This window comes from Prorops nasuta, unplaced genomic scaffold (assembly GCF_024137725.1).
Source record: "Prorops nasuta isolate Cenicafe-Biocafe unplaced genomic scaffold, Cenicafe_Pnas_1.2 PNAS00035, whole genome shotgun sequence".
Classification (NCBI taxonomy): domain Eukaryota; kingdom Metazoa; phylum Arthropoda; class Insecta; order Hymenoptera; family Bethylidae; genus Prorops; species Prorops nasuta.
The window spans coordinates 938,763-1,082,941 of record NW_027116832.1 but is presented as its reverse complement, the minus strand read 5'-3'; the positions used below and the strand labels follow the sequence as shown (position 1 = coordinate 1,082,941).

Here is a 144,179-nt window from a genome sequence, read left to right as displayed (position 1 = left end):
ACTAAGTCAACCGTGCGTCAATAAGACGATTGTTCTAATAGCTGACTAAGATTTTTAGCCACGCGCGCTCTGAGGCCCTGGCAACAGAGAAGTACTGTTGCCTAAGAAAGAGGTTCAGGTTGCATACGAATGACGCCACACGGCTCTTGGTTAGAATGCAACCGGAGCCTTTTTGAATTAAACTAACTTTTATTAATTAAATGTTTTAATTCTAGTTATTGGCTAGTTAATAGAGAAAAGTAGTATAAGTAGTTATATGTATATAACAATATATATCAAACAAATCATCTGGAAGTCATATATTTAAATTTAAGAAGGATATTGTAATAATAATGTAGGGTATATGTATAATACTTTTATTAATTTCGTTTGTTAACAAATTAATGCTATTTTCGTGTATCTTTCTACGCTAAAATAAAAATATTTTCTTAAATTATAAAATTATCTAATGTAGACCTGTTTTACCCTATTCGAAGCTCTGCCGTGTTGTTTCGCATCAGTTTCGATAGATGGCGCGAGGGCATAATCATCTGGAAGCTGCAGGAAGCTAAACGATGGGATCGAAGCGCCGCCTAGTGCCTACCGGGGTACATACTAGATTGTCCGAAAACTTTTGTAGAAGTGAGTCGACTACCTATATGACTAGTGAATATGGCCGAAATCTAGTAATATATTGCTATAATGTCGTAAGGCATTTATTGTAGTATTCATTTAGATATCAAGATGAGAAAAAGATAATTGAATAATCTTCAAGATAACGTCAATTTAAAGAAGCAGAAGAAAAAACTGCAAAATAAATGTAATTAAGAAAAACTATGGATCTTAGATAAGTAAAAACGTTTGAATAATTTAAAGTATTTATATATTGAATTTACTAGTGTTACTTTGTGGAAATATATTTTGTACAAATATGATTTAGGTGTTTGTGGCTTTCGCAAAGGATTAAAGAAATGCAGCATAAATGTTTATCAGAATAATAATGAGAGACGAGACAAAAATGACTGATAAGTGTAATTAAAATATTCATGCGTACTTTATTGACATATATGTCATCTGGTATAACTTTTACTGCTACGATGTTCATATTAATTATGATTTTATGATGAGAAACGCATGGGTCAAAGAAGGCAATACTTCTTACAAGGTAAATGTAAACAATTTGCAAATGTATTATACTTTCAATTTCAAATATAAAACTGTGTCTTAACTGTTTAGTTGATTAATTATTTAGATATTACTTTTATCGCTGGAATGATATCTTGCTCATATCTACGATGAGCAGAAATAAGAAGATATGAAGGACTTTCGACTAATCCCATCCATGTAAATTGCTTCCTTTGGCACAGAGTTTATGGTTAGTAATCGCAAGGTATATGTAATTTTTATTACAGTGTTTATTAATTCAAAGTTACTTTTAATTTGCTTAGCTTAATGAGTTTATATATTAAATATGGTCTGCTTTGGTTTTTCAGATATTACTGAGCGACTGAAGTGGAACTTTTATCAAATAACCTATTCAAGGATTATAATAAATATATAGAGTATGGATATATATATAATTATTAATAATCATACGCTGCAAGATTTGTACAGATGACAAGTGTCTTTATAACAGTGATTTTGCAATACTTAATTATAACAAGTTCAAGCAAAGTTAAATTATACAAGTTAATATTGAAATTTTATCATTTTCACTATTATTAAATATATTTAATAGATATACAATATGCAGGGCGTACCACTTAAAATGCTCCAGAACATAGATACAAAAAGACGCGTACCTCTTCAACTATAAGAGATATTCAATGTTTGCACAGGACTTTTTCGAAACCTTTTGTTATTTGCTTCCAAAAGGGTCATATGAAAAAATTGAATATCTCTTATAATTAACGCAATACACGCTTTTTGTATCTATGCTCTGGGGCATTTAAGTGGTACGCCCTGCATATTGTATATCTATTAAATATATTTAATAATAGTGAAAATGATAAAATTTCAATATTAACTTGTATAATTTAACTTTGCTTGAACTTCTTCTAATTAAGTATTGCAAAATCACTGTTATAAAGACACTTGTCATCTGTACAAATCTTGCAGCGTATGATTATTAATAATTATATATATATCCATACTCTATATATTTATTATAATCCTTGAATAGGTTATTTGATAAAAGTTCCACTTCAGTCGCTCAGTAATATCTGAAAAACCAAAGCAGACCATATTTAATATATAAACTCATTAAGCTAAGCAAATTAAAAGTAACTTTGAATTAATAAACACTGTAATAAAAATTACATATACCTTGCGATTACTAACCATAAACTCTGTGCCAAAGGAAGCAATTTACATGGATGGGATTAGTCGAAAGTCCTTCATATCTTCTTATTTCTGCTCATCGTAGATATGAGCAAGATATCATTCCAGCGATAAAAGTAATATCTAAATAATTAATCAACTAAACAGTTAAGACACAGTTTTATATTTGAAATTGAAAGTATAATACATTTGCAAATTGTTTACATTTACCTTGTAAGAAGTATTGCCTTCTTTGACCCATGCGTTTCTCATCATAAAATCATAATTAATATGAACATCGTAGCAGTAAAAGTTATACCAGATGACATATATGTCAATAAAGTACGCATGAATATTTTAATTACACTTATCAGTCATTTTTGTCTCGTCTCTCATTATTATTCTGATAAACATTTATGCTGCATTTCTTTAATCCTTTGCGAAAGCCACAAACACCTAAATCATATTTGTACAAAATATATTTCCACAAAGTAACACTAGTAAATTCAATATATAAATACTTTAAATTATTCAAACGTTTTTACTTATCTAAGATCCATAGTTTTTCTTAGGGCCATTCCACGTCAAAACAGACAGATTTCGGAGTACAACACCGATTTTTTTTAAAAAAATATGTGTTAATATATAAGAAAATACAAGTCTTTTGGCGCTAGTTTGAGTCAAAAATCTTTTTTCGTTTCGGAGATACGAGCTGTCAAAGTTTGCAGTTTTACTGTTTTTGGTAAAAACACGTAATCTTTGAAAATTTATATCTCCTAAACGAATAAAGATAGAAGACTCTGGCTGGAACGAGTGTACTCAGAAAGAATCATACTTTATTAGAAAAATATAAAAAAAGACAGTTTATTTTAATTGGTTAAAACTATTAACAATTAAAATAAACATTTGAATTAACAAATGTGTTGTCATGCTCTGACAATTATAAAAAAATATCAGGAATGTTCCTTGGAATGTCCTCTACAAAGAAAAAAATTAAAACGCGTATACTCTCTTGGTGTTCATAGTGATAAAAAATATTTTATCACGACGCGCTCGGCCAGAAGCGTCGTTCGAGCGGCGTAAACCGGTGAAGCGCATGCGTAACTGAGCGCGACTAGTCTCTACATGTCGGAATCCATCAATCTATGAATAATGCGAGCTAATAACATGTTTTAATTGTTTGTTTATGTTTTTATAAATATTATAAATTAACAATATATTTATTATTATTCTGCTTTATAAGCAGTCGTTATTTATTTACAAAATAATTAGCAATAAGACATTTGAACATGGCATTGAATATACAAATTATATACTAATTTATATTTACATATTTTATTAAATTATGGCAGAAGAAAATATTAGGAATATGAAATTTCTGTACTGAAAATATTTAACAAACTTTAACATTTGTATAATTATCTGATTGAGGAAAAGCTTTAGTTTGTAATTGTGTCTTTGAATCTATCGTTAAAAATGCACGATAATTTCAAGTTCCTTTAACTATTTTCACTTTTCAAAAAATCTCGTACGAAGTGTTTTAATAAGCATTAAAATAATTTAAACGAGATTTTTTTGAAAAGTAAAAATAGTTAAAGGAACTAGAAATTATCGTGCATTTTTAACGATAGATTCAAAGACACAATTACAAACTAAAGCTTTTCCTCAATCAGATAATTATACAATTGTTAAAGTTTGTTAAATATTTTCAGTACAGAAATTTCATATTCATAATATTTTCTTCTGCCATAATTTAATAAAATATGTAAATATAAATTAGTATATAATTTGTATATTCAATGCCATGTTCAAATGTCTTATTGCTAATTATTTTGTAAATAAATAACGACTGCTTATAAAGCAGAATAATAATAAATATATTGTTAATTTATAATATTTATAAAAACATAAACAAACAATTAAAACATGTTATTAGCTCGCATTATTCATAGATTGATGGATTCCGACATGTAGAGACTAGTCGCTCTCAGTTACGCATGCGCTTCACCGGTTTACGCTGCTCGAACGACGCTTCTGGCCGAGCGCGTCGTGATAAAATATTTTTTTTCACTATGAACACCAAGAGAGTATACGCGTTTTAATTTTTTTCTTTGTAGAGGACATTCCAAGGAACATTCCTGATATTTTTTTATAATTGTCAGAGCATGACAACACATTTGTTAATTCAAATGTTTATTTTAATTGTTAATAGTTTTAACCAATTAAAACAAACTGTCTTTTTTTATATTTTTCTAATAAAGTATGATTCTTTCTGAGTACACTCGTTCCAGCCAGAGTCTTCTATCTTTATTCGTTTAGGAGATATAAATTTTCAAAGATTACGTGTTTTTACCAAAAACAGTAAAACTGCAAACTTTGACAGCTCGTATCTCCGAAACGAAAAAAGATTTTTGACTCAAACTAGCGCCAAAAGTCTTGTATTTTCTTATATATTAACACATATTTTTAAAAAAAAAATCGGTGTTGTACTCCGAAATCTGTCTGTTTTGACGTGGAATGGCCCCTTAATTACATTTATTTTGCAGTTTTTTCTTCTGCTTCTTTAAATTGACGTTATCTTGAAGATTATTCAATTATCTTTTTCTCATCTTGATATCTAAATGAATACTACAATAAATGCCTTACGACATTATAGCAATATATTACTAGATTTCGGCCATATTCACTAGTCATATAGGTAGTCGACTCACTTCTACAAAAGTTTTCGGACAATCTAGTATGTACCCCTACCGGCAAGGATTGCTTCGGGACACGGCATGAGCAATCTCCCGTTTCATCTCTGGTTATACATTCTCACTTTATTTTATTAGTATTAAACGCACGGAGCCAATAGCTACAGATAGGGGAATAGCGTAAATATGAGGAAAGCTTCGCAGTAAGGATGCTGGAGTGGGGGAACACCTTAGCGTGAGCCACGAGAGGGGTGGAAGCCTAGCTTTCCTCCTAAAAATTTTTGGTTTTCGTCCACCTCAAAAACGCGGGACAATGGTACGGCTCTATTTCTCAACCGATTTCAATGTTTTTGGGCTTTTTGGAATCGTTAGGTCTGGCACCTCGTCATAAAGAAGCCCGATTTTTCGATTTGTTTTGCGTTTAAATATTATTAATGCGAATTTTTAAACAATTTTACTTTTTTTACGTTTTTTTGGAAAATACGGCTTTACTTATGACAAAGTGCGAGCCCTAACGATTCCAACAAGCCCAAAAACATTGAAATCGGTTGAAAAATAGCGCTGGACAATTCTCCCTCGTTTTTCGTTCCGTATTGTTGGCTACAGAAGTTGAGTTCGGAATTAAACTCTTTTCACTCCGACGGAGCTTTCCCTAGAATTCCCTATTCACTCCGTCTAGTAATTCTGTGTCCGGGAGCAAGTTAGAGAGTGAATAGGGAATATGGAAGAGCTGTGATAGCTAATTGCTATTCTATCCCCACTTCTAAAAGGAAAATAGGGGTAAGGATAAATAAGAAATATTGGCACTAATTGGGAGCTCCGTCTGACTAGTTTAAGCGGGAAAGAAGCAAAATTGACAAATGTTGGTTTCATTATTTTGGAATTAAATTTTAAACGTTTGTTTATATAAATCTAAGGGCCTGATAAAGTAAGTGAAATAAAATTTAAAATAATACAATATCGTGTATAGTTAAAAAATTAATCTATTATTTCTTTTTAACAGTTGTTATGAATAATGAATATAGTTCGTGTAGACTCTACCAATTTTAATTTAATTTATTTTGATAACTGTCTTCTTTCAATTAATCGCAATAATTTAGTAGTACAGCAAAAATGAAAAATTCCAGTAGCAACTTTATCCCTCCATATATTTTTAAATTAATTTTATAAACTACTCACTACTTTTTTCTTGCAGTAGGACATCCATTTTTATTTTATCAAAATAAATTAAATTAAAATTGGTAGAGTCTACACGAACTAAATTCATTATTCATAACAACTGTTAAAAAGAAATAAAAGATTAATTTTTTAACTATACACGATATTGTATTATTTTAAATTTTATTTCAATTACTTTATCAGGCCCTTAGATTTATATAAACAAACGTTTGAAATTTAATTCCAAAATAATGAAACCAACATTTGTCAATTTTGCTTCTTTCCCGCTTAAACTAGTCAGACGGAGCTCCCAATTAGTGCCAATATTTCTTATTTATCCTTACCCCTATTTTCCTTTTAGAAGTGGGGATAGAATAGCAATTAGCTATCACAGCTCTTCCATATTCCCTATTCACTCTCTAACTTGCTCCCGGACACAGAATTACTAGACGGAGTGAATAGGGAATTCTAGGGAAAGCTCCGTCGGAGTGAAAAGAGTTTAATTCCGAACTCAACTAGAGGGATTGAGGGATCCCGTTAAGCTCAAGTTCAAGCTTAAGACGGGTAAAATATATAGGCCCGTATGCACAGCGGTATGGTAGGGGCCCATTTGTTCCAAAATTTTAGTACAATGCGTGTGTCTCTCTACATAACTTTGTGAATATGGCGACCTGTCAAAACACTGGTACACTCCGGGAAATATATTCTGTCCAACTTATAACCAAATGTTTTAAAAGGTCGTACTTCAATAGCGGTCAACACTTTTCTACATCACGCTGGTTACCTGGTCTAGTGCCGAGTCCCGAGCAATAAACCGAGAACAATCGAAGAACCCTATAATATACCTGATACTCTAATCACTAATCTAAAATTACTATTTTTGTATTTTTAATCAAACATATTTGAAATTATTACGAATACATTGCTTGTCTTTTTAACATGAAAATGAGTCCAAATACGACATTAATCGAACAATTATTTCTTTTAGTTATACCTTGAAGCTGCTACTTTATTATCTATAAATTCTAATAAAAATTCAATATTACTATATATCTTCGATATGCGTTAAGTTAAAATAAATCTCCAAAATATTGGAAAGGACATAAACATATTATTAAAAAATTAACAAATATAAATTTTAGTTTAAGATATAATTGACAAATAAATGTAAATATTTTAAAATACTATCTTTAAAAAGAAAAAGGTTAATCATCTCATAAAATTAAAAATTTCAATTTTTTTAGTATGATTCTGCTACGGGTTAATTGATGCTTATTTGGATTATTTATAGACATATTGGAATAAAATAAATTTGATTTTTAACAGGTTTTAATAAAATGGGAGATGTAAGATATAACTAATATAGAAATAATAGTCCGAATAACGTCATTTTTGGATTCATTTTCATGTTAAAAATACAAGCAATGTATTCATAATAATTTCAAACCTGTTTGATTAAAAATATAAAAATTGTAATTTTGGATTAGTGATTAGAGTATCAGGTATATTATAGGGTTCTTCGATTGTTCTCGGTTTATTGCTCGGGACTCGGCACTAGACCAGGTAACCAGCGTGATGTAGAAAAGTGTTGACCGCTATTGAAGTACGGCCTTTTAAAACATTTGGTTATAAGTTGGACAGAATATATTTCCCGGAGTGTACCAGTGTTTTGACAGGTCGCCATATTCACAAAGTTATGTAGAGAGACACACGCATTGTACTAAAATTTTGGAACAAATGGGCCCCTACCAGCGGTATATGTACAATGACCGGCAGAAATGGCGTCCCTTGATGCGTTTAGGAACCGCATTTTAGGATCCTTCACTGTATACTCTATTCTGCTAGGCGGAGATAGGGGAATGGAACGCGATAACTATAGTAGTTAGTTTATCTCGCTCTAAATGCGTGAGTGCGAGAGAGAGAGCTTTATACGGCATAACAGGGCAAGCCAGGCGTCCCGAGTCCCGAGGCTTATTTCTATCTGTGCCATTGCCTATGGCTATCTCTCTCGCTCGGTAAGAATCATTCGTCCGCCCTTGTTTAGGTCAGTTCTACGCCAATGGATACTCTCTAAAGAAGATTTTCTCAGGCGACACCATTGAAGACTGCGATTACAGCAGGGATTTTAAAATACTGTGCACCTGTCACTGTCAAACGTCAGTATGAAAGATTATTGTCGCTTACAGCGTTTGGTGCAATTAACGGGATCCCTTACGCCTTCTTTATCGACAGTTCAAGTCAATAAACAATTCGTTTAATAAAAGTAAAATGCGAAGCAAATTGCAAAAACGGACTTCTTTATGACAAGGTGCCAATTCTAACGAGTCAATCGAGCTTAAAAAAACTCAAATCGGATAAAGAATAACGCTGTACCACTGTCCCGCGTTCTTGAAGTGGAAATAACCAAAAGTAACCTCTCTTCAAAAACACGGCACAATGGTACAGCGTTATTTTTCAACTAATTTGAGTGTTTTTAAGTTCGTTTAACTCGTTAAGACTGGCACATTGTCCAACAAATGCCCGATTGTTCAATTAGCTTCGCATTTGACTTTTATTAAACGAATTGTTTATTGACTTGAACTGTCGATAAAGTAGGCGTGAGGGATCCCGTTAACATTATAAGTCTGGATTATTATGTGATATTCTGTAATGCACATATATATATACATATGTTAATTTACTTTTAATTTTTTAAACCAATAAGTTATTGGCATTATAGAAGAAACTCATTTAAATATAAGAATATACTGGTTTCCACTTATGTAACTTTTCTTGTAAATATAACATAATTTTAATTAATAAAATTCACTCGTTTATTAATCAGATTAAGAAGAGTTATTTCTTTTAAATTTTAACATGTATAGAATAATATCCTAAACGCGCACACTTAACTAATTATTATTAGAGAAATATTTTTATAATTGTTACACATTGATAATAATATATCTCAATATCCTTCAGTTTAAAATATCATTTACATTGAAGAAATCTTGATCAATGGTCATGAAGAGTTCGTGGCTCAATGGCTAGGTCGCTTGCCTCGAAGATTAGTTAAAGCGCTTTTGTCGGTGGTTCGAGTCCCGCGGGAGATATTTTTTTTTTTCGTTTTAAAAGCATTATTATCTTTTCTTTTTGTTAATTATTTGGAAGCATTGCTACTGCTTCCAAACATATTTTTGCAAACCTTAAAATATACAATGTTATATTTATGCTTTTTTTGTAATCTAATCCATATGAGCAGGAGCTCGCTTCTTCGGCATTTGTTTTGATCGGAAGTGCATGTAAACAAACGACTGAATAGCTTGTTTCTTTTTGATAAACTGTTTCATTGCAGTCTAGGTAGTTAGAGCTCGCGCATCGCTATTAGTTTTCGCGTATAATGGCACCGAATATCGAAGTTTGGTTGAGGGGGCGAATTGTAGGCCTTTGGGAGGCTGGAAAATCTAATTTAGAAATTGCAGCGCTTACAGGTGTTTCGGTGAAAACCGTTCGCCGGTGGATTACCGCTTTTCAGCGCGGCGGTGGTAACGCATTGCGTGATCACCGTGCAAATAATCATAGACCTGCTGGTTCACAACCGGTAGAGGACCAACTCCTAGTAGACTACATTTCGCGAGACCCCTTCGGGAACGTAGTTGACGGAATTGTTGAGACGGGATTTCCTTTATCCGAACGATCGGGTAGGCGGCGACTTAACGCGGCCGGCATTAATTGCTATCGTCCAGCCCGCAAGATTACTCTTAATCCTCAGCACCGAGAACAAAGAGTCGCGTTTGCATTAGAAAATTTAGCGACCAGTCGTGAAACGTGGGAAACGGTGATCTGGACCGATGAAAAGGTTTTTGTATCATCCGTTGACCGACGTTTTCTTCACGTCTGGAGGCCCAGCGATTCTCGGATGAACCCCGAATACGTCGTTCAGAGTGATCGCTCTGGACGAATCACGTGTGGCGTTTGGGGGTGGGTGTCAGGAGGCACGATAGGTGAATTGGTTGAGGTTCCTCCTAAGATGTCTTCTGCAGACTACATTACGATCCTTGAAGAGGTGCTTCTTCCAAGTGTTCGTGCTGTGTATTCTGCCGAAGATATGCCAATAATCCGTGTAGTGCAGGATAATTCTGCAGTTCACACTTCACACGCCACTCGTGATTGGTTAGGGGATCATCCGGAAATCCAACTGGTCCAGTGGCCGGCCAAGAGTCCGGATTTAAATATTATAGAAAACGTTTGGGCGAGAATGACCAAAAAATGGGTCGCGCCAAGGGAGAGGACGAAAGCAGCAGTGCTTGAGAATGCAAGAGCTGTGTGGGAAGGCCTACGGCATGAACCACAGTTTCTTGAAAACTTAATTGAATCGATTCCAAATCGACTCAATCAAGTTATTGACCGGCGCGGATATTGGACTGACTACTAGACGAACTGACGTTTCGTAGGACATACAATTTTGACAAAAATTAGGAAGCTCTAGCCGTGTCTGACTAACTGCCCTTTTCAGGGCAAAATAAACTTTTCAAAATATGTTTGGAAGCAGTAGCAAAGCTTCCAAATAATTAACAAAAAAAAAGATAGTAATGCTTTTCAAACGAAAAAAAAAATATCTCCCGCGGGATTCGAACCACCGACAAAAGCGCTCTAACTAATCTTCGAGGCAAGCGACCTAGCCACTGAGCCACGAACTCTTCATGACCATTGATCAAGATTTCTTCAATGTAAATGATATTTTAAACTGAAGGATATTGAGATATATTATTATCAATGTGTAACGATTATAAAAATATTTCTCTAATAATAATTAGTTAAGTGTGCGCGTTTAGGATATTATTCTATACATGTTAAAATTTAAAAGAAATAACTCTTCTTAGTCTGATTAATAAACGAGTGAATTTTATTAATTAAAATTATGTTATATTTACAAGAAAAGTTACATAAGTGGAAACCAGTATATTCTTATATTTAAATGAGTTTCTTCTATAATGCCAATAACTTATTGGTTTAAAAAATTAAAAGTAAATTAACATATGTATATATATATGTGCATTACAGAATATCACATAATAATCCAGACTTATAATGTTAATTGCACCAAACGCTGTAAGCGACAATAATCTTTCATACTGACGTTTGACAGTGACAGGTGCACAGTATTTTAAAATCCCCGCGGTAATCGCAGTCTTCAATGGTGTCGCCTGAGAAAATCTTCTTTAGAGAGTATCCATTGGCGTAGAACTGACCTAAACAAGGATGGACGAATGATTCTTACCGAGCGAGAGAGATAGCCATAGGCAATGGCACAGATAGAAATAAGCCTCGGGACGCCTGGCTTGCCCTACTATGCCGTATAAAGCTCTCTCTCTCGCACTCACGCATTTAGAGCGAGATAAACTAACTACTATAGTTATCGTGTTCCATTCCCCTATCTCCGCCTAGCAGAATAGAGTATACAGTGAAGGATCCTAAAATGCGGTTCCTAAACGCATCAAGGGACGCCATTTCTGCCGGTCATTGTAGTATCCCAAGGCTACACATCTTATAGCGTAGTGTCCGAAAGGACACTACGCTATAGGATATGGACACAACAGAGTGTAGTACAAAATTTTTAGGAAAACTGTCACCGACCCCACTACGTAGTGTAATTACACTACACTTGGCAACGCTGGATAAACTGCATATTCTGTCGCTAGTGTCCATCTTGGATTGCATATACTATATCATCTTATATTTATCGCTAGCGACGAGCGACAAGTGAAATCGTACCTTTAGAGAAAAACCCTTAAAACGGTGAAACTACTTAGAACTGACTACAACTGACCACAACTAGCCACTAGGAGAGCAACGACCGATTTCAAGTGACACAAAATTCTGGATGAATCTTGTGAAAATTAGAAGAAAGGAGAAAGTAATTATTACTTATTATAGAAATAAAACTGTGGCAACTTATGGACTGCTTTATGACCACTGTCAAATATTTTTCCATGTAACACATTGAGTCTCGTAGATAATTAAGTGAGAACGAGTGACGAAGAAATAGTTTTAGGTTTTAATACAAGTATAATTGTGATTGTGAAACTACTACTTAACTACTTCAAAGTTCAGAGTGCAATGAACGTTCTCATGTGACATCTAGAATCGTTATTATTTCTAGATTTATCAATAAATCAAATGGATACGAAAAAGCTGGTTTGAGCGCCAGGGAGAAAATAAACTCACTTTGATTTATCAATAGTGTTCTTGTACAGCTTCAATAATGAGAATGATAGAGTGGACGTGTGAAAAGTGGGAAAAACGAACAGAAAGTGTGAATTGCGATCGTGGGTAGCACCCGGCGAAGAAATGGAACAAATGGCGATATCTGGATGGATGATTTGGGGTAGAAGCCGTCGTATTCACAGATCCCATCGTAGTATGCCGATTTTCATAAGATTTTTATCTTTACCCTATCCCTAACTTTTCTATTTACCTCTTTTCATTTGTAGGCCGACAAAACAGCGAGGACAATTGCATACAATTGGATCTGTCAAGAGGTTCGTAATCTAACCTTAAATTTTCATTATTTGATTTTCTTACTGTTTACAGTAATTTGATAGCTTTTATTATTTTGTTTATCAATTATAATTATTATGTTTTTCTTTATTTATACCTGCCATTGTTTTGAATCTTGTATATAAGTTTTTTATTTTTAAAATATTTAAATGGTAAACAGTGTCAAATCGAGTGGCACTTTAAGCTTATGTAAAGCTTCTTAGAATGCTTCATTTAATTAAAATATTGCTACTCTTCTAATGTATCGAATTTATTATTCTTTTGTAACATTTTTAGCATATATATAATGTATTGATTTACAATAACATCAATAATTTGGTAATTTTAAAATGATTCTTGTCTATGAAAATATTACCTACTTGAAAAACAATTAACATTTAAATAATTTAATTAATATTTTTGCAGATTTGAAAGAAAATATCAAAGAAGTGTTAACAAATCTCTGTCAGCTATACGGTGTACCAAATGTAAAAAAATTAGCATATCTCAATGCCATTGTAAAACTGATCAGTGAGAAAGATGAGAGTGAATATGGATATTCTATGGAAGACTTGTTCTGCTGGTAAAATTGTTTTTGGATTATTTACAAAGTATCTTAAGTGTTATAATAAAACAATAAAACATTTGTCTATTCTTTTCTTAAAGTTTACGAGTGGGTCTTGCTCATGAAGCTACCCAAGTACGTGCTGCAGCCCTTAGAGCAGTGCGTTACATGCTTAAAAAGGAACAGGATGTTATTGCAATTAATAAACTGCAATATCCGTACTTTATGGCAAGGAGTATGGATGTCAATTTACGAAATGATCTGGAAAGAATTCAAGCTCTTAGACTCCTCAGACGAATTTTGGTTTTATCACCAAAGCATTTTAGTCCTATCTTAGCTAGATCTCTGGTTAGTCTAACAAATGGAGGTATAGAGGAGAGGGATCGTGCATTCAGAGTTTTTTTGGCTACTCTTTGTGAATTAGGAGTATTGAACTCACATTTGTTCTTAAGTTGTGGAGGAGCTGGAGCTCTTGCAAGAGCTGCTATGACTGGTCAAAGTCCAGTAATTACTGAGGCTGTAGTGGGTGTGTTGTTAAGGCTACTTAGCAATCCAGACACAAGAAACAGTGTGTCCCTTATATGTTTTGCTGCTCCTTATTGTGAACTACATACCTCTAGCTTAGAAAGAACGAAAGAGGAACGTGAACAAAGGTTTTTAGCAAGCAAACTAGCATTATTAAGTATATTAAGGTCTTATTCTGGAGTCATACACTTTTGTAGGCCGGATGATAATTCAGGCTTAAAGGCTATAGCAGATATTCTGTATATTGAACAATTAGAAGTACGTGGTGCAGTTTTAGAATTATTATATGAGTTGCTGGATTTGCCTCTGCCAATCTGGACAGATGAGCCAGATGTAGCTTTGGCTGCAGTGGACCCTAGTAGAACACGAGAATCCTGGAAGCTTTCTGAAGGTTTTGTGGCAAGCGAGGGTCAGTCAATTTTACCTTCATTATCATCTCATTGCCCAAACATAACTGAGATCCACTTGGCACTATTGGTTTATGCTTTGCTAGAGTGTGGATTACATCGAGCTCTTGCTGAAACTATAGTGACATCTGACACCTTTATTTCGGTTAGAGCAGCAGTTTTGCTTGGAGCTCTACTTCATTTGTCCCACTCCCTTCTTCCACCAGAAGTATGTGACTTGACACCACCATTGCCAAACCTTTTAGAGCATGCAAGCGCTGGGAAGCATCAAGCACTGGCAGCTGTTACCATCCTTGGTAGGATGCATACTATGATGAGAAGAAGACCAACTCCAGCCAGTCTTTTCTTGGATCGAATACTCCAAGGTGGAAGCTGGCTCAGACCCACTATAACGAGAAGGCAACGAAGCTCAGGGAGATACTGGCTGAGAAGAGAGTCACGTACTTCGTTGCTTTTGAAGGATACTCATGTTCTCAGCTCCAAAGACGCTCTTGCATGGAATTGGGCCGTCGTTAGGTCCATTCTACGCTCCCGCGAGGACTCGTTACGCTTACTCCACGACTCCGATTATAAATTATTTATTAAGAGGCTTGTGCGTTATTTCAAGCCCTCATCAAATGGTTACAGTAGGGTAGAATTAGGTACAAACGCAGGCGTCGCACGGGAAGCAACCCTAGCAGGCTGTGACTTACTTAATTGTTTGTTAGAAATGCATGAACCAGAAGGCACAAAGCTTCTGAATGAGTTGGTAGACGACATAGCCGAGCAAATTGCGGCAATCCAAACAGCTCAGTCCGCCCATGACTGTCTTTTTTCTCCACGTCACGTGTTCACTACGTGCTGCCAGAAGTACTTCCTCTTCTTAGGGCAACTGAGTCACTCTGCCAAAGGCACCGTTATCCTAAAGGGCTTCAATCTTTTGGAAAAGCTTCAGGAGCTGGCTCTCGCCACCAATCACGAGTGTTATGTCAAACTAATAGTATCAAGTTTGGATTATTCCAGAGATGGGCCCAATAGGAAAGTTATAGGAAAAATTATAGCAGAGTCCAGCTGTGAGAGTACAAGATTGTATGCCACAAAGTTTCTCAGGCTCATTCTTAGAGCCAAAATGTCAGATGCTTACAAATGGGCGATGATCTTGTTGCTGGAGAGACTGTCAGATAGTAGTAAAATGGTGGCCTTGACCGCTTTGGAGGTCCTACATGAAGCGTGCGAAGAATTAGAATATCTGGAGGCGTTTCTGCAGCAAGAAAGTCAGCTGAAGGAAAGAGATGAATGGAGCAAGAACTTAGGGGATAAGGGATACTTATTGAAAATCAGATTGTATTCTTTACGAGAAGGTTTTGTAAGTCTATCATCGCCATCGGAGGAGTTGGAAAAATGGATTGGACCCGGTGGATTTGCTGAAAGGTACGTTAGCTTAGTGGAAGGAGAGATACACGATTCCTTGACTCGTAGGCAAAGAAACGAAAGAGGAAATTATCACAGAAGGACCACCAACACGCCAATGACACCTAGAAATATGTTCCTACCACCTCATCTTATTGGACAGTTGGCTCAACATGACCTTGGAATGCAGTTGCTCTTTCGTAGAAATGTTATTCAACGTTTTACCAGAATAATCCAGAGATTTCGTTCAGAGTTTGGTGGAAGGGAATCAGGGTCTACGTCAAAGATCAACAAGATCAACAGGATACTTTTAGAAGACAGTTATATGATGTCTGAAGAGTCTGGAACCGAGGACACTGCGGAGTCTAATCGATTGGAAACTATCATGGACTCCGAGGTAGCAGAACTTCCTGATGTTTACACCCCTCAGAAAACGGAGTCCCTTATTGAGATCTGTAGAAAGACAAGTCTGGATGATTCCCGGAGAACTACACCTGAGAGGAGTTGGAGAGTAGAATATGAATATAAGGAAGATCATAATTTGGGTTTAAATGAAAGAATTTTGAAGGTAAAGTCTTCACTGTGGGCATTAGGTCACGCAGGAACATCTGCTGCGGGGGTAGAACACTTGCACCACGTGGGAATCTTGGAGACTATGGTATCCATGGCAGAAAGCTGTCCTTATTATTCTGTAAGGGCAACTGCAATGTATTCTTTGAGTTTGATTGGCACAACCCGTGCAGGCGCGGATTTCTTGACCAATCTGGATTGGCCTTGTGTAAGACACCGACGTGGAGATAATTGGCCTATTCTGCCTCCTAGTACTCGCCATCCTCTACCTAGCCCCGTTCCCATTCAACGACATCACCGCAGTCTCAGCGATGGAAAGCCGGAGCTTCCGGAACCTATAATTAGGAGAGTTAGAAATCGTTCAGAAAGCGCTGCAACTGATTTGGAATCTAGACGATATGTTTTACCGTAAGTCTTCACGTTGTTAAATATCAATTTTGCGCTTGATAAATACTTATGTCTGTAACAAGTGATTTGTTTTTTAGGGAAAGAGGAGAAACTCCTAGCCCAGTCTCCAGTACGCAAAGACTAAGCCAGCAAGATGCTGAAGGATATGCTAGACTTCGAAACTTACAGCGTCACCGTAGGCCCAGCTATTCTCAAAGCAGCTTAGAGGTGATCCAGTAAACAACAATTGTTTATAAAATTTTACATTATATATAAATGTGGCTTTAAAATTATATAAATTTATATTCTACAGATGTATAGTTTAGATGGAAAAATTTCGCTACAAAGTCTGTCAGAGTTTGACTCATCCCGCAGTTGGATCGCGGATACTATGTTTACCCCTACACCACCTCCCGTTGAAGATGATACTTCTGATAATCAGTTCTATACAGGCATCAGTCTTCCTAGAAGACTTACAAGTATCTTCCCTGAAACATCAATATCATCTCAGATACCAATAATTGAACAAACTACTAAAACTGATGGGGATATTATTGAAGGTGATGATGAATCTGAATCTGAGTACGATGTTGGAGATGAGCACTCCCGTATTTGTTTAGTTTGCTATCCTGGCAGAAGAAGCAAAGATTCGTATAAAAAAATAGATTTAAAACTTAAAAGGTAATCCTTCTAAATTGATCAATTAGTGTGAGTGAGAACAGAAAAAGTTACAATTTTATTAATTATTTTTTGGTTGTACAGAGAAATTCTTAAATACACTCAAGGACTGGCAAATCCATTTTGGTATCGACAAAGTAGACAGGCATTACTTAGGTTGAGGCAAAAATATCCACATTTATTTCATGTAAAAACAAAATTTGATTGTTAATATGTAAAATTGTATAAACAAATAATATTTCATTCTTATTTATATTTAAAGGATGCATGCTTATTTTCGGATGTAGCTGCTCGTTTAGGAAATGGTACTTACATGGTACCAGCTAGAAGATTTATTCAAGAATTATTTTTAGATTCTCAATTTCTTGAGGCAAGTAAACTACTTTTTTTTTTAATAAAATATATTACTTTCAATTATAGTAAATTTATTTTACAAACTTTACATGTTTGTAAATAATAGTAATAATTAATAATAATATTAGATTAGTAGTAATAATTTTTCCATTATTAATAATATAAAATAATTTTAGCTCTATATGGATCCTATGGTTATTTTGGATCTTGTGGATTCTAATGAAAATACACAGCAATCTGTTCCTACTGAAACTGAAGTAACCCAAAGACTAACGAGTTCTTTGGAAAATAAAGTTAATGGAGAACTTACTCCTTCTGAAATGAAGACTGCTCGCTTAAAAGCTGTATCTGAAGAGAAAATTAGCATACCCTGTTCTGTTGTACGAGAAAAAACTCAACAAGTTTTACAAGTAATAGAACGTAGTAGTGACGAGAAAATAATAGCTGAAATATTGAATCCTGAAGAAAGGATTCGTATCTCAAAAAACTCTGATAGGCTCAAAGTTTCTAATACAAACACTGCCATCAGCCTTGATTAGTTGACTTTAAATTTCATTCATCTGTACATATTTTGTATTAAAATAATGAAACATAAAATAAACTACACTGCCACAGATTCATAGTATCTTATTGATTTTAAATTACTAGTAATGATAATGATTTTGAACGAAGCTCTAATTTGAACAGTTTGAATTCTGGTCAATAATAATAATATTTAATTTCAATGGAATTAATTTATTAATAATTATATTGATTAACAATCTAAAAAAGATATAGTCAATTCTAGAATTAAATTTAGAGTATATAGAGATCCTGTTTCGAATATTTATAATCTTCATTCTCTTGGTATACAAATAAATGGACGATAATAAGATTAAACATAACCTATAAAAAAGACAGGAATGGCTGTGAGCCAGTGTGCTGTGTGAGCTCTAAACATATTTGTAGTAGTACACGTTTATCAATTTTGCTTTGCTTTGTCTTAACGGGATCCCTCACGCCTTCTTTGTCGACAGTTAAAGTCAATAAACAATTAGTTTAATAAAATTCAAATGCGAAGCAAATTGAACAATCGGGCGTTTGTAGGACAATGTGCCAGTCCTAACGAGTCAAACGAACTTAAAAACACTCAAATTAGTTGAAAAATAACGCTGTACCATTGTGCCGCGTTCTTGAAGAGAGGTTACTTTTGGTTATATCCACTTCAAGAACGCGGGACAGTGGTACAGCGTTATTCTTCATTCGATTTGAATTTTTTTAATCTCGATTGACTCGTTAGAATTGGCACCTTGTCATAAAGAAGCCCGTTTTTGCAATTTGCTTCGCATTTGACTTTTATTAAACGAATTTTTTATTGACTTGTACTGTCGGTGAAGCTCGCGTGAGGGATCCCGTTAATCGATGACAGTTTATTTAAATTCTATTGTTTTTTTTATAAGCAAAGACTTTCTGTAGATATGGCTTCAAATAAAAAAGTAATTCTTGTAACTGGTGGAACTGGTTTAGTTGGAAAAGCAATTGAGAATGTTATTAAAAATGATAGAAAAGAAAATGAAGAATGGATATTTGTTGGATCTAAAGACGCAAATTTATGGTAAAAAATTTAATTTATTTTTATATTTACTTAAAATTTATAGATATTAATAGAAGTTCCTGATTTAGTGATAAATCAAGTACAATACAATTGTTTAAAAAACACAAGCCAACGCATGTAGTTCATCTGGCAGCTATGGTTGGGGGTTTATTTCATAACATGAGTCATAATTTAGATTTTCTGGTAATGTGTAATATTATTATTCTTTCTTTACAATATGACATTACAAATAGTATATAAATTAATTTTAAATTACAGAGAAATAATTTACAAATGAATGATAACGTACTACAAACTGCACATGAATATAATGTAGAAAAAGTTATTTCTTGTTTATCAACCTGCATATTTCCAGATAAGATAATGTATCCTATTGATGAAACAATGGTAGTTACAGTGAAATGTTTATTAACCAGTAATTTTTTATAATTATTATGCCATTTATGATATTTTGTTATATAGATACACAATGGACCACCCCATCCATCAAATTATGGATACAGTTATGCAAAAAGATTAATAGATATATCAAATAGAGGATATTATGATCAATATGGTAGAATATATACAAGTATAATTCCTTGCAATGTGTTTGGTCCACATGATAATTACAATCCAAAAATTAGTCATGTTATACCTGCTTTAATGAGCAGACTTTATAATTTAATTAAGAATGGTAAGAACAGTTTTAAATATAAGAATAAATTATACTAAAATTGTTAAATATAACTCATTTAATAGCATGTCAAAATTTTTGTTTAGGAAACACTGAAGATAAGGAATTTACAGTCCTAGGTACTGGAAAACCTTTAAGGCAGTTTATCTACAGTATTGATTTAGCAAAATTAATAATCTGGGTACTGAGGGAATATAGTTCAATTGAACCAATAATTTTATCTGGTAATCATAAAAATCAGTTTAAAAACATACTTTTAATTGTAAAAAGAAAAGTTCTATAATGTTTAATTAAAATATTTTCAGTGGATGAAAGTCAAGAGGTACCAATATCTCAGGTAGCAGAAGCATTGGTGAAAGCTTTTAATTTTAAAGGAAAGATTGTTTATGATATTTTAGCAGCTGATGGTCAATATAAAAAGACTGCGAGCAATGCAAAACTTCGTAGTTTTTTACCAGACTTTCAATTTACACCATTTGATATAGCTATACAGGAAAGTGTTGATTGGTATATAGAAAATTACGATAATGCAAGAAATTAATTCAATAAACATTTGAAAATATATTTGGTAAACCATAAAACTACAATATAGGTCTAGATGGTCCAAGCTAAATTTCATTGTGGAATATCAAGTTCTTACACAGAAAATTCAAAACATTTTAAGTAATCTACTGACAATACAAGTCCTAATATTAAGCTAACACTCTGAAAACTAGGCAAAAGCAACATACTGCCATACAATTGAAGAAGGCTGTATTGGCAGTAAACACTTAATCGAAAAAAGCAAAATTTAAATAATAATCAAAATTTATTTTATTGCTGGTAACACTTGTCCTTCATGAAAAATATATTAAAAACACAGGATACGTATTACTAGCAATTTAATAAATGTTAGTAGTAATTTAAATTTTGATTTTCTTGAGTAAGTGTACTTCCTTCCATTATACAGTAGGATAGTAATGATTTTCTAATTACTTTCCTACAAAAGTGATAATATTTCTTCAAATAAATATATTTGTATATAGTTCTGTATAAGAAGAAAAGGTTCATTAGATTTTTATTTAAACGAGCAGTTTTTTTAAACAATTAAATTAAAAAATTGAAAAACACTAATCTTCACGTAGAAGATGGTAATTTCTTGTCAACTTTTTTAAAATGTCTTTTTGTCGAGACACTAGTTTTTATTGATTTTTTTTCTTATAAGAAATCATTCAAAGAAAGTGAAATTTAATTCTTACAGAAAAATATTAAAAATTGCTTGAATTATGTAATTATGAATGAATAAAGAATATTCAGCAATTTTTGTTAATTTTATTCCTTTTAAATTAACAGCTTAAATTTCTTCATCAATGTAATCATATTTTTATTTAAAAGAGGTAAAAATAATGCACTTAATTTTTGTCAATATGATTATTTCAATAGTTACAATTTGGTAGGTGATAAGTGTAATATGGATCAGAGTGACCCATGCAGCTTACATATCATATCACAAGTGCATAGTTTAAAGGATAAACTATTAAATTAAAATATAAATTATATTACAATAAATTTCATCAATTTCTTAATTTGCTAAAGTTATGGTTAATATTCTTAATTATTAATAAAGTGTAGGAAATATTTCCAAAATACAAAAAAAATTAAAGTATGCATTTCTTTTAATAGTAGAGTGAATAAAATGGAAAAGATATAGAAAATGTACTTAAATCGTGCAGAAATAATATATTTTTGTAATATCTTAAAAAAATTTGATTCTCGTCTATCTCCCAGTTCAAGAATTTCAGTTCATTTTTTGGATTGAAAAATTTTAATATCACTTTTATCCACTTTTACAGTACCTAAGACCATTAATCCATCCCCAATTTCTTTCGTAGAATGTGTTATCACTTGTAACAGTGGTTATATATAGTCACATGTGAGAAAAGCACAGGATGATAAAGTAGCTATAGGAATTGATGAACCAGACGAGATTTGATAAGATAAATCGTGTCGTAATCGACAAGCTTTATACAGGGACTGGTCAACAGTCGTTTCAGTTTTCCTATATAAAAGGAAGATAAAAAAATATTTCTTGTTAAAAAAGAGTTCCAATAGCCAGAAGCTTTATCTTTAAATTAATTATTAATAATATTAAGAATAATATATTCCTCTAAAAAATCTATAACTTATCACTTTGCAGATATTCAATATAATTGAATCTAAAGAATTATCAAAATAACTTAAAATAAATGCTTCTATAGCACTGTAACAATTTGTATAGCCATTCTAATTAGTAATTCAATTTATTTGCAAAAAATGTCAGCCTATAATAAAGTTGAATAAAAGTATAGTAAAAGGGTAACAGCTTATATTACTACGACTTTTATTATGATCAATAAAAATCAATGAGAGAAATTGATTCGCTATGGATCGACAGAAAAAAGTTATTAATTTCTGCTAGATTTTCAAATGTTTAACAGCAAATCTAAGGGCCGGTGTCAGTACGAAAAGCAGGCAAGCCTCATATCCAACATAACTGCAAAAATCTGAAAGTACACATTTTGATTGGCAGTTTTTCAGATTTTTACTTCTTATGTTGGATATAAGGCTTGCCTGATTACTACTGACACCGGCCCTAAATGAAAATAGCTCTATTTCCAACTGCACTATTCTCTGTAGTTGGTTGTAAAATAACCACTCTGCAAACACATATACATAAAGTATATAATATCACTGAAGCTTAATTCTATAGCTAGAGCAAATTACCCCCTGTTACCCTTTTCCCTCTAGAGCATGGGAGGGGGGAGGAGAGGGGGGGGGGGTGAAATCCGAGGGGTTTGAGAATAGCAGTGTGGTAAGTGTGACAGGCTATATTTATATATAATTTATAGCGTCCTATAAACAGCACTCGTGTGCAAAGCCTGAGAGCTATCCGGGTTGTTGGATTTTCTTAGATGGAAACGAGCTCTGAGCTATTTCAACCCTATAATATCCCTATAAATATTAAATATCTTGTTTACACCGATTGACAATGAAATTACTGTGTTTCGTCTCTATACTTGTGTCTATCTATACGCGTATGATAAGTGTATATGCTGTTAACTATGTCGAGTGCTTCTTGGATATTTGTCTGTAGGCATGTACGTGTATGTATTTGTATACATATAAGTATTTACACGCGTGTGTGTTGAAAGGTAATAAATCCCGTGTATCAAAATATACGTCCGTCAATGTTTGGTTTACATTTGATACACGCGTTTCTTCTACAGTTAAGGGAATGTGGGGACAAGGTGCCTTTGGAATGAAATTCAAAAATCCAAGAAAAAGAACAATTCTGATTTTAACAGGGGAATAAAATAAAAATACTTTGCATCTTCTTAACGAAGATAGCTGGCAGACGTTTTAACGAGGTGGAAGAGGGTGAATAGGGTAATGATTTCACGAGGGGTGGGATACAGAGATGAGGACTAGAATTATTGGGCTTAGGGGTAAATTTCGACACGCGCGAATGTGGAAGGATGAAGATCGAGGGTGAGGGTGGGAATTTTGGTAGGGTTTTAGGGGGGGGGGGGAGGGGGTGGTGGAAAAGGTGGATTCGCGCAAACGCATTGGGGAGACGATAAATTGGCAGATATGCGGAGGGTGTCGAGGGGGAGCTACTCGTTGGAGGTGGGAGAGGGGGGGGGGGTGGGGGGGGGGGGGGCGTCGAGACGCCGGACGCGCTTGCTGCTCTCTCGAAGCCCCGAAGCGTCCGCGTCTCCTCTACGGCCACCGACCGAATCAGTCAGTGCAGCCGAGGTGGCTCACCTCGACGGACCTTTTGTAACTTTTGCATCGTCCCGCAAAACGAACCCCTTTGCCTCCCACGCGAATTTTACACTGCTTCGTTCGACGCCGCGACGCTATCCACACGTGGCGTCTGCCGACACCAGCGTCGCCGGTCTACCAGAAAACCCTTCTGGCCCTTACGATTTATCAAACGCAAATTTCCTGCCCGATTATACCATCCAGAAACTTATACGGATAAAGCCTACCGATCTTGAGGAAACATCGTCGAAACAGTTTCATTTCCAAGAACTTCCAACGTTTCCTCGGATTTTGGCAATTTTTTTATTGACAGTTGACATTTTTGAAAAATTTACAATTTTCAAAATATTCGGTGAAACAGTTTTCGGTTTCTTTGAGGATTCCACAGATTTGACGGTTTTTTTGGCAGCTTTAACACGCGTTATTGGCAGTTGACAGTTTGGGTGAAATATTTTCACAGTTTACCCAGTTTCTATTGCGAAAGTTATACGATTGTTTCGTCGAGCTTGACAGTTTTTTTAAATTCCTTATTGACAGCTGTCAATTAGAATTTATCACAATTTTTGCATGACAGCGAGACTCTCGATTGGATTGATTAATAAGGTTCCCGTGGTGGAAATCATTTCGGAAACAGCAATAACGTCTTATTGACAGCTGTCATTGAAACACTGCAGTTAATCGATGAAAGGGTGCTGCTGCTGCTTATCAGTGGTAAAAGTGTTTGATAAAGGTGTTAAAAGGTGAAATTTACCGGACAGATAAAGTTTAGTGAGAAAATGTTAATTCGAGTTTCTTACTGTCAATATAATAGACTTTTCACACGAAGAGACGTTAATTTCTAAAGAGAACTGATCAGCTCTAGCATCTGGTTTAATATAATGTTGACAGTTGGTCCAAGTGCCTCGGAGCGAATTGATATTCCTAGGAGACACGATCTTTGATGATTCTTAGGCAATAACGAGCTTAATGGTGTTTTCTTTTGCCCCCCGTGAGTGAAAAGATAAATTTAATACTTTTGGCAGCTGCTTAAAAGTGCTTTAAAAAAGAAAAGTTGAAAAGTTACAAAGTAAAGCGTGAAAAATGTCTTGTACGATAAATTTACAAAATTTTCTCTCCACGGCGCTTTACGGTTTTCACTATTTATCTCCAGTCGTAGTTTTCCGTATGCGGGTGTGTGAATTTTTTTTACGTAAATTTTGCTTAACTGTCAGCCTGCACGGAAGTTTCTCAACTTTTCGGGGCAGCAAGACTCGGAGAGTGAACGTCCCTTTCGAGGAATCTTAACTTTCTTGACATTATTTCGAGGTAACTTTTTTTATAAAACTATTTCGTTTTTCTTCTCTCTTACATATTTTCTAATTAGTTAAAATGTAACAGAAAGTTAATTACGATATATCGATATAATTAAATGACTAAAATAAGTAACGAGTATTAAGAAAAAAAAAGGAAGAGACTTGACACGTTCGTTGTTCAATGATGTGGTGGTAGGAATTGCAAAATAGGTTTTGGAAGAGTAAGATAGAAGGGGGAGGGGGCAGGTGGCCAGCAGAATGTATTAAATGGATTACGATATAGAAGTGGGGCAGGTGTATTCGTGACAGGTGGAATGGCTGAAATTATAAAGAATCGCACGAGCTTGCCATAAATAGTGCAAAGACCTTTGTATTTATAATGCGGCAGAACTTGTGAATTTACGTAATAAGAAAGTATGGCTGAGCCTGCCGGCCCTCAAGTGTATTCGGTAATGAACATCGGCAAAAGCAAAGCTCTCGAGAGAGTGAGAAAAGTGCAACTATATCGTTGAAAATCTGAAAAATTACTTTCTTTGTATATAATATTTTGCATAATTAAATTATTGTCAATTTCAACAAATATTTGTATTGACTTATTTCTAAATAATGGTACAAATAATGCGCTATATTTTAATTAATAAAGATAATATATAGAAATGAGAATTTTTATAGCGAGAGCAAAGAGAATAAAGGGCAGAAGAGGAGATGGAAAAAGAGGTCCGACGTTTCGAGTACTATCTCTTCCATTCTTTATAAGATTGAAAGGGAGGCAGAGGATAGCACTTGGTAAAAATGTATTCAAAGACGAGTAGCTTCAACTTCCGACTCTCTCTCTCGTGGCGAGAATTCACGAAGTATCTATATACTTCTATCAGTCAGTGCGCGTTATATTCTCAAAGAAAACTCTTATAGTCGAGTTCTTGGAAATCGCTTTCCCAATGTGGTTCTTCCATTTGTGTTTATTTTTAACTGAAATACTGTGCAGTCAATCGAGAGCTATAATTTGTTTATTTCAACTTGGCATTTCACCTGACTATACTAACACACACACACACACACACACACACACACAGAATTAGTTGAGAAATAAAAAACACAGTATGTGTAAAAATCACTATTGTTTTTTGAGAAGCATTTTCATGGGAATTCTCCTGATATAGCGTAAAAATCCACAACGAAAGTTCTAGAAACGTTCTGAAGATATATTCAGACGTCTTACGAATATAGGTACTTAGGATGTCCTCGAGATATTCGGTGCTATCAGGGAAATAATGCGGTTGATTCGTGAAAAAAGTGGAGACGTTTCGAGACACGAGAATCTAACATGCTTTTCTCGACCAATAAGAAATGGGGTGGAGTGAAAGTTGGATAGGGGTGTAAAGCGAAGGGGATCGCGAAGGAAGACGGATAAAAGGGGTGGGGGATGCTTCAATTGGGGTTGAAAGGGGTAGAAAGAAGCTGAGAGTGGAAAAGGGATAAGGTTTGACAGATATAAGTAAGATGGCGTGAAAGGTGGTCAGGGGCCTAAATCGAGTCACATGCAAACGAAAGGAAACTACTCGAAGCTAAAGTCGATGACATTAAATATAACGTCAGTCGAGTTTTAAATCGTATTTTATGCAAATCTATCATAAAACATTCGAATGGTTATACTGGTTCTATACGATTAAATTTATATAGCATACTTTCCACAAAATGCAAATTCTAGAATCTGATATTAGCAAGCGTTTAAATTATTTAGATAGAGATTCGGAGTGAAGCCGAATATAAGGCTTGGCTAATAAATAAAATGGCACGAAATAGGGTCAGGGGCATAAATTGAGTCACGTGCAAACCGAAGGAAACTATGCAAGACAAAGTCGATGGCAAATAAACACTTCGGTAAAAGTTTAAATTCAATTTTATGCAAGCTTGCCAAAACAGCTTCGAATCACTGTCCCATAAGTCCAGGACAAATTTGTGTCAATTTGACGTTGATTAACTTATTATTTTGTATCTTTGAAAGATTTTTCTATAAGCAAGGTAAGAATTGGAAAATTAAATATTGGTAAATGTTTAAAATATTTAGTAAACATTACCTGAGACTAAAAATGGGTTTAAGGTTTGATTATAATAAATAAGACGCGACGCAAAAGAGGGTCAGAGGCCTGAATAGAGTCGCATGCTAACCAAAGGAAGCTATACGCAAAGCAAAAGTCAATAGTACATTTCACGTCGGCGCAGGATTTTCAATAAAATTCTGTGAAGACCTGTCAAAATAGTACAAATCGCAATAATACCTCAAAAAAACTTTAAATCCTTCTGATATTGATTAATTTATTATTAGGTATACTGAACAGAAATTAAAAAATAAAAATATAATATTCAACATCATTTACGATATATATACTATTGAAACTATAGAATCAGCTATTGCATACTTTAATTAGCACCTAAGGACAAACGTAAAAATTCATTTATCTCAGTAGTTAAAAATGTTTATGAATTTTTCAAGGAACATTCTCAAAACTACATTTTTTACTTAGATCTTAAAAAAAAGATAAGTAAAAAATGGATAATTCTTGTTATTGCAAAGATAAATGCATTTTTACATTCGAATATTGACAGGAATAATAAATGATAAAATCTACGAGGGAACTGTCGTATCATACGGTGCATTTTATTTTTTCTTTGCAGAAATTGCAACAAATAACGATTGACTTGCGCGACCGTGCTTGAAATTTGGAGGAGGAGGAGACACACCAGTGGATTTATCAGCCTCGGTTTCCGGGATCGAGCCGGAGTTATCGTGGTTCAATTTTCTCCACTGTCTCGGAGTGACGTATAAAAAAGCGAAATCTCGGTAAGACTTCGCGACTCGAGTCGATAGATATTTTTTATCGAGAAAATAAGGAAGGAGTACCGAAAAGGAGAAAAAGGAGGGGTTCGAGTAACGCGTAGTATGATAAATGCATCTCGAGTGTATAACGAGAGATCGAGAGCGTCTGGTGCATGAGAAAACTTAACGAGATATGGAACGCGATTGGCGATAATTTGCCGTCACACGTTTTCGAAATAAGTATCCGCAGTTGAGAGAAGAAAGCTGTGTGGATGGATGGTAAAAGAAATTGGCGGAAAAATCTCGCGAACCAACCGAATTTCTCATATTTTTGTTTCGACACGAAAAGATCGCTTTTAGACGCGTTTTACGTGGGATTGATGTGTCAGAAACGTTGCTTCTGCGCTTGCCGATTTTCAGTGAAAATTCAATGAGAAAAAGGTGTGGAATATTAATATTCGTGATTGGGGAATAAATATTTATAATTGAGAGAAGAGAGCGATGTAGAACGCGTCGGAGAGATAAATCAATGGTCGCTGAGAAGCGAAAAGATCGATTTTAGACGCATCTTCATATAGATTTAATGTACCAGAAACGTTATTTCCACCTTTACTGATTTTCCATGAAAATTAATTTTAAAAGCAATAAATATTAATATTCGAGTTTGGAGAACAAATATCATTGACCAAAAAATATTAAACGAGTCACTTAGGTTTCTGGTAATATGCAAGATGGTTTGGAGGTAATATGTTATACGGGCCGGATATAAATCGGTATAGATCGTTTGATTGGATCGAACGTTCAGGATGTGCGAGCAGCTACGTCATCATTGCCGGCGTGTGCGTCGTGGTAGACGACGAAGAAGGGTTCATCGTTTATCGAAAAATACCTGGGGAACGTCTCCGTCCAGGTGAGACTGGATATCGCTTCTTCAGCTTCGCTCCGCCCACTTTTGCTCCCGGCGATACGATTCATCTAACCCCGCCACCACTCCGTCACGATAAAAAGTAAGCTAACTTAATCTTTGTTCTTCGTATAGTTCTTTATCCGACTATATATATATATATATATCTGGCTAAAAGTGATTTCTCCATTGAATATTTTAAAAATAATGACTATAGATACTTTTATTCGGAGTCCTATAACGATTTTTCAATTTTCACTCGAGCGCCCTATGCATTTTTCTCCAAATTTCTTATTTTAATGTTTTATGATCGATTGTTAAACTGATCATTGTAATATTGTCTGATCAAAAGTTATATCTAATTAAAATTTCTTTTTAACTTTTGCATATTGTAAGATTTATGGAGGTTTTTTTTTTATAATTCCACAGGTTGCTTCATTGAAATTTGTTTTTTTCAGGAGCAGGGTACCAATTACAGTGAAGTGTCGTGTAATAGGTGATCAGGGGGATAACAGAGTGCTACAGTAGACAGAACATTGACCCAAGCATAAGTTGTTTGGTACCACAGGACAGTCTCCACGCTAATGAATAGCCTAATCAAATCGCAATTAACGATTAATCATGATACTGGCTTTTATCGATCGGTAATTAACCATAAATCAGTTTACAATTGGAAGTAACGAACAAACTTTTTTCCACCTCTCCTATTACCGACTAATCGATTCACAACTTTAATTAAAGTGTTAACGGTAATTTTTCTAATAACCATCGCTAATTAATTTCGCTGAAAACGCGTGGGATCCAGTCGAGCGATGATTAAACAAAGATGAAAAAATCGAACACTTTTAATATCACTGATCAACATTGTCGATGTATCAACAAAAAAAAGTTAATCATCCAGAAAAACGCAAAAAATCTATAAAAGGCTCTGATCACAATTAAACAATGTCTTAGAAAATTAATTGAAATTTGGTCCAAGTGTGAACGATCGAAAAATTAAAATACAGAAAACAATCGTTCGATATTTATACGAGGGTCGGCATCAGCTCGAACAATACGAGAATTTGATGAAAATTTTATTGAACGTTCGAAAGATAAGAAGTATACGTTAAAAGTTCGTTGACACAGTAGCGACCTGTACAAAATATTTTTGAATCGTATTTTCGGTACATGGTCGTTTATAATTAATTTCAAAGTCAAGTGTCGAGAGTGTTATTGGGTGAAAAATTATGGATCAAGGTTTATCGGTGTGGTGTAAGTGGAAAGAGTAACAGGTGTGGTGTAATTTGAGAGGGGGCCGGGACCAAAAGGAGAAAGTAGTGGAATAAAAAACAGATTTTTGTCGAAATGGACGAGGATCGTTCAGCTTTCGTGTGAGTGTGTATTTCTGTCAGTGACCTTGACTTTGAATGGAAGAACGAAGTAACAGTGGGAATAATGCCTGGAATCGTGGTTTTCCGTCGACGCTGGAGCGTCGGCAGCGACGACCTCGTCGTTCCTGGAGCCTTCCTCTTCGTTTTGCACCTGATCTGGTGAGCCTTCCTCTTAAATTTCATTAATCAACGTCGATTATATTGCGATAAAGTTCAACAATGGCAAATTTGATAAAAATAATTGTATTTCGCTAATTTCTCCAAAATTCTTTGCTGAAATTTATTTCCATTGCTCGTGAACGACCATTCGATGAATTTATTTGAATGATATTATACATAAATAAACTGTAAAAATTGTTGATATAATTTAAACTAGAATTGCAAGTTTCGATTGCCATTGTAAATTTACATTGAACTGTAAAAGGACAACACGTGATAAAGTACACTATGAGTTTTTTTTTTTTTTTTTAATTAAAAAGATAAATTTGTGCCAGGCGATAATCGGGAGTTAAAAAATGATTTTGTAAATTTACATTAAATTGTAAAAGAAACAATGTAACAGTTAACACTATCGAATACTTTTAAAATTCAAAAAGTACAATTCAGTGATGGGTTACAATATTCCTTACGTCTGTTGCTGTAATTTTACAAAATTATTTTACACTAATTAACTCTGAATGACAACAATATTTTTCTATTGCAAAGCCAAAAGTCGATATTGTAAAAGTTTATGATACCAGAAAAATTTTATTGAAGGCTGTACTTGCCAAATACTAGTAATCTTTTAATCAGCAAACGGGTCAAAGGGTCACCGGCAATTGAACATTAAGACCGGAAGTGCGTGTTTACCAACACGAAAACACTTTGATTTGCATGGTAGAATTATTTTCGTTCTTGTTGACCTTCGAAATGATTTCAGCCAGTATTTTTCTGGCAGTGGTTTACCACTGAAGTCGTCGAACTCGTTTTCAATGTATACATTATATATATATATATATATATATATATATGTATATGCAGGATCTGCTCAATTTCCTGGACGAGTAGGGAAACTGTGTACTCGTAATGACGTCAAAATGACCAAAAAAATCGATCATGACGTATTTCCTAGATCTGCTTCTCTCGATATTATATTTTCTTTTTTATTAAAGTAAACAAAAAATGTGGTAACATTATGGTTTTTCAATGTATATATATATATATATATATATATATATGGGGCATTCTTTGGAAAATCGACCCCCCCCCCCCCCTCCTGCCTACTTCATTTTTTGAGATAAAATAATTGTCAGCATGAAAATTTTCGTTGAAATGTCTATTTTTTAATACGATTAGGCGTTTTTGAACATTCAAAATGGTCGACCCAGAAGCAAGGCTGAAATAGAAGGATGCGTAAAATGTAATTTAATATTTTGCAATAACTTTTCATCTGGTTTACAAAAATACTCTACAAAGGCTTTTTTTATGTTTTGTAGCCAAAATGGCAGGTAAAATGTAAAAAAATCCACAAAATTGTTTTTTTTATTAATTTTTTTAATACTCTATAGGCTTTAAAAAAATTACTATAGAATAAAAATGCTTAGAATTGATTAAATAATACGCTTAAAATTTTACAGAATTTTTGAAGACATTTTTTGAATATTTCGATTTTGCGAGTTTTCAAAAAATCAAAAATTATTTCCAAAAAACTTGAGAGTACTCTTCAATAAATTCAATGACATTTTTATTCTACAGCAATTTTTATTTAAGCCTGTAGTTTTCAAGAAAAAATTAATACAAAAAAATCCATTTTGTGGATTTTATTACATTTTATCGGCCATTTTCGCAAAAAACATAAAAAAGTCCTATGTAGAGTAATTTGACTAAACCAGATGAAAAGTTATTGCAAAATAATAAACTAACTTTTACGCATCCTTCTATTTTAGACTTGCTTCTGGATCGGCCATTTTGAATGTTCAAAAACGCCTAACGGCATTAAAAAATAGACATTTCAACGAAAATGGTCATATACTGAAAAATATTTTATCTCAAAAATTGAAGTGGGCAGGGGGGGAGGGGACGATTTGGCAAAGAATGCCCCATATATTTGCTACATCTGCTCGATTTCCTGGACGAATAGGAAAACTGTATACTCGTAATGACGTCAAAATGACCAAAAAACCGGTTATGACGTGTTTCCTAAATCTGCTTTTCTCGACAATATATTTTATCTTTTATTAAAATAAACAAAAAATGAGGTAACATTATGGTTTTACCGCGTGAGCTAACTTGAGCGAAAATCTGGGTAATCGGATCGTAAACGTATATAAATATAAAATTTGATATATAGATGCTTTACCACCACCACTGTACAAAAACTTCAAAGGGTAGAGCTTTAATTATCTCTGAATCGCGCGAAGAATAAAATCCGCCAGTCAGCAAATGCAGATTCACTTTTATACGCTGATTTACAATAAGCTGAGCTAAACGTTTCATTTTTTGCTTTGGTAATCGGTTTTACTCGCCATTCTATATTTATAATCTTTCTTTCTCATTCTTCTTTATTCTCTTTCTCCCTCATTTTATTTTTTTTATCACTCTCTATTTCATACACATAACGCATTTACTAGACACGTATAATATATGTTGAATCATCCCAAAGCATCCCATTAAATTGTCCCTGTGCTTGCCTCGAAACAGAAAATTGATCCAAAAATCATGATCCTCTTCTTCCACGTTGGTATTATGTACTGAAGATATTTTGTATTATTATATAGAAATAAGTAAGGAAAAAAAAGCCCATACGGTTTAAACGTTGAGGATTCTCAGTAAATTTTTGATATATATCCTGAGGATATTTTGCGAAATAAGTATACTTAATTCAAAATAACAAAGTCGAAAATGCATGAAAAAGTCAGAAAAAATAGAAAACAATGAAAGGGGAATTTCTAGCTCGAGAAAATTTATTCTAATCAAACGCAATATCCAGAGAACGTCCCGAGTATATTTTCAGGACGTTTGGATATTCTGGGAACGTTCTTAGGATGTTTTTAAGATTTTCGTGATGCTACTAGGTTATAATAAGCTGGTTTCACGCTGAGATTCCTCGGGGTACATTCTCAGTTTCCACCGAGGACATTGCACGCTGTATCAAGGACAAATCGAGAAATGAACCAAAAATAACGCGAAGAAATAAACAAAAGCAGGGAATCCCCACTTTAAATTCTAAATTACGTCGAGTATATTGATTTTACGTTCAGATAATATTTAGAAAATTCTTGAATCTACCCCGAAAATTCCTGCTATTAAAAATAATTAAAAAAAACAACAACAACAACCAAAAAAAAAAAAAAAGAATCACAGTTCAATCACGTCCTTTATATTGGTTTTACCAGTTTCGTGGTGGGAAGCCTCAGTAAATTCTCGGTATCTACCGAAGACATTTTGTGTTTTATTCGGAGTAAATTAAAAAAATGAAACAATAAAAATTGAGATCCCTCGTTGGATGTCGCGTTAAGAAACAATTGATAAAATAAGCGAAACAATGAAAATCCCCATTTCCCTCAATCCTAGTATTTTATTTCGTGTTGAGAGTTTTCAATGTTGAATTCTTAGTAGGACTGCAGTTTTCCTATTGACAAAAAAAAAAAAAAAAAATTGAAACCTGAATTTGGAGAAATTTTACGTTAATAATTCCACATCGCGTTTGATTTAATAAAAAATTTGGCGTAGCTCACGCCTCGCTCGCTATAATTTATTACAGTAATTTGGTTGATTAGATTCGCGTGGCTCACATTTTGCTACGAAGCTTTTCATCCGGTTACCGTATCGTTGTTATAAATATACCTGCGAATTCGTAAAGGACGCTAGTTTATAGAATCTTTCCGGGTTTTGATGAGAAATCGAGCAGCCATAGGTCACGAAGAAACCGTAAAGAAAAATAAACGAGAGAGAGAGAGAGAGAGAGAGAGAGAGAGAGAGAGAGAGAGAGCCATTCCACTCCCATCACCAAAAGCTCAATAAGATAAACCATTGTAGAAGCATGATTGTCTGTCGGAAGTCATCGAGTTTTCCTGGCGTTACTACTGAAATAAAATGTGGTAAATAGATTTTGCTCGAACGTTGCAAACTGTCAATTAATGACGTCATGAAAATAAATTTTGAAATTCCATTAATTCAGAGTCAGTTTTTTCAATTTTTTGTTGTTGTTGAGGACAATCGAAGACTTTAGTAAATTTTATTCAATTTCGAGTTTTATAGGCAGATTAATTTATCAAGTAGTATAAATGAATAGTTGAAAGTAACTGGTTTTAATGATAAATGGAATATTGTTGTTTATTTGGTTTACTTTTTGGTTGTTAGTTGCATTTTCCACAATTTTCTTGCTTTTGATTTTGTAATGTTTATACTACTTGGCGAGAGGCTCTTTAACAAAGGTTCGTGATAAGTCTAGAGAAAACCAAGTCATTAAATCGAAAATAGTAATTTTAATGACAAATGGAATATTTTTGTTCATTTGGTTAATTTTTTGGTTGTTATGTAGTTGCATTTTCCACAACTTTCATGCTTTTGATTTTGTAATATTAATACTACTCGACGAGAGTCTCTTTAACAAAGGCTCGCGAGATAAGCCTAGAGGAAATATCGTTTCAAGATAATAAGAGCTTATGTTCAACAAACTCAGCTTGACTGCTGTGAGAAGGGCACACAACGGAGTCGCATATTTTCTAATATATTTTCACAGACACGTTATTATTTGGTAACACTCTCTCTCTCTTGATATTGTCCGCTTTGCACCGAGTATTGCAAAAGTATATCATCCCGAATGTGTGATCTTGAAGAGTCGTTACGAAATCTTTTATATATACCTAGGAAGAAACAATCAATTACTCGTGCCAAACAATATTGATCGATCACTTCCACTTCACCCAAGTCCATTACAGTTTTTAGGAAAAAATATAGTCAGAGCTTTTGTGAAATGTTGTACACTTGCAACTAATGACGTCATAGAAACAATTTTTTCAATATTACTTCATTTATTTAGTCGACACGATGAATATTTTTATTTCTTTTACTTTTTCATCGTCGTTTCAATGATGAAAAGTTTCTGAGACACTGGCCAGCTTTCTTATTTATTTCTTTAGAAAAGAGCAATTATACGACTTTTCTGAAACAATTTTTTCAATATTATTTCATTTTTTTCGTCGATACGATGAATATTTTTATTTCTTTCACTTTTTCATTGTCATTTCGATAATGAAGAGTTTCTGAGACACTGTCCACTTTTTTTATTTCTTTCTTCATACAAGAGCAATTATACAGCTTTTCTGAAACAATTTTTTGAATATTATCTCATATATTTAGTCGACACGATGAATATTTTTATTTGCTTCACTTTTCATTGTCATTTCGAAGATGAAAAGTTTCTGAGAGGTCGTCCAGTTTTCTTATTTCTGTTTTTAGAAAACAAAAAATAAATATTTCCTGAAATACTACACTTTATTAATAACGTCGTATAAGTTTTTAATTTATCGTTTACACACACTTACCCTTCAATTGTCATTTAAACACTCAAAAACAAGTTTTACACATCGCAATGGTCTTCGAGTTCTGCCATTTCTATTTCTGAAAAAAAAGAAAAAAAAAATGAACATTACAAATTTAATTAACTCGATTAAATTCGGTTATACTCTCATCAATTCAACACATTACGTGTAAAGCACCTATATTTTACATTTTTGATTGGTACACTCTCACGTGTGGTGAATCTATCCATTTTACAGTTCGAGCGACGATCCGTAATCGCTGCAGATTTTTCCGAACAATATAAGCTTGATGAAAGCAAGGAAGAAAAAAAAAACAGAGGGAGTTGTGTATTTAATCGAAAATGAAAGGAATCGATGCGCGTGGATGGAACAACGAACAGACGGCAGTCAGCGGCTGAAATTCAACGCGATGGCTGCAGTCGGCTTTGAAAAGCGAGGCGTGTAAAACAGGACAATTTCGCATGGAAAACTTTCAATATCGCCAACAGTTTCACTCGTTCCTACCCCACGAATTGCAACCGGAAACGGATACGCGTCCAAATGCCAAATTGAAAATAAAATCTTCTTTTTTTTGCCTCTTATCGTTAGCCAGAATTATTTATGAAATTATTCATCGCTTTTTTGATAAGATAAATTGTTTATTTATTTCATAATTGTAAGTATCTCTCGTTCTTTCAGTCATTTTGCGAATACTGCAAGAGAAAATAGATAGTTGTAATCGCAAAATTGAAAATTAAATGGTTTTTTCTCTTCTTATCCTCAGGTCAAATTATTCATGAAATTATTCATCGCTTTTTTGATAAGATAAATTGTTTATTTATTTCATAATTGTAAGTATCTCTCGTTCTTTCAGTCATTTTGCGAATACTGCAACAGGAAATAGATAGTTGTAATCGCAAAATTGAAAATTAAATGGTTTTTCTCCACTTATCCTTAGGTCGAATTATTCATGAAATTATTCATTTATTTATTCGATAAGATAAATTATCGTTGTAACGTATGTATGTCTAAAAGAGATAGTCTGAAGGTGATACACAAGCTCATGCTCAGAAATATCAGCTGGATTAGAGCAAGAAAAACAACCAATTCACAGTTTTCTTCATGTATTTTTACAGGCTCATTGATATCTGGTAGCATTCTTTTTTATACAATTTGTTCTACAGTGTCTGACTACAATGCCTTTTGACATAAAATGAAACTCATTTTTACAAAATTTTGTGTACCAGAAAGAATAAGCAATAAAACACATACTGCTCTTACATAATATTAATAATTATAGACTTCTTCAATTTTATCTAATTCATATAAACTTAGTGCATTATTTAATTATTTCAAAAGTGTAAAAGTATTTTTTAGTTGCGAGGAAACTTAAAACTGCGGGTCTGATGAATATTAAATTCTTTTTGCTTGCAATTTAATTAAATTTCTGTTTTTATTTTGTTTGCTTCACACAGTGTTATGTACCACTGAAATCTTGAAAATGTTAAAAACATTTGAAACAGAGTAACGTTTATTTATTGTTTTATAGGTTAAATATTGATTAATAACAAATAATGTGTAATAATGTTTAATTGGAATAATTACGAGTTGAGAATTAAAGCACAGCTAATAAACGCAGGTCACGTAGTTAAAGCCATTTCAGTTGTAGTTTCGTTTCTTGATTACACGAACGTTTAAATTTCGAATTAACTCCCCCTGTACTGACTAAAGTTTATTTCAGGAGATCACGTGACAATTTGTCCTTTGTTCTTCTTACTATATTATTGTTTCCGAGATGCAAATTGTTGGGTAATTCCTGTTAACAAAAAAGTAATAATATTATAATTTATTTGGTACAAAACTATTAAAGAGGGAATTAAATTCCTTATTACTGACATATATCGTTGTCAAAAATAATGTAATTAAAGGATAAAGCTTAAAATATGCGATAAATTTATCGTATGCTAGGTTAGGTTTCGCATGCACATTGTCATGTTAAGAAAGCTTTTAATTCGTTAAGTATTCAAAGCATTTCAAAATTGGGTCCGAATAAATTTCAATGCCTGGATATGTAAATAACTCTAATTCGCCAAATAAGTAATTATACCAGCGAAAACGTAGTATAGTACAAGCATCAATCGGTTTATTCGATTTGTTTTCATGCTTCCCGCCTTATCGGATTAAATCATACCAGCCAATTACATGTATTTAACATGTAACTAACCCCATCTCACCATCTCACCCCTTTAATTGTGCAAATATTCAGAGGAATGAAAAAAGACAATTTTTAAAGGAAACAACGAAATTAATTCTATATATAGTACATAAAAAAGATAAATCTAGCATCATAATAAATCATCAATACGAAAAACAAAAATTAATATATAATTGAAACAATCGAAAATTCAGTAACTGCTACGCCACTGCATATTCTTTCAAAATGGCTACTACCAAATTTTAGACGTCGGTTGGTTTATAACCAAGCGCGAAAGACAGAAACAAGACAGATAATATTGACTACAAAATTTCACGTGCTTCGAGTTGGGTGAGTTGTTCAAAACTGTACAAATATAGTGTACCAACTTGTGCAATTACAGCGATAAGTTTGTATTATTATTGTGAATCAACAAGCTGACCAAACGCACGCAATTCAACATGGTGTCCGCCGTTGCAAAGTTCAACTCGTTGGTACGAGTTTGAAAAAAGAGAAAGAAAATATTTACTTATCGCGTCTAGCATACACACACACACACACACACACACTATGCCATTCAAACTTATCTCATATTCTTGCATGTATTACTCTTCTTTATTGACCACGTACACAGATTTACGTCGTTTACGCGCTCTCCAAAATCTTCCCCTCCTCCCCCAGCCAATATGGCGGCCGGCTAACGGTCGAAGAAGAGACACAGAGCATGCAGTCACGGAGTACGTACCGAGTAGCTTTCAGTTCTCTGCCCAGGGATTATTGCACGCTTCGGTTATTGTACATAATAATAAGCTACAAATATAATAGTACAAAAATTGAATAATCACTGTTCAAAGTGGTATCCAGTGCATAACAAAGAAGAGTCTTTTAGTACGCGCCTTATCGCGTTCCAGTCGAGTGATCGGCTGCGTTCGGTCACTCACCAATTCAAACAAAGCCACATGCAACTCATGCAAGAGCCAAGTGTACAGTTCACTGTTCGTTCACACACCATACAGTTGGTAACTCGTCGCGGCGGTTGTGTTTATTTTCCCGAGGGAGTCGTATAAAGTACGACAGTTCGTGCACTTGTGTATAGGTTATGTTGGCATTCGGCAGTGATTTGCCACCCAAAAATCAAGCACGTTTTATCATTATACCACCCTAAAACAGTGTAAATGCCGGGGTTAGTTGCTTTCGGTAGGCGATGGACTACTGGCAGCGATGATCTTTTCTTCCCCGGACTTTCCCTTGCGGGTATTCATCTCTTGCAGTAAGCTTATTTATTTTGAATTTTGTTTCTATTATTTTACTCTTTTAACGTAACATAATGTTTTTGTCACGAGTTTGATATTACATTCAGGAGTTTGCTCCATTAAAGAATTTTATTTTTGGTTTATTTAGAGACCAATTAACCATCTAACGTAAGAATATTCTTAATTAATATTTAATTCTTACTTTAGGTTATGAATCAGTCACTTTATCGAAGACGGTTCTATCGATAGGGTCAGCTTACGGAAAAGTTACTTATTGATGTAAAATAAGAATTAGTTGTTAATAACACTCTTACTTTAGATGGCGAGTTAATCATTTTCTTGAAGACTGAGCTCTGTCAACAGAAACGATTTGCAGAAAAGTTACTTATTGATGTGAAGTATAAGAGTTAGTTGTTAGGAACATTCTCACTTTAGATGATGAAGTCGTCTGTAAGCAGAGAAGCAGTAATATTCTTTGATGAGGCAAGTTCCCAAGTAAAATGTCAAACCAAAAATAAAAAAAAAGTCGGAAATTTTTTCTTTGAAGATTCGTCTTTATGGCACCAACTACACTTTTTTACAAAGTTTGAAAAAATCGGTCGAAGAACTCTTAATCTACATATTTATCTAGTCTTATTTCGGTATAATTATCTGTCCTATTATAATATTTATCATTTTAAAAAATATTATGTTTTTCTTACTCTTGCCATTACTTATCTCATACAGTAAATTTTCTTGTTTTTGATTTTATTCTTCATATTTTCCTTTTATAATGTAATATTGATAAACTGTTATTTATTTTTGTCATTCTCTGCCTCTCGCGGTAAGTTTAATTTTAAGTAAACACTTTCCAGGAATGCGAATAATAATGGTGTATACTGACAGAAAATAATTTTAATCTTTTTCACTCGAAGTGCTCTTAATGGGCACACCGTTAATGTACTGCAATGAAGATCAAGCGATTATAATTTACTCTGATAGCACATGATGTTCGGGGGACATCCTCAGCATGTTCACTGGACATTTGGATATTCTCGGAGTGTTCTAAGGATGCCCTTGGGATACTTGTGCTATTGGGGATACAGTTAAATTTTATATGCAAATTCTGCTTTCAGATGAATCACACCTTTCATATCTGGGTACAGTAAAAAAATCCTAACTGCTGCAAGTTTTAACGAAAAGTTCGATTGCAAAGGGTTAATAAAAATTTGTCTGAAATTCTTAACATTTGCAATAGTATATTGTACAACAAGGGAGGAAAGTTGACGATTGCAGACGAGTGTAATTTTGGCAGCACGAGCGAAGCGAGGGTTGCCATTTACACGAGTGCAATCGTCAAATTATTTCATCTTGTGTTATACACGACCACAAAAAACAAGCTTCGCTTGTAAAAAAGGACGGCAAGTACATAAGTCGTCTCCAGCATGATTAATACAGTAATATAAAATAATTTAATTTAAAAAAATAGTGAAATCCTAATGTTAGGCAAGTATAAATTTTTACCATGGCGAAAATTGAAATTTGGAAAAAAGTAAATAGTAACACAAAAATTACTTGCCGGGCCCGCAATATTAATGTGTAAGTCGCTATCTTGCAATATAAGCGTTGCTTCTCGTAAGTTAAAAATGCGGCTATTTAATACGATTGCATACAACGGGCCGGGCAAGTAATTTTTGTGTTACTATTTACTTTTTTCCAAATTTCAATTTTCGCCATGGTAAAAATTTATACTTGCCTAACATTAGGATTTCACTATTTTTTTAAATTAAATTATTTTATATTACTGTATTAATCATGCTGGAGACGACTTATGTACTTGCCGTCCTTTTTTTACAAGCGAAGCTTGTTTTTTGTGGGATCTTATAACGTTTTGCAAGAATATAGGAATTAAAACTAAACAATTGTTTCAACTAATTCAATATAACAAAACATTTTCCAATGTCCTCATAAATCCATAATGTAAAGCTTTAGTTCATAATATTAATTTATTAATCTATTAAATAAAATACAAAATATTACAATGATGGATTTTTATCATAATTACACTTTTAGAGGCTTTAAACATAGTATTCAATGACTGTTTGAATTATATTTCCAACATTTTATACCCAAAATCACCTTAAAGCTCTTCGCTTTCAAAGATTTGCTTCTAAATTTACCTCTAAATCCACCTTTTTCTTAAGTGTTACTCTCACTATCAATTTTTTATTATGGCTCTTTCTTTGGTAAACTGGTGCCATTTATATATTCTTTTGATTAATATAAACTGTAAAATATATATCAGTTAATGCAATGGAAGCCTATGTTTTTTAGGTATACTGCTTTCAATTTCCTGAATTTACACACTGTATACTCTATTACATGTGAAATATTGAAATCATGAAATCTCTTCATATTTACACATCTACATGATTTTATTATAAATTTCATCAACTATGTGATTTCTAAATCCATAATTGTATACCTAAAATCACCTGCAAGCCCTTCAATCTCAAGGATTTTCTTAGGACTTGACTCATTTTTCCACTTTTTTCTTAGCTGTCACTCTCAATATCAACTTTGCATTATGTCACTTTCTCCAGTACACTAGTGCCATTTATATTTCCCTTTCATTAATATAAACTAGGAAATACACCAATTAATGCAATGGAAGCCTCTCTTTTTAGATGTACAGCTTTCAGCTTCCTAAATTTAATCACCGTATGACCCATCACATGTAAAATATAGCAATCATGAATTCTTTTCATATTTACAGATCTATATGATATTGTTATAGTTTTCATTAACTATTTGATTTATATTTCTAAAATTGTATGCCCAAAATCACCTACAAGCCTTTCATTATCATGAATTGGCTTCCAATTTTTTTAATTTCTCCACCTTTTCCTAAGGTTTAACTCTCAACATTAATTTTGCATTATGGCTCTTTCTATGGCATACTGGTATCATTTCTGACTTCTTTTAGTTAATATTACAGCTCAAGCCTGCACAATGTGACACAATAAACACATTATTATAATTCAATCTAAAATAAAATCTCACTAAGTACCAAAAAATATATTACATACTATATTATAAAATTCAATGTTATACTTATAAAAAATTAAATTTGGATCATTTTTTTGAGATAATAATAATTTTTTCTACTCTGAATTGTGGGAAGCGTAGATAAATATTTGGTTTTAATACTTTTTTATATTATATATGAATATTATTTAACGATTATCAAATATTCATCTACTTTTCTTTAATCGTGGTAATAAGAGTTTTATTGTCTCCTGGAAAATTGACTGTATATATGATATAACCTATCAGACAGTTAAATTCCACATAAGTTTAAAGATAAAAGAAAGTTGAACATGCATTTTGTTAATGATTTTGATACCTAGAAGTTTAGCATATGATTTTCAAATACCTTAACACTTTCTTGTAACTAATATGCTCCTGATAATCACCGATGCACATAAACGTTGAATGTATACTTCTCCTTGGCAGTGTTGAAAATATGTAAATGTTAATCTTACTTCATTTAGTCAGCTCTATCCTCAGCAATGAAAATTGAAATGGTCTATTTTAATTTATCTGAAAAAGAAATTTCACAATTACCACAAAGTATACTAACATCCTGTATTGTAAAATATAATACGTTATACTTATCTAATAATTGTCGACTCCTTGTGTCATTATTATTCGATTTTATTTGCCATTTTAAAAATTAAACTCGTTCACTAACATGATAATGAACATTCTCACTGTATTAAATATACATAACCTTACATTACTATTGACAGTTAACAAGTCGCCGGATTAGTTATATCGATTACATCGATTTATTTGCAAGTTCACAACTATAGTTTTATCGTTGAGTATAGTTTGTTGGAAGCGATGTGAAAATAACGTCACTTTCCTTAGCGGCCAACTTCAGCCCAAGACATACAGAATCGGGAAGAAAGGACGGAGATGAATTTCAACTTCGGCATATACAGGGTCTTTTCCTAACGGCGGGACATAGGAGATTTCGTGTTATTTGACTATAGTACTTTTTACTATAGTCAAATTACTATTTTCCGTTTAATTTAAGTATTAATCGAGGTCACCAAGATTAATTAAGTAAAATGATATTTATAATAAATAATAGAAGCAATTAAACTAAAGTAACCATTAAAACTTAACTATCTACGCTTTTATTAATTATATTAATGTATAGTAAGTGCTTCAATGCTATAGTCAAATAACACAATCCTATGTCCCGCCGTTAGGAAAAGACCCTGTATATAGCTAACAGAGTATGAGATCTCTGGATTGCGTGAACCGATTTTAATGTTTATGGGCTCAAATGAAAGCTTGTTCAAAACCATTTTAAGAAAAGCTTTGCTTAAATCATGATAGTGGATTATTCTCAAAGAAAAATCGGTTTGAAAATTAGGACAGCCAAACTTGCTGTATAAGAGAGTAGTGCCTCGACGGCTGTATATACATGTCATTATCTACTTTTATGTGTACTTGCCGTCGAGACACTACCGTGTCTCTTGATATTTTTCATCAAAAGTGTATGAAAAGTGGGTTTTTGTCATCGTAGTTAACTACCGGACCGAAAACGGCTGTTTTCACGTCAGTATCACCCGCGCATGCGCATTAGTGTTTTATTTCACTTTCGGCCCAAGGGAAAAAGACTTTTTTTCCTCCCAAGGGTCGAAAATGAAGCAAAACTCTAGTGCGCATGCGTGGCTGCGACTGGCGTGAAAACAGCCGTTTTCGGCCCGGTAAACTACGCTGAAAAGAGCCACTTTCCATGCACGTGATGAAAAATAAAGTTGTTATCATTCAGTCAACATAACTCACAGTTATTCGCCGAAAAGCCATATCACAAAATTAACACTTTTAACAAAAGATAATTTAAAGTTAGCATCTAGAAAGTTCACGTTATACCATGTTCTTTAAGATATAACACTGAAAGGTATCAAAATGGTCACTTTATGTTATTATTTGTTAAATGCGTTAGCTGAATAACATAATTTTTTAACGAATCGCTTTAGGCAATGCTGACTGGGCAGTTAATATTTCATGCTATAACTTAATAGATATTTTTATAGATATTTATAATTAGAGTTCTCAATATTAAATATTAAATATTAAATATACTAATAAATTTCTGTTACATCACATTAACTAGATACGCTTTCGCAATTTCATTTCGTATACATATATGTACTATTTCTATCTTTATTTTCCAACATTGACAGTGTAAACTCATGTTCAGAAAATTATGGATTAGCCTATCGAGAAATAAATTTTGAAAGCATTTAATAGTAGCTTCCTTTTGTATATTCGGTTTTTTTTTTATTTGAAGTATTTATAGTACGACTGTTTTATACATCATAATATTTTTAAATAGTATCCACGATTTTATAGTTATGCAGATACTAATTGAATCAAGTAAACAACAGTTATTTTGATTATGTTTTGTGAGCACGGATAGAATGTCAGTGAGCGAGAATCAAAACGAAGGAAGCTTTTTTGAAAAATTTGATTTCTTAGAACACGGATTTGTCTCTGTTTACATTTCTTTAATACGTTTGCACTGTGCATTGTAGTATTTATACGTGTCTCAAATATTGCGTGATCCATTTCATAGATAAAATATATATATATATCAAGAAACACGGTAGTGTCTCGACGGCAAGTACACACATATATAGTCGAGCGCTATCGTGTAACTTATACAGTAAGTTTAGCCGTCCCAATTTTTAAATCGACGTATCTCTGTGAATTATGCATTGCCACGATTTAACCATAGCATATCTGAATAAGGTTTTCAAAGAGCTTTCGAATGAGACCTCGGACATTAAAATCGGTTCACGCAATCCAGAGATCTCGTACTCTGTTGTCTATATATATACCGAAATATTACGATTCTTCTTTTTCTCCTTCAATCCTCGGCGGATGTCTTCGCCCTGAAGTTAGTCGCTTTGACGTCATTTTTCTACTACTGTGCTACCAACCAATTTTTGACTTTGACAGTTTTGATCTCTTTAATGATAATGAGGTTGTATTTAGTATTGTCTCGCTCGAATTTTGATCTGACGTATTGTCGACCGTGTGTGTATCTAATTAACCTGACGCAGTGAGGCTAGTTTGTGATTAAAAGTGTCAATTTAGCAAATCCACAAAAACTTCCAATTAATTATAATAAGAGGAACCAATAATTAGATAAGTATAACATTCTATTTTATAATATAGAATGCAATAAGCTTTGTGGTACTTTGTGAAGTTTCTTTTTCAGATTAAATGTGAAAATAAAACAGCTCCTTTTTCATCGCGGAGGATAGAACTGACTGGATAACCTGAGATTTATATTCATAACTTTGCTAATGAAAAGTTTACGTTAAATATTAATGTGCATCAATCAGTATCAGGATTATATTAATAGGTAGAAATTGTTAAGGTATTTGAAAATCATATATGCTATACCTTAAGGCATTAAAATCAATAACAAAATGCATGTTTCAATTTTTTTAATTGATATGGATACCAAATGTCCAAAAGATTATATCCTACATTTGAACAATTTTCCTGGAGACAATAAAACTTTCTTATTACTATATACGATTAGAGAAAAGTAGATGAATATTTGCTTAACGTTTTATTTAATATTCAATGATAATAAAAAAGAACATTTAAACCAAATATTTATCTCTACGCCTCTCTAAGTAAAGTAAAAAGAAATTATTATCGTCTCCAAAATATTGTATAAATTTGGTATATGTTCTTTCAGAAAAATAGTATGAATATGTTATTAATAAATAATAATCTAGCATTCCTGATTTTATAAAATAAATAGTAGAGTCTGTATTTTCATGAAAAGAAGTCTTTTGCAAAAGAACTGTAGTCTATTAATAAGCACAGTTAACTCTATGTATAATTTTCAAAAGATGATAAATATATATAATAGTGTCAGCAATATCGCATAAGCCAAGAAAATTAAGTAGTACAGCTAGTAAAATATTTAAGATTAAAAAATATAAACTGTAGAAATAGCTGTTCATCTATTACCAAAATTAAATTAAATGGTGGCGAAATTAATAGGATATTTGCAAATATCACATACTGTACACCATCTTAAACACATCTAACCATCAAGTTGGATAAAAAGTAATAAAAATGGCTTTTGCATTATGTATGGTGTATAAGGTAACAATAAAAGCATCTTTGAGTTGACTTTAAAAAATTTTAACGAATAATATGTAATAAGTTCAACAGATTTCAAAAAATATATTAAATAAAATATTTAATAACTAGCAAAAATCTACTAGATATTAGGCTATAAATTTCTATGGACATAGTACGTAGTGTATTTCTTTCATTTCTTATCTACCTTGTGCAATTATTAAATTCTGTATTGAAGTATACCAAATTTAGAACGACGATAAAATACTCTAATTTCTGTATGAAATCTGGTAGAATGCAAATTTTATGCGTAAGACCAGACCCTGCAAAAATGTCAAAAAGTAACTAAATTTTCATCAATGTTATGAACATTTAAAGCTTTAAGGTCCATTTTCCCTTCAAAATATATAAAAAAATTACTAAATTCACATCATGATGTGAATTTAGGGCCTGGTATTTTAATTTCTTTTCAGAATGCATTAAATTTGTATTAATTAGCATTTTAAAAGCAAAAACTTGCAGGTTATTTTGGGCATAAAATCTTGGAAATATAATTCAAATATAGTCAGTGAATATTACGAGGGAACTCTCCAAAAGTGTAATTATGATACAAATTCATTATTGCATTATTTTGTATTTTATTTAATAGATTATTAAGTTAATGTCTGAATTAAAATTTTACATTTTGCAACAATATGGACATTGGAAAATGTTTCTTTAGTTTGTATTAATTAAAACAATTATTTACTTTTATTTTCTACATTCTTGCAAAACGTTATAAGATCCCACAAAAAACAAGCTTCGCTGATAAAAAAAGGCGATAAGTACATTAATCGTCTAGCATGAATAATATAATAAAATAAAATATTCGAATTAAAAAAATGAGTGAAATCCAAATGTTAGGCAAGTATACATTTTTACTGTAGCAAAAGTTAAAATTTCTGAAAAATAATAGTAATGTAACAAAGTTACTTGCGGGCCCATAAAGTTCATACGTAAGTGGCTATCTTACAACACAAGCGTTGCTTCTCATAATTTCAAAATGTGGCTTTTTAATGCCATTGCATACAACGGGCCTGGTAAGTAACTTTGTTGTATTACTATTATTTTTTAGAAATTTTAACTTTTGCTACAGTAAAAATATACTTGCCTAACATTTGGATTTCACTCATTTTTTTAATTTGAATATTTTATTTTATTATATTATTCATGCTAGACGATTAATGTACTTACCGCCTTTTTTTACAAGCGAAGCTTGTTTTATGTGGGATATATATATAACCACGTTCTTTATTCGAGAATTATTCATTATTCAACGATGTCTACGCGAGGATAAGAATATTAACTTCCGGTTTTCCAAACCTTAACGCTTTCCAGAGCAGGAAAGTAAGTCTGAAACGTGAAAATTTTCTCTGTTTAAATTAAATTAAAAAATTCCCAATAAAAAAAAATATGATCTCTCTTAACATTTTTATTTCCATCAATATTTACACTGTTTTTACACTTTATTCTACGTTAAATGATGCTTATATTTTTGTTAGAATCAAAAAAAATAAATTATTGGTCTGAGCGATACATGTAACTTTATACGTGGTAGGAAATAAGGTAAAAATAACATTTATCTGCAGGATTATCTCCTCGAGTGGAACAATATTGAACTTTGCTTGTATTATTCCTACAATCACACGCGTTCCACGAATAACAATTATGTTTCGCATGTTTGACAAATTGCGAGTCTATCGTTAATTCTTGTAGTATATATATATATAGACATGTCATTATCTACTTTTATATGTACTTGCCGTCGAGACACTACCGTGTCTCTTGATATATATATTTACACCCTTTTAATTATCAAAAGTTTAAACTTAATTTTTGCAAGTTAAATCACATTTACTTTTCACGAGTCTTTTCTCTGTTTTCCTTTGTACCTTACGTAATTGTATACAGTTACAGTAATTAAATATCAATGAAAAAAACTTTTGGTAACGAAAGTTTCTTTTTGCAAAAAAAATTTTCAGTTTTTCCGCAGTTTTAATCGACCCTTTTGCCGTTATAATTTCTCTGTGGCAGGTATTTTTTTCGTCCACATGCTCAATTTCTTTGTAGCTGCAATTTCTTTGTACTTATAAATTCTCTGGTGCATCAATAGCCTTTGAAGTGTTAATACTCCACACTCTCAATTCCTCGTGCGCACTTATAAAGCAGCCAACTTTTCTGCAACTCAAATTTTTTTTACAACTGCAAAGTGCTTCTCCCTCTCTTTCCAATTGTGATTTTGCCAGGAATATACAGTTTCGTATTGGTGGTAATCGGGGGTGTATATGTGTATGTATATAGTACGTGGATAGTACGTGTGCAATGGTTGCCCCTCGCCTACGCCAATGTCGACACGAATCAATTATTTTCTGCCTCGCAACTGTTTATTAATTTTTAGCACAAATACTCGTCTCACCAGGTTTCTCCACAGGAATTGTATAACATTGAATCATCGAATTTCCATTTTCGTCTTTTGTCGGATCAATAATGCTCTTGCTCAATGTTAACGGTTTAAATTATTTATGATATTTCGTTGATCATCTTTTCTGCATCGTCTCGCTATAAATACTTCAGACATCAGAATTTTGTTGTAAAATATTGTGTAAAACTAGGTTATATGTTGGATATAAATTTTTAATTTATCAAGTTAAGATTTTAGAAAATTTTTTGATATAAATTTTATCAGAGTAATTGTATAATTTTACTTGTATTAATTTGGACAAAAAAACAGCAATTTTGTGTTTTTTCTTCGAAACCAAAAATCTCATAACAAATAATTTTAATCTAAAACGATACTTTCACTAATATTAATGATTAAACGTGAATATAATTAACGTGCTGATCGTAATTGATGGCAGAGAAGGAAAAGCTTTTGATGGATGCTGTATATATTTAATAGTATAGTGAAATTCGGGTAACAGAGAATGTTGCTGCTTATTGTTAGTTAACGTGTTAACGGTGATTTGGTAAATGGAACGAATGCGTTATCGCAATTAAAGCAAGTGCGTGATCCACGTGTGTCTGGTGAGTTTCAATAATTTGATTTTACAGTAACAAGATTTCCGAGTAATGTAGCGATATATAGTTACCGTTAGAATGCATATATATCATGGAAATGGGAATTAATTCTCAAATGGCTGATTTTTAAAGAGAAAATTTAACAAATCGTGTGTTGTACTGAGTGTAATTTGAATAATTAATTTTTATTAATGATAATATTTGTTTAATTAGTAAATTCCTTAATTAGCAGTTCCAGGGATAATATTGTTTCCTACAAAAATACTGGAAATTTCTTGGAAGAGACTGTGATGGATCCAATGACGTAGGACGAAAAAGAAAAAAATGAGAAAAAATACAATTTCCACTCGTTTCGATAAACAATGCAATAAGTTTGTTTTTTTTTCTTTTTTTTTTTTTTTATTGGTAGATAACACCGTGGTAGGTCGTTTCTCTAGATTTCCCGAGGTCCCTAGCCATTTCAAGAAATGGCATGCCAGTTATCAGCATTTGCAAGCATAACGTGGGCAACGGTCCTAACGACTTTGCCACTCTTACCACTAAACATTAAGTCCATTTCAAAAGTTTCATTTGTCATTTACTCTCTTTTTATTGTTATGTTTTTTTTTTATGTCTTTCTAGTTCTTTCCTCTTTTTTATCACCCCCTTTTCCACTGTTATTGCTTGTCTCGATCATGTAGAGTTCGTTTTGTTTACATTACTTAGGTTACGGACAGTTTACCTTTTCACTTTAATTTTAGTTAGATCCAGTATACTATGTTTGTAAACACTAAGAGACTTCTGTAGATGAGAGATTTTTACCATGTATATAGAGGGTGTAACGAAACGACCGGCTTTTCTCGTAACTGGAGGTTCGGGGTGACAAACCGAGTGCACGTGTAAAATTTTGCTCGAATCGTTCAAGGGGTTTAAAAGTTATTTACATTTTAAAATCACCCTTTTTCGGTCCTTTTCGAACGACTTTGACCGCACAATGGAAAGTGGAGAAAGTGAAAAAACAATTGATGAACACCCCAATTAGAATGTAAAAGTTATCGATCGCACGCGATAATACTTTTGCTATTTATTCCATTAATCTGGCTATCAGATCAGTTTTAAAAATAGCAAAATCCTTTTCATTACATTCCCAATTCAATTCAGTACAATTATCATTGACTGAATTTATGGAAAGAGCGAGAAGACGCAATGAAAAGGAAAGTATCAGAAACTAAGATGTCGCGCGAACACGCACTGATAATTTAATAGGAAACGCATGAGGACATTCTCTTTCTACTAACAAAGCTAAAGAGAATGATCGAAAATCAATACATTGATGATAGAGAAAACTAAACTTACTCATTTAATGTTCTCCAAGTTCTTTAACATCGAAATTTTTGGAAAAAGCTTCAAACTGGCTCTTCGATGATTTCCAGAAAGCACACTATCACTGTTTTTGCATTTAAGCATTCGTGAATTTAAACAAATTAGATATTAACCTACGTTTCTTCAAAACACTGGTTAATTTGACACTTTTGAACTGTTTGAAGTAGGCTGATTAAGAGTAGTCGAAACGAATTACTTATTATTTCTCCTCTCTGTGTGTGTGTCTCTCTCTCTCTCTCTCTCTCTCTTTCTCTTCAGCATACTTCAAACAGTTCAAAAGTGTCAAATTAACCGGTGTTTTGAAGAAACGTAGGTTAATACCTAATTTGCTTAAATTCGCGAGTTCTTAAATGCAAAATCAATGAAAGTGTGCATTCTGGAAATCATCGAGGAGCCAGTTTAAAGCTTTCTTAAAAACTTTGATGTAAAAGAACTTGGAGAACATTAAATGGATAAGTTTAGTTTTCTCTATCATCAATGTATTGATTTTCAATCATTCTCTTTAGTTTCGTTAGTAGAAAGAGAATGTCCTCATGCGTTTCCTATTAAATTATCAGTGCGTTCGCGCGACATCTTAGTTTCTGTTACTTTCCTTTTCATTGCGTCTTCTCGCTCTTTCCATAAATTCAGTCAATGATAATTGTACTGAATTGAATTGGAAATGTAAAGAAAAGGATTTTGCTATTTTTAAAATTAATCTGATAGCCAGATTAATGGAATAAATAGCAAAAGTATTATCGCGTGGGATCGATAACTTTTACATTCTAATTGGGGTGTTCATCAATTGATTTTCACTTTCTTCACTTTCCATTGTGCAATCAAAGTCGTTCGTTCGAAAAGGACCGAAAAAGGGTGATTTTTAAATGTAAATAACTTTTAAACCTCTTGGACGATTCGAACGAAATTTTACACGTGCACTCGGTTTGTCACCCCGAACCTCCAGTTACGAGAAAAGCCGGTCGTTTCGTTACACTCTGTATAACAATAATTTTTATAATGTTTTCCCTTATTTTGTATTTTCTCTGTCTCCCTTTGCGTGTAAATAAGTGTGTATTGTGCAATACCAGTAAACTCATCGGGTTTCCACGGAGAGAGACAATTTAGTTGTACTGGAAACGTGAAATCTCCGAGCTGTTTGCTATAACCTGTATACACGCGAGAATCGGCCAATCAGAAGACAGCCAGGGCATCTTCCACCAGCATGCAAGAAGCTCTTTTTTCTTTGCCTTTTTTGCTCGTGCACTTTTTAGGTCTTCCAGGTTGACATCCAGGGTTTCCATTACTCGCCACAGTGTTTATCTACCTACATTTCTTAGAAAGCCCTTTCGACTGTGCTTATTTCACGTTCCAATGTTTACATAAAAACCTTTTGTATATACTACGAAACAAATTTCTTGTTTTCATGTCGATATCTATTGTATTTATCCATTTTTTTCATTTATTAATTTATATGGAATAAATATCTATCGTTAAAGTTAATTTCTACAATTATGAATTAAACGATTGGGACTTTCAACATCTTTGTTAGAATGACGTAGGAAATGATTTAAGTTTCTAAGATTTAGAGTAATCAACAAACGTTCTACGATACTTTGGAGTTTCTAGAACGTCAATGATCTACGTCAAAAATTATAATGTGCAACTGCTGCAAAAGTTTATCAGTTTTTATCGTAATTGGTCTCTTAACCCTCGAATGTATTGGATAATTTTATTACTAATTGGTGATATCTTTTCTAAACACGGTAGTTGAAATAAAATTTTCCTAGGCTTCTAAAATGCTTTGGAAATAAATAAATTATGTCTATAGGATTGTGCGTATAGCTTCTCCGGTTTTTGTATGATGCATACGTTTGTAAACACAAGTTCGCGACCGAGGCGTTCGCAGAGTGAGGAAACGGTTTTTGGTGGGTTTTTAGGGTCTTTTGGTAGCTCCACTCTCGCTTGTCTCAGCAAACAAAGGAATGCTTCTTATACGGTAAATAAACTGTAAATGGACCAACCTACAACTTTATTACGTCATTGAAAATGATAAAACGAGGGATCGCAGTTTTATTCATAAGGATGATCGCTGAATCACATTTTCTCTCTCTTTTCACTACTTGGTATTTTCCAGACTGTTTTATTACAAATTCACCCTTTGCACTCTTCTATGACTATGTTTAACGTGACTTTTTCCATGGAGTTTAATGTTTTCTTTCAGAAGTCTTGTAGTGTTTACGTTTTTCAAAGAGCTCGACTTTTTTTTCTCACCATTGCGTGTCGCTGAACCGATCAAAATAAACCACTTTTCGAGTTAAGGCTATAACCGATTCAGATAAGTAAACGGATTAGCTTTTCGTGGAAACAATTTTATTTTTTCAAGCTTTTCTCGATAAATCTCTTTTATCACTCGTTGCGCATACTATGGTCATTTTATAAAATATTACTTAGCCTCACTTTTAAGCCTAATTATATTGTTTTTGTTTCATAATACGTACCTAACACTACTTTTCCTATTGTTATAAATTATGCAATCAATTATTACATGTTCTTTACAATTTATTATCCTCTCCTATAATTGAAGTATTCCTCCATTACATAAATTATTGTATTTTTTTCTGACAAATTACGTAATAAGAACACAGCTATAAAAAAATAGTAAGTACATTGGTCCTAGAATAAAAAAATCTAGAAAACAATGATTTACACTAATTCCTCTGTACGAAAATTTAATAAAAATTGCTAATAGTTATAATTCTTATAAATAATTCTACAAAAAGCAAGAAAAATATTCTTACTGAAGAAATCAGTGAAATTAATATTGTAAAAAATACTGTAGCTTACGTAACAAAAAACTCACAATATATAATTATACAAATAAATAGTTTCAAATTAAAATGATCTAATCGAAAGACGCTTTTGCTAGATGATAAAATGTTCGTCGTATAAACAAAACTGTTTGCTTTTTTTACCCTCGATATTTCTGCTGATTTATGAATCATTGGTCTGAGAAGTCAGCATTGAATTTAAAGATGGATTACAAGTTTTTTTATTCCGAGAAGCACGTATTGGTGGGGGGAGGGGGCGAAAGATCGAGCCCTCTTGCAGAACTGTTTTAGGTCAGTGGTATTTCGTAATATCCCCGAGCTAGGAGGACGTAACGTGGCTGTTACATATTCGACTCGTTTCTTAAATGATTCATAGTCGCTCGCTGCTGAATGTCACGTGTATGCGTCCCACGTGTTTGCGTATGTGTGTGAGGAAACCCTTGAGTGTTTTTCTACGAGAGACTTTATGTGTCATGACATGAGAGATACGTGTGTGTGTGTGTTCACGAAGGATCTTATGCATATACCAGGGCAAGTGTGTTTTTTCTATAAAGATTCTTTTTCGAATTAATACGAAACACGTGTGTGTGTGTGTGTGTGTGCATACGAGGCTCTGCTAATTTCTCTGAAATATAGGAAGGATTTTTGTCTGTGTGCGTAAAAAATTTTGAGATAGTACGAGTGATATATATGCAAACACCGTGTAAATTTGTTGTATCGTTAAAAAAATTCCAAGCAACGTGTGTAGTACGTGTACGTGGATTAAAAAAATGACCTAAACTGAATGAAATATGATCAATTTTAATGCAGAGTAAATAATTTTACCGTCGCTATTCGAAGCAAGATTTTTGAGCGAAATGTTATTTTTCTCAGTGGTGTACGAAGGAATTTTAGTGTATGTGTAAGCAGATTTGAGGTAGTGTGTGTAGCACGTGTACGTGTGTTTAAAACAGGGGATGCTAGCCGCCATTCACGAGAAGGAAAACCGCGTGTCCCGTGACGTATTGATCCTCGAGAACCACTTTCCCTTGCGTCCCTCCACAACCCTCCCCCCCCACCCACCCACCCTACCCCCACTACCTCGTCTTACGCAACCCTCGAAAGTGAAATTCGCACGATTTCTCGAACTTTTTTTTTTTCTTTTCTATTTTAATTCTTATATTTTTTTATTCTTTGTTTTTTCATCTATTTTTCCGCTCTTTTTTTTTTACGACTTTATACTAGTTCTTTAGGCCGCTTTTTTTCCTCTTCTTTTTTCGTTCGTGCAGTTTCCACACTCCCTTTGTCCTCCAAGTCGTGCTCAAAAATTTTAGTTTCACGTTTTTGTCCAGGGTTTTTTAACGCCTTCTTGCAATATTTTTCTTCAGTGGAGGTAAACCGGAAGCCCCAGAAGCGTTTAATCGGCTGAAAGACGATTTGCTCGCTAATAATTCAAGTGCACGTGTTACAACTTTTTTTTTACCTTTGAAAAGTGGATCACAAGTTTCTATTCATCGATAAACTTTTGGCTGGTTTTTGTTATTTGACATTTTTTGTTGATAATGCGAGTGATGGGAAAGAAAGTGCAATAACGAATAATATTCTCGTAAAGAGGATTGAATAAATTAGCGAGTGTGCACTGTGTGATGATAAAGCGATTTTTTTTTATACACCTAGAACACGAATAGTAAATAAATAAATGGATGAACCAAGGACGAAACGATTTTTTAGAGCAGACTATTAATAAGAAATAAATAAGTGGTTTGATCGAGGACTAATCGATATTTTAGTATACATCGTATGATTGGTGAATAAATAAACTGATAGAGACCAGTGGAGAGTGTAGACAGAACAAGTAATGTCTCGTTATTGAATGTGAATGATAAATAAATAGATGAATCGAAGCTGAAGTAAAAGTTTATTATAAACTAATAATAATAAGTAAATAAGAAAAAAGATAAAAACAATTAAATATTATCAAATTTAATTAAAAAATAAATATATGGACTTTGAGTGGTGCTGTATATTTTTTAACCAATAAATTAACAAATATTGCTGTGCAAAACACACTAAGGATAACATTATTTAATTCAAATAATTATTTTTTAAATATATTTACAATGAAATATTTTGTATAGTTTTAAAAAATATTTAATTGCGAATTTTTAATGCAAGTTTTATTTGAATTAAATAATTTTTTCTCTGTGTGTACAATTGATGTAAATAATATAATACTGTTTAGTAGGAATAATAAGTAAATAGAAGAATACAGTCTCAGTCTCTCTCTCTCTCTCTAGCAAAAAAGAGAAAAATAATCAGTTTCACACGGATTGTCTGCTCCATATGCTAAACATCAAGTGAGTTTATTTTTACCTGACAAGCATTGCGTAAGATGTGTCGCTAATTGAGCTCGATACTCCGTTTAAAGATAAGCAGAACGAGAGCTGTGGTCAGTATAAATAACATTTGTTAATAAGAATTGTTAACTTTGAATATTTTTTTTTTCAATAACGTTTTTAATATTTTTTTTAAATCTATTAATATTTCATTATTTTATAGAAAATCTGTCAATAATGGTCATCAAACAGAATCCAAACTAAAAATACTAGAAGTACCTTGCTAAAAATATTTGATACCAACGTAACCCTTGGATTTATCAGTGCAAATTGTGCTCAGGTTGAAAGCATCAATTATTTTTTTAGATTATTATTGAGACATTTCTAGAGTTGAGGTTCCGTGATTATAAAGAGAGTCCAAGTAAAAATATCTGTGGACTAGTGGTTTTATGTACATTTCACTCGTAAATCGTTAATCACAATTCTTGCACACTCTCTGGGTCCATCAACCTCACCAATTTATACTTAAGAAATATTAGTGCAAACTGCTCATCAGCTTGTTTCATAATTATAATCAGAGTCCAAATAAAAATACCTCTGAACTACTTATTTTATGCACATTTCACTCGTAAATCATTGATCACAATTCTTTCACACCCTTGTGGTCCATCACAATCTACACTAATTTATGCTTAAGAAAATTTATAAAGTACGTGTGACACTCAAAAAATTGCCTAAAAATACTCCCCTCTATTTTTCATTATAAAAATCTTGAAATGTTTCTCTCATTTTTTTTTTCGGCAATAAGTCTTTATTCTACAAGATTCAATTAATGAACTTTAGCTTTCATAAGGCTCCAGTTTTAACTGGTAATAATTAATTTTCTATTGAAAAGTACATTTTTTAACATTAATAGCTCAGTAGTTAGTCATTCAAGAATGTCATACAATTTCTGTTTTGATTGAACCATGTTATTCGTGGTAACAATTATAATTATTATTTTAGGTGATTCTGTGGTGGAGTGTGTAATTTACAGACGTATTTTCTGTGATAATAATAATTGCATGAAAATTGCTGTCTTAAATTTTCTGTCTATTTTCCTATATACATATATATTTGACAAGTTTAATAAGTTTGTAGGGTTCGAATGGAAAAAAGTAGAGGGTAGGAAAGAATAACAAGGCTTGAATTTATATTATAGGTTGTGTGTGTGTGTGGAAAGGGACAATTTCAGATTTTGTTTACACAAAATCAACAGAGCTTGCAGGTTCATTGATCTATAATTAGAAGCTTGTCAGTGGGTATAAAAAATAAAATTGTAGATTGCTTGTACATCATGGATGTCAATATGTAGATAATTTCACACTTAATTTTTTTATTATTCCCATCCCACAGGCCATTGCTTTGTTTTTGCTCCAAAGCTGTAGTGTACCCTCCATTTTTTCTGTAAACAACAACACTTTACACCCCTTTGTTAACATTTTATGAAGTCATCGTCCACTGGACTTAAATCAAACAGAACGAACATTAGAAAATATCCAAGAAAATCTGGTGATTTTCATGGAACGTGTTGATGAATGGTCAAGCACGTATATTAAATTCTTGTGAACGTGCAGAAGTCTCTATTTTGACTCTTTTTAAAAATAAACAAATTAAAAGTACATAAAAAATGGTAGCATTTAATCTTTTTAACTAGATTTTTCATAATAATAAATTATAAGTTTTGTAGAGTATAAACAAATAGCTCGATAATAAAAACAATGTGAATAATTGCAAACATAAATTTATTAACAAAGAAATAAATATTTAATCGTAAAATAAAAATGAATAAGCATGAATTTTAAAAGAAATATTTTATAATGTTAAGAGAAAAGTAGAAAAAAGGACGTTACAGATATTAAAAATTACAATTTATCTATGTAATAACGATGTAACTATTTTTTTTGTTTGAAAAAGTATATATATAAATATATATATAGTGCAGGAAAAAGAAATTAATCTGGTTTAAGTTTGAAGTAAGATGTTTCATGATGATACAGCGATACGAAAAGTGGCAGAACATCCCAGAGAGTGGTGATGGCAAATCAATAAAGATTATCTCGAGTCAGGCTGGATTTTATCTAGCAGCTATTTTCATTATTAGCAACCCTCGCCAATCAGGCCACAGCTCCTTCCTTCGATACTATTAATTATCACCCCTAACCACTATTTTCTTCATTAACCCCACTCCCCCATCTCTTCAGCAACGTTACATTGGATCAATCGAGTTTGTTGAAGTAATTATAAAAATTTTGTCAATATGATCTCATTTATATATATATATATATTGTCTATAAAAAGAGTCAGATACGTTTCTTAAATATTTGATCACTACAAATATTAAATGTTACCAAGTCCTTGCTTCCCAATCACACTACACCCGATTAATCAAACTCCTCGAAGCTATTAACCAATTGGAGATTTTCTGATTGAATTCAATCTCACTCTGATGGAATTTTTATTTGGTTTTCCTGACTGAGTGGGTGCACAAATAAATAAGTGAAAAAGCACAGCTGTGGTACGGCTCGATAAGCCCTGAAGAATTGTAATCTGGATGTTCCTTTACTTATTGTACAGTGATATAATTGTTACTCTCTAAAACATTAAAGTTATAATGACAAAATTATTTGAAACTTGTGGTTTTTTGGAAAATATTGCACATTGATTAAAATTAAATTATTTCAGTATTATCGAACAAATTACAATAATTTTTTGCACATTGAAATGTTACAACACTCCTTGACTCATTACCTCGTAGACTCGTGATTAACGAACTTCGTTTTGGTTAATTAAGTGTCTGAGATTTGCGACTTTGTTCTCTATCTCGGCCAGTTTCATTTAAACTTTTCATTAAAGTGATAAAGAAAACAGAGCGCAGAAAATGTAGCTAGGTTTATTGTTGTTCCATATAGAACTTACTGCAAAATTTAATTATTAATTTAATACTCAAAACAATAGCATTGATATTGTTGAATACAATTTTTAATTTTTATTATTTATTCATTTTATATATATTAAGAATCTATATATTTTATATAAATACGTACAAGGTGTCTACACATACAGCACCAAGTGACTTAAAGACAACTTTTAATCAAGTGTGCTGTAAGTATAGTTAATATATGTGAGAATAGAAATACCTATTTTTTTATTTGCCTTTTAATTAGAAAGTTATTAACTAATAAACATTATATGATTCGAATAATGCTAGAATTGTAAGGTATTTAAATCAAGTAGGGGTAATTTGAAAAATCGTTTAATTCATATTTTATGATATAACAGATTTATATATATATATATATAGTATGCATTCGGGTGTCCGTTAAAAAGGCATTATTTTTGTTTGTTTGTTAACTATATCTAACTTGGTGTAGAATCCGATAAAAATGAGATTTGCAAGAGTCTAGTCGATTTAGGTAATAGTAAAAACCCGTGCCACCGAAGGTTTGAAGTTAAAAACGGGATTTCGTATAGAAAAATGATATTTGATGACTATTTTGCATGTCATTTCTTTATTCTTCGAACGTTTCACACGATAACATAGCTTTTCTTAGTTAAAAGTTCTCTGAATATGAATTCATAGTGAAATTTATTTTCTAACTTGTTACAGCCTTTATTCCTGTGTTAATATTTTTTAAAATAACGATTTGCAATAAAAATTCATTATAGCCGTATCTTGAATAATTTCTCTCGCTTAGCCTCGGTATCTCCGCCCTTGTTCGTTCTAACATTTCTGAAAATGATAAAATTATGTACAAATTTTTTGGAATTTTTTATGATATGCGTTTCATGAGTTAATGCTCTTAAAACATTCATTTATCATGAAAAATCCTTTTATTCTTGTATCTTCTAGACTCTCTCTCTCTCTCTCTCTCTCTCTCTCTCTCTCTCTCTCTCTCACTCTATCATTCTATTCCTTCGAAACGTTTAGTTTTTAAGTTCAAAGTAGAGGCCTTAAGCTCTGCCTTAAGAATACACTGCAACCCAAATGTTTAGGACCACTTGGTAAAATTGTGAAAAAGACAGGCTCTTCTTTAAGTGCGTGTAGTTTGGCAACCCTAAGAGGTAGAAGAAATTTAAGGATATCGTCGTGAAGCTTATTAAATTCCGCGTCCTACTACATTGATTTGACCTGAAAAAATCTAATGGGTGCCTGTGTTAAAGGAGAGGAACATGACAACATTTTTGACGTCTCTTCATTTATAGATATAAAATTTCAATGACTTAAACCTGGTATAGTAATAGTCTTACGAAGTTGAAACTTAAGCTTTCATTTAAGACCAAAAACATATATGAATTGTTATTTGATCCGCAGTTATTTGAAAATTAGTCGAGCAGTGCGCGACCATCATTTTATCCGCAAAACATTTGCTCGCTAAGCTCTAAGAACAAATGCAGGTCGGTATAAACTATGAGTGGCAAACGGGTACCACTTTCAATTATTTTTATTTCGATTATTAACAACACTACGTGTTCCAATTCAATCAATAAAAGTATAAATATGTTAATTGTATTTAAGCTTTTATTGATTTATTTGAAATCGTAGAATAGTAGTTAATCACATTAAAGAAAAATTAAACCTGGTTCCCCTTTTTGGCACCCATAATTTATACCGACCTGAATTTGTTTCAAGAGCTTAGCGAGCAAATGTTTTGCGGATAAAATGATGGTCGCGCACTGCTCGACTAATTTTCAAATAACTGCGGATCAAATAACAATTCATATATGTTTTTGGTCTTAAATGAAAGCTTAAGTTTCAACTTCGTAAGACTATTACTATACCAGGTTTAAGTCATTGAAATTTTATATCTATAAATGAAGAGACGTCAAAAATGTTGTCATGTTCCTCTCCTTTAACACAGGCAACCATTAGATTTTTTCAGGTCAAATCAATGTAGTAGGACGCGGAATTTAATAAGCTTCACGACGATATCCTTAAATTTGTTCTACCTCTTAGGGTTGCCAAACTACACGCACTTAAAGAAGAGCCTGTCTTTTTCACAATTTTACCAAGTGGTCCTAAACATTTGGCTTGCAGTGTATTCTTAAGGCAGAGCTTAAGGCCTCTACTTTCAACTTAAAAACTAAACGTTTCGAAGGAATAGAATGATAGAGAGAGAGAGAGAGAGAGAGAGAGAGAGTCTAGAAGATACAAGAATAAAAGGATTTTTCATCATAAATGAATGTTTTAAGAGCATTAACCCATGAAACGCATATCATAAAAAATTCGAAAATATTTGTACATAATTTTATCATTTTCAGAAATGTTAGAACGAACAAGGGCGGAGATACCGAGGCTAAGCGAGAGAAATTATTCAAGATACGGCTATAATGAATTTTTATTGCAAATCGTTATTTTAAAAAATATTAACACAGGAATAAAGGCTGTAACAAGTTAGAAAATAAATTTCACTATGAATTCATATTCAGAGAACTTTTAACTAAGAAAAGCTACGTTATCGTGTGAAACGTTCGAAGAATGAAGAAATGACATGCAAAATGGTCATCAAATATCATTTTTCTATACGAAATCCCGTTTTTAACTTCAAACCTTCGGTGGCACGGGTTTTTACTATTACCTAAATCGACTAGACTCTTGCAAATCTCATTTTTATCGGATTCTACACCAAGTTAGATATAGTTAAGAAACAAACAAAAATAATGCCTTTTTAACGGACACCCTAGTATGTATATATACCATAGACTCATAATGCAAATGATTTAAGAATAATATTCTTATATTATGTTTTTATGTAACCATCAATTAAAACGTTATTAAATATTATGAATTTTTTACTTCAAAACTACCTATTAATTCCTGGATTGTACAATTTGTTTGATCAATAAGAATTTTTATATTACAGAATAATTAATCGATTACAAAACTTTTAAATTAATAACTAAATATAAAAAGTGCATTAGAATTTTATTCTTTAAATAATTCTATTAAATTAAACTTATAGGTTAGATACAAATTAACTAAACACTTTTTCCAGAAGAAATGATTAAAAGAATAAAATTTTTATAACATTCTTTATCAAGCAATCATTAAAAAAGTTATTAAGAATGAAGAATCTTTATTTAGAAGCTTTTTATATTTTAGTTACCAAGTGCCTGAGCAAGATGAGATCACTGGACAGTTTTGTGAGGTATATTTAAAAAAAAAAGTGAATGGAAAAATTGGAGCAGCAATCTCCACGTAGAAGATAGTAGTATCTCGGGAGCTTTTTTAAAATTACTTACCGTCAAGACCCTCCGTGTCTCTTGATGTCTAGAGGATATACCATCTCAAGATAATGCGACCTCATGCTCAAAATCTTAGCTCGGTTACCGTGATAAGAATAGTCGAGTCACACCTCTCTTAATACATTTTCACAGGCACATTAATATCTGGTAGCCTTCCTTTTTCATACTATCTGCTTTATACTCTATCTAGCGAAAATATTCCTTGAAGAAGCTTCAATCGTATTGCAAAATCTTGTATATATATATATTTGGCACGAGGTAATTTGATGCTTTATATAACTACGTTCCAATTGAAATTATTCATCTGCTGTCAGGTTTGTGTTCCTGACGAATTACGGATAAATTTGAATATTAAGAGATTAATTGTAAAGATTCGAGTGAGCATGTATGTGCATACTTGTTTTCGAGAGCGAGTCGTGAATAATTCAGTTAACACGTGCATCCATCATACGTTTGGGTAGTTGGACTCGGAGTCAAGGGACGAATCTGACAGTTGAACCAAGTCTCACTCATTTCATGACACTTGTCATGTTTTCTAAATCTGAAAATAGAAACAACAACGCTCTTTGCATTCTTCTTCCAATGTTCATTTTCTCCTTCATCAAAAATTTATTATGTAAAATAATACACCAACCAAGAGTTATTAATTTAAAAATACAAAAAAATTAAGTAATGATGATATAAACATTAAAAATAAGGATTTTATGTGGCATTTTTGAATTACAATTTTGTTGATTCCTTTAAACAAAAGTTTCCTACTGGATCGATGATGGAAGTTACCTTTCAACAACCTATCATAATCTGGTTTAATCCCATTTATGGAAACAAGAATGCTCTTTGCATTCCACTCCTAGTTTTCACTATCTCCTTCACCAAAAATTTATTATATCAATAAATATAGCAACCATCAGTTATTAATTTAAAAATAAACAATATGGATATTACGTCGAATCTTTGAATTACAATTTTGTAGGCTCGTTTAAAAATATCGAAACAACAATGCTCTTTGCATTCCATTCCTAGTTTTCACTTTCTCCTTCACCAACAATTTATATCGATAAATACACCAGCCAAGAGTTATTAATTTAAAAATAAAAAAAAAATTAATAATGATGAAATAAAAATTAGAACAAGGAATTTTACATGGTATCTTTCAAGTTTAATTTTGTTGGCTCGTTTAAAAAAAATTCTCCCACTGGATCGATGATGGAAGTTACCTTTCAACAAACAACCATAATCTGGTTTAATCCCCTTTAAATCGACCTCGAGGAGAGGTAAAACCCTGACTAAACGCGATAAGGAAATCCTTAATGTCGCGTAAAGAATATTTTGAGAGGGACAAAAAAATAAATATACTGTTTCATTTAGAAAGTCTTGGTTCTTCTTATTAAAATTGGATTCAAGGAACGAGCCAATTTTACTGATTTAAAATCTCATAGAATTGAAATTTTATTTAAATCAAATTTCTTATTTATGGAAGTTATAAATATTAATTTTATCACTATATCGATCCCTTTATTTCGCATTGCTGCAGCAAGTGTAGTGGACGTCCGTAAATCAAGGCTTAATTAACAGTAATTATCGGATAGTTTTTCACGGCCGTTTGAAACGATAATTCATATTTTTCGTTATTCGTCGTTCGCGACTATAATTAGTTTTATTTATGAATATACTCATCCTAAAACTACTGTAATCACTTCTATTTTGCTGTATATTAATAAACGAATCGTAAAAGATATTGGAGAATCAGACCTTAATTAATTCAAGATCAGAAAAGTTTAAAAAAAAATCAATGAGATTTAATATAAAAAAATTTCTATAAAAGTTTACGTTGGTAATACAGAAAATATTCGTATTTGCAATATCTCAATTTTCACTGGTGGATCAAATTATTGGTGAGCTTCGCAAATAAAACGGAGAAAAGGAAGAAAAAAGCTTTATATATTAAACTTGTGCGATTTTCAAAAGCAAATGAATTGGAATATAATACTGCTAATAATGATAATAATTATTTACTGGAAAACCTGAGTTTAAAGATGCTTCTGAATCGAGTAATGAGAAATTAAAAAAGTATAAAAACAATTAATAATCGATGTGCAATAATAATAACAATAAAATTCTCAATAAAAAGAACTTGGCAACAGGGAACACGATAAAATTTCCAACAAGAGGGTGTAATAATCATAATAATTATCTGCTTGAGGAAAAAGCAAGTTTTAAGATGCTTCTGAATCGAGCAATGAGAAATTAAAAAAGCATAAAAACAATTAATAATCGATGTGCAATAATAATAACAATAAAATTCTCAATAAAAAAACTTGGCAAGAGGGCACCCCATAAAATTTCCAGCATGGGGGTGTAATAACAAATTCGGAAAAATAGAATTTACAACCCCAAATTGATATCCAGAAAATGTTCGATTTAAGCTTTAAACTCAATAAGGGAAAATCTCATAGAAAAAAAATCTTTTTCACGTTTCTAGCGAGTGTCTGAACGAGAAACATTCTTGATACATAGAGTGTGTGCACGAATCGAGCTAGTAGGGGGTTGAAAGAGGTCGTGGGGGTGAGCCACCCCTGTCCTAGTTGGATCTTTTACGACATCGATGCAAATCCACCCACACATACGTACAGGCATCAGCAGCCCCTGGACACCCTGGACCCTCACTCGCGGAGTCCCCTATTGGCTGCTTCGAGGCCAGAGACCCCCACGGTATGCCAGACATCCCCCTCTGATCCGACCCTTTCATCCCCCTGGGGTTCGATATACATTTAGGGTGCCCCACTCTCCCCACTCTTCATATAACTCCCCCCTCCCTCCTCTCTCACTCCTACGATTCTGTACCCCTTATCACTCAACCCACTACAAATCCCAGCAGTCCCCCACCCCCCCCCCCCCTTCCCCCTATCCCCCACACACCCCAACAACTCACCCACCACAATCGCGATAAATAGCTCTTTGTCTCTTGCTGCCTCTGACAGCACTTGGAAAATACCCAGGCACCCTTTTTAATACATTTGCTATTTCTCTGTACCTCCCCCTCTACTCCATTTACTACTACCCCCCTCTTTTATGATATTAATATTTTTTCTTAGTTTTTGTTAAATTATCGTTGCTTTTTCTAGGGCTTCTTCGTTATGCAGCACTGCACTTTGATACAATTTTATCGATAATCATTCGATTCAGAGATCCGGTTAATGAAAAATTACGATTTTATCGAGGGAAAATTTACGAATGGAGGTTTCTCAATTGCAAATTGTTGGGAAATGCTGATTTGGGGTTGATAGGGTTTAATAGGGGTGGAAATGTTAGGGGGGAGATAATAATTCATAGAGTTTGGTTTGGAAAAGAGGAAAATCTAATTTATGACTTTTGGAAATCTATAGAGGAGTATTCATCCGGTACTGGGATTGAAGGAGAATTGCGTGATTTCGCTAAATTATCTAGAAAAAGTTGGGACGTGAAAGATATCTGCTTTTTTTTTTTTTTTTTTTTTTTTTTTTTTTTTTTTTTTTTTTTTTGAGAAAATTGTCCTTAGGAATCGTGATAAATCGTGGAGTTTTTGCGAATTTTATTATTACGTGAAATTAACAGCTGGGCGCGAATAACTCTTGATAATAATTTATAACTTTTCATAGCAAGTTGGTTCTCTTTGAAGTTTGCTTAAATGTAACATCCTATCGGTTTGATGTATGTAGATAAGGTAATTATTGAAATTATTGTACAGGGGTTTTTTTAATTTGCCTTAGGGTGTGAAGAAAAATTCATTTATCTTCTTAAATATATAACAGGTATTAATTTTCTTAGAAATTTTTTGAAAGTACATTTTTGTCAGATCTAAAAAGATTTTATGGAAAGAATTTAATTTTTTATACTTAGGAGAAAGATAAATGAAATTTAATTTCTACAGTTTGGGACATATTAAGTGAAACACTCTGTATATTAATAAATTTGGCAAATTGTTACTGGAAATTCTGGGAAATATATAAGGAAGAAAAGGAAAAGGAGTAGAGTAAACTGGATTAAAGATTTTTACTTAGAAATTTGTTGAAAGCGCATTTTATTTAGATCCAAACAAATTTTATGCATAAAATTAGTTAGAAAGATAAATGAAATTTATAATTTCCATACTTTGGGACATATTAAGTGAAACAACCTGTATATTAATAAATTTGGCAAATTGTTTCTGGAAATTCTGGGAAATAAATAAAGAAGAAAAAGGAAAGAAGTAGAGAGAGTAAACTGGGTTAAAGAGTTGGTGTAACAGTTGTGGGGAAAACGTTCTATATCTTCTAACTTAGATTTACAATACGTGGTATAGGGTACTTGAGCATTTTTTTTTTTTTAATATTTGCAACAATTATCCTGTCTCGAATCTAAAATAAATGTAATTTTTATAACAAGTGCATGAAAAGTGGCTGTTTCCAGCCTAGTTTTTTGAACCGAAAGTAACTGTTTTCATGCTAGTTTTACTCGCACATGCGCAATAGCGGTTTACTTTACTTTCGACCCTAGGGCTGAAAATTAAATAGCCTATATATATTGAAAAAAAAGAAGATCAATCGATTACAACATTTATTGAAATTTTTATACAGATAGTATGGTTATGTTCGCTTATATACTGCCAATGCTAAAAATCTGTATTTACACCAAAAGTACATAGCAACAAAACTAATAGTTCCCATGACTACACAGCTTTGTTATTCGCGATAATTACAAGACGTTAAAATATTTTCTACATCATTAAACATGTCTGAAAATGAAGCAGCTGTACAAAATATTAATGCCATTGTCGCTAAGATAACAAAAAACTTGCTCCCTGAAAAGAGCAGTGAACGATATAATATAGCATATAAGGAGTTTTTAAAGTGGCAGAAGTCAGAAAATATTAAAACAATATCTGAAACGGTACTGATAGTTTATTTTAATGGACTGGCGAAAAAATTTAAATCATCTACGTTGTGGTCAACGTTCTCAATGTTGAAGAGTACTCTACAAGTAAATAATGACATTAATATAAGCTCTTATCACAAGCTTACAATCTATTTAAAACGTCAATCAAAGGATTATAAATGTAAAAAGGCTATGGTTTTGTCACCACAAGATGTAGAAAAATTCTTACAAAACAGCGCCTGACATTGATTATTTAGCTGCAAAGGTAATTTTATACAAATGATACAAAATTAAGTGTTTAGATAAGTAAATCAATATATATATATATATATATATACATTAAAAAATATCAATAGCAAATGTTTTTTTTTTACAGGTAATTTTATTTTTTGGTATTTGCGGAGCATGCAGGGGTATTGAACTTGTCAATATCAAGACAGATGATGTTGAAGAAAATAATAAGCTTTTCATCGTGAAAATTCCTTTGACAACAAATTATAAACCGAGGTCATTTGTTATTGATGAAAATTTTTATGGGTTTGTAAAGAAATATATGGATTTAAAACCAAAAGATGTAAATATAAACCGATTTTTTCTGAACTACCAACATGAAAAATGTATCAAACAACCGGTTGGAAAGAATAAGATTGCAGGAATACCGAAAGAAATAGCCGGGTTAGTAATATTTCAATTCTAATTTCTTTTAAGGTTTCAAATAGTAATTTCTTAATGTACACATCATTTTTTCAGATTTCTTGGTTTAAATAATCCTGATAGTTACACAGGTCATTGCTTCAGAAGAACTTCTGCTACCTTACTTGCTGATGCAGGAGCTAATATCACTTTAATTAAGAAGCATGGTGGTTGGAGATTTGAAGGCGTAGCAGAAGGATATATCGAGGAATCAATTAATAATAAAAAAAGAATAGGACATCTATTAACTTCAGCAGTAAAAGTGCAATCGACCCAAGCTGAGAAATTAGAATCAAGCGAAGATAATATGTCAATATACCAGGTTCCATCGACTAGTTCAACGAGTTCAGTTAATAATTTAATTATAGACGAAGCTAAAATACAAAAGCAAACAATTCCATTTTCAATTGTTATTAACAATTCAACAAATTTTTCTATTACTTTTAATTAAAGTGAAATACATTAAAATTTTTATTATAAGCCTGCTATGTTTCTTTTATGGGGGGCACCGCCCCCTTGACCCCCCTTTCTTGCTTTCATCTGTTTACACTACTTAGCTCGATACTGACCTATTATGGATATTCGGACTGTTTGCTAAAAACAGCAACTTTTCCTACGCTTGCCATAAAAAATATCGTATGTTACTCAGGCCAGAAATTGACGATTGCACTCGTGTGATGGCAGCACGAGCGAAGCGAGGGCTACCAACTTCACACTCGTTTGCAATCGTCAACTTTCGGCCCTTGTAACACAATGTACTATTTATCAGTATCAACCAATATACATAAATTTAACAAAAAATAATGAATTTGAGTAATTGTTCTTGAAAAAACTAGGACAATGAATTTAACAGAGAAATGAGAGGTGGACAAAGAAATTAAGTATAATTTAAATAGAAGAGACCGGAAGAATGCATACTAGACTATAGAACTGCTAGAGCTCTTGTGAGAGATACCGTTTGTACCTTTTAATTTAGATTTACAAAGTGTATAAGAAAATATGGGAGAATTTTTAGAAGAATATAGAAAATAAATAAATATATAAATAATTGTTTTTAAGAAAATACGGAAAATTAATGGAATCGAGAGAAGAAATAGTAAAAAAACAAAATTTAATCAATATAGATGAAAGTAATGAGTAATGCAGACTTGAGGATAGAACTATGATGTAACATCTGAGACGCGCATTTTGTCTTGTAATTTAGATTTACGAGGCGTAGTAGGAAACGTGGAAGATTTTCAGAAAAATATTTACAACCATGAACCACACACTAACTCTGGAAGATTGAATAAATATAATTTTGTCCGAATAATCAAATGTTAATTTAAAGAATTAATAAATTTGAGTAATTGTGTTCTTGGAAATTATTTTTGGAGAAAATTAGGAACAGTAATGTAACCGAGAGGAGGTGGATGAGAAAAGAAATTGGATTAATGTGGATAAAAGTAATGAGAGTGATGTTGACTTGACGATAGAACTGGTGTAACATCTGTGAGGAATGCATTCTGTACCTTGTAATTGAGATTCACAAGGTAGAACAGGAGATCGTGAGAGGTCGAGTACTTAATAGACAAAGAGCTGCATTGAACCTCGCTGGAGGCACAAATGCAGCTTACTAAGTGAACGATTGCACCTGCTATATAAATAAAGGAGTAAAAGTGTCACTCAGACTTTACTGCTCCGGTAATTGTATCGAGTGAATAATTTCAGTCTTAAGAAAACAACATTGTTCAAAGAATCAAATTACTTCAGCTTTGTTAATATCAAAAAATATAAATAATTAATAAAACTCGAGAGGGAGGGAGAAAGAGAGGGAGGGAGAAAGAGAGAGAGAGAGTAAAGAAAATTTAATTTGTCAGATGCGTTAAATTTATTTAAATGTAACACAAGAAATAAATGATTAGCCTTTCGATTATTATGGATTAAGTAGTAAAACACCCGCTGTGGTTGTTGACTTTGGTCAGACAATTGAGCCATTCGATAAGTAGATTCATACCACGTTAGTCAGATGTTTCAAATGGATACAAATAACATTGTTATTTATAATTAAATTATTAATGATTAAATATTTAAAAAATAGTTGACTGGCAACAATAAGTAAAATAATTCATTAGTATATAGACTTCAAAGTTAATTTTATAATTACAATTATTTTTGGGTTTGTGTGCTTTGATTTTAAAGGTTTTTAAATGTTAAAGTACACTATATACTGACTATATATATAACTAAATTAATTTATAATTATTTTCTCTAATTAAATTAGAAGAGGTAAAAAGAGAAAGATAGGAAAGCAGACTCTCATCAGCAGTATCAAATCTCGCTAAAAGCACGATACAGTTACTGTAAATTAATGACTAACCCTTCAGTTACAAAATAAGTAGTAAAAGGATCCCTTAGGCATTACTGATCAGACAGTTTTATTACACGAAGCAAATAATTTCGACGTAAAGAAAGCAACAATATCAAAAGACTGCAATTACTTCAATCATGCGAAAACTGAGAGGCGTAAATAATTAATAAAATTCACAACAAAATCAAGAAAGTTTAACGCTCCGACTGTGTTAAATATTTCTATAAACACGATACAGCGCTCTGTAAATTAACGAGTAATCCTTTAGCAGTTTTAGTCAAAATGTAGATGCAATTACACGTGCAACCACTTTTCAATTAAAGTAATTTTAAACAACAAAAACAAAATTACATTAATTTATAATATATATATATACAGGGTCTTTTCCTAACAGCGGAGCATAGGAGATTCATGTTAGTTGACTATAGCACTCGGAATGATCGAATCTGAGAGCGCTGATTGGTCAATATTGCGTAGTACCAACATATAATAGGCCGTTACCAATATTTGGATACAAAAAATGAGATTCATCCGCCATATTGGTGTGGAGAATGTTTACATGCTAATCCTAGCAGAAAGAGGTATAAAATGGAGAAATGTCAAATGGTAAGGTTACTAAAGTAAAAATTGAAAATAATGAATGGAAAGTACGAATATTCTTCATTTTCATTCAAAGCATTCAATTTTTACTTTAGTAACGACAATATTTAACATTTTTCCATTTTACACCTCTTTCTGCTACGATCAGCATGTAAACATTTCTCCACACCAAAATGGCGGATGAATCTCATTTTTCGTATCCAACTATTGGTAACGGCCAATTATATGTTGGTACTACGCAATATTGACCAATCAGCGCTCTTAGATTCCATCATTCCGAGTGCTATAGTCAACTAACACGAATCTCCTATGCTCCGCTCTTAGGAAAAGACCCTGTATATATATATATATATAGTTTAACTGTAATTCTCATAATCAATAATAATGATGATTGTCAAGATCACTGAGCTTCAGTTATGAAATAAGTAGTAAAAGAATCCCCAAACGTTATTGGTCGGACAATTATATTATACCAAGAAAATAATTTCTATCCAAAGAGATAACAATTTTCTTCGAAGAAAATAAATTATATTATACATCCTCGTAAATTATCAAAGACGTAAATAAAAAATAAAATCATACAAAAAAATGATAAATTGCGTTGAAAATAAAATTACGAGTTCGCGATAGATGAAAAGTAGATAATTCAAAATAATTATAGAAGATCGTGGGATTTGTAGTTGAAGAGGGAATTGCAGATGGGTGGATGCCAATACTACGAGAGAGCTCGAAGAAATCATGAACAAGAATCGTTTTGTCACACGATCGAGGATTCTCTTTTGCAGTTGTGTGTGTGTGTGTGCGTGTGTTGCGCCACTCCACGTCACGTCACGTTACCTCATCCCACCAGGATACATCTATATAACATCATAAGTCATACGGTGCCTCTCGTTTCATTCCGGAAGTAGCTCTGCGCGTGTGTTGCCACTATCAACTTCCGTTATGCTTGCCCTACAAATTATTGCTCTTGATATCTTGCTCTTCCTATTTCTACCCCCCCCCCTTCCCTGCTTCCCTTTGTCTCTTAATTAATATCATTAAGCATTATTTGCACTTGTATCTATTGCAGAATTATAATTATAAATACACAGTGTAACGTCTGGCATTATTAACGTGTTTACTACTATATTATTGTTTATCACTCTTGTTTTAGAGAGGGGGGGGGGAGTGTTTTGTTTCACGCGTATCAACATTTTTACTTATGATTTTTAACTGCTGAATTTGCTCAATCATGATAGTAAAATTCATTAATTTATTTATTTATCTCTTTTGGTGTCTAATAGCTCCAACTTCACAATCAACGTTATATCAATCCTATTCCTTTTCCAATTTCTCTTCCCTCTTATCTCTAATAACTTTAACTCTCTAATATGTAATTTATCTATATCTATATCCGTCTCTAATCTTTTGCAATTTCACTCTATTGTTCCCTTCCCTCACACCATTCTATATATCTTTGAATCTTTATTAATCTACATTTCCAAAATTCTAAGTTTCTGTCTTCTTTAAATTTGAGTTGATCTTTTTCTTTCAATTATATTTTTTTATAACGAAGAACTCTGAAAAAGACTGATTTTCTGTTTGATAATTTAGATCTTTTATGCCTATGGGTCATAAAGAGTTCTCGTATCTCAACAAAATAAAGAAAGTTAAAATTTTAATTCCTTGACACCCTTAATTTCTCTCAAGTTTTTCCGTCAATTATGTTAAAACGATGATGCGAAATTAGATGGGATAATTAGCGAGATTTGTAGCAGTTATTACTGGATGAGTCAATCGTCGGTCAATTCAGCGAGAGTTTTCAATTTAACCCGAAGGCAACTAATTAAAATCGATGGGTAAAACGAAGATTCGACAGTAATACATCCATCCAGCAGCCAGAGTCATCTGGCTCTCCGTTCACCTGGTTTCGCCAAATCGAATCAGCATTCGATCGCCGGTAAATAGAAACCGGAAAACTAGTCCACTCGTGAAAATGAGTACTCGTTCAGTCCAATTTTCTCTAAGGCGAGAAAATCACGAATTTTCACCAATTTCCATTTTTTTGTTTTAATTTTTCAAATTTAGATTTTTCATCCATCTTTCATTCTATTATTTATATATATATCTCTCTCTTTTTCTTTCTCTTCCTCCACGTATCAATCAATAATTTTCCTTGTTATTCCACAATATTTCAAAAAATTAATTGACTCAGGAAGATTAGTGCTCTCTTAGTCGAATTTCACGCAAATAATAAATAGCAAATATTTTCATTCATTTCAGCTTCAATTTAAATGATTATAGAGTACAAATTACCTTTACTCTCATTCGACAATTTTATAATATTTCCAAATACCAAAAGCACCAAGTGTCAGAAACTATAAAACTCACACTTCTTTGATCTTGCCAATAGCTAATATGCTAGCTTCGAAGGTAACGAAAAACTCGAGTGAATTTTTGCAACTCCAACTGCTTTCCTTTGCCTTTGAAACTTTTCAATGCTTCCTGCTGATGAAGAGTGAAAAAAAAGTAAATTGAAGAAAAACGTGAAGGAAAGAAGTATTGTAATACGTTGTTATGGTCAAAACTTCATAATATATTGACTCGACAAAATTACACTTTTATCATATTTTAATTCGATGGTTTACTCAGCTTTAACATGAAAGCAATGAAATTTATACAAGCTATAAGAAACCTTAAAATTATTTCTTCTGGTCATTACTGGCACATACAGGAACACACAGCACGACACTTGTGTTTGGCACTGTCATTCTTCACTAGTATCTTCATTATTAAAAGAATTTTAACCAATAAAACAACTTTTAATTTCACTACACACAGCACTTCAATATTCCATCGTATTTTTAAAGATTTTTGAATTATATATTAAAAGAGTGTCGTGTTGTGTGTTCCGGATCATGTGCTTGCAACTACCATAGGAAAAAGTGTCAAGGTCTCTTACAACCTATAAATTTCATTGATTTCATTTAAAACCTGGATAAACTGTTGAATTAAAGTTTAGTCGAATAACTGAAAAAAACCATATAATAAAAGATTATAGTATTGTGTCCAATCGTCAAATTATAAAATTTAGACCATCTAAACGCAAAATAATATTTCAACAGTAGTTCAACGAGGAAAGATTTGTGCAGGAAATCTGGCAAAGCAATCTGGAAGGGTAAACCTGAATAAACTATCAAATTAAAGTTCAGTCGAACAATTAAAACAAAAAAAGACATAATAGAAGTGTACTATTATCGAATCGTCAAATTATAAAATTTAGACCATCGAAATGCAGAATGATATTTTAACAGTGGTTCGACGAGAAAAGATTTGTAGAGGAAATCCGGAAATCCGACGAGGTAATCTGGATGGGGTTGAATATCTCGAGGAGTTTCGAGGTAGAATGTGCACTCATGTATATAATAATGCGATGATATTAGCCAAGAATTTCACAGAAAGAACGCTAGAAGGCAACTAGCGAGAGGATAGGAGGAATGGGGAGGGGGTTTATAATATTGGTTTATACCGAGAGTTCTGATTTTTCCGGATACACCGGCTGTTTCCGGCTGCAGTCCAATGCTGGAACGGTGCAACTTCATTCGATTCAAACGTTCCAACAAATTAAATTCCTACAAATTCGTTTTTCTTTATGAATCGTGCTTTTATTTTCCTCTCATTCATTCTCCTTTCTTTATACATTATTCCCCTTGCAATCAATCGCATTTCAAGCACTTTACTGCATTTTTTAAAACATTTTATTGAAAGTTCAAACTGCTTTTAAATTGTTTTCCTCGTGTAATTATCACTTTCAATTTTATTCAGTTTTTCATCAGTTTTTCTTTTCTCGATTTTCTTAATAATTTTTTCTGAGTGTTTCTCATTTATTTGTAAATTTTTTTATTAATATTTTTGTAATTATTCTACTGTTTTATTTTCTTTACACTTTCATATTTTCGCTCCTCGATTTTCTCTGGTCAGAGAAAAGTTTTCCAAAAATTTTCACAATTGATTCAAGACTAGGAAAGCAATACAAGTATGATCCAGGAATCGATTTTCGTGATAAGTCTCTCAAGTTTTTCATTTTAGCCGGATGAGCACAGCTAAATCCTCGCAGAATTGTGATCCACGACACACTTTCCCAAGATTTCCTTCTACTTTTTCTATTTATATTATAATTTTGCATAATTCACTCGCACCACCCCCTCTAATTTCCCTCCCCCTCCCCCTAATCCCTCTCCCTTCACCTTACAACCTGCCAAGAAAATGAACTTTTTCCACCGCGAAATTTTCTCTTAGCAAACATTTCACGCGTTCTTGTATCTCATTGAAATTGAATTACCCTTTTCTTCATTAAAAATTCTTATTTCCATTATGGCTTTATCTCAAATCACAATTACGTATTTGAGATTCTGTTGCAGCAGAAATCCATTAAATATTCATTTAAAAAGTTTCAGAATTTTTGATAAAAATAATTATAATTAATTATTACTTTGCTTCGATTCTGAAGAAGAATTAAAAATTGTTGATTTAAATAATATAAAAAAAAATATTATATCACGTAAAAATTTTTATTTCTTATTTTCAAACATCCATAATCATATTAAATACAATAAACAAGTTTTATAAGAGTATTTTTTCCTCGCAAGAACGATACCAAATTATAGTCAATATACATATATATATATATAAAAACATTTTGGTCACGGTATAATTATAGCTAGCTGTCGACCAGGTCTATATCGATAGTTTTCTCGGGAAATATAGCGACATCCTGACCACATTGTCGTGGATGGTATATAATTAGTCACTCTTAACGAGGATACTGGATGTAATGGAGCTCCACAATTAAGCTCCGGCTTGACGCGACGGTGAAAAGTTTTCCTGCCTCAGCGATTCGATTCATCCAAATTTTCAATATAAATCCTGCCAGATTCTCCAAATTAATTCCTCCAAACTACAAAATTAAACTACACGAATCTCCAATAAAAATTAATTAAGATTCACTAAAATAATTTTTTGAATTTTCCAAAATCAATTCATACAGAATTTTGGAAATCAGTTCATTCAAATTTACAAGATAATCCTGCCAGATTATCCAAATAAATTCATCCAAATTACAAAATTAAACTATACCAATCCCCAACAAAAATTAATCAAGATTCAAAAAAATTATTTTCTTGATTTATCCAAAATCAATCCATACAGAATTTTAGAAATCACACATACAGTTCATCCAAATTTCCAAAATTAATATAGAAATCTCCAAAAAAAGGATTCTCAAATTTCTATACAATTTTTGTATAGATTTTCCAATATAATAAAAATTAAAAATTTTTAAAGTGGATTAACGTTTTCGAGAACTCTTTTTTTTTGTTTATTTTCAAAAAGTGTACGATCATAAAAGAATTGGGTGGTGTTTGGGGAAGGGGTGATCGATGATCCGGTGATTTTAATTGGGGTATTCGCGGAGGGGTTGCGGTTGTTTTGAGGATTTGGATGCGAGTTCTGTATACAATATATATATATATATATAAAGTGAAAAATAAATAAATAGATTAGGGGAAATATTTCCAAAGGGTTGATAAACGAGTACATACAGCATTAAGCTTAAAGGAAAGGATCAAGGTGCGGAATGGTGGCTTAGTTTGGATCAGGCCTTTACACATATATAGTAGGATGGAGTGGCCAATGCGTTTTGGATGCTTTCAAACGATCAGATCAACCGGAAGGGGCTCTGCACACCGGATCAGCGATTTCGGTGCCACGTCATCGATCACGTATATCTATATACACAAACACATACACACATACGCATCAGGATACAAACACACGTACCGATAACGAACACACCCACTTGCCCCTAACCGTCCGCCCTCCTCTCCAAAGAGCCTTCAGATTTATGATCATTTCCATTGCAATACCTGCTGCACCAATCCCAGTTTAAACTCAACGCTGTGTTTATATATATATATATATATATATTTATATGAAATTCTGGTATCTTCCCTTTAATTTGTTTGCCAGTCAAAACTCACCCTTTTTTTATTGTCACTCTTTCTCTTTCATTTTCTTCTCCTATATTTCTCTTCGTGCTGCATAATTTTTTCAAACATATTTTTTATAACTCTGTGCTACTCGTTTATCAACTCTTTGGAAATATTTTTACTAATCTATTTATTTGTTTGCTCAATTTTTACCTTATATATATATATATGACATTTTTGCACTTTCCCTTTAATTTTTTTGCCAGTCAAAACTCACCCTTTTTTATATCTTTCATTGTCACTCTTTGTCATTTTTCTCTTTCATTCCCTCTTCATACAGTTCTCTTCATGCTGCTTAATTTTTGTTTAAATATTTTTTATAACTCAGTGCTGCTCGTTTTTCAGCTCCTTTGGAATTACACTCTCCTTTATATTCTTTTTTTTTAATCCTTTATCCGTGCAATTTTCACATTTTCTTTTTTGTTCTTTTCTATTAACTAAAATTCACCCTTTTTTATTCCTGCTTTTCTCATTGTCTCTCTTTCACCCTCTCTATATATAGTTTATAATACACATAGTCTTTACAAGGCAGTCCTCCATCATTTCACGCACCTGTTTCTTCCTCTTCGTATATGCTGTCTATTTGTTATTATTTATAATTTAATTCTCCTCGTTCATCAAATCCTCGGATTACAATATATACCTTGTTTTCTTTATTTGCAATTTCTGTCATTACCCTTTTAATTTTTTTATCAATCGAAACTCATTCTTTTTCGTTTATTTCTTTCTCATCGTCTCCCTTTAGCCACCATAAATACATGTACGTTTTACCAAATAATTTTTCTATCATTTCACTCGTTTTTTCTTCTATATACATGGTATCTATTTTTAATTATTTATAATCAAGAGACACGGTTTTGTCTCGACGGCAAGTACATAAAAGTAGGTATAGACGTATCTATGTATACCCCCGTCGAGGCACTACTGTGGACGTTTACGTTCGTGATCCGATCCAGATCACGATCCAACCTAGCCGCAGGACTGCAACGTCGGAAAAAAAATTACTAGATGGATCAGAGGCTTCCGCGTGAGCTCGATCCGATCCGATCAGGAGATTCAGAGGGTTGGTGATCAGACAGATTTGGCTACCGCATTGGAGTATTACTGACGTACCAACAGCGAACGGCATTGATGTAATTGAAGTGACAATAACTATTATCCAAAATAATTTTAATTTAAAAATATATAAAAAAGATAAGCTAATATTATAGAAAGCAATTATATTTAAAAAGACATAAGCTTAAGGCATATTTTTGAAAATTCTTTGATATGGATATTGTACAAAGTGATAGAATTAATATTGATTTTTGTCTTTAGATTTATGAAATAGAATAATGAATAGAAGTTGACAATATAGCATAGGTATATCAATGATATAGAATAAATAATATCTGAAAATATTTGTTTTTTTAATTACTATTTATATGTAACAGATACCAGATCCATGTAAAAGTGTAGATTCTACTTGTGATAATAATAACTTAATTCTACATATATGTTTAATGTATGATAAAAAAATAAATAGCATTTATAATACTTGAAACGACAGTATAAGCTTTGCTAATACTATGTGTCAAATAAAAAATTACCCACTTTATACATTTTAGTAATAATTACAAATTTATTATTATTTGTAAAGCTTATAAAATTTCTTTCTGCAGTCATATTTGAGCAGTGTCTCTTCTTCACAATTGCCTTATCAAGAATAAGCATAATTAGTGGAATCAATTGTTGAAGGCATATTATACATGTAAAGGGAATACGCCTGAGGTAAAACCTTTTACGAAGACATAAATAGTACATTTTCTTATTTCCGGTAGCTCATATAGTCATATCACCTGTTTGTAAAAGGTTTTACCCCATGCGTAGTCCTTTACATGTGTAATATGCCTTCAACAATTGGTTCCACTAATTATGCTTATTCTTGATAAGGCACTTGTGAAGAGGAGACACTGCTCAAATATGACTTCAGAAAGAAATTTTATAAGCTTTCCAAATAATAATAAATTTGTAATTATTACTAAAATGTATAAAGTGGGTAATTTTTTATTTGACACATAGTATTAGCAAAGCTTATACTGTCGTTTCAAGTATTATAAATGCTATTTATTTTTTTATCATACGTTAAACATATATACAGGGTGATTCTCTAACGGCGGGACATAGGAGATTGGTGTTAGTTGATTATAGCACCCGCAATGATGAAATCCAAGAACCCTGATTGGCCAATATCGTATAGCGCCAACTTAAAATAGGCCATTACCAATAGTTTGATACAAAAAATGAGACCCATCCGCCATTTTGGTGTAAAAGTGTTTACACACTTTTCGTAAATAGAAGCAGAAGGAAATGAATGAGCTGTCAAAAGTAGTGATTCCGATTAATTTGTGATAAGTGTAACTTTGGCAAATAAAAGTGATGATTGTAATAAAAAGAGGAGATAAGGAAGAACTTGGTTTTCATAAAAAATTTTATTTAATGTATTAACCATGACTGACTCAATGAGAACTTAAATATGTTTTTCTTTGATGGAAATGGATAACATCTGATAGGTCATTGTGTCCACTGGTATAACAAGAGCTTTGAGTTTGTTGTTACAAAAATACACTTGATTATTAAAGAAGATGGAAACGCTGTAATGTAAGGCTTTGACTGAACTCATTGAGTCAGTCATGGTTAATACATTAAATAACAAATTTTATGAAAACCAAGTTCTTCCCTATCTCCTCTTTTTATTATAATCATCACTTTTATTTGCCAAAGTTACACTTATCACAAATTAATCCGAATCATCACTACTTTTGACAGCTCATTCATTTCCTTCTGCTTCTATTTACGAAAAGTGTGTAAACACTTTTACACCAAAATGGCGGATAGGTCTCATTTTTTGTATCAAACTATTGGTAATGGCCTATTTTAAGTTGGCGCTATACGATATTGACCAATCAGGGTTCTTGGATTTCATCATTCCGGGTGCTATAATCAACTAACACCAATCTCCTATGTCCCGCCGTTAGAGAATCACCCTGTATACAATTAAGTTATTATAACAAGTAAAATCTACACTTTTACATGGATCTGATATGTGTTACATATAAATAGTAATTGAAAAAACAAATATTTTCAGATATTATTTATTCTATATCATTAATATACCTATCCTATATTGTCAACTTCTATTCATTATTCTATTTCATAAATCTAAAGACAAAAATCAATATTAATTCTATCACTTTGTACAATATCCATATCAAAGAATTTTCAAAAATATGCCTTAAGCTTATGTCATTTTAAATATAATTGCTTTCTATAATATTAGCTTATCTTTTTTATATATTTTTAAATTAAAATTATTTTGAATAATAGTTATTGTCACGTCAATTACGTCAATGTCGTTCGCTGTTGGTACGTCAGTAATACCCCAATGCGGTAGCCAAATCTGTCTGATCACCAACCCTCTGAATCTCCTGATCGGATCGGATCGACCTCACGCGGAAGCCTCTGATCCATCTAGTAATTTTTTTTTCGACGTTGCATTCCTGCGGTTAGGTTGGATCGTGATGTGGATCGGATCACGAACGTAAACGTCCTGTATCTTATACAACAAGTCTCAATTTTTAAATCGATTTTTCTCCGTGAATGATACACTGTCATGATTCAAATAAAGCTTTTCTTAAAATAGTTTTGAACAAGCTTTCATTTGAGCCAATGAACATCAAAATCGATTCACGCAATCCAGAGATATCATACTCAGTTAGCTATATATATATATATATATCGAAAATTAAGATTCTTCTCCTTCGTCATCTTCTCCAGCCAGAATGTATGTCTCGGGCTGAAGTTAGCCGTTAAGAGGAAAATGAAGTCATTTTTTCTCAGCGTTGCCAACCGGTTAAACTCAACGACAAAACCAGTGTTTTGAACTATCAAATAAAATCGATGTAATCAATATAATTAATCCGGCGACTACTGTTAACTGTCAATTGTAATGTGAGGTTATTTATATTTAATACAGTGAGGTTAATCATTGCTATGTTAGTGAATGTGTTAAATTTTCAAAATGACAAATGAATTCGAATAATAATGACATAAGATATCGACAAATATTAGATAAGTATAACATTATATTTTAAAATACTAGGTGTTAATATACTTTGTGGTACTTTGTGAAATTTCTTTTTCAGATAAATTGAGATAGAACATTTCTATTTTCATTGCTGAGGATAGTAGAGCTAACTGGATGAAATAAGATTAATATTTACATATTTTCAACACTGAGCCAAGGAGAAGTATACTTTCAACATTTATGTGTATCAGTGATTATCAGGAGCATATTAATTAAATTAAATTTTTAAGATATTTGATAAACATATGCTAAACATCCAGGTATGGAAATCATTACCAAATTCATGTTTAACTTTCTCTTTTCTTTAAACTCATATGGATTTGAACTGCCCGATAGGTTGTATCATATATATGAGCAATTTTCCAGGAGATAATAAAGTTTCTGTTTACTACGATTAGATAAAAATGAATTTTACAATATAATATGTCATATATTGCTTGGTATTTGTGAAATCGCTTTTTCAGATTAAATTGAGACAGAACATTTCCATTGCCAATTTCATTGCTGATAATAGAGCTGACCGGATGAAGCAAGATTAATATTTACATGTTTTCAACACTGTGCCAAGGAGAAGTATACTTTCAACATTTATGTGCATCGATGATTATCAGGAGCATATAAATTAAAAGAAATTGTTACGATATTTGATAAACATATGCTAAAATTTCAGGTATGGAAGTCATTAAGAAAATTCATGTTTAATTTTTTCTTTTCTTTAAACTCATATGGATTTCAACTGCCCGATAGGTTATATCACATATAAGAATAATTTTCCATGAGACAATAAAACTTTCTTATTACTACGATTAAAGAAAATTAGATGAATATTTTCTAATCGTTATTTAATATTCAATTATAATATAAAAAAGTATTATAACCAAATATTTATCTACGCTTCCCTAATCAGAATAGAAATAAATTATTATTATCTCCACAAAAATTATTCAAAAATAATTTGTTATAAAAATAACATTAAATTTTATAATATAATATGTAATACATTTTTTGGTACTTAGTGAGATTTGATTTCAGATTGAATTACAATAACGTGTTTATTGTGTCATTATGCAGACTTGAGCTGTAATATTTAATAGAAGAAGTCAGAAATGATACCAGTTTACCATAGAAAGAGCCATAATGAAAAGTTAATGTTGAGAGTTAAACCTGAGGAAAAGGTGGAGAAATTACAAAATTTGGAAGCCAATATTTAATAGTGAAAAGCTTGCAGGTAATTCTTGGCATAATAAACTCTTTGAAATATATAAGTCTATTAAATAATAAATATAATGATAACATCATTTAGAAATGAGACCATGACAAGAAGTCATCATTTTAATATTTTCCATGCAATAGAATACAGTGCAAAATTTTGCGACACTGAAAGCAGTATATCCACAAAAGTGAGGCTTCCATTGCATTAATTTGTGTATTTTCTAGTTTATATTAATGAAAAGAAAATACAAATGGCACTATATAGTTTGCTTGAAAAAGAACCCTGATTCATACTTGATATTCGAAGTAACAGTTAAGAAAAAGGTAAAAAAAGGGATCAATTTCTAAGCAAATTCTTGAAAGTGAAGGGCTTGTAGGTGATTTCAGACATAAAGTTTTAGAAATATAAATCAAATAGTTATTGAATATTATAATAAAATCATATAGATGTGTAAAGATGATAATAATTCAAGATTTCAATCATTTACATGTGATGGGGCATACAATGAATAAATTTAGGAAACTGAAAGATGTACATCTAAGAAGAGATGAGGCTTCCATTTCATTAATTGGTGTATTTCCAAGGTTATATTAATGAATATAAAATATAAATGGCACTAGTATGCTGGAGAAAGTGCCATAATTCAAAGTTGATGTTGAAAGTAACAGTTAATAAAATGATGGATAAATATGTTAATTTATAAGAAAATCCTTAAGACTGAAGTGCTTGGTAAGTGATTTTGGGTATACAATTGTGGAATTAGAAATCACATAGTTGATAAAAATAATAACAAACTCATGTAGATCTGTAAATATCACAAGAACTCATGATTGCAATATTTTACATGTGATGAGGCATACAGTGAATAAAATTAGGAAACTGAAAGCTGTATATTTAATAAAGAGAGGCATCCATCGTATGAATTGGTGTATTTCCTAATTTATATTAATAAAAGGAAAATATAAATGGCACTAGTGTGCTGGAGAAAATGCCATAATTCAAAGTTGATGTGTGTAGGGAAACAGCTAATAAAATGATGGATAAATATGAGTTAATTTATAAGAAAATCCTTGAGAGTGAAATGCTTGCAAGAGATTTTGGGCATACAATTTTGGAATTAGAAATCGCATAGTTGATGAAAATTATAATAAAATCATGTAGATGTGTAAATATGAAAGGAATTCATGATTTCAATATTTCACATGTAATAGAGCATACAGTGTGTAACTTCAGGAAACTGAAAGCAGTATACCTAACAAACATAGGCTTCCATTGCATTAACGGGATCCCTCAAGCCCTCTGTAGCCAACATTACGGAACGAAAAACGAGAGAGAATTGTCCAGCGCTATTTTTAACCCGATTTCAATGTTTTTTGGCTTGTTTGGAATCGTTAGGACTCGCACCGTGTCATAAATAAAGCTGTATTTTCCAAAAAACGTAAAAAAAAATAAAATTGTTTAAAAATTTGCATTAATAATATTTAAACGCAAAACAAATTGAAAAATCGGGCTACTTTATGAGGAAATGCCAGACCTAACGATTCCAACAAGCCCAAAAACATTGAAATCGGTTGAGAAATAGAGCCGTACCATTATCCCGCGGTTTTGAGGTGGATAAAAAGCAAAAATTTTTAGGAAGAAAGCTAGGCTTCCACCCCTCTCGCGGCTCACGCTAACGTGTTCCCCCACTCCAGCATCGAAACTTACTGCGAAGCTTTCCTCTCATATTTACGCTATTCCCCTATCTGTAGCTATACACATATAAATACCGCTAAAATAATGTTGAGAACATTTCATTTCACCGATATAATGAAATTGCTGAAAATGCAATTATCATTTTGAAATAAAACTGTAGAAAAGGAGATTTCGTAATGCTTGAAATATAAGGCATACGGCGAAACGCGGGACAATGGTACAGTCGTATTTTTCAACAGAATTTGATGAGACTAGTAATAATTAAAGCCATTCTTCATGTAGATTGTCCTAAAGAGCTCGCATTTTCGATAAAGCTTATAGTTTTTCAGCTATGAACGTTTGAAGTTGCACGGCACACAAATACATATTTCTTCTCTCGCGTAGATCAGCTGTTGCGCACGTCCATCTCCAATCGTTCATAACTGGAAAACTATAGGCTTTATCGAAAATGCGAGCTCTTTAGGACAATCTACATGAAGAACGGCTTTAGTTATGACTAGTCTCATGAAATTCTATTGAGAAATACGCCTGTACCATTGTCCCGCGTTTTGCCGGAATTTCAGGTCTTCAAGCGTCACTGACTCGTTCATTCTGCTATTTATTCCGAGCAAAGTAAAAATGCACCAACAACTTGGGTAGCATCATTGAATAGAGCGTGAAAAGGGGAGACGCTTTTATGATATTTTCATAATTTTGCAACGCTTCTTTTGGTCATTATAATGCAAACTGTAACAAGATGCGTACTCGGAGTAAATAAAGTTGGCTTCCCCTTTCCCCTCTACAGCTTGTTGCCTTGTCCATCGTATGTAAACCAGCATAGTAGGCCTACATACATACGGGTGCGACTGTGTTAGTGACTCGTGGAGTGTGTACTGTAAACAAACACACAGCGTTTACCATGTATGTACGTGGGTCTTATTTTCAATCGCGAAATTGCCCTTCTAAATTAATTGCATTGCACCTTCTACGACAAGCTTCATAAGATTAAGAAATACTCATAGCAGCATGTACATTATCGAGAGCTTCTAATGTAATTTCTCAATGTGCAATCGTACTTTTATTTGTTCCGAAATAAATAGCAGAATGAACGAGTCAGTGACGCTTGAAGACCTGAAATTCCGGCAAAACGCGGGACAATGGTACAGGCGTATTTCTCAATAGAATTTCATGAGACTAGTCATAACTAAAGCCGTTCTTCATGTAGATTGTACTAAAGAGCTCGCATTTTCGATAAAGCCTATATTTTTCCAATTATGAACGATTGAAGATGGACGTGCGAAACAGCTGATCTACGCGAGAGAAGAAATATGTATTTGTGTGCCGTGCAACTTCAAACGTTCATAGCTGAAAAACTATAAGCTTTATCGAAAATGCGAGCTCTTTAGGACAATCTACATGAAGAATGGCTTTAATTATTACTAGTCTCATCAAATTCTGTTGAAAAATACGACTGTACCATTGTCCCGCGTTTCGCCGTATGCCCTAAATTTCAAGCATTACGAAATCTCCTTTTCTACAATTTTATTTCAAAATGATAATTTCATTTTTAGCAATTTCATTATATCGGCGAAATGAAATGTTCTCAATATTATTTTAGCGGTATTTATATATGTATAGCTACAGATAGGGGAATAGCGTAAATATGAGGAAAGCTTCGCAGTAAGTTTCGATGCTGGAGTGGGGGAACACGTTAGCGTGAGCCGCGAGAGGGGTGGAAGCCTAACTTTCTTCCTAAAAATTTTTGTTTTTCGTCCACCTCAAAAACGTGGGACAATGGTACGGCTCTATTTCTCAACCGATTTCAATGTTTTTGGGCTTGTTGGAATCGTTAGGTCTAGCACCTCGTCATAAAGAAGTCCGATTTTTCGATCTGTTTTGCGTTTAAATAATATTAATGCGAATTTTTAAACAATTTTATTTTTTTTACGTTTTTTGGAAAATACGGCTTTACTTATGACAAAGTGCGAGTCCTAATGATTCCAACAAGCCCAAAAACATTGAAATCGGTTGAAAAATAGCGCTGGACAATTCTCCCTCGTTTTTCGTTCCGTAATATTGGCTACAGAGGGCTTGAGGGATCCCGTTAAAATATAGTAATATAAAATATTTTAATTAAAAAAAATAGTGAAATCCAAATGTTAGGCAAGTATAAATTTTTACCATGGCGAAAATTGAAATTTGGAAAAAAGTAAATAGTAATACAAAAATTACTTGCCGGGCCCGTTGTATGCAATCGTATTAAATAGCCACATTTTTAACTTAGGAGAAGCAATGCTTATAATAGCAAGATAGTGACTTACAAATGGATATTACGGGCCCGGCAAGTAATTTTTGTATTACTATTTACTTTTTTCCAAATTTCAATTTTCGCCGTGGTAAAAATTTATACTTGCCTAACATTTGGATTTCACTATTTTTTTTAATTAAAATATTTTATATTACTATATTTTAATCATATATGCTAGTTACGACTTATGTACTTACCGTCCATTTTTTACAAGCGAAGCTTGTTTTTTGTGCGATTTAAATCTACTTCTAATTGCTATTTACAATCTTCATCATCTCTGTCAATTTTTTTACCAATCAACACTCATTCTTTTTCATTTATCCATTTCTCATAGTCGCTCTTAAACTCATCACAAATACACGTACGTCGTATAAAATAATTTTTCTTTCATTTCACTCACTTTTTTTATCTATATATATAGTGTCTATTTTGTAATATTTATAATTTAATTCCACTTCTTATCGTTATTTACAATTTTCATCGTCTCTTTCAATTTTTTTACCAATCCAAACTCATTCTTTCTCATTTATCTCTTTCTCATAGTCTTTCTTAAACTCATCATAAATACACGTATGTTTTACAAAATAACTCTTCTATCATTTTACGCACCTGTTTGTTTTTCTACAAGGTGCTTAATTATTTTTTATAACATCCTACTTTTGTATTTCCATCCATTCTCTACGAACGAGTAGGATCGTTCGTTCCACCCCTTCATTTTTCCTCCCTTATGCCATTACAACACGCGAATCTAGAGGAAGAGAAATATTTCCTCCCTCGTATCCTGCCAAATGTCCCAACGAGGAATCTGTAAAGAATGTTCCTCAGTGGTTCCAGAATGAAAGGATCTTTTCAGCCTTATTTTTCCCCCAAAACTAAATCCTAATGGTGGGATCGTTGGTGAAAAAAAAAGAAAAGAAATAAACTTTCATTCTAACTTTCAACAGAGTATATCTATATACACTACAATTCATGGACAGACAATAAATGTTTGCTGAAGCAATCCTTGGATCCCTTCTGTTTTTGGACAATTTTTTGTTGTTCATGGACAAAAAACTGGTGGTGTTTCAAACCTTCGATCACTTCTGATTAGGAAATTTTTAGTGGAAAATTCTTAAATTATGGAAACTATGTTGTTTTTTTAATTATTATCAAAGACTGAACGAAGAAATTAATTTTCCAACAATTTTCTTTTTAAGTAGAAAATGGCATGAGATTTCTGCAAATTACCCAGCTGCAGTTATTTAATTGATGAAAATTCGTCAAGTTAATAGTGGAATTCGTTTGGAAGCTCTTTGGCAGAGTAGCAATTTTCAATACTCGAGCAATTTTCATAATGTGACTCTATTACATCCTCACCCCCTCCCCTCTCAAGCAATTTTACCATGTTGCACCTGCTTCCATTCTATTGAGTTTTTTTTTCAATTTCTCGCTGAATTTGGAGCGGAAAATATCTAACGACGTCTGGTTAATTAAACAAAAGCATTGTAGAAAGTTTCACTGGAAACCAATTAACAGTAGCTTTATTATTGAATAATTTGAGATTTATGCTTTTTCTACTGCAAGTAATAGGGCTATAACAGTAAAAAAAATAGATATTATAACTTCAGGAATAACTAGATCCCCTGATATAAGAAAAAATAATATTATTGAACAAAGAAATGTTTATTTTAAGGATATTGTACATCAAAAGTAATAAAGAAATTTACATGAAAGCATTGAAATATTGTGAGTGAAATAATGATTACATATATATATATATATATATATATATATATAGATATAAGTAAGGAGGTATATTTATATATACATGTTTTATCATCAGCACAATTTAAAGACTATATACATTATAAATTTATTTTAAAGATATCTTTTAGTTATTAAATTATTCAAGTACATCTATATTCTTGTACTGATTTCTTTAACAAGAAATATCTTACTTTGATGTTGTGATTTAAGTATATAATTTAATTTACGATCAGAGAATATACTTGAAAACAATTTTTAATATTTATTTTTTCCTGAAATAATTTCATAGCTTTAAAAAATACAGTAACTGTCAAAGTCATATGTTGTCTGTAATAAAAGACAAAAAGTACATAAGTCTTTTGAAATAAACTAGAATCCTGGAGAGCAAAGTTTATACGAAGTAGTTTTCTCAAAAAATATATTACTTTGCCTTTACGAAAATTATAAAACTTCCTTTAAAACAGTTATCGTCTGCTAAAAAATACGAAAAATACATTGAGAGTTCCTAGAAAACAATAGTTTATATTAATTTTCCTATAAAAAATATTACCATGATTCTAGAAAATATAATCCCTTTCAAAAACAAGCATTTTTATTAAAATAGATAACAAATAGATTTGTGTCTTAGAAACAGTTTAAATTAATTACTCTAGAAAAATTATTGCCATAGTTTAAACAAAACAAAAAAATTTACCATTCAGGTATCTTAGAGCAGAAACTTACTATGGTGTTTGTAAAACGATTCCCAATTACAAAGTGCCCAGATAGCAAAATCCTGTCGTAATGTTGTCATATTGTCCTCAGAATGCAGTATTCCGTGATGACAAAAATAGACACAGATGAGGACTCATTTGTACCTCAGATTGCACTCACGTCATGAGGTATCATTAAATGATAGAAAACGTTGAATTCCCATGTAGGATAATTCTTCAATTTTTAACGCCGGCGTTGCAACATTTTCGCTCTGCATTTAATCAAATTTACTTTCATTTTTGATGTCCAAATGATTTGACCGTACTTTTGCTGATGAAAAATCGTTTTCCCTGGTGGGTCTTGAACGCTGGTCGTTGGAATAATGAGACTGATACCTTGTCCATTATACTGCCTGACGTTAGTTAGTAGCAAAGTTCCATTTGTCTATAATTTCGACTGGCTGTAATTTTATCGGTCACATTAATTAAAAAAAAATGTACGTGCTGTAGCGCTGATAGCGATATATAGCTTGCTTCTTGAATACTCGTTATTTGAAAATATTAAATGTATTACCACAATTACATTCAATGTACTCATAATTCACTCATGGTATGTCGACAGCAATCTTCATATTATTATCATTACATGATCTCATTTTTTTCTTACAATATGACGTGAAATGTAGAACATAGCACGTCCTCACGATACGTTAGTAAATGTCACGATGTGAGCTCAGGATCATATTGACATTATAGACCATTAATATTAACATGTTATGTTTTAACATAATCTGATCACAAAAATAAAGCATTATGCGGTAATATATACATATCACGTCGTGATTAAACCTGAGGTTTCAGACGTTGCTATCTGGGTGAGGAAAATGGTTTGAAGCAGTTGGTCTGACCAGTAAAGGGGGTTCGCTACTGAAAGTTCACGAGTTTCACACTAGCCTCGTTAGCAACGTGGTCTCGATAATTAAAGTTGAGACCGGTTTCCAATAATCCAAAAAGAACACCGTGTTCCCCTCTCAGCTTTCAATTTTCCAGATCACTGACACAGCATTTTTCTCCATCTCTAACAAGTTCAATCTTTTCAATGCATTAGGCTCGACAGAAACGTTCATCCATACAGTTTTTAAATAGTAATACAAAATTTAAAGATAAACAATAAAAAGCAAAAAACCAAAAAAATAATTTCTTGACAAAAACGTGCTTTGATAAATATAATTAAACTCTTAAGGCAATTGAAATAGCGCGAAGCATAAAATAAAAAAGAAATCTAGGAACCAAATTGGAAACCAGCAGAGTGAAAATAAGAGAATTAAAAAGAGTGAATTCAGGGACTGTGTATAGTTAATTGTTGAAATTTTATTCCCATAGTGACCATTTGTTTTTTTGCAGGGTGACGTTGCTGGGAATTATCCTGGGGATCCTGGAGTGGGACAGGAGTGTGTCGTGTGTTCTGCTGCTATGGGAATACTTCCTAGGGTACCAGGCGATTTTCATCGCTTCCATGCTGGTGGAGTTTTCCATCTGTTTCCTGGCCACAAGGGGAAGCATTCTCGACACTGCTGCCAGAGCACCGATGCAATATATTCTCTACCTTCGACTCTGTGAGTACTACTCAAACTTTCCAGTCGAATCGTTTACATTACTTTCCTAATACAAATTATCAAAGCATTGATCCTTAAGTGTATTTATTGTCCAAAGTTCTGTGTAATAGTTTAAGCATATTATATTGCTAGATGGTTCAAAGGTTCGTTTGGAACACGAAATTAACTATAACAAACGTTTGTAAACTTTTTTCAGGTAAAACACTATTTTGGAAGTTTAGAGAAAAAAATAAAAGTATCAAGAGGCTCTTCGAGTACTGTCTGATCATTTTGAACGAAGGAGAAGCATGGAGTGTCTTTTTTATTCTTGAAAAGTCGAGTCGACTTGAGAAAGTTATGTAGGAGTTGGGAAGAGTACGCATTGCTTTTAGTCCCTTCGCATTTTTGTGATGGGATTAATTCGTTTAGTTTGCTTGCTGTCGAGAAGAAAGTGGAAAGGTCGAGGAAGGATTAAAGGAAAGAGTAAACTAGGATTATCGGATTCTTTTGGAATCATAAAACACAAATGGATTTTCGTCGTATGCTTGGAATAAGAATTGCACCATCTTTGAATTTACCATCAATTTTTATACGTTGCATATTTTATGTAAGAGTAAAAGAGAGGGTGGTAAGGGGGGGGGGTAGAAAGAAGGAAAATAATAGTGGAATAAAAATTTTGTTTTAAAAGGAGGATGGGTTTTATAATTGTTTATACGAACGACAACATAATGGTGGAATTATAATGTCTTTATTTTTCATCGTCTTCAGAAAATGGAAAGTAAAACATATGATAATTATTATAAGAAGAAATCATTGTTAAAATGTTAGAATAAAATTTAAATAACAAAAGTAATAATAAAAATAAACACACATAATGGACAGAGATATATTTATTTAAATGTAAACAAGTATTGTAAATATGCTTGAGAAATTTGAAAGGGTAGGGTTGGGCAAGAGGTCAAGGATGAGAAGAAGAGAAAGATACCCTAAAAGATATCCAAGTTACACGAATGTTTCAGCAATTTTGCTAAAATGCTAGAAAACGTTAGATACCTTTCAGCAATATTCCTGATACATCACTGCACCTTTGATACTGTCAGGAAATAGTGGAATGTACGTGTGTGTCTATAAAAAGGGAGTAGAAAATAAAAAAAAAATGGAGACTGGGAGAAAGTGTTTGAGAGACAAGAAAAGATAATACACAAAATAAAAGTGAAATGGAGACAGAGATAGAAAAGTTACCGAGATTTCCAGGCTAATAGAAAAACAAGTGGGAAAACGTTCCTCTATTAACCAATTTCTCTAGAACATAAACAGTCCCAACTGAATTTTAATGGCTCTCGTTTAAATTTCCAACCAAAACTTCCGCGCCAATCCAATTCCCAAAACGGAAATTGTTGGAAATTGCTCGCTGGAATTTTCCACGAAAAACTGCCAGCTCGTTCAGCCTAGGCACTGAAAATTGAAATAAATTTGCAGGTGGTAGAGAGAAGAGCAGTGCATAGCTAACTCTGAAAAATGTGAAAGAATAATTGTGACAAAATTTGTCTACCAAAGCATAGAAGAAAACTTACCAAGTTGTAGATTGAAGAACTTTCTTGGAATTTTCCCAAAAAAAGCTGTGGAAAAATTGGTAGAAAGATGAGAAATTTTTATCAAGTTTTGACTGTACTCATTCATCTTAATTAATTTTCAAACTTGTCGAATTTTCCTTACTTCCTTTTGTGAGTATTTGCTTTTATTTTAGCGATTCTATCTTAATTTTTATCCAATATTTTTATCACGCAAGTTTTCCACTCTTATGGAACTTCTTGAGTTTTCCTTCATAGTTATTATCAGTATTTCTTCACGTTTTCATTAAGCTTCCTTGATTTTCATTTAAGTTTTAAACGATTTTGCAGGAATTTCCTGGATGCTCATTGAATTACCAGAAGAGCTTGAGTCGTTAACTCCATCTGGTTCTCGGGGTCATTAAGTTAGCAATGGAAGGCAGTAGGATCGAACTGGAGAGCTGAGTGGACCATCATAAAGAGAATGTCCTTGGTTGTCGAGGGTCCGCAAATACTTTGCGGATCTTTTCAAGCAGACCCAACGACATATACATTGTGCTTTTTCTTCAGAAATTGCCATATTCCAGTGGTTGTGGTAGATAGCAAGCTAGTGCATCGATTTTAAAGGGAGAACAGATAGTGTGTATTGGAGAGAAAAATGTTTAAGAAGGAGAAGGGGATCCGAGCGATATGAAATGGAGCTGATAAAACACAGATGAACAAAGTGGAATCTGAATGAAAGACCTTTGGTGATACAAGTAGAAAAGTAGAGGGAAAAATGAGACTCGTATCCTAAAAAAACTGTGTAAGCAATAAAAAAGTAGCAATAACAAAATAGGATACACTGAAAGGATAGAAATGGATAAAAGAGAACATACACATTGAAAGTAAGCTGATGATAAAATTATATGGTATACAAACTGATTTCTCTTTGATGTGTCAAACATGTTTCAAAAAGATGCAAAAATAGTATTGGTCAGGATGTAACACTATCAGTCAATTTGTGAGTAATAACTCATGCGATAAAAGCTTGGAGATAACGCAGTCATAAATGTGATAAAGTGAATAAAAAAGCTGGGATTATGGTGAGATAGAGGGACCCTAGAAAAAAAGGAACATTGAAAATAAGGTGAAATGGAGAAGGTTGAAAAAGTTGACCAAAAGATAAAAACTTTTGGAGAAGGGGGATGAATGGATGGCTGAAAGATGGAAATAAAGCTCGAAAGTGAGGAATAAGAGGAAAAAAGTGAATAAAGGAAGTAATGAAGATAAAGAGAAGAGAAAGTTGAGAGAAAGGGACGAGGAAGAATTGAAAGTGGAAGGGAACAAATATTCTGAGGTTCAAAAAGAGGCAAAAATGGATAAATAAGGGCGGAGAGTGGACGAAGGGATTTAGGTGAATAAAAATAAGGATGGTTAGGTCACATAATGCACCCTAGTTTAGAGAACACTGGAAAATACTGGAGACTCATGCAGTTTCTTACTGTATCCTGACAATTTAACGCAGAACTATTTCTCACTGTCTGACTATTCGTGTGCATCCTCCACTGTGTGAGTCCTGAAAGTTTCTGTGCCATATTTCGTCTCCTTTATACGTGCAATGTCTAGCAAAATAAACTACAAGATTTTTAAAGCAAAACATGAGATAAAAATATTGCTATTATGTATTTGGTAATTCAAGACCGACGACTTTTTAGTTTCAATGTTTCTCACGCTGTCGGATGGATGAATCGTTTCATAGTGATTCACTCGTTTGTCACGTTGCTACTTTTCCCAAAGCGATATTCTCAGCCCTTGAGTGGTCATTTATTACGGCAAGCATTTCAGTGTAAATGCCTTTTTTGCTCTTCAAGAATTCGCCTCCACTACGATGGAAGCAGCTAACATGTCGATTGCTCAGCTCTTTTTGCCCCGTAAAGAGGATGCACATCGTAGAAAACATCCATCTCATTCAGTTGAATCCTTAGAATGAGCTGCTTTACAATAGAGATGTCTGTGACATGGTTCCAAGTAGTAATAAATGAAATATATCGCCCATTATTTATAAATACTGGTAATAGGTGTAAATATTCAGCATCTTTAATTAAGAGTTCACTTTGTCAAGCTTTAAATAGTTGTTTAGTACAAGACATGCCTGTAATGTATATAGTGGTTCACGTCCTTATTAATATCCACCCCTTGGCGAAGTTAGATTGTAACTCGGATCCTCACAGCTACCCTGGATAGTAGCAAAACTTACTAACAAATCCAATAGCCTATGCGAAAACCAACTCGAGCAATCGTTGATCCAAATAATATCTTTATGAAATAAAGGCTGCTCTTAACACCACTCCTCCCCTTTTTTCATCCTTCTCGCTTAATTTCATATTTAAAATTTTTTCTAGAAAATATTGAAAAATCCTTCATTTTTCTTAAGGCGAAAGTAATTTTAGAATTCGATATGGAAATATCTTCATGGTGGACGTCACACGTCCCAAGCAGAAATGAATATAAAAGCGCCTAAGTAGAAATGTCGAGCATGGGTCGGACACTAGTAGTTATAGTCAGTCATAGCAGCTCCTCTGCATTAAATTTTCAACGTGCTTAAACCTGGCATTATCTTTATTAAGAATTTCTGCGAGTCCGCAAATGAAAAAAAGGCAGCGGAATTTATAATTCAACGTCTTAATAATAGATTGTCGCTTTATTAAATTAAAGATAGAATTATTAAAAATAAAATACACCATGGTCATCCGCCATTGGGAATTTAGCAATTGTTACTAATTTAGGAGAAGACAAAGGAATACTCTGTCGCAAAGCGTTAATTTTAGCATAAGAAAATAAAAATGTTAAAAATCGTTAAAAATCTATTATAAAAAATGAAAATTTTAATCATTGTGCATTCTTTTTCCCAGTTCTCTTGTTGGTGGAGACAGGATGGCTGTGTGCAGGGGTCACGTGGTTAATACAGTATTATCAAGCATGTCCAGCAAAGGAAGCAAAGGATGTGATGTTAGGTAAAATTCCATATTTTATGACAGACTCCGAATGAATGCAAACAAAAATTTATTTCAGGTTTGGTAATATCGAATTGGTGTGTTCTGGCATCTGTAATGGTGACTGTTTGGTGCACGTACGACACAGCTGGAAGGTCGTGGGTCAAAATGAAAAATTACCAACGCAGCAGGAGAGATGGAAGATTGCATTATGGCAGCAGAAATCGCAATTGGCGACAACGGTACCACTTTACCCTCTTATCCCCCCTCCACAAATTTCTCAGCCCTCGCTTTCCACCTTTTCATTCTATTCACTCCTTTCCCTTTAATACACATTGTATACCCAAGTCTTTAAAAATCTTCCTCGTGCAAAAAATTAGTTTTTCAATTTTTTCCACGAGATTGCTTTATGTAATACCTATATAGACTTTGTTAAACTGTAAATTGAATATTATGAATGTGAAATAAATGGTAAAAATTTTACTGGATATTTAAACGTCGAAATAAAATTAATGAGTATATATAATAGAAAGGATTTGGGAGTTAAGGAGATTTTAAAGAAATAATTTTTTTCATGGGTATAATTAATTCTTTGGGCTTAGAGATGAAAAGTTACAAAAACACAATGGAAAGTGTCCTTGGATGGTGTATGAGGATCAGCAGGATAATGGATGCTATACTACGCGTTTCGTTGTGTGCCACGTTCACAAATGTCCCTGCGTCTTATACTGACCCGTTTCCCCAAGGTTCTTCGTCTTCCTGTCAGTTCTTCTTCATCCCCCTTGCTTCTATAAAATACCTGAAAAGTATCACTTCCATAATAACGTCCAGTTTTCTCATTCATACAGTTTCCTTGATTTTTTTACAATCCAGTTTTTATAATTTTACTCATAGCTTTCCTCCTATCGAGTTCTCTCTAATCTTGACTACATTCTTTTTACAGAAAAGTTATACGTGCCTACCAGGATAGCTGGGACAATAGATGCAGACTGCTATTTTGTTGTATGGGAAACTCGGATAGAAACAGGGTAAGGAAGTAACATATAAATCATTGTATTTGGGTTTCTATAAAACCAACCTACATTTTTAATTGAAGAACAATTATTTTATGAGTTGCATAATTGATTACAACTGAAAAGTGAAAATACGTTAGGGAGTAAGTGTTAAATACATATTAAAACTAATTAAAAAATTATAAAATATTTAAAAAATTGTTAAATGTGTGCCATTCTTAAAAATCTACATAATATAGAGTTTTAATAACATTCTCTAATTATCTAAGACAAAAACACATATCAAAAGTATCACTTCCTTCATATTTCCACCTTCAATTAACGATTACTCACCACCACAAAAAATTAAAAAATAATAATAATAATAAAAATATTTTTAATATATAACTTACAGAATTCGTTCGCCGACATTGCAAGGTTACTGAGTGACTTTTTTCGGGATCTTGATGTAGTACCATCGGACGTGGTAGCAGGTCTCGTGTTGCTAAGGAAGTTTCAGAAGATCGAGAGAGAGTTAATCGTGAAGCAGAGGAAAAACGATACATACGAGTTCCTTTCGGGGGTTCCTGTAACACCACGCACGAAATTTTTGTCCTTGACCGAAGACGGGGACTTGGGTCACTTCCAACTGGCTATTCATTATATGCACTTTGCACTGGCAGCTTATGGCTGGCCCATGTTCCTCTATAATCACTCCACTGGCCTGTGCCAGCTGTGTGCTAGGCAAGTTCTCTTATTTTGTCATTTAGTCTTCTTCCTGTAATTAATACCTCTCATATGCTGACTTCTCACCTCTTTTTTTCTATTTAATTAATTTTTACCTAATTCTACTCCCATCGATTCTTTCAACATCAAAGTCACAAATAAGTAAAGTTGGCAGTTGTAAAACTACCCAGATAGCAAAATCCAGTCGTAATGTTGTCATATTGTCCTCAGAATGCAGTATTCCGTGATGACAAAAATAGACACAGATGAGGACTCATTTGTACCTCAGATTGCACTCACGTCATGAGGTATCATTAAATGATAGAAAACGTTGAATTCCGATGTAGGATAATTCTTCAATTTTTAACGCCGGCGTTGCAACATTTTCGCTCTGCATTTAATCAAATTTACTTTCATTTTTGATGTCCAAATGATTTGACCGTACTTTTGCTGATGAAAAATCGTTTTCCCTGGTGGGTCTTGAACGCTGGTCGTTGGAATAATGAGACTGATACCTTGTCCATTATACTGCCTGACGTTAGTTAGTAGCAAAGTTCCATTTGTCTATAATTTCGACTGGCTGTAATTTTATCGGTCACATTAATTAAAAAAAAATGTACGTGCTGTAGCGCTGATAGCGATATATAGCTTGCTTCTTGAATACTCGTTATTTGAAAATATTAAATGTATTACCACAATTACATTCAATGTACTCATAATTCACTCATGGTATGTCGACAGCAATCTTCATATTATTATCATTACATGATCTCATTTTTTTCTTACAATATGACGTGAAATGTAGAACATAGCACGTCCTCACGATACGTTAGTAAATGTCACTATGTGAGCTCAGGATCATATTGACATTATAGACCATTAATATTAACATGTTATGTTTTAACATAATCTGATCACAAAAATAAAGCATTATGCGGTAATATATACATATCACGTCGTGATTAAACCTGAGGTTTCAGACGTTGCTATCTGGGTAATTTAGTAATCTCAATATTTTATTATAATTAAGAACTGTGTAAATGTTTTAATATTAGTGCATAAAAAAGATTTCAGAAAAATTATCCATTACCATAAGTACTATTTCTGGTTAAAGTTTTGTACTTTCATAGTTAAACAAGTTACAGGTAAATAGCTAAGTAAAACTACGTCTATTTCAACTGAAAACTTGAAATTAATCCCTCTCATTATTCTAAATGTTCGAGATAACTTTCTTCATACCAGGTCACGTGCATAATATTCCTTAGAAGGAATCATTAATTTTCTAGCTGTTCACCTGAATCTGTATCTATTTTAGTATTAGATCTAACCTAGTGGAAATTATTAGTTTGGGAAGCATTGCAGTATGCACGCGAGAACTTAGTGGACGAAGCAAACTTCACAGAATAGATCTAATGTGTTGGTGTAAAAATATTCAGTCTCTTACGTGTGGTTAAGTGTAATTCTAATATGGTATACACAGGATGAGATTTTTATCTTAGAGTGTCAACATTTTTTGAAAAGTTAGTGTTACACATAAATTATTTTCAGATGAAAAATGTTTGATTCTGGAGAGAATATACAATGAAGTTGCTGGTGTGGCCTTGCAAAGTCGTTTGAAGGTTATATGAAGGTCATCTTAATTTTTTGTAATAAACACTTTATTTTTTATTTCATATTCTGTAGCTCATTTCAAAAGCTTTATAAGATATTATATTAAGGTGGTTCTTGTAGATTTGCAAAAACTGCAGATAATTATAAAAAAAATGTTGTTCTCCGAATTTAAAGAATGTGATACATTTTTTTCGACGTAGATTGCCAAAGAAATTAAAAAAAAAATTACTTAAAAAGTCTGATTTAATTTACTCTTTATATCAGACGTCGCTATTCTAGTTGCAATATTCAAATTACATCTCAAGAAAACTAAAGATCAAACAAAAAAACCAAGGTATCAAAATATGATTTTTGTACTTTTAAATGGTATAAATAAAAAATGTAGGTAGCCGAACTGAATATAAAGATATTAATTGTGAAAAGTAAGAAAGTGCAGAGTTTTTGCAGTGGATTCAGATAATTCAGACCTTACTGGTCAGACATAATCTACTTTCGAAACAAGCTACTGTTTAATAATTGGAAAATTAATCCTAAATTATCAAATAATAGTTGAAAAAAAATTTTAAAGAATTTACTTCACTTTTATATTTACTTAAAATATGTTTGACTAGTACAGTCTGAATCCTTCACAAAAACTACCTTAAGTTTTCAGTTTTGTTCATTGTTCATTAGATATTTCAACTCGAATTTATAAGTTATAGTTAAATGACTTTACGTGTTGCGATCACGCACACTACTTTACCTAAACTCACATTTGTATTTAATTTGAAATCAAAGTATGTAGCGAACTACTGGATGAAGTTATAAGTTAACATAGTATTTTGGAAAGTTCTTGAGATGCATAATAAGAACATGCAAGAAATAGAGGATTCCTTATAAAAAATCAAGATGTCATTTCTGTCAACTTCAAATGACCTTTTAAGATCAAACTATCTAATATGTCATTGAATCCCTTTTGGATAAAACACTTTATCTGAAAATGTTTTATTTAAAATAAAAAAAATTTAACATACTTTAAGATGCTAAGATAAAAATCTAAACTTATATACATATAATACTTATTAAATTAAAGAAAATTTTTTATAAACATAAAAGAATTTTCAAAGGACAAGAAAAGGTCTAAATTAATTCAAAGTAGTTGACAAAGCAATTATTAACAATATGATAAATAATGAGTGAAACATTGAATAAATTCTAGTCTTCTTAATTCATTCTAGTTTAAGATGCGGTTGTCTTGCTTGTGGAAGTCAAGGGGATCAGGCAACAATCGTGGATGACAATTGTTGCCAGTGTAATTACGCCACTTTGAGGAAAATGGTGGAAGTTGGTGAGGTGGAAGTCATCTATGCCACTTTTCACGTTGACGTCGGCGAGACACCATTCTACGTTGCCCTCGATTACTCTAAACAAAAGGTATGCTGTAAAAAAATATTTAAATTCCAGCAGATCAACAAAAACAAAATTGCATTCAAATTATAAAGATTCATCATTCATAAATAGTGCTTTTAGTATGAAAGAATTAAATTTAAAGAATAAAACTGGGGTGTTTGAATATTACACCCTAGAGTTTAGACCTGATGGGCCTAATTAGTTTTATCGTGGGATTTGTAGGTGGTGGTGAGTATACGTGGGACCCTTAGCATGAAGGACGTTCTGACTGATCTGAACGCCGAGGGCGAGGTGTTACCCCTGTCACCGCCAAGGGAGGATTGGTTAGGTCATAAGGGGATGGTACAAGCTGCAGAGTATATCCGCAAAAAGCTCTTGGAAGAAAACATTATTGCTAGGGCATTTGCCAAGGTACATTTTTTTCTAATGAAATTTAAAGATTTTGCTTGACTCCAATTTTGATCAATTAACTGCATTTAATACAGTAATAGAAATTAAATAAATTAAACAATGTATACAATATGTATATTACAATAAAATTTAAGGATTGTGTTCAAATATAAATTTTATTTATCAATAATTTATTGTAAAATGGTATAATTTATACAATACAAGCTATACAATAAACTAAAAGATTCTACTTGACTCTAAATGTTATTAATTAATAAGTTATAATGTTATAATACAAGAGTTAATTACAGAAATTGTATGTTTGCTAATAGGATCCATCCAGAGGGACAAATCAGTTTGGCTTGACCTTGGTTGGACATTCACTAGGAGCAGGTACAGCAGCAATTCTGGCGATTTTGCTCAAACAGGACTACCCTGATCTGACATGTTTTTCTTTTGGTCCACCCGGTGGTTTGTTGAGCATGCCAGCTCAGCAATATACCCAAGAATTCATTACTTCAGTGGTGGTTGGCAAGGATGTCGTGCCTAGGATTGGACTAAGGCAAATGGAAAGTCTCAGGGCGGACCTCATCAACGCTATAAAAAGAAGTGTCGATCCCAAGGCACGTTTTCAAACTACTAGCTGCATCCCTATACCCATGCCAAATTGATGCTGTCTTGTTGCTCCTTCTTTTATTACCTCTAAAAAAACTATTCCATTCGATACCATCCTCTTATCAGTTGTTTTTACGATGAAGGTGTTCACTTTCTTTTATGTCCAAATTAATCTCAGCTTTATTTACGATATAGACAACTTTACAGATCTCTCCATTTTATTAATTGTTCACACTTATTTATAGCTAATGTTGTATATTACTATCTTACTTCAGTTTATTTCATAGGTTTCTAGCAATCTTGTAACATATTTTACTTATTTTATTATCAATCTTCTCTGAGTAGATGTAGTATTTGAAACTAGATCAAACTCTTTTCCCTTAAATTTATGGATCATAAACTTAATGGAGCTTTTGAAAACAATAAGTTTTTGATCGCCTGTTAAGAAAGTTAGCAGTAAATATGCAAACAAGATATTCATGAGAAAGTATGTAAAGTTTAGAAAATGCCTATTGCTTTTGGATAGAATTTTGTATAGATAATCTTTTTGATTTTAATATCGCTTAAAACGTATCTAAAAACCATGCTTATTTTATTGGTGTAAATTTTGGCATTTAATTAATTTAAATTATTTTTTCTTTCGATAGTGGAAAACAATAGCGTGCTCAGTGATGTGCTGTGGATGCAGCTCAACGCCTACATCTGCAGCGAATTTGGAGGCAGGTGGTTGTATCAGCGAGTACCAAAGGGATAAAGACCAAGCTCGAGCACAAACAGTAGTGCCCAGCGATTCTAGCATAGCATTGACTCTTCACAGGCCCCTTTATCCACCTGGAAGGATCATTCACGTAGTACGACATCATCCCAATAAGGGAGAGTAAGTGCTATTCTATTTTAAATAGAGACACCTGCACATTAATACAAAAACTCATGATCACGAAAAATAATTTTTCCATCTTTTTATTTATTAACCGATTAAAACGTAAAATTGCTTTTAATTAAACAAATAATTTATTAAAATCATTGTATTAACATTTTTGATATTTGTGTGATAGTAAAATTTGTCTTTCTCTATTTTAGGCAAAAGTATGAATCGCGTTGGAGGTACGTTATTATTAAAATCTCTACAGTTTCAGGGCTACGCCTGGGTATTGCATCTTGGAGATATGTCTGCATGATCAACTCCCAATTTTCACACTTTTATCCTTGCACTCTTTTTTACTCTTATTTCAGAGATCAGTGAGACAATCGAATCCCAAAAGGCCCTATGTATATGCATGACTGGAGAATAAAACTAGAGAATACTTTCTTTCAGTATTTTTTGTAAAAGAAAATCTCTTAGGCAAATTTCAGATACCAGAAGAGCATGACACTATATTTTGTATAGAAATTTCAAGTAGAAACAATATTAAAATTACTTTTTGTACTTATCACTGATAACTGTAGAAATACAAATTTGCTATATGTGCATGTATAAATGCATCGTATATTGAATTAACTTGTACAAGTTTCTTTACTCTTAAGATCAGTGATAAGTGTAAAAAGTTATATCTTGGTAAGTAGAGTAAGAGATGCAAATGGGAAATGCTATATTTGCATAAAGAGCCTGCCATCAGTGATAAGTAGAAAAGGTCAAACCCTATCCAAATGCAAGGAATGTAAATGGCATCCACGTTTATGTCGAATTCAAAGACACAGTTAATGCAAGAGTGTATTAGTGATTCAATAGTTATAGAGTAGAGAAACTAATTAATGCATTCTGTTTCAGGCAAGTGTTAAATAAGCATGAACCAGTTTATCAAGCACTCTGGGCAGGACCATGCGACTTTGACGAAGTTCTGATAAGTCCAGTGATGATTCAGGACCATATGCCGGATAGCATGTTGAAGGCCTTGAACAAGGTAAGCCATGGAGACTTACTTGTGAAACAATCTAAAAGGCAATGCCCAGTTAGTCGAAGTCCTTCCTCTAAAATTGGCCATTACGAGCCTCTTGAAGAAACCAACCATAAACTCAGCACAATTACCAATGTGGCTGACATTAGCAACATTGTAACCGAGGTTATCAAACGTAACAATGATGATTCTGGAGACTTTCATGCTGTACAGATAGATTTTAATAACTCGAATCATTCCAATTTTATCAATGAATCTAATAGAATTTGTTTTGGAAGCAAATCGGTCAGTATTAGTGATTGCAAAGAGCACGTGTCTAATAGTCAAGCAAAACATACTGATTCTGATAACATAAATCGCTATGACAGTTTTAATAGTAGTAACGAAAGAAGAGCAGAAGGAACATCATCCAGTGTTGACAATTTAAATACTATTTCTGGGGCGACCAATAGGTCTGTCATCGTGGATGTACACGTGTACGAAAATGAAGAAACATCTGCTGAATCATATTGAACCAAATTTAAGTAGAGTTTATTCGATCTTTATTTTCAATAAAATCGAATAATCTATTAGCTGAAATGTATAAGACGTGGTTGTTATAGTTTAGATAATCTTAAGATTTGCTTTACAAAAAGTTCCTATTACATAAAATGAGATTACTAAATGTATGAACATATAGATTTAATTAGAAAAAAATTGATACTATAATTTTATTAACATATGTTTTACGTTGACAAAGCTTTTAATAATAACAATGATAATAATGGAAATTTGGTGTAATGGAAAATATTGTAAATTTAATATCCGCGTGATAAGTTTAAAGAATAATTTCGACAAACTAGGAGAAATCAAAAGCATTGTAAGAAATTACGAAAGCATTTTTGTCTCTCAATATAATCTTATTCAAAATCCTCGGACGTTAAATTGAGAGAGCCATGTGACAATAATACTAACAGTATTTGGTTAATTTTCGAATAAGTTTTCTTTCTGACTTTTATGTAGTTTTTATTCCAGGCTTGTGCTAATAATTTCTTGACTGAGAGCATGGTAATGCATTCAATTTTGAATATTTATGTTTGTAGGTCATAATTTTGTTTATTTAAATTTAGTAGACGTTATTGCTTAGTTCCGTTTACACATCTATTTTGGGTTTTATTTGAAGTTTGGTATGCTGTATGTACATTTATCAATTTGAAGTATTATGATCTGTTGCTTACTTTGCTGAAGCAAAATACTCATAAAATAGTTTACGTATATATAATAGTGTAAGGTATGTAAATAAAAACTGTATTTAATTTCAATAATTTAAATTATTATTCATTGACAATTTTGTTAGAAATATTTCAGTTTTGCTTGGCTTTAAACGTAGAAAAGAAAATGGAAAATTCGTGAGAATTTATATTCATGTGAAATTTTATCGAACGTAAGTTTGTTAATTACTCTATGCATGTGTTAAAAGCGAATGAAATATTGCAGCTATAAAACAAAAGCAGAGTTTTAAATCAACAACAATATTTTGACACTCTTGTAATATAAAGGACAGAAAATAAAGTACCATTTATTAAAAATAAATTGATCATTATTGATACTTGAATTAATTAATATTGAACAATCATAATTCATTATTAGAAAAATAATACATTTAAAAAGTGGGTTTAATCGCAAAATATTGTATGTCTTGCAATTGTATGCTATTATTGACAATATATATTTTTGTTAAGAAAACAAGTATTATTTTATTAATTAACTCTCACCCACAAGACTTTATTTTTTACCAATTTACTAATTACATTTGTAAAAGGATCGCAAACCAATGTCACTGTTACTTTTTAATTTGTAATCTTTAAAGCATGCTATTTTTTCTCCTATATAAGACTAGGCAGCCTATTAATATATTATGTTTATTAATTTTTATCGTATTTTGGATTCCATCCACGCCTTAGTTATTGCAGCAGCTGTTTGGATTCTGGCGTCAATTCCATTGAAACTAATAATACTGTAAATGTTTGCCTTTGGTGCAGTTCTGTAAATAAGTTCAATAGCGCAAGCTCGTTTGCCAGAAAGCATACGCATCTTGTTAATCCAGTAAACAGATTATTACTACGTTAAACGAACAATTTAATAAGGTGTTTGTAAACAAAGAGAACTGACAAAATGTAATTAGTAAAATTATAGAACCAATTAATTAATTTGTATTTATCAATGTCAATCTATTCTCTTTTCCAGAAAGTACTATTGATAATTCTTAGCTATCTTTAGCAGTTGAATATAGTTATGAAAAAAAAATGAACCAATTCACAACCCAAGTTTCGTCTCGTTTGAAATTTATAAAATAGCTTTTAAAAAACTATAACAGAATTTACTACTAATTTTCTTTTAAATCTCATCAAATGGATAACTGTTTGCAGTGTTGTAAAATATATATCGGAGAACACTTAAATTTTTCTAACCGTCGCCCGAATACTTCCGTTTTTTCCGGTTCCCACCGTGAAACTGTCACTTAATTAATTTACTCCGCATCATACTTCCGCCTTCCCTTCCACGTCTTGTTTATTTACTATCCCACTTTACATTACTAACTCCGATTTGTTTACATCTCGTTGAACCTAACGCTCACTCGTTCTTCTCAACATATTACTGCTATCTCCACCATAGCCCAACTACCCCCCACTATATTCCCCCAACCAATCACTTCTCAACCTATCATCTCCGACATATAGGGAGGTTCTCTAACGGCGGCATATAGGAGATTCGTGTTAGTTGACTATAGCGCTCAGGATGATGGTTTCTGAGAACGCTGATTGGTCAATATCATGTAGTGCCAACATGAAATGGTCCGTTACCAATAGATGAATAAGAAAAATGAGACCCATCTGCCATTTTGGAGTGGAGAAGTGTTTACATGCTAGTTGTAGCAGAAAGAGGTGTGAAATGGAAAAATGTCAAATAGTGAGGTTACTAAAGTAAAAATAGAAAATAATGAATGGAAAGTAAGAATATTCTTACTTTCCATTCATTATTTTCTATTTTTACTTTAGTAACCTCACTATTTGACATTTTTCCATTTCACACCTCTTTCTGCTACAACTAGCATGTAAACACTTCTCCACTCCAAAATGGCAGATGGGTCTCATTTTTCTTATTCATCTATTGGTAACGGACCATTTCATGTTGGCACTACATGATATTGACCAATCAGCGTTCTCAGAAACCATCATCCTGAGCGCTATAGTCAACTAACACGAATCTCCTATATGCCGCCGTTAGAGAACCTCCCGTATATATACAGGGTGAGGCACTTAAGCCGCCCCAGAATACGAATGCCGAAAGAGGTGTATCTCTTTAACTATAAAAGATATTCAATTTTTCCATAGGACATTTTCGAAGCCTCTTATTATTTGCTTTCAGAAAGATTCTATGCAAAAATTGAATATCTTTTATAGGTGAAGAGATAAGCGCCTTTCTGCATCCATATTCTGGGGCGGCTTAAGTGCCTCACCCTGTATATATATATATATCACAACCTATTTCATACTTATGAATAAATTTTACTACATTCCAGATTAAACCCTTTTTTGCATAACTATTCATTAGATAAAAGTAAGAAAAAGTGGTAAGCTACATTTTAATTTGAAAAATCCTTAGTGCTTACGGAGATTCTGCGAGGATGCAGAAATTTACGTTTGTATCAACAAAACAGGTTTAGAGTATTAAATGTCGAAGCGTGAGGTACAGACGAGGTGGTTGGGCATGAAAGGCTGTAGAGAAAAGGGAATGTATAGAAAATAGTGGATATAATAAGCGATAATGATGGAATATTATATAGAATAGTGAAGGCTGAGGGTGTGTGGTGTGGATCAGGTGTCCGCGTGGCGAGATCGGACGATACTGGAGGGCAGTTCGACGGCCGTTACGACGATCGGCGTCGACGTCGCAGCGAACCGGAAGTCCAAGCAGCGACAGGTCGTCCTGCATCACCAAAGTTCGGCCAGCACAACACGAGAACCCCACACCGACGCACATGCCAACACACCCTCTGTCCGCCACGACACAAGGTACATTCTCAACATGCCTTCACCAACCAATTTTTCACTCTTTCTTCTATATACAGTGCAACTGGCATCATACATGAAAATATTTTTTATTACTATACTTATAGCTATGACCACCACAGGGCTATACATATATTCACAACACTTGTTTATTCTTTTCTAAACAGTGCAATTGCCACCGTCCATTCATATCACTATTTTCAATCACTTTGATCATCATATTTATAAGGTACACTTAATATTTATCATTGATAATCTTCCATCATGAATCTTATGCATGGATATTTCTTAAACTTTATCATAAACTTTATTTACACTTATACAGGTTCTCCCGCTTAAAATGCTATAGAAAATGGACAGAGACGCTTATCTGTTTAATTAAATGCAATATCAAATTTCTGCATAGAATGGTTTAGTCTATTTTTTTATATTAGCATTCAGAGAGGTGTTATGCAAAACATTCATGGCTGTGAATAGTTTTGGAAAGAAATGTTTTTTTACATTCACACAGAGACTTAATTACCTACAAGTGTTTTTTTTTTAGAAGAAGTGTTTGCTTAATGAAATATATCATGAAATGGAGCCTTCTTCTTTATCAAAGCCTAAGAATTAATTGCATTTTGAGAAAGTTTTGGTAATCGTGGAAGAAATTCTATGTTTAATAAACTTAACGGTTACTTCATTGCCTGAATTTCTAATTTGCTTGATGGCTGTACTACCATTAGGCTTGGCAAATCGTGAATTGAATTTGAATGTTTAGGATGGAACTTAGTCTTAGGAAACGCGAGAGTACTTAGTATTCATGCATGGCTTATGCACCAGCAGCGTTCAATTTAGAATTAGCAATCATTAATGCGAAATGTAAACTGCATGTGCAAATATTGATTATTGCATGACTGCAATTTAATTGAATGTAACAGTCACCACCTTGGCAGCAAGAAGTTGAGATGTGTTAAGTGAAATAATAAACCTGCAACTTTAGTACTGCTTTAAAGTATTTTCCTCGGCATAGCTTCAGCTTGAAAATTAACACAGTTAATTTGTGCCATCATTTTCACAATTTCATTTGTAACACAGCCTTGATAGTCTGGATGAAACCCCTTTTTTACAATCATCGCAAAAGTTACAGTTCAGCAGCATAAAACTTGCCAGATTCTCTAAAATAGTTTGGATTGTACAAAAGCAGTTTTAACGTCTAACTTTAAATAATAATAGCTGTTTGTCTTGAAATCTTTATACGTTGCAGCAAAGCGTAAGACAGTATAAGACATGCTTTCAAAGTTTCATTTAAAGTAATGCAAACTTATCATATTAGTATAACATTATAGCAACACAGTAATATCACTTCTGATACTCTCAGGAAGTATATTTGTGGTGTTCCAATGCACAAGTTCTCCATTTCAAGCACTAAGATTCCGAGTTATCCTAATGTAAAATAAATAAAGAGGTAACGTGAAAAGTGGGCATATTGGAAAGTGAAACGTATGGGTATGCCAGGTTTTGACGACCCTGGGACCAGCAAAACCACAGCGATTAGCCTCCGGCCATGGTTCATCGGAGGCTTCAGAGACCCGAGAGACCATCGAGGCCCACGAGGAACACGAGACAAGGGCTCTACTGTCACCAGGAAGTCCTGGAAAAAACAGCTCCATGACAGGCACACCGCCACATCGGCTTTGTCTGGAGACCAGCTTCACGTCCTTGCAGAGCCCTTGTATCGAAATTCCCCAGGCCAGCAGGGAGCTCAGCGTGGACTCCAGGGGCATCCCCTGGGAATACATCAGTCTCGCCTCCGAGCTCCTACAAACTCCCAGGGCCGAGTACTACAAACTGTAAGAATGCGACGAAAAGAAACTCTTTCTTAACGATCCTCCGGATGTGCTGATTTTTCTATCCACGATTTATCACACGCTCCGTGGAGAAGTCGCCGAGAGGGCAAATATGGCGGTTCAAGTGAAAAAATATTTCTCCCTTGTGTCTTATGCTGTTTTACTCTGGCCTTAACGACCCTGTTGCTAAAGCTGGGGCGTCGAATGTCAACGATTCAGACGGATCCTTTCGCCATGTTTTTTCGTTATATTCATCATTCCATGCACTCGTTCACTATCACTTGCCTAGTAGCTCATATTTACATTCTCGCCGAGCTCTCACCTTATTTATGAAGTATCACTTGAATCTTCTTGCTTTCTGTAACATCCAAGGGACTGCCTCTCTCTAATTCTGAATGTTATCTCTCAAGAGCTTTCATAAAAAATTTGATTAAAAAATAATTTAGGAGATACTAAATGCAACAATAAAAAAAGTTATAAAATGGTTATAGTCAAGCTTGAATTGTCATTTCAAGCTATAAAATTATATTCCTTGATCGGTACAGCGAAAGGATTCTATTTTGATGAAATTTCAAGTGATACGACATAAAGGTCATAAATTGATCATTGTTAATGCGGTGTGATTTTGAAACTGGTAGCAATTACTATTATTAGTGTTATTATATTTTCAAGAAATTAATAGTTTGCCAATTTCAAGATCAGACTTAATTATTTAATATATAACCACGCGAGGTTTTTGAGCATACATTGGATATTATTCTAGCTCACGTGCACCATATGCATTAAATTCTTTTTGTGTTAGTTGTGGGTAACAAAAACATTTATTGTAAAGTGTATCAACGGATATAAAACTGATCCATAATTTAACGATATACCACTTAAAGTGTTTACTCGATAAAAACCCAAGATTTAACGGAATCCCTTATATCGATATTACAGATTGAAAACGCTGAATAACATGTGGCATAATTTTATGTATACATATTGTATAAACATCGGTCTGTAATGTCGGTATGAGGGATGCCTTTAACTGTTTGAGGCTTCTTTTCTTTATAATGAATTGAATTTTTAGGTTAAATCGAATGGATTGGGAAGCATCACCGCGAATGGCGCCACTAGCAACACCGGAGACACTGTCAGAGGCTTCGAGCAACCCTCCATCACCGGTGCCTCCACCACGACCAATGAGGAGAACTCCGAAAATCTCGGGAAACTTGTCGACGGCGGCGGACGATCTGAAGAACAACCTCCACTTCGAGATGATGCTTTCGGCAAAGAATTATTTCTATAGGGAGGATGGTGCTGCTAGTAATAGCAGTGGAAACAGCGAGATGAGCTACGAAAGCGCCAAAAGCTTGGCAGCTGGTGGTCTTCCGCCGCCGGTACCAAGACGTCGTGACTCCGTTGTTATCAGAAGGTATAATATTTATTTACCTTTAGAGGTAAACTGCCTTTTATATGGAAATGCAATTTGGATTATATAGATTGTTTAGAATCTGTATATATGTATAATCGACCTTACTCAGTAAGGATGTACTTCATGCAGAAAAACACTATATAAACAAAATTATAATTTAATTTTAGGGAACACAGGGTTTGCACCGCAGCATGCTGCAGAGATGATTTATCGGAAAATTCACCGACAAATACTTCGTCGCATTCATCACGAGCTTCTCATAGCTCGCATCGTGTACAAATAGACTTTCCAGAAGAGGACATTGATACAAATGGCTCTAGTCATGATTTTTATGGAGCCAAGGTACACAGATAATTGCAATTATTTATGAAATTGCTGTAAAGTTTGCTGAAGAACGTTTTAAGTATTATATATGAGCAATTCCACCAATTGGGGAACTGGTTTACCGACGCACATCCCAGATTTTTTTGATATTCTCAGATCTTGTACTATTTATCGAAAGATGATTCTCTAATTTTTTTCAGAATTTTTTATCCATTATTTACGACGTTGTTATATTGGAAAGTTTTTAATTTTAAGTACGTCCTATCTTTTAATTAATTTTCTATACTTTTTCAAATAACTTAATAAATTTTGTTTACACATGATTTCCATGTAGAAAAATCTCACCTTTCCAGTGGAATAATTGATTTTCTAGTAACATCACTTTATACCGAAGAAATTAGCGTTTAAAGTATAAAAATCAATTTTTCAGGAAATGCGTATTTTTTTCTTTTTTGGTAGTAATTTTTTCATAAAGTTGAGAAAATTTCACATGGAACCTGTAATTTTCAAAACGGGATTTCTATTAAAACTCGTCGAATCGATAATAATAAAAAAAAAGAAATAATAAATAGTTTACCGCAAGTATTATGGACTATCTCGATCCTCAGGGACTTTTTTTCCAAGTATGACACTAGAGCCTGTAATATTTATTCGAAATGACTTAATTTTATTACTGTAAGAGCAGGTGTCTTGGCGTAAAAATCGGGATTACGTAGGAGTACCAATTTAAATTTTTTTAATTGCAGTAATAGCTCCCCCAATGTGGTTTTTCTTCTCTGTATATCATTTTTTATTTTTAAATCAACCTCAAACCTACAAATTTTAAACTTTAAACTTTCAAAACAAGAATATATTTAGGGTTGGGGAACAAAAATTTAGGTTGGTACTCCTACGTAATCTCGACTTTTACGCAAAGCCACCGGAACTTACAGTAATAAAATTAAGTCATTTCGAATAAATATTACAGGCTCTAGTGTCATACTTGGAAAAAAAGTCCCCAAGAATCGAGATAGTCCATAATACTTGCGGTAAATTATTTATTATTTCTTTTTTATTATTATCGATTCAACGAGTTTTAATAGGAATCCCATTTTGAAAGTTACAGGTTCCATGTGAAAGTTTCTCTACTTTACGAAAAAAATACTACCAAAAAAAAAAAAAAATACAAATTTCCTGAAAATAGCCTTCTGTAGCCAACATTACGGAACGAAAAACGAGGGAGAATTGTCCAGCGTTATTTTTCGACCGATTTTAATGATTTTGGGCTTGTTGGATTCATTAGGACTCGCACCTTGTCATATATAAAGCCGTATTTTCCAAAAAACGTAAAAAAATATAATTGTTTAAAAATTCGCATTAATAATATTTAAACGCAAAACAAATTGAAAAATCGGGCTTCTTTTTGACGAGGTGCCAGACCTAACGATTCCAACAAACCCAAAAACATTGAAATCGGTTGAGAAATAGAGCCATACCATTGTCCCGCGTTTCTGAGGTGGACGAAAAGCAAAAATTTTTAGGAAGGAAACTAGGCTTCCTCCCCTCTCGGGGCTCACGCTAACGTGTTTCCCCACTCCAGCATCGAAACTTACTACGAAGCTTTCCTCTCATATTTACGATATTCCCCTATCTGTAACTATACATATATAAATACCGCTAAAATAATGTTGAGAACATTTCATTTCGCCAATATAATGAAATTGCTAAAAATGCAATTATCATTTTGAAATAAAATTGTAGAAAAGGAGATTTCGTAATGCTTGAAATTTAGGGCATACGGCGAAACGCGGGACAATGGTACAGTCGTATTTTTCAACAGAATTTGATGAGACTAGTAATAATTAAAGCCATTCTTCATGTAGATTGTCCTAAAGAGCTCGCATTTTCGATAAAGCTTATAGTTTTTCAGCTTTGAACGATTGAACTTGCACGGCGCACAAATACATATTTCTTCTCTCGCGTAGATCAGCTGTTGCTCACGTCCATCTTCAATCGCTCATAACTGGAAAACTATAAGCTTTATCAAAAATGCGAGCTCTTTAGGACAATTTACATGAAGAATGACTTTAGTTATGACTAGTCTCATCAAATTCTATTGAGAAATACGCCTGTACCATTGTCCCGCGTTTTGCCGTAATTTCAGGTCTTCAAGCGTCACTGACTCGTTCATTCTGCTATTTCTTTCGAGCAAAGTAAAAATGCACCAACAACTTGGGTAGCATCATTGAATAGAGCATGAAAATGGGAGACGCTTTTATAATATTTTCATAATTTTGCAACGCATCTTTTGGTCATTATAATGCAAACTGTAACAAGATGCATACTCGGAGTATATAAAGTTGGCCTCCCATCTCCCCTCTGCAGCTTGTTGCCTTGTCCAGCGTATGTAAACCAGCATAGTAGGCCTACATACATACGGGTGCGACTGTGTTAGTGACTCGTGGAGTGTACTGTAAACAAAAACACAGCGTTTACCATGTATGTACGTGGGTCTTATTTTCAATCGCGAAATTGCCCTTCTAAATTTATTGCATTGCACCTTCTACGACAAGCTTCATAAGATTAAGAAATACTCATAGCAGCATGTACATTATCGAGAGCTTCTAATGTAATTTCTCAATGTGCAATCGTACTTTTATTTGTTCCGAAATAAATAGCAGAATGAACGAGTCAGTGACGCTTGAAGACCTGAAATTACGGTAAAACGCGGGACAATAGTACAGGCGTATTTCTCAATAGAATTTCATGAGACTAGTCATAACTAAAGCCATTCTTCATGTAGATTGTCCTAAAGAGCTCGAATTTTCGATAAAGCTTATAGTTTTCCAGTTATGAGCGATTGAAGATGGACGTGCGCAACAGCTGATCTACGCGAGAGAAGAAATATGTATTTGTGTGCCGTGCAACTTCAAACGTTCATAGCTGAAAAACTATAAGCTTTATCGAAAATGCGAGCTCTTTAGGACAATCTACATGAAGAATGTCTTTAATTATTACTAGTCTCATCAAATTCTGTTGAAAAATACGACTGTACCATTGTCCCGCGTTTCGCCGTATGCCCTAAATTTCAAGCATTAGGAAATCCCCTTTTCTACAATTTTATTTCAAAATGATAATTGCATTTTTAGCAATTTCATTATATCGGCAAGATGAAATGTTCTCAACATTATGGACGCGTTCACGGAGATGCTATTAACGGGATCCCTCACGCCTACTTTAACGACAGTTAAAGTCAATAAACAATTAGTTTAATAAAATTCAAATGCGAAGCAAATTGAACAATCGGGCGTTTGTTGGATAATGTGCCAGTCCTAACGAGTCAAACGAACTTAAAAACACTCAAATTAGTTGAAAAATAACGCTGTACCATTGTGCCGCGTTCTTGAAGAGAGGTTACTTTTGGTTATTTCCACTTCAAGAACGCGGGACAGTGGTACAGCGTTATTCTTCATCCGATTTGAGTTTTTTTAAGCTCGATTGACTCGTTAGAATTGGCACCTTGTCATAAAGAAGCCCGTTTTTGGAATTTGCTTCGCATTTGACTTTTATTAAACGAATTGTTCATTGACTTGTACTGTCGGTAAAGCACGCGTGAGGGATCCCGTTAACGCTATTTGACACTACTGCGCATAGAAAAATGACTGAAATGTGTGTGTGCGCAGTAGCATTGATAGCGTCTCCGTCAACGCGCCCTGTTTTAGCAGTATTTATATGTGTATAGCTACAGATAGGGGAATAGCGTAAATATGAGAGGAAAGCTTTGCAGTAAGTTTCGATGCTAGAGTGGGGGAATACGTTAGCGTGAGTCGCGAGAGGGGAAGAAGCTTAGCTTCCTTCCTAAAAATTTTTGCTTTTCGTCCACCTCAGAAACGCGGGACAATGGTACGGCTCTATTTCTCAACCGATTTCAATGTTTCTGGGCTTGTTGGAATCGTTAGGTCTGGCACCTCGTCATAAAGAAGCCCGATTTTTCAATTTGTTTTGCGTTTAAATATTATTAACGGGATCCCTCACGCGTACTTTACCGACAGTACAAGTCAATAAACAATTAGTTTAATAAAATTCAAATGCGAGGCAAATTGAACAATCGTGCCTTTGTAGGACAATGTGCCAGTCCTAACGAGTGAAACGAACTTAAAATCACTCAAATTAGTTGAAAAATAACGCTGTACCATTGTGCCGCGTTTTTGAAGAGAGGTTACTCTTGGTAATTTCCACTTGAAGAACGCGGGACAGTGGTACAGCGTTATTCTTCATCCGATTTGAGTTTTTAAAGCTCGATTGACTCGTTAGAATTGGAACCTTGTCATAAAGAAGCCCGTTTTTGCAATTTGCTTCGCATTTAACTTTTGTTATACGAATTGTTTATTAACTTGTACTGTCGGTAAAGCACGCGTGAGGGATCCCGTTAATGCAAATTTTTAAACAATTTTATTTTTTTTACGTTTTTTTTAAATACGGCTTTATTTATAACACGGTGCGAGTCCTAACGATTCCAACAAGCCAAAAAACATTGAATTCGGTCGAAAAATAGCGCTGGACAATTCTCTCTCGTTTTTCGTTCCATAATGTTGGCTACAGAGGCTAATTTCTTCGGTATAAAGCGATGTTACTAGAAGAACAATTATTCCACTGGAAAGGTGAGATTTTTTTACATGGAAATCATTTGTGAAAATTTTATTAAGTTATTTGAAATAGTATAGAAAATTAATTGAAAGATAGGACGTACTTAAAATTAAAAACTTTCCAATATAACCACGTCATAAATAATGGATAAAAAATTCTGAAAAAAATTAAAGATCGAATCATTTTTCGATAAAGGCCGGTATTCATAGTCGTTACTTATATTTAAGTCTGACTTAAAGTATCGATTGTCCTTTTTCACCTAACAGTAATAGAAAAAAATAACCTATGTTTAAGTCGGTCTTAAATATAAGTAACGACTATGAATACCAGCCAAAGAGTACAAGATCTGAGAATATCAAAAAAATCTAGGATGTGCGTCGGTAAACCAGTTCCCGAATTGGTGGAATCCTCATATATTTTTACTAGTTTTAATGTTTATGTTGCTATACTAAAGAACTGTTATATAGAAATCCGAAAACTGGAAACGGTAAAATATTTCGAAAACTAGACATTTCAGATAAAAATTGTTCAAGACATATTTTTATTATTGTTTAAAATTTATCATCTACTAAAACACTGGTGTAAACTTGGGAGAAAGCTCAGAGAGCATGTGAAAGTCACCTCGATATTTATAAATGAAAACAATTTTTTTTTCAAACGCTTTCCAAAACACTATATTAACCCTTTTCGGCCCAGATGACCACTTTTTTGGCACGTTTTTCAAGCTTGAAAATATTGTTGAAAAAAATGTTTGTAAATTAATGAACACATGTTTTCGATGTATTTTTTTGCGCTCTTTCCGATGATTTTATTCAAATTTGTGTAAAAATTCATTTAAAAAAGTTATAAATTAATTTTTACCAAAAAACGCAAAATTTTCTGCGTTGTACTTTCTAAAATGAATATTTACTTAGAAAAAACTGTCTGGGGATGGATTTTCACAAACATATATCGTGGCAGGAATGTCTAACCTTTCAGAATGTATTTTTTTTTTGCTAAAATTCAAGATGGTGGCCCCAAAATGGCGGCCGAAAAGCGAAATTTAATATTAAAGTTTCAAAAATTTTTAGGTTACAATACATCAACTTTAAGAAAAATTGTTACAGAATAAAATGTGTGTATAATTAACCTAAAAATGCGTCAGAATTTTTTCAGCAGTTTCGGAGAATTTTTTAATTTATTTTTTATTCAAGTTATTAACAAAATCGCCATTTGAGTCATGAACGCCTCAAATCTTCGTGAAAATTAGTATATACTGGTTTTTGAGGTTACTGATTATAAGTTCGTGGTCAAAAAATTAATATGGCGAATTTAACGTAGCATCTAATCGGCTACATTAAATTCGCCATTTTAATTTTTTGACCACGGATTTATAATCAGCAACCTCAAAAACCAGTATATACTAATTTTCACGAAGATTTGAGGCGTTCATGACTCAAATGGCGATTTTGTTAATAACTTGAATAAAAAATAAATTAAAAATGTCTCCGAAACTGCTGAAAAAATTCTGACGCATTTTTAGGTTAATTATACACACATTTTATTCTGTAACAATTTTTCTTAAAGTTGATATATTGTAACCTAAAAATTTTTGAAGCTTTAATATTAAATTTCGCTTTTCGGACGCCATTTTGGGGCCACCATCTTGAATTTTAGCAAAAAAAATACATTCTGAAAGGTTAGACATTCCTGCCACGATATATGTGTGTGGAAATCCATCCCCAGACAGTTTTCTCTAAGTAAATATTCATTTTAGAAAGTACAACGCAGAAAATTTGGCGTTTTTTGGTAAAAATTAGTTTATAACTTTTTTAAATGAATTTTTACACAAATTTGAATAAAATCATCGGAAAGAGCGCAAAAAAATACATTGAAAACACGTGTTCATTAATTTACAAACATTTTTTTTCAACAATATTTTCAAGCTTGAAAAACGTGCCAAAAAAGTGGTCATTTGGGCCGAAAAGGGTTAATGTATCAACTGCATCAAGCATTTATGAGAAAACTTATTTTAAAATTATATATATATATATATGTGTGTATGTACATACATACGTGCCTTATGCTGAGTTAATGTACACGACTGATTGCATACACACGTACAATCACTAATATAAAGTGCACCACTACAAACGTATCAAGCATAGGTATAAAAACTCTCACTTGTCCCTATAAATCAATAAGGAACATCAATTTTTCCCCACGACTTTTTTGAAGCTCCTACCTATATTTGCATTCAGAGGAATTTTCATAAAAAAACGAATATTCGTTGTATTTTCGGAAATATGTAAATATGTTTTTATGCTCCAGTGTACCTTCGATGGTACACACTATACATTCATTATTTCAAATTTAAAAGTTTCTTCTATCACTATTAAAATTAAATAAAATATTAATATCGTGTCCTGGTAAATTCTATGAAGCAATTAAAAGAATTATGTATTTAAAAGTCTAACTTCCATGTAAATATCCAAATATTATAATATTAAGTAATGTAATCAAATAACATTAAATCGTCTAGATGCCACAGTTAGAGGAAAATTCTGTATAAATATACCCATATAAGATTAAACCAGTATCAGAATCTGGTAGGTTCATACAAATATTAAATAAATCGTCACGATGTTTTATCTAAAATATTTCGATTTCGGTCTACTTGACTGTTTCCAGATATTTCAGACACTGTATATGTATAAAGGTCCACCCATAATCTTTCTAATTATTAGAGATTTATGTTTTGAAATTGAAACCTTTCTAAATGCAATTTGAAAGAGGAATTTCATATCTATTATAATTATGCAGATAAGCATCTTTCTATGTCTATATTCTGGGGTATTTCTCAAACGGTGAATCTTGTATATCTATAAAAAAAAACAAAATAGGATGTAATGAAAAATAATTTTGATATTTAGGGCCCCAGCGGACAACGAGATGGTAGCAACGACGTATTTCTTAGCGTAAGAAGTTCGCCAGAATGTAAAGGTTTGATGGCACCAGCCACCGACCTGGGAGCCGAATGGAAGAAGAAATTCGATTCAACAGGATTGAGCGGCGACGCTTCGCTGCCTCTTCTTCGCGGTCTATCCCCAACGCCCACGCATGCCCAGCATAGCTCGCCATTTTTCAGCTCCAAGCGTAAGAAATACGTCTATCCTATCACAATGGTGGGTCGAGGGGAGAGTAGTGTATAACAATTGCAATGAAATCATGCATAAAATTACAAATTTAATACAAAGAACCAAGTTAGATTCAAAGAGATCAAAGGTACACAATGCGTTGTGATACATTACTCTAGCATATATATATATATATATTTGGTTTTTACCACTTTATCGAATATTACTATATAAAGTCTAGTCATAGTTTATAAAGAATGTGCCAAGAGATGTTAAATACATAGCAATAACTTTGCGAATTCTTTTTGATCTTACACCAATTTTTAGCTTTTGTTATATCAATCAGATAGAGTTTTTACATACTCTCAAACAATTTGGCCTATGCAGCGTCAATAATTCTTTAATAAAAAAAGATAATATTGTATATTTTATTTTTGCATTTTCTCATGTTAATATCTAGAATTTGTTTTATTTATTAGGAGCTTATTTATTTTAATTTATTATCCTTGTGACGTGGAAATAAATTATTACTAAGATGAGAATACAATGATTGAAGCAGGATGTTACTAAAACCAAAGAGTGTGGGTGAGAAATGGTAAATATGTATAAATTATTATCTCAACTACTAATTCTAAAGATTAACACTTTTAGGAAATTGTATTTATGTAAAATAATAGGAAAAATGCACTTAACATTATAATGTACAGTGGCAAGGAAAATAGTTTTTAACAAAGTAGAAAATATTTTACTTGATACTGTGGATTTAGTAAGAATATTCTGAATTAGTTTAAGTGAAAATTGTAGAATATCTGTAGAAAGAATATAAGAGTTGATTTTGATGTAATAAAACATACTAATTTATAATAAATAAAGTAATGAAAACAAATGCTATAAATTTTTTATTCTTCAGTTTTATTCATGATAATTAATATGTAAATTACAAATTATGGAAATTGTATTATTTAGAAAGTTACAAATTGAATGATTGTATTTACAAATTCATTTGTTCTTACCATTAGGAGGGAAGATGACCATGTTTCCATCAAGAAATTAAAATCAGATTAGAGTCAGAGTAGAAATAGCATCCCTCCAAAATAAATCTATGCAAATTCTTCTTTGAAAGGGTGTATACTTGAAACTTTAATTGTGATCCAAGTCTGACCTCTCAATGGAAACACAGCCAATAAGTTTTATAAACCCATTTCTTGATGTATTACATAAAAATCATTTCTTAGCTCATTGTATGGCAGTAGCCCATGGAGGAGTCATAGGCTGAGGATTTTGTAAATAAGACATTACGACAGCAGATATCGACAACATGAAGCTACTCAGTATTTGTTTGGTATCGTCACTAACCCTTGAATTGGCAAAACTAATGCAGGAGCAGTAAAGAGCTACCCAAGCGCACCACTTAAGTCTCATCATCAAACCACACATACTGAATATCATTCCCAATATGTTCATATAATCTGGAGTGAGATCATCTCCTGGCTGAGCTTGTGTACTAGTTACTGATGGTTTAAATCTTACTTCTCTGTCAGGTCGACGTGGATCTGATGAACTATTCATTCTCTAATAGGTTAGGTTAAGTCAATATCAATTCCAAGTTTAATTAACTATGAATATAATTTTTTTAACAACTTACTTGAACTTTCGGCTATTTGCTTTAAAAATTGACTAAATTATATCGCACGACAAGTATTGTTTACGTTTCGATTGATAATTTAAGGCCAGTCACTATGACTGAATTATATAGCAGATGACCTGGCGTTGCCAAGTCCGCCATGTTGAAAGATACTACGCTGTATAGTTTGTTGGCGAGAATTGACTATAGCCGTGTTCCGTTATTGGGTGCGTTCAACCGACACCTAGCGCAACTAAGCGGCTAAATCAAGCTAGCATCGCTAAGCAAACGGTTTGTTCAACCGACATTTAGCGCAACCATAAAGGCTGAGTCTAGTTAGCATAGTTGAGCAGCTGGTACGTCCAACCGACATTCAGCGAAATTAAATCGTCTAACTGAAGTTAGCTTTGCTGAGTAGCTGATACGTCCAGCCGATATTCAGCGCAACTAAAGAGGCTGCGACGCTGCGAGTCTACATACACTGTTCAAAACTGAATCATGTACAGGTATAGTTTCTGCTTCCCTATACTATCTTGTAGCAAAAATGCTTCTCGCAAAATTGATTCATGTCCATCTCAACTCCTCTATACTATCTTATAGCAAAAATTTAAAGACAACAGCGTCAACAGCAGACGAAACGCGACATCGACAAATACGAAGATGACGTTTTAGACGTAGTAAAAGTATTATCCAGAAAGCATATTATTTATGTTGGAAACGTAGGGATGTCGAAAAATGGAATGGAAAATAATGCAAATATGGTGCATATATATAATATTATTTATCAAGTATAAAAAGGAAGAGATCGGATGTAATTTTCAGCCTATAAAGAGGAAAAAGCATCAGATAAGCATCGGGAGCAGTAAATCAAAAGAAAGATTAAAGAATATTTTGCTTTGTTAAATTAATCTTTCTTCTGACTCGCTGCTCCCGATACTTATCTGATGCTTTTTCCTCTTTATAGGCTGAAAATTGCATCCGATCTCTTCCCTTTTATACTTGATAAATAATATTATATATATGCACCATATTTGCATTGTTTTCCATTCCATTTTTCGACATCCCTACATTTCCAACATAAATAATATGCTTTCTGGATAATACTTTTACTACGTCCAAAACGTCATCTTCATATTTGTCGATGTTGGGTTTCGCCTGCTGTTGTCTTTAAATTTTTGCTATAAGATAGTATAGGGAAGCAGAAACTATACCTGTACATGATTCAGTTTTGAACAGTGTACGTTATCCCTATGACAATGTTTTATAGTACTATTTATAATTTAAATCGTGGTTTAAAATGTGCGAAGCTGAAGAAATACAGGATTACGAATTAAACGGTCATCAAACGTTAACGCATAAAGTTTAACTTTTATTGGGAATTTTAACAATGGAGATTGTAGAAAGAATAATATTAAATGAGTTAGTAAGTGATGATTCATCAGATGAATCTGACGATGAACTTATGATTTCAGTTGCCATTAATGGTAAGGCCTTATAATTCTTAATAGCTCTATGCTTATATATATGTTAAAAGTACAATTACTATAAAGATTTGTTTTTCTTCCTGATTTCAATGGATCCAAACTTGTATACTTATTATCGTAATGTTACTATCACTAAAATTAATTCATATAGGTTAATCTTATTTCTTAATATTTAGATGAAACGCGTATTATGTATTTAATTCTAAATGATTTAGCGGAGGCAATAAATCCTGTTTTAATAAATACAAATGGAAAAACTAATAATGCATATTTGCAAAGTGAATTAGTTGAAAATATAATCTCTAATTATTCAGATGAAAAATTTTTTAGTCATTTTAGAATGACTAAAGAAACGTTTTTGGTAAGTATTAAACTTTCTCTTTATTATTTTTATCTTAACTTAAGCTTGAAATGCTCAAAATTACTAAACGGGAACTTTCTCCGAACACAGGTTTTTAAACAATCGCAGTTTATATTCTTTTAATCATTAGAATTTTTAATAAATTAAATAATAATATATCCATAATTTGAAATAATAGACATGACTTTGCTTTAAAAAGCGTAAAATTTTAACTACTTGTATATGCTTTTACCCTTTTCCATAGGTCTTGGAGGAAGTACTACGGCCATTTGTAACAGATGGACCAGTTTCTGTACGTCACAAAATCCTATTGGGTATCTGGACTTTAGCTACACCCGATTCTTTCCGATGTATTGCGCATATATTTCAAATATCTAGAAGCATGGCACATATCATATTTAAGGAGGTTGTATTAGCCCTAAAGAATATCATGCCGCAATATGTGAAATGGCCAACTACCGAGGAATATTTAGAAAGTTCCATAGTAAGTGTAATTAGTATAAATATATAGGGTAAGGCACATAAGCCGCCCCAGGGTAAAATGCGTGCTAGATAGGCGTGGTAAGGGTGAAGCGCTGATTGGCGAAGACTAGACAGAAAGAAAACTATACGAAGGAAGAGAGAACTACGCGCTAGCACACTCATTGGCGCATTGCTTCCTCTCTATCACTTATGTAGGCTTCTATCTTCTAAATCGCGACTCCGTGGACCTCCCCCCCCCCTCACCATTCCTTTCCATCTATCACCGCTCAAATTCTCTCGCACTCTTCCTCTTCCTATATCCATTTACTAAGGGCGGCGGAAGAGAATGAGGGGAGGGGGGGAGGAGTCGCGATTTTAAAGAGAGAAGTCAACATGAGCGATAAAGAGGAAGCAAAGTACCGATGAATGTGCTAGCGCGTAGCTTTCTCTTCCTCCGTATAGCTTTCTCTCTGTCTAGTCTTCGTCAATCAGCGCTTGACCCCTACCACGTATTTTCGGTATGCATTGTGCGCTGGGGCGGCTTATGTGTCTCACCCTGTTTAACAAAACTATATATAAAATAATAAATTACAAATATAAATTGGAACTTTGAATACCTATCTTTATTCCTTTAATTGAAGTTTAACATTTAGATGAATCCAACTGACACTCAGCGATAACATCTGTTAAGGAAATCACCTGTAAATTTGTTAGACCCGGTGTCACAAGTCTTATTTAAGTTAAATCAAGCTAATTGTACTATATTATAGGTAACGTAGAATATAGTATAATTAGCTCGATTTAATTTAAATAAGGCTTGTGACACCGGGCCTTAATCAATTAATATTTTCCAATTATGAGCGTACTGTACTTTGCAGTTGGGAACGCAAAAGGGGTAACGTCATCAACGGTCGTACTCATAGCCGTGATTCAAACTCGACTCAAGCTTTGATATTACAGTTTACATTACATATACTGTGTATTTTTGCCTGAGCCGAGTTGGAGTCGAGCTCGTGTTATGTATACGTCTTACGGCCAGATTGCTGTCTATTTTGGAATTATTATTATTATTATATAGGGTGTTTCACGTAAGGCGCCCCAGCTCGATAAGAGGACTCAGAGCGCATAGTGGGGGCAGATGCATGTAATTGGCCGCGGAGCGAGAGGGAGAGAGGAAAAGAGGACAAGAATTGAGATCAAAGCTGACTGGTGTGAGCGAGGAAGAGAGTTCCAGCGATATGCTAGGTATATAGTATACCAATACATAGCTCTTTTCTCTTTTCCAATTATTCTTTTTTTGGTCCTCGAGCGGGTAAGGGAGGGGACAGCGATACGCTAGGCGTATCGTCTAGTAATGCATACCACTATCTTTCTCTTCGTTGTTCCTTCTCTCTCGTTCCGCGGCCAATTAGATGCATCTGCCTCCACCATGTGCTCTGAGTCCTCTTTTTGAGCTTGGACGTCTTACGTGAAGTACCCTGTATGAATTAAAGTCCTCTGTAATGTTGCGCAATCTATCCTACAATAGTTTTAGTAGTTTGTAGGTATATAGGAAAGAATTGGAACTATAAAAACTAATAGTTTCAATGTAGGCACGTTCAAATTGAAAAACGAAATCTGTTTTTGAACTGAATTTAGATTAAAACCATGTCAAAAATCAGGAAATTAGACCTGGTTTTGTGCCGATTACTTCAAAACTGATTGAAATAAAATAGGTCTTAAATTTAATGGAAAAAATTGCATATATATAGTATGCCTTTTAAATTCTAATAAACATAGGCCTTAATACCTTGTTTTGAAATTATTATGCAAAACTTGACGTAAAATTAGACTTCATTTTTGAGCTTAGGTGATAGTTGCAAAACAAAGTAGATCGTAGTTTTATATGTTAGTTTTAATATTTTGATTATAATCAGGCTTTTAACGCAAGATCAAATGGCTTCCCCAATATGATAGGGGCTATTGATGGCTGTCATATTGCTATAAAACAGCCATCCGGTAATGCGCACGATTATTTCAATCGTAAAGATTTTCACTCCATTATCCTTCAAGGTAGGTGTTATAAAACTCTTTCCATACAGCACACTTGACTAAAAGTTCTCTTATAGACATTTTTTAGTTATCCAATTGGCTAAAATATGCCTAAAAGATGTCACTAAGTCATTTGTTGCTGTATGGGTTACTATTCAACTTTATGAATGTTTATTTTATTATATTTTAATTAATATTATTTTTAATATAGTGTAACGTGTTTTGTTGACGAGTTTAATCGTCGCGAAAACCGCTCGGTTCGCTTGACCGAGAAGGATCAAAATAAATATGGACACGTTTAATGTAGATAATAAAAACAATTTATTCAGGGAATAAATAAAATAAACAAATATTTACAATGTTTTTAGGGTACATGGATCTTACAACCTTAACCTATATGTGTTTGTGTTGTTTGTGTACTGCCGCTGCAGGTGTGTTCGCATATGGGTCGGTCGCTATGTCGCTAGTACAAAATTCGCCCGCTGGCGGCGCTGCGCTCGGTAGCCACACGGAAGGGCTCGAATAGGCGGCGCGACGGTAAATGGCCTCACGGGAGGGCCCGGGGAGCCAATATGGCAGACGCCAATATGGCGATCAGCGGGGAAGCTGTAAATAAAACGGCATTAATCCCTGTAAGAAAATGGCCGTTGGTCCGGAGAACTCCTGGACTCGGTCGTTAGCATGGGCATCGGGCAAGGAACGGTGCGGATGACGCGGAGAACTCCTGCGTCAGGAAGTGCTCGGAGAACTCCTGAGCAAAGGATAGGTATACGCGGAGAACTCCTGCGTAGTAAGGTTGGGGAGAATATACCCGGAGAGCTCCTGGGTACGGAATGCTCAACTGGGTCGGAGCTCGGTCTTATATACCCAGTTGAGCCGCCGAAAACGGAATCGGCGCTGCGGAGCGGCCGTTCTGGGTAGTTAGGGAGGGGCATGACGAGGACTCTATACTTGGCGCACGCTATAGTATAGGCCGCGGTATCGGCACGTACGCCACAGCTCTCCCCACCACGCGGTATCGTGCATGGGGCAGCGTCAAAGCAAGCGTCTCGTCACACCTCCCCCTTCCTTCCAGACCGATAAGATGTTCGTTCGGTCTCTTACTCTTTTCCTCGCTCTCGGATTGGCCGGATGGTGGGGCCCGTCTTGTTCAAAAATTTTGCCCCTAGGGACTTTTTCGCGGCAGTTGGCAGGCCTGGTGACTCGGACTTATGGCGGGCTGGCGGTGAGCTGTCACCACGTGCGACCTGTCAACTTCGGAAAGAGGTTATTAATGGATGTTTTCAGGCTTCCCAGCCTCTGTGCGGACCTAAGGGATTATTTTTGGAATTCTTACGGCCCGGAATAAATTCCGGGCACTGAAAAATGCTCACTACTTCAGGTTTTTAGGCCTGAAGTAGGAGTGAATATGGGACCCTCGTCGTCGCAGGATCCAGCAGCCGGTGTCGGTCTCGACGCGGAGGCGAGCGTTCTGTTGTTTCAGCTGCCGCATCTCCACACGGTGCCGTATCTCCTCGGGGATCCCGACCCTGGAGGTGTCCCGAGGGATCTCCACGGCGGTCGTAGGAGGCGGCACCGGCTTCGATGACGGCAGCGAAGCCGGGCTGGGACGAGGGGAGACCCGATGGATGGGCCTGTGGCTCGATGGTGCCGGTGGCGTTGGCCTCTTCGGCCGGTTCGGCGGTGGCGGCATACGGAGTAAATCCTCAAACGACCCTGTAGAGGTCGGAGGCAATAATGCGACCAGTTCGGCCTCAATCTCCTTAATAGGAGAGAGTCTCGAGGGTACTGGTGCTGTCATCTCGGCCAAGATGGCGTCGATGTCTAGCACCAGCACCTCGGGATCGGCCGACCCGGTCGCGACACTATTCGCGGATGGTGCGGGGGCGGACGCTGGCACATTGGCCGGCGGGCCCGGAGGCGCGTGGGCGCGCGGGAGCGTGAGGGCGCGCGAGAGGCGCGGGTGGCGCGGCGGACGCGCGTAGGGGGCGCTTGGGCGCTGAAGCGGGTGGAGGCGCGGGGGCCTTCCGCTTGGCGGCCAATCGGGCCACAATGCTGGCGCGGCTGACCGGGCGTCCGGTCGGAGCCGTGACGTCCGGCAGTCGGCTCTGTGGAGGGTGTCGGGGGACGGGAATCACCCGTCTCTCGATGCCCAACGTGGGCTGCTGCGGGGGAGTCGGGGGGAACACTTCGCGAACGCGACGAGCTTGCCGGTGCTGGTCCATGATCGACCAGGGTATGCGTTTTGGGCGTGGTTTCCGGCCTTATATAGCCCATCGATGCGATAGGGGAAAGATGTGCTTCCCCTTCCACCTGCATTTCCGGACAGGGTTTTAACTCCTTTATGTGATGGTCACCTATAGTTCGACCATCTATCCTTTGGAGCCTAAAAATGACAGGTGATGGTGCTGCCACTATCGTGTATGGGCCGGAGTATCGCGGGGCCAGCTTGCTTGCGTAGTTCTTTGACGCGTCCGATAGGTGGTGCTCGCGCTTCATTACTTTGTCGCCGGGTTTGGGGCGCCAATTTCGGCGACGGAGATTATAATGCCGTTCCTGCGCATGCGTGGCTTCTCGTTGCCGTTTGTGGGCCTCTTCCCTCGACGTTCCTAAACGCATCAATTTTTGTTCATGGGCCTGAACGTCCTCCCCGGTGGTTTCTCGGTCGGTAATGTCGGTGTGTTCGGTATGAAGCGCTCCGGGTGCGTTCAATGATCTCCCAAAATTTAGGAAAGCTGGACTAAAGCCAGTACTGGCTTGTTTAGCCGTATTTAGAGCAAATATGAGCTCGGACAGCTTTTCATCCCATTTTTGGTGATCTTTACCGACATATTGACAGATCATTGTTTTGATCGTCCGGTTTGCCCTTTCTACGGGATTGCACTGCGGGGAATATGGCGGCGTCCGTCTGTGCTGAATCCCGAGTTTTTGAAGACCTTCGCTGAATTCATGGCTAATGAATTGTCGGCCATTGTCAGTCGTAAGGATTTTAGGGCACCCAAAGCGGAAAATTACCAGCTCTTGGAGGGCTTTTAGGCAATTTTTAGCGGTAGCGGTTCGGAGGGGTTTAACTTCTACCCAGCGAGTGAAACGATCCTGAATAACCAACAGGGTATTATTACCTGTTTTTGACCTAGGTAGTGGCCCGACCAAATCCATGGAGACCGAAACCCACGGTTCGGTGCTGTGTTTAGTGAACATTTTTCCGGCTACTCCTCGTTGGTCAATTTTATGTTGCTGGCAGGAGGTACATTTCTGTACATGTCTTTTTCCTTCTCGCAACATTCCGGGCCAGAAATATTGTTCGGCTAAGCGAGCCTGGGTACGGGCAACCCCTTGATGTCCGGCCGTTGGTTGGTCGTGACACTCTTCTAACACTCGCGGGCGGAGTTCGGTCGGAACGCATCGACACCAGCCATGCTGAGGATGGTGGTGGTACAGTACGTTTTTGTCCACTAGATAATTGGACAATTTCTCGGGTTCTTTGGACAAATTTTTGATTATCCGGCTGTACCAGGGACAAGTGACCCCTTCTAACTGGTATATCTCAGGATCCAAGTTAGTTTTAACGGGTGCTCGGGATAAGGCGTCGGGTACGTGGTTGGAGGCGCCTTTTCGGTATTTTACTTCAAAGTCGTATTGTTGGAGAGCCACGGACCATCTGGCTAGTCGGCCATTGGGTGCGGAGAGATTGCGAAGCCATTTTAACGAAAAATGATCGGTGATTACCGTGAAGTGATATCCTTCCAGGTAAGGTCGCATCTTCTCAATTCCCCAAATGACGGCTAGACATTCCTTTTCGGTGGCGGAGTAGTTAATTTCGGCTCCTCTTAGCGTTCGACTTGCGTAAGCAACCACGTGTTCTTCGCCTTCTGAATCCTGAGTGAGGACTGCTCCTAATCCAACGTCACTGGCGTCCGTTTGTAGTGTAAACTCCTTTGAGAAATCTGGACAAGTCAGGATGGGGGCCTTGGTTAACTGTTGTTTAAGTTGCTGGAAGGCGTTTTCTTGTTCGGATTCCCAATTCCAGGGTTGCTTCTTCTTAAGGAGTTTATTCAGCGGTTCGGACGTGGTGGCGACGTTTGGTAGGAAACGGCGGTACCATGACACCATACCGAGGAATCTTCGGAGTTCGTGTAGATTGGTCGGTGTGTCTATGGCTGTGATTGCTTCTACCTTGTCCGGGTCGGTGTGTAGTCCATTCTGGTCAATTATATGGCCCAGATATCTGAGGCTTGTTTGTCCAAATTTACATTTTTCTGGATTTATTTGGAGATTTGCCTCTTTTAGCCGGCGTAATACTTCTTTTAGGGCTTGAAAGTGTTCCTCGAACGTACTCCCGAGCACGATTATGTCATCGAGGTACGCGAAGGCATAAGGTTCCATAGCTGGACCTATTACTCTGTCCAAAAGCCTTTGGAAGGTAGCCGGTGCGGAATGTAGGCCAAAAGGCATTACCTTGAATTGGTAATGGCCTCTGCCTGGTATAGCGAAAGCCGTAATCGGTCGACTTTCCGGGTCTAGGGGAATTTGCCAGTATCCGTTTTTCAAGTCAATCGTTGAAAGATATCTGGCCTCCTTAAGTTTGTCCAAAATATTTTGGACCGGCGGTAACGGGTATGCATCCCGTTCGGTAACAGTATTGACTTGTCGGAAGTCAATACAGAAGCGGTATTTTCCGTCTTTTTTTCTGGCTAGAACGATCCCTGAATTCCATGGACTGTCGGAAGGCTCTATTACGTCCTCAGCTAACATTTTGTCCAGTTCCTGGTCAATGATACCCTGTAGTTTAGGATTGTAGGTCCGATAGCGTTGACGGATGGGTTCTTGTCCAGTTTTTACCCGGATGCAATGTTGAGTCCAAGTGGTGTGCTTCCTGGAAGGTTCGGTAGTCCGGAGCTCTTCTTGTACCATTTTGTCCAGTTTTTCTTTCTCGGCGGGAGAACATTTGTGCAGGCCTCGACTCGCCTCGGAGGCGATAAGGCATGCTTTTACTGGAACAGAGGTATTCCATTGGAATCCGATACGGTTCAGAAAGTCTAGTCCTAACAAGACGTCTACTGGTAAGGTCGGTAAGATGCGGAAGATGTGATTTAACTTCACTTTTCCTATCCGGATCTTTAAGCGGGCGGTTTTCGTAACCGGAATTTTCTCGCCATTAGCCAATCGCGTCGCTTCCTGCAAGGGATTGGTTAATGGTGTGCACTCTTGGAATACTTTTGTTCCAATATAGGAGTGTGTAGCTCCTGTATCAATCAGGGCTCGGTAATTCCGGTTATTAATACGGAGTAAGATATGAGGACGCGGGTCTCTCAATCTTCGGTAGGGGGCCGGGAGGCTCCGGTTCCCTCTCGGCCCGCAACGGGGTTTCCCGGACACGGACATTCACGGGAGTATACTCCTTCTTTTCCGCAACGGGAACAGAACAACTTTCGAGGTCGTTTGCAATTCTTGCGGTTATGTCCTCGTTGTCCGCAATTCCAACAACAGTCTTTAGAGTTATAAGCAGGGCTAGCGGTGGCCACTGCTTTTTCGGATCGAGGTTTCCTAGATTCGGATTTGCTGGAGAATGCCTTGTTCAAATCTAGGTTAATTTCGAATTCTTGTCCAAGCTCGATTAGGTCGGCTAAGGTGTGTACCTCCCTTCGCTTGATATAGTTCCTATAAGCCGGTTGGAGGTTGTTATAGTAACGATCCAATTGCGAGGCTTTGGACATTTCTCCATGGCGGCGCATAAGAGTTCCTAATCCCGTGATGTAATCTAGGATTCTTTCCTGTGGTTTTTGTAATCGCTGGAGGATACTTTCCTCCATGGCGACAAGAAATCGTGCCGGTAAGTATTGCCTGCGGAAGAGAGTGTTAAACTCTTTTCACGTGTTTATTTCCTCTTTCACTAAACGATACCATAAAAGAGGTTGTCCTGCCAAAAGGACCGGTACACAGGCAAGCAACTCGGCTTCCGCAATCTGGTAACTTTCCTGCAATTCCTCGATTCTTTCTAGGAAACTTAGGGGATCTTTCCCTTCAAAACGAATACCAGACTTACGTGCCCACTCTAGCGCTTGGCGCGGGTTAAAATCGGGCTCTTCGTCCATGGTGCTAGCTGCCGAAGTATTCGGTTCAATATTCGCCAAGTGATATTCCACTAGCCGGGCGCGTAGTTCGTCTCGGTTTCCATCGGTGGACAATTGCAGTGAAGCAAGTTTCTTTGCTAAATCCGCCTTGCTGAGCTTATAAATGAAGCCGGTCGATGTTTTCGGTCGGGGCATTAAACCGTCCTTTTGATCGCTCTCGGTCCCTGTTCGGGCGCCAATTTGTAACGTGTTTTGTTGACGAGTTTAATCGTCGCGAAAACCGCTCGGTTCGCTTGACCGAGAAGGATCAAAATAAATATGGACACGTTTAATGTAGATAATAAAAACAATTTATTCAGGGAATAAATAAAATAAACAAATATTTACAATGTTTTTAGGGTACATGGATCTTACAACCTTAACCTATATGTGTTTGTGTTGTTTGTGTACTGCCGCTGCAGGTGTGTTCGCATATGGGTCGGTCGCTATGTCGCTAGTACAAAATTCGCCCGCTGGCGGCGCTGCGCTCGGTAGCCACACGGAAGGGCTCGGATAGGCGGCGCGACGGTAAATGGCCTCACGGGAGGGCCCGGGGAGCCAATATGGCAGACGCCAATATGGCGATCAGCGGGGAAGCTGTAAATAAAACGGCATTAATCCCTGTAAGAAAATGGCCGTTGGTCCGGAGAACTCCTGGACTCGGCCGTTAGCATGGGCATCGGGCAAGGAACGGTGCGGATGACGCGGAGAACTCCTGCGTCAGGAAGTGCTCGGAGAACTCCTGAGCAAAGGATAGGTATACGCGGAGAACTCCTGCGTAGTAAGGTTGGGGAGAATATACCCGGAGAGCTCCTGGGTACGGAATGCTCAACTGGGTCGGAGCTCGGTCTTATATACCCAGTTGAGCCGCCGAAAACGGAATCGGCGCTGCGGAGCGGCCGTTCTGGGTAGTTAGGGAGGGGCATGACGAGGACTCTATACTTGGCGCACGCTATAGTATAGGCCGCGGTATCGGCACGTACGCCACAGCTCTCCCCACCACGCGGTATCGTGCATGGGGCAGCGTCAAAGCAAGCGTCTCGTCACAATAGGAATATGCGATCGTCGAGGCAAGTTTCTCGATTGCCTTATTGGTAGACCAGGCCGTGCACACGATGCAGCTGTTTTTCGAAGCAGTATTATTTATGAGAAGCTAACTGATTCGAACAATCCTCTAATACCATCATCTTATCACATTCTCGGTGATTCAGCATACCCACTACTACCTTGCTTGATGACACCATTTAAGGACAATGGTCATTTGTCAAGTGAACAAATAAATTATAATGTAAGGCATGCGTCAAGTCGCTCCATTATAGAGCGAGCATTTGCTTTCCTAAAAGGAAAGTGGCGAAGGCTAAAATTTGTAGAAGTGAATAGCGTTCAAATGGCTAATAATATTATCGCAGCAGCGTGCACCCTTCATAATTTTCTTATTTTAAGAAATGAAATGAATGTAGCATTAGATATTCAGAACTCAAGTAGCAGTTTCACTAACCATGAACTCATAGAATTTGAAAATGCTCGAGTGAAGAGAGAAAAACTAATGAGAATATTATGCAATAATTAATATTAATATATTATATTTTTCTAAATATTTAAAAATAAGGAATTTATGAATCATGCATATTGCTACGATCTAAGATTAAGGTTCAATTCGAGCAAGTACTACGTAGGCTTAACTCGAGTCTGACTTAATTGGTATAGTTTATGTAACATGAACTATACCACTTTAGTTCACATTTGACTTTGTGGTATATTTAATGTAACAGGAACTATACCAATTTAAGTCCGACTTAAGTACGGCCGTATTTATAGTCGTTCCTTAAGGATCTCTTTCAATTAAGGTAGTTCCCTTGCAAAAATCTGCGGAATGAAATATAGTCAGTTTATTAGAGTTTAATCCACTGAATCCAATGCTAACCTTCTTTAAGCCTCAAGCCGGGCAAAATCTTGAGAAATTTAAGTTTTAAATTTGAATTTTTAACATGGGCTCTTATGGAAGAGCAGTCCGAAATGAGTTGTACATATATTTTATAAACAAAGTTGGATTTTCTCACCAACTATTTTATGATCTACTTGTAAAAAAAATTCTCCTCTCTCTAATGCTGCTTCGTAAAATGTAGGTAACGGAGCATTTTCTCAAAATATTTGCCAAGAAAGAAAGTTTGGGAGTTATGAAAGGAAGTCTGTCGAACCGCCATGTTCTTTTACAAGCGCGCGAATTTCAAAAAACAAATAGTAACAAATGTGATTATCACTGCAATTGCAATTTTATGTATGGAATAAATTTGTTTTTGTAATAAGTTGTTAAAATATAAAATATTAACCGGTGAAGACTAAATAAATAAACAATGAGAAAAAGAATAATTTATAATAAATGAATTTTTTATTTTTTATCAAACCTCTTTAATTTTACTTATCACAGGCAATCTTTGGCATGCTTAAAAAAACTGCTTAATAAAGATATAATTAAACATCACATTGATTCTTAATTCTATCATTTATAATATTAATAATATCTGTTGACGATGTGACTCGTATTTTACAATTTACACTCATTGAAAGCAATACTTTTATTTCATTTATGGAGTCCTTTCTGTAGGCATCGATGAGAATTTTTTTATTAATACCTTCTTTCGCCATTTTTGTAATCATTCGTGGCTTCATATTATTTTTTAGAAATTGTAACGATGCTTTATTTTGTTCAACAATTAATTTTTTCATCTTATCACTTTCTATTTTTCTAATACTTGTGCATTCTTTTTTAATTTGATCTTCTGTAATACCCAAAGTATGAAGTAATTTTTGAAGAACCAGAATATCTTGTAAAGCATCATGGAGAGACTGTATGTTTTCTTGTGGCAAATATTTTTTGACTAAATTTTCCTCAGAATACGACATCCTTTCGCCATTTGGTTTTGGAATTTTCTTTTTAATAAGTCTCAATGTATCCGTATAACCATAAACTAAATCTGAGAATTTTTCATAAAGTCCAAATTGATGAGCAATGCTTTTAATTTTTACCGCATCAAAACTACAAAAAACAATAAATTGAAATTTAATACACAAACACAATTTACAATTATAAATTACCTTAGAACATTGTGACCGACTAATAAAATTCTACACGGCTCAAGTATGGAGTGGCGAATTTGTATTTCTTCGAGATATTTTAAAAACGAGCGAATAGCTGCTTCCTTTGAAACGGTGTCTAATTTATTTCCCCGCAGGAATAACTGCCCTTTTTTTGTAGTCAATCCAGTTTTTTCAGTGGCTTTAGGTTTAATCGGCACTGTTGGAAGAGAATATATGTTGAATGTCGTGTTACCGTCGTAAGCAGCAATCTGCAATAAAAAAAATTATGTTTGAAAATGTCTTTTGAAAAAATAAAGCAAATGCAGTACATACCTGAACTATTTGGTCAGAAGTACTGAGACCTGTGGTCTCAAGATCAAAATAAACAATTACCAATTGTTTTATTTCGATTTCATTATTTGCCGGACCACTGAATGATAGCTCAACATTATCTATGGGTATATCTAAAATGCCAGTGAGACCGATGTCACTTTGATAACTTAATCCTTCATTCCTTTGTACGCTACTATTTTTTGATGATTTCTTTGTTTTTAAGAACCTACGTCTTATTTTTCCGTCTCGACTGCTTGCAAGTAATCTTTTTTTGATTACTTTTTCTTGTTTAATTTTCCTAAATTTTAAACCTTTATGCGTCGGACTGATACCAATTTTTTTGAAAATTTCATCAATATAAGTATGCCCCAAAGTTTTTTGGCATACTGCTGCTGCCACCCGATAATTTAAGGCTTCAGAACCTGAATAATGCTTGGATTTGGGACATTTGCTAGCAACAATGTTATTACAATTTTCATTAATTTGCGTTGAAGCAGCTGGTGCAAGTTTATCAACATTATTTACATAGCGTCCCATCAATTCTTCCAAAGACATTCGTAGAGATTCGCCTTCAAGTGGTTTTTTACCTGGCACCTTTGAATAAACGTAATTCTCTTTTTCTTCGTGAAATGTACATTGTGTGTGGTCACCAAATGCGTGAGGAACAATTGATCTTAAAGTATGTGCAAGATCCTGGGGCCGATTTTTATGCTTTGCTATTACATTGCTAAGAGTATTCGTGAAGTAATCTATCACAGGTTTTGGCAAAGACATTCCATACATCGAATTAGAGAATGCCTTGACGGAATGATTTTTATCAGCCCACAATTCAATATTGTGGTTTGATACTGCTCTCAGACTGGCAATGGTAGCTGAATCATTATTCATGATAAGTCTTGCTCCGAAAACATGATGTTTGGTAAATAACGGATTTTTCGTATACAGCTCTACGGCTATGCTAGCTTCCATGCCTTTAGAAGATCCATCGTAATTGTATCTGCAGTCGTGATCACCTTTATTATGACCCATATTGCATCGCCGACAAGATTTTGATCGAACTGCGAATGATACAATTTTCTTGGAATAGTGTCCAATTAAACACCATGACCAGATTGACTACTATATGATCTTCCAGTCCCCCTTTTTTGCCATCCTACATCGAAGGAGAACGATAATCCTTCTTTACCCTCTTCTGTCCTAAATATGAAGGATAGTAATGGATAAGAAAGGATAAAAAAGGATTAAGGTTAATTATCAATTTTTATGTGATTATACATTTATTATTCATGATTTACATTCTTTCATCGAAAAATAAAAAATATTAATTTTAGTCACACGATGAGCCACATAAAAATTAACAGTTTGTTATTATTATTATACTTTTTAATAAAAATATCGTATTTATTATTAAGTATAATAAAAATAATTTTTTTTTAATATTATAAATTGATTGTACCATGATATTGTGAAATATAAATATTGTCAATTAACTTACTCATCGAATACTACATCATTTGCAACTCTTGTTGCAATTTTTTCTTCTTCTAAAGATCTGCTACAACTTTCTACTCCTACTTCTTCTATTTGCGTCCCAACCATTCTTTCATATCTTTTCATGAGGTCGCATGAAATTGGAGGAATATTCATAGATGATAGTACCAAATTAAACTGAGTTTCGCCAATCCCAGCATCTATCATACCTAATAAGAATAAATTATTGTAAACTTTACTAAAATAATCTAAGATAAGAAAATCATTAAAATTAAGTACCCATGGCTGCTTTCGCATTTACTGTCACAAACTGTCCCTTGTCTCCAAACACAGAATTTGTATGCTCTTTTTTTACAAAAGGACACTTACAGCATTTAACTGTACGTATAATCATTGCCCAAACCTCGCTGCACCTTTTCAATTGCCAGATCCAATGAAAGAGGAATATTGCAATTGCTGCACCACATTTGTTTTGACATGAAAGAAGTTTCAATAACTTCTCTTCCTGTTGTACTCGAATTAATATTTGATGAGACGTGAACATTATCCTAAAAGTAATTGATATTTTGAACGTTATAAATACACAATGTATACTTTTGCTTAACAATTGCTTACCTTAAATAACCTCTTTACAGCTTTTTTCTTCTCATAATCCAAGTATGTTTTTCTTCTCATAAATTGGCCTTTTCTTCGACCTCTTGAAATTCTTATTGATTGCATTTTGTGCGAAACAATGTCCCAAGTTGGCTCCTAACCTGTGGTCAGAAGGGAAGGTCTTATTCTAGAATAAAATATTTCAAAGCCCAAGATAAGAGGTAAAAGGAGTTTTTATTTAAATAAATAAAATGTACAAATATATTTACAAAGAACCGCTAGACTAAAATGATCGAATTCTTAGGGAATTTGTTGTGTCGTCAAATTCTAGGGAATTTCGGTAATCGAAGATTCCCAAGAACCCCAAAGACTAGAATTCCCCAGGAAGGAACGCGGACTTATAAACTCCCGGACTGGACAATTTTCCCTAGGGTATTCCCTAGTAAAATCCCCAGCCATGGGAGGAAGCGAAGTAGGAGAGGTGGATTTAGGTAAGGGGAAGTCCCCTTACCCCTCAGCCCCCTTCTCCCAGAGCTATGGTGGCTCCGAGCCACCCCAACCCCTAGGGTGAATCTACCCCTCCCAATACCCGACTCTGTCGAGAGCCCTGGAGTTTAGGGTCGGAACACTGGGTCCGAGGTAGTCCTCGGGGGCAGTGTGGAGGGAAAGGAGAGGGTTAACTTCTCCTGGGCAGTCCCCCGAGAAATCTCCCATAGGAGGGAGGAAAATACCGCAGAGGGTTAGTCCCCTCTTGGTAAGCGGTGGGTGGTGGGTGACACTTACCAAAGTATGTACCCGTAGAGTTCGCCGGTGGAGGCGCTCTTTTGATGGCCTTGGAGGCGCTGCCGTTGAGGCGTCAAAAAGCCAGGAAGGCTGCAAAAATTGCTGCGGTTGCTGCTTGATAGTCAGCGGTCGAGCAAGGCTGAGGTGCGATGGGTCCTTATCAAGGACCCATCTATATAATTACGCGACACTAATCTTGCCAGCGAGAGAGCTGCCGCGGGCGCTGGCCACCTAGTGGCCAAGCGCGCAAGTAGTGTCGCTTCGCGGCCGCGACGCGCCAGGGCCAGAAGACGCGCAAGCGCGCCGCGGAGAGAGGGACAGATAGAGCGGCTAGACGCTGTCGGTCTAGCCGTCTATTGTGAGCGCAATAGAGATGGGAGATATAACAGAGAAATGCGGAATCTACTTCGCAACATTTTCTGCTCCTCCCAATCTCGAACACATTTTTATATATATGCATACAAATTTTACTAATTTTTATATATTTAGCAATTTTTATTTTCGCAATCACACGTGATCTCTCGTTTACCATGCCGACACAAGTACTAAAATTAACTGTAATACCGATACTGCTACTGCTGTATATAGTACTTCCGTTCGCATGACATACGAAGTCAAAATAAGTTTTAGGCATTTATTTTTGACTAGAAAGGTAGGCAAGGGAGCTACCTTAAATATAACTTGTAACACGGCCGTATTCATTGTCGTTCCTTAAAGAGCTCTTTAGATTAAGGACTCCTTATTCCCTAGACAAGGAATGAGCCAATCACAATGAGAGATTTTAATATGGCCATTGCTATTCCCATTGTGATTGGTTCATTCCTTGCCTAGGAAATAAGGAGTCATTAAGGTAGCTCCCTTGCCTACCTTTCTAGTCAAAAATAAATGCCTAAAAATTATTTTGACTTCGTATGTCATGCGAACGGAAGTACTATATACAGCAGTAGCAGTATCGGTATTACAGTTAATTTTAGTACTTGTGTCGGCATGGTAAACGAGAGATCACGTGTGATTGCGAAAATAAAAATTGCTAAATATATAAAAATTAGTAAAAATTTGTATGCATATATATAAAAATGCAATCAATAAGAATTTCAAGAGGTCGAAGAAAAGACCAATTTATGAGAAGAAAAACATACTTGGATTATGAGAAGAAAAAAGCTGTAAAGAGGTTATTTAAGTTAAGCAATTGTTAAGCAAAAGTATACATTGTATATTTATAACGTTCAAAATATCAATTACTTTTAGGATAATGTTCACGTCTCATCAAATATTAATTCGAGTACAACAGGAAGAGAAGTTATTGAAACTTCTTTCATGTCAAAACAAATGTGGTGCAGCAATTGCAATATTCCTCTTTCATTGGATCTGGCAATTGAAAAGGTGCAGCGAGGTTTGGGCAATGATTATACAGTTAAATGCTGTAAGTGTCCTTTTGTAAAAAAAGTGCATACAAATTCTGTGTTTGGAGACAAGGGACAGTTTGTGACAGTAAATGCGAAAGCAGCCATGGGTACTTAATTTTAATGATTTTCTTATCTTAGATTATTTTAGTAAAGTTTACAATAATTTATTCTTATTAGGTATGATAGATGCTGGGATTGGCGAAACTCAGTTTAATTTGGTACTATCATCTATGAATATTCCTCCAATTTCATGCGACCTCATGAAAAGATATGAAAGAATGGTTGGGACGCAAATAGAAGAAGTAGCAGTAGAAAGTTGTAGCAGATCTTTAGAAGAAGAAAAAATTGCAACAAGAGTTGCAAATGATGTAGTATTCGATGAGTAAGTTAATTGACAATATTTATATTTCACAATATCATGGTACAATCAATTTATAATATTAAAAAAAAATTATTTTTATTATACTTAATAATAAATACGATATTTTTATTAAAAAGTATAATAATAATAACAAACTGTTAATTTTTATGTGGCTCATCGTGTGACTAAAATTAATATTTTTTATTTTTCGATGAAAGAATGTAAATCATGAATAATAAATGTATAATCACATAAAAATTGATAATTAACCTTAATCCTTTTTTATCCTTTCTTATCCATTACTATCCTTCATATTTAGGACAGAAGAGGGTAAAGAAGGATTATCGTTCTCCTTCGATGTAGGATGGCAAAAAAGGGGGACTGGAAGATCATATAGTAGTCAATCTGGTCATGGTGTTTAATTGGACACTATTCCAAGAAAATTGTATCATTCGCAGTTCGATCAAAATCTTGTCGGCGATGCAATATGGGTCATAATAAAGGTGATCACGACTGCAGATACAATTACGATGGATCTTCTAAAGGCATGGAAGCTAGCATAGCCGTAGAGCTGTATACGAAAAATCCGTTATTTATCAAACATCATGTTTTCGGAGCAAGACTTATCATGAATAATGATTCAGCTACCATTGCCAGTCTGAGAGCAGTATCAAACCACAATATTGAATTGTGGGCTGATAAAAATCATTCCGTCAAGGCATTCTCTAATTCGATGTATGGAATGTCTTTGCCAAAACCTGTGATAGATTACTTCACGAATACTCTTAGCAATGTAATAGCAAAGCATAAAAATCGGCCCCAGGATCTTGCACATACTTTAAGATCAATTGTTCCTCACGCATTTGGTGACCACACACAATGTACATTTCACGAAGAAAAAGAGAATTACGTTTATTCAAAGGTGCCAGGTAAAAAACCACTTGAAGGCGAATCTCTACGAATGTCTTTGGAAGAATTGATGGGACGCTATGTAAATAATGTTGATAAACTTGCACCAGCTGCTTCAACGCAAATTAATGAAAATTGTAATAACATTGTTGCTAGCAAATGTCCCAAATCCAAGCATTATTCAGGTTCTGAAGCCTTAAATTATCGGGTGGCAGCAGCAGTATGCCAAAAAACTTTGGGGCATACTTATATTGATGAAATTTTCAAAAAAATTGGTATCAGTCCGACGCATAAAGGTTTAAAATTTAGGAAAATTAAACAAGAAAAAGTAATCAAAAAAAGATTACTTGCAAGCAGTCGAGACGGAAAAATAAGACGTAGGTTCTTAAAAACAAAGAAATCATCAAAAAATAGTAGCGTACAAAGGAATGAAGGATTAAGTTATCAAAGTGACATCGGTCTCACTGGCATTTTAGATATACCCATAGATAATGTTGAGCTATCATTCAGTGGTCCGGCAAATAATGAAATCGAAATAAAACAATTGGTAATTGTTTATTTTGATCTTGAGACCACAGGTCTCAGTACTTCTGACCAAATAGTTCAGGTATGTACTGCATTTGCTTTATTTTTTCAAAAGACATTTTCAAACATAATTTTTTTTATTGCAGATTGCTGCTTACGACGGTAACACGACATTCAACATATATTCTCTTCCAACAGTGCCGATTAAACCTAAAGCCACTGAAAAAACTGGATTGACTACAAAAAAAGGGCAGTTATTCCTGCGGGGAAATAAATTAGACACCGTTTCAAAGGAAGCAGCTATTCGCTCGTTTTTAAAATATCTCGAAGAAATACAAATTCGCCACTCCATACTTGAGCCGTGTAGAATTTTATTAGTCGGTCACAATGTTCTAAGGTAATTTATAATTGTAAATTGTGTTTGTGTATTAAATTTCAATTTATTGTTTTTTGTAGTTTTGATGCGGTAAAAATTAAAAGCATTGCTCATCAATTTGGACTTTATGAAAAATTCTCAGATTTAGTTTATGGTTATACGGATACATTGAGACTTATTAAAAAGAAAATTCCAAAACCAAATGGCGAAAGGATGTCGTATTCTGAGGAAAATTTAGTCAAAAAATATTTGCCACAAGAAAACATACAGTCTCTCCATGATGCTTTACAAGATATTCTGGTTCTTCAAAAATTACTTCATACTTTGGGTATTACAGAAGATCAAATTAAAAAAGAATGCACAAGTATTAGAAAAATAGAAAGTGATAAGATGAAAAAATTAATTGTTGAACAAAATAAAGCATCGTTACAATTTCTAAAAAATAATATGAAGCCACGAATGATTACAAAAATGGCGAAAGAAGGTATTAATAAAAAAATTCTCATCGATGCCTACAGAAAGGACTCCATAAATGAAATAAAAGTATTGCTTTCAATGAGTGTAAATTGTAAAATACGAGTCACATCGTCAACAGATATTATTAATATTATAAATGATAGAATTAAGAATCAATGTGATGTTTAATTATATCTTTATTAAGCAGTTTTTTTAAGCATGCCAAAGATTGCCTGTGATAAGTAAAATTAAAGAGGTTTGATAAAAAATAAAAAATTCATTTATTATAAATTATTCTTTTTCTCATTGTTTATTTATTTAGTCTTCACCGGTTAATATTTTATATTTTAACAACTTATTACAAAAACAAATTTATTCCATACATAAAATTGCAATTGCAGTGATAATCACATTTGTTACTATTTGTTTTTTGAAATTCGCGCGCTTGTAAAAGAACATGGCGGTTCGACAGACTTCCTTTCATAACTCCCAAACTTTCTTTCTTGGCAAATATTTTGAGAAAATGCTCCGTTACCTACATTTTACGAAGCAGCATTAGAGAGAGGAGAATTTTTTTTACAAGTAGATCATAAAATAGTTGGTGAGAAAATCCAACTTTGTTTATAAAATATATGTACAACTCATTTCGGACTGCTCTTCCATAAGAGCCCATGTTAAAAATTCAAATTTAAAACTTAAATTTCTCAAGATTTTGCCCGGCTTGAGGCATAAAGAAGGTTAGCATTGGATTTAGTGGATCAAACTCTATTAAACTGACTATATTTCATTCCGCAGATTTTTGCAAGGGAACTACCTTAAGCTGGATTCAGTTAATTATGCTATATTTTATGTCATGTAGAATATAGCATAATTAATTTAATCCAGCTTAAACAAGGCTTATGACAATGGGCCTTAAAACTACTTCGTCGAATTGACCCTGGGTGACTCCTAGTACCAAACTCGGCTAGAAGCTCTAGTCGGACTACTATCATACAGTTAACGTAGCACACATTATACAACTGTAATCTTGAATTAGTTGGTAAAAGTAATCTAACTGTGACAAATTTATATTAAAATACGAAATATTTTTAAGCACTATTCCAAGACATTTGTTGCGATTCCTTAAATGTATAATTTGTTCGCTGATACATGGACTCTACAGCAATTCATTTTCCTGTTCAAAAATATGATTAATATAAATATTAAACAAACCCTTTACAGTATTCATTCAGTAATTAAGCTACCAATTGCAGTTTGTTTCTTCAATTTATTTCAAAAGCTGCAAATTTCTTTATTACTTTTAGTATAATGAGAATACTGTAAATAGTATACAAAAACTGCTGTTATTACACTTGTATTAAATACTTCAGGTCTTCCAAATATATTTTGTTTATTATAATTCACTCTATTATCGAATTTTTTTCACTAAAAGAGAAAGTAGTAAAAACTAAAATAATTAGATGTGAATCAAATTTAATGTGTTAATGTCTTCACAACAGGATGTGCGTTCTATAAATTATTTCTTTTAAGAAATTAAAAATAAATATAGTCGAAGTTTAAGTTAGCACTCAAATTAGAAGATTACTAATGTTACTATCTTGCAATCTATATAAGGAAGAATACAAGAAATTGAAGAAGTATACCTAAAAATACAATTCAAATAGCAACTATATAATCTTTAATCATGATATTATACATAATGCTTTAAAACCTAAAAGTATAGGTACAATTTTATGTTACTGCTCTCCTTAAGTTATAGAATATATAATGAATGAAATTAAAAACGCTGACATAAAAGCAATAGTAGGTAACAATAAAATGTTTTAGAATGGTTTACTGTTTACTTTGTAATAGGTTTAATAACATTTTATTTTTTTCTTCTAAAAGCTTATTTTTCTTCTCTATTAATTCATTTTTTCGTTCCTGAATCTTAAATAAACTTTCTAACCTTTCATCCTGCGTTTCTAGCTGTTTTTTAAGTTTATTTTCAATACTTTTTAATACGTCTAATTTTTCTGATTCTACTTTCAGTGCTTTCTCCCTATGTAAATGTAAATTCTTCCCGTTTTCATATTTTCTTTTGCTTGTAATATTTTCTGCTTTGTTTAGGATGTTATTTTCTTGTGATGGGGAAGGTAAAGGGTCATCCTCATCAATCTCTTCACTGCTGTTAAAAACATCGTCATTTAATAATAAAAGAAAGGAGATATTATGTATAAAGCAGTTTTCAATAATAATTATTAGAAACAGGAAATTTAAATTTATATGAAGAAAACCTTCTAATTGAAAAATCCAATATTTCCGAAGAATTTCTCTTATTGCTGCTCATGGAGGCAATACTGGCATCGAAATTAATTGATTTATCAGTACTAAATATTTCGTCCATATCATCATACCACTGACAATTATATCTGCCTTCTCCTGTTTTCTTTTTAGACGATTTAATTTTTTTAAATGTAATCTTCATATTTCTAATCTTCTTATCAAGAGCATCTGATTTGAAATTATATCCTATAGACTTGAACTCATCAGCTATTTCTCTCCATAAATTAACATTTTTAATTTTTGGATTTCTAAATTTGTCGTTCTATGTTTATAATGAGTGAGCAAAAACTTGATACTTTTTGAGTTCCAAACATCTGGGGATAAAAGAAAGCTAGAATATCGGAAATTAAAGAATATTATTAGTTAAATAAATTTCGTATTTACTTTTTCTTTCATCCTCTTTAAATAAGTCAGAACCTTCTTCCACGTATTCATTTAAGCATTCCAACATTTTACAGTCTTCGTCATTATTATGGGAAGCTGTTTGAAATGCCGATTGAAACCTATCATCTTGGTTTTGGAACATTGTTTCATGTAATAAATCTAGACCTTCATTTTCTTCTACATGAAAACTTTTGTTCTTTTCTGTTGAGACATTTGTTCTATCTACCATATTATTAATATAGGATTCAGCGAAATTGAAATCTAAAAAAAGTATTTAATTGAAAGATTTTATTCAAAATATTCATATCTCCAAGAATCAATATTTTGTAACTTTTATGCGCTAAGAATATTATATACTGGACAATGTATCGAAAATTACTACAAAACTGATTTAAATAAATTTTGTAATATAATTGTATAAGCATAATTTTAATTGCAAAAGCATCCTTCTATTCTCAACATAAAATTACCTGCTTGTATTCGCTTATGAATGTCAAGCGGAGCAATAACTTTATAAACAATTCCCTTTAATTCGTAATCCTGTATTTCTTCAGCTTCGCACGTTTTAAACCACGATTTAAATTTTAAATAGTACTATAAAGCATTATCATAGGGATAACGTATGTAGACTCGCAGCCTCTTTAGTTGCGCTGAATATCGGCTGGACGTATCAGCTACTCAGCAAAGCTAACTTCAGTTAGACGATTTAATTTCGCTGAATGTCGGTTGGACGTACCAGCTGCTCAACTATGCTAACTAGATTCAGCCTTTATGGTTGCGTTAAATGTCGGTTGGACAAACCGTTTGCTTAGCGATGCTAGCTTGATTTAGCCGCTTAGTTGCGCTAGATGTCGGTTGAACGCACCCATTGACTGTGTAACGTCCTGATTCGCGGGGACGGATTTCGATATGTAGAATCGGCTCGTTCGTAAATTATCCGTTTCGGGCACTATACGTTTGGACTAGTCTACCCGGGACCGGTCGCGATTCGATCGTTCCTATGAAACAAATGCTGAGACTTATACCTGTTTTCGTGGAGAAGTGGCTTCTTGGGTGATGATGAGGGTGGAAAATGCAAAAGAATATAAACACTATTTTCACTTAAGAAATGAGCAAAAATAGTATAATTAGAGTAAGAATAATGAATACAGTGAAAGTAGATACTAACTAAAATACAAGTGGTCCAAACTTAATTGTGTAATTGGTGTAATTAATAAGAGAATTGTGTAGTCTACCGTGGTTAATAAAATTGATAGGGTTTGTGTACTTTTTATTCATTTTGAAAGGATTTATAATAAGTGATAAGGATAGTTTTATGAAATAAGTAATTTCATATTTATCAATTTTTTATTTAAAAAGATGCAGTTTAGGGGTAAAATGTATTTACTCCTAACCTTTATTACATTCTGTTAGCATTCACAAAATGGACATGATTAATTATCAGATAAGTTCAATCTATGTTAATAATAATAATTGCAATAATAAGTTAAACAACAAATATCTTTGTGAAATTTCTATTGCCTTTGTTATATAGGTGTATAGATATGAGAAGACCAAATTCATTGGGTATACAAATAGTCCACATCTGTCAGTCAAGCCTAACTCATCTAGCATACACTGGTACATACTGATATATTTATTTATTTTGCTTTTATTTATGGTTATAGGCCTTTTGCGTATCAATACATTAGTAATTATGCTAGAATGTGTATCTGTATACGTATTTAAAAAAT

General features: G+C 33.8%; 8 protein-coding genes and 1 long non-coding RNA gene across 20 annotated transcripts; 6 read left to right on the top strand and 3 right to left on the bottom strand.

Moving 5' to 3' along the window:
• The first annotated feature begins 11,897 nt into the window (after positions 1–11,897).
• Positions 11,898–18,159, top strand: LOC136783759 (rapamycin-insensitive companion of mTOR-like). 2 transcript variants are annotated; one of them, XM_066744030.1, is made up of 10 exons: positions 11,898–12,203; positions 12,292–12,549; positions 12,623–12,670; positions 13,095–13,251; positions 13,335–16,532; positions 16,610–16,739; positions 16,825–17,192; positions 17,274–17,376; positions 17,452–17,559; positions 17,720–18,159. In XM_066744030.1, exons 2-10 carry the CDS (start codon positions 12,480–12,482, stop codon positions 18,080–18,082), a joined length of 4,545 nt encoding a protein of 1,514 aa, XP_066600127.1. In that variant the 5' UTR covers positions 11,898–12,203; positions 12,292–12,479; the 3' UTR covers positions 18,083–18,159. The 2 variants fall into 2 exon arrangements, with proteins under 2 accessions (XP_066600127.1, XP_066600126.1); XM_066744029.1 differs by having other exon boundaries at positions 11,898–12,549.
• A 242-nt stretch (positions 18,160–18,401) lies between these two features.
• LOC136783761 (probable GDP-L-fucose synthase) lies at positions 18,402–20,976 on the top strand. Of its 6 annotated transcripts, none has more exons than XM_066744033.1 (7): positions 18,402–18,468; positions 18,983–19,137; positions 19,206–19,320; positions 19,396–19,524; positions 19,600–19,813; positions 19,900–20,037; positions 20,119–20,976. In XM_066744033.1, the coding sequence occupies exons 2-7, from the start codon at positions 19,001–19,003 to the stop codon at positions 20,352–20,354; spliced, it is 969 nt and encodes a 322-aa protein (XP_066600130.1). In that variant the 5' UTR covers positions 18,402–18,468; positions 18,983–19,000; the 3' UTR covers positions 20,355–20,976. The 6 variants fall into 6 exon arrangements, with proteins under 6 accessions (XP_066600130.1, XP_066600133.1, XP_066600128.1 ...); XM_066744036.1 differs by lacking the exon at positions 18,402–18,468 and adding an exon at positions 18,476–18,490 and having other exon boundaries at positions 18,988–19,137; XM_066744031.1 differs by lacking the exon at positions 18,402–18,468 and adding an exon at positions 18,481–18,564.
• Positions 20,977–23,598: 2,622 nt separating this feature from the next.
• Positions 23,599–118,230, top strand: inaE (inactivation no afterpotential E). Of its 6 annotated transcripts, XM_066744116.1 has the most exons (19): positions 23,599–24,901; positions 27,565–28,713; positions 29,069–30,142; positions 89,653–89,864; positions 94,288–94,389; positions 94,448–94,610; positions 95,312–95,396; positions 95,776–96,104; positions 98,915–99,110; positions 99,309–99,497; positions 99,809–100,099; positions 100,739–100,968; positions 101,172–101,195; positions 101,860–101,992; positions 105,848–106,041; positions 108,940–109,284; positions 109,452–109,626; positions 117,147–117,369; positions 117,830–118,230. In XM_066744116.1, exons 3-19 carry the CDS (start codon positions 30,048–30,050, stop codon positions 117,844–117,846), a joined length of 3,003 nt encoding a protein of 1,000 aa, XP_066600213.1. In that variant the 5' UTR covers positions 23,599–24,901; positions 27,565–28,713; positions 29,069–30,047; the 3' UTR covers positions 117,847–118,230. The 6 variants fall into 6 exon arrangements, with proteins under 6 accessions (XP_066600213.1, XP_066600210.1, XP_066600211.1 ...); XM_066744113.1 differs by having other exon boundaries at positions 117,147–118,230; XM_066744114.1 differs by lacking the exon at positions 101,172–101,195 and having other exon boundaries at positions 117,147–118,230.
• LOC136783819 (uncharacterized) lies at positions 65,830–67,904 on the top strand. Its single transcript, XR_010824327.1, has 3 exons — positions 65,830–67,085; positions 67,197–67,495; positions 67,571–67,904. It is a non-coding gene; the product is annotated as an uncharacterized lncRNA (long non-coding RNA).
• A 356-nt stretch (positions 118,231–118,586) lies between the features above and the next one.
• LOC136783714 (protein Asterix) lies at positions 118,587–118,919 on the bottom strand. The gene has a single exon (XM_066743970.1). It carries the CDS (start codon positions 118,917–118,919, stop codon positions 118,587–118,589), a length of 333 nt encoding a protein of 110 aa, XP_066600067.1.
• A 1,442-nt stretch (positions 118,920–120,361) lies between these two features.
• LOC136783713 (putative nuclease HARBI1) lies at positions 120,362–130,995 on the top strand. The gene is made up of 5 exons (XM_066743969.1): positions 120,362–120,458; positions 120,635–120,819; positions 121,064–121,303; positions 123,198–123,333; positions 130,478–130,995. The coding sequence occupies exons 1-5, from the start codon at positions 120,362–120,364 to the stop codon at positions 130,993–130,995; spliced, it is 1,176 nt and encodes a 391-aa protein (XP_066600066.1).
• A 902-nt stretch (positions 130,996–131,897) lies between these two features.
• Positions 131,898–133,865, bottom strand: LOC136783712 (uncharacterized). Its single transcript, XM_066743968.1, has 3 exons — positions 132,837–133,865; positions 132,522–132,772; positions 131,898–132,462 (listed from the first exon to the last, which is right to left on the bottom strand). The coding sequence occupies exons 1-3, from the start codon at positions 133,863–133,865 to the stop codon at positions 131,898–131,900; spliced, it is 1,845 nt and encodes a 614-aa protein (XP_066600065.1).
• A 4,093-nt stretch (positions 133,866–137,958) lies between these two features.
• Positions 137,959–139,926, top strand: LOC136783711 (uncharacterized). Its single transcript, XM_066743967.1, has 3 exons — positions 137,959–138,987; positions 139,052–139,302; positions 139,362–139,926. The coding sequence occupies exons 1-3, from the start codon at positions 137,959–137,961 to the stop codon at positions 139,924–139,926; spliced, it is 1,845 nt and encodes a 614-aa protein (XP_066600064.1).
• A 1,644-nt stretch (positions 139,927–141,570) lies between these two features.
• On the bottom strand, positions 141,571–142,675 carry LOC136783710 (interaptin-like). The gene is made up of 3 exons (XM_066743966.1): positions 142,447–142,675; positions 142,014–142,275; positions 141,571–141,904 (listed from the first exon to the last, which is right to left on the bottom strand). Exons 1-3 carry the CDS (start codon positions 142,673–142,675, stop codon positions 141,571–141,573), a joined length of 825 nt encoding a protein of 274 aa, XP_066600063.1.
• Positions 142,676–144,179: the final 1,504 nt, after the last annotated feature.

Excerpts from the sequence above, each read along its gene's own strand:
- LOC136783759 (XM_066744030.1), top strand. The coding sequence starts at position 12,480 with ATGGAACAAATGGCGATATCTGGATGGATGATTTGGGGTAGAAGCCGT. Across the intron at positions 12,550-12,622 it reads TATTCACAGATCCCATCGTA|GCCGACAAAACAGCGAGGAC; the intron begins GTATGCCGATTT and ends TTTCATTTGTAG. Across the intron at positions 17,560-17,719 it reads TAGATTCTCAATTTCTTGAG|CTCTATATGGATCCTATGGT; the intron begins GCAAGTAAACTA and ends AAATAATTTTAG.
- LOC136783761 (XM_066744033.1), top strand. The coding sequence starts at position 19,001 with ATGGCTTCAAATAAAAAAGTAATTCTTGTAACTGGTGGAACTGGTTTA. Across the intron at positions 19,525-19,599 it reads ATCCTATTGATGAAACAATG|ATACACAATGGACCACCCCA; the intron begins GTAGTTACAGTG and ends TTTGTTATATAG. Across the intron at positions 20,038-20,118 it reads TGAACCAATAATTTTATCTG|TGGATGAAAGTCAAGAGGTA; the intron begins GTAATCATAAAA and ends AAATATTTTCAG.
- inaE (XM_066744113.1), top strand. The coding sequence starts at position 30,048 with ATGCCTGGAATCGTGGTTTTCCGTCGACGCTGGAGCGTCGGCAGCGAC. Across the intron at positions 94,390-94,447 it reads AGCAAAGGATGTGATGTTAG|GTTTGGTAATATCGAATTGG; the intron begins GTAAAATTCCAT and ends AATTTATTTCAG. Across the intron at positions 109,627-117,146 it reads ATGATTTTTATGGAGCCAAG|GGCCCCAGCGGACAACGAGA; the intron begins GTACACAGATAA and ends TTTGATATTTAG.
- LOC136783714 (XM_066743970.1), bottom strand. The coding sequence starts at position 118,919 with ATGAATAGTTCATCAGATCCACGTCGACCTGACAGAGAAGTAAGATTT.
- LOC136783713 (XM_066743969.1), top strand. The coding sequence starts at position 120,362 with ATGGAGATTGTAGAAAGAATAATATTAAATGAGTTAGTAAGTGATGAT. Across the intron at positions 120,820-121,063 it reads TGACTAAAGAAACGTTTTTG|GTCTTGGAGGAAGTACTACG; the intron begins GTAAGTATTAAA and ends CCTTTTCCATAG. Across the intron at positions 123,334-130,477 it reads TCACTCCATTATCCTTCAAG|GAATATGCGATCGTCGAGGC; the intron begins GTAGGTGTTATA and ends TCGTCACAATAG.
- LOC136783712 (XM_066743968.1), bottom strand. The coding sequence starts at position 133,865 with ATGGGTCATAATAAAGGTGATCACGACTGCAGATACAATTACGATGGA. Across the intron at positions 132,773-132,836 it reads CTTCTGACCAAATAGTTCAG|ATTGCTGCTTACGACGGTAA; the intron begins GTATGTACTGCA and ends TTTTTATTGCAG. Across the intron at positions 132,463-132,521 it reads GTCGGTCACAATGTTCTAAG|TTTTGATGCGGTAAAAATTA; the intron begins GTAATTTATAAT and ends TGTTTTTTGTAG.
- LOC136783711 (XM_066743967.1), top strand. The coding sequence starts at position 137,959 with ATGGGTCATAATAAAGGTGATCACGACTGCAGATACAATTACGATGGA. Across the intron at positions 138,988-139,051 it reads CTTCTGACCAAATAGTTCAG|ATTGCTGCTTACGACGGTAA; the intron begins GTATGTACTGCA and ends TTTTTATTGCAG. Across the intron at positions 139,303-139,361 it reads GTCGGTCACAATGTTCTAAG|TTTTGATGCGGTAAAAATTA; the intron begins GTAATTTATAAT and ends TGTTTTTTGTAG.
- LOC136783710 (XM_066743966.1), bottom strand. The coding sequence starts at position 142,675 with ATGGTAGATAGAACAAATGTCTCAACAGAAAAGAACAAAAGTTTTCAT. Across the intron at positions 142,276-142,446 it reads TAAAGAGGATGAAAGAAAAA|AAATAGCTGATGAGTTCAAG; the intron begins GTAAATACGAAA and ends ATTTATGGAGAG. Across the intron at positions 141,905-142,013 it reads TTGGATTTTTCAATTAGAAG|CAGTGAAGAGATTGATGAGG; the intron begins GTTTTCTTCATA and ends TGTTTTTAACAG.